Consider the following 144,179-nt stretch of genomic DNA (forward strand, 5'->3'; position numbering starts at 1 on the left):
AATGATAATTCCCTGTTGGAGTGATAAAGACTGTCTTCTCCTAATCATCCAAAGCTAAAGGTATCTAGTGATAGCCTTGAAAAGTATCCAAAAAACTCATCCGAGGATGCCCAATAGTGGCATCCACCAGTTGATCTATATGAGGCATTGGGAAAGAATCTTTGGGACAAGCACTGTTCAAATCTGTAAAGTCTACATATACTCTCCACTTCCCATTCTTTTTCTTCACCACCACCATATGAGCCAACCATTCACGGTAGAAAACTTCCTTGATAGCGCCGGCCTTCTTGAGCTTGATTACCTCTTTCTTGACAGCTTCGGAATGCTCTTTAGATGAACGCCGAGGTGGTTGTTTCCTAGGTACCGTAGCCAGATTGACGTTTAGATGATAACAAATGAAACTCAAATCTACCCCGGGGCCTTCATAAGCATTCCATGCAAATACGTCAATGTTCCTTTTTAAGAACTTTATCAGCTCCTCCATTTCCAGAGGAGGCAACTAAGCTCCCACTTGAAAGAATTTTTCAGGGTCGTCACCTATAATAACTTCCTCCAATTCCTCGCACGCGGGCTCTTCCACCGCTGCCACTGTAGGTGTGGCCAGAGTCATTGATTGCTATGAGCCCCCCTCAACAGAGGCCGAAGATTCAACCTCAGGCTGATGCAGAATTGCAGCCGCCATACACTGTCTAGCTACAGATTGACTCCTAACCAGTTCCTCAATTTGGTCTCCAAATGGAAATTTCACCTTCAAATGTAGAGTTGAGGAAACAGCACCTAGGGCATGAAGCCAAGGTCTTGCTACAATAGCTGTATAGGGAGAATAGGCATCTACCACAATGAAATCCACTTCTACCACCTTTGAGCCTGATTGCACAGGTAATCTGATTTGGCCCTTTAGTACGGCATCCTTCCCATCAAAACTTATTAACGGTGAATCATAAGCCATCAGATTCTCAAGCTTTAAGTTTAGCTCCTTGTATAAGTTCAAGTACATAATCTCTGCACCATTACATTGGTCTACCATTACCTTCTTCACGTCATACCCTCCTATCCTTAGCATTACTACCAAAGCATCATCATGTGATTGTGTAGTCCTGATCTTGTTTTCCTCTGAGAAACTCAATGCTGGCTGGATATTCCCTCTAGCCCTCTTCAGCTCTAAATTAGAGTCCTCAGCGAGAGTTCGTGCTACAAACATTACCCTAGAAAGACGAGAACCAGTCCTCCCAGGAGCAGCAAAAGATGACATTGATTGTACCTAAAGGAGGCCTCGAAGAAGTGTTTCCCTGATTTACCGAGCCTGAATGGTCTCCTTGCCCATTGGGTCGATACAAAAATTGTTTTAACCTCCCCTCCCTAACTAACTGCTCTAAATGATTCCACAGGGTCTTGCAATCCTCAGTGGTATGACCCTTTTCTCAATGATACTGGCAATGAAGATTTTGATTACGCCTCATGGGGTCCCCTGCCATCTTGTTGGGCCATTTGAAATATGGCTCATTTTGAATTTTCTCCAACAGCTAATGTTCCGGTTCTCAAAATACAGTGTTAACCACCTGAAGAGCGGTAGGACCGAATTGCCCAGCAAAATCCCTTCGGGGCCTGTTGTTATTGTATCTGTCCGACCTGAAATCCCTCCTCTCTTGAGGGATAACCTTCGCTATTCCCTTACCTTGCTGTTGATCTTCCTCAACCCGTTTATATTTGTCAATGCAGTCCATGAGCCGGCGTACACTCCTTACAGGCTTTTTGGTTAAAGATTTCCTTAAGTCATGCTCGGCAGGTAGGCCAACCTTGAAAGTCCTTATCACTACATCATCGAAATCTCTGTCAATCTCATTGAACATCTCCCAGTACCTGTCGGAGTATGTTTTCAGGGATTCCCCTTTTCGCATGGCCATAGACAGCAACGAATTCAGAGGCCGAGGAACTCTACTACATGTAATGAAGCGAGACCCAAACGCTCAGGTGAGTTCCATAAAGGAATCAATAGAACCTGCCCTCAAGCCATTAAACCACCTCATTGCCACAGGATCTAGGTTGGATGGGAAGACCTTGCACATTAAAGTTTCATTCTTGGAGTGCACTGCCATCCTCTGATTGAAATGGCTCACATGCTCCACAGGGTCTATACGGCCATTATAAGTTGTGAATGTTGGCTGGGTGAACTGCCAAGGAAGCTTCCCTCTTTCCACCCTACATGTGAAGGGTGACTTGGAAATTTGATGTAACACCTTACTCATAGCATCATTTCGTAAGCCTTTGTAGGAAGACTTCCTACCCCCACGACCATAAAGGTTGTCCTCCTCATAGGAGAAAGACTCATCAGGGGGAGTTCTTGACCTGGGCCTGTAACTGCTATCCTTGGTGTCCTCAGAAGAAGGGTCAGAAAAGGAGGGAGTTTGCCTTCGCCTATCATGGCGCAACTTCCTCTTTAGACGGTCAATCTCCAGCTGCATGGCCTTAGCATTTTCCTCGTGAGAAATTTTGCTTCCATCTCGTGAATGACTCCTACTAGTGTGGGTTGTATGCACACTGCCCTCCCGATCTCTTTCCCTTTCAAGATGTAGGAAATGATTCTGACATTGAGACCCCATAGACTTTGCATGGTGTGGACCTGAGCCTACCATAATGTTAAACTTCCTAAAACACCAGAGTTCCCACAGACGGCGCCAATTGTAAGGACAAAATTTGCACCCAAACCCAAAAATAAGAGTGGGATAGGCCTAAAAAGCCCAATACAATGAATTTGTAGAGAGTGAGCTTGAAACCTAAGTTCTAGTGGCGTTAAATAACAAAGAGAATGGGCTAGATCGTAACATCATATAAATGGGATAGTCTTTATAACAAAAATTGTCCTCGGACTTAAGCCGAGAAGGTTGGATCTTGTATTTCTCTTTCTTAAAGACAGGTTACAGATATTGATCTTAATGTTTACAGTATTTGTTCTCTTTCTTTTTCTCCGATCCACCTTCCTAAAAGTCTTCTCTTCCTTTTATATCATCTTTCTTCCTTTCTCCATCTTCCACGTATGGATCAAATTACTAGTTTGGATACTTGTCCCAACAACTCATCCCTGAAGTCTTTGGAGGTAGCTGTAAGGCTGAAACCTAATGCTCAGGCATCACTTCTCCATTAATGCGGCCAGATATTTAGCTGCAAAGCATTTAATGCGGTGGTAGTAGCTTTATCTTGGATATTTTATAACCTTTTTTCTTATCCTGTACAACCACCATGCATGTCCTTACATGCAGGATCTCCTAGAACATCGCTTTTGGACATCAGGCAACCCTTTCCTACTTTGTCTTTATCTAGCTGAAGAGGGAATCCTCCTCGGACCAACTTCCGAGATGACTATGATCAGTATCCGCTTCTCTACCCATCAATATTGCTTCTTTGAGTTAATATTCCCATATCCTCGGACCATTTAGTGTTCTCGAATTAGGCCTTTGGCCCGATACATACTCGTGGGCCCATTGACCCTACACAAAGGATTTGTAATTGCTTGAGGCTCACCCAAGAGAAACTGGGATTGTTGGAATTGTTGCTCAATGCTAATGGATGACAGTTAAGCTTGTGGAAAACATGCATGACCATTTCCTTGGTAAAGGCATGCAAAGGATTTGTAATTGCTTGAGGCTCACCCAAGAGAAACTGGGATTGTTGGAATTGTTGCTCAGTGCTAATGGATGACAGTTAAGCTTGTGGAAAACATGTATGACCATTTCCTTGGTAATACATGCATTGCCATTACAAACTGTGAGGTAGATTTTCTTCCTTTCATTCTTCTTGGACCATGCATTTGTATGTTCTTGGGGGAATAAGGAGGAAATCGTCTTCCCTCCAATATTTACTATATATTTTATTTGAAACCTAATACTTAAGACTTCAACAATTAATGGTTTCAATAATCTCTTTTGGCCCTTTTTAGTTAGTGTACAAAAATAACAAAACAAGAACTTTCTGTTTTCTTTGACAAAAATGCAATTGCGAAGCACTCTTATCCTCACTTGAGATCACAACTTTGAACATTTGCAATAAGTACTTAAATAAATTAAAATAAATGATACCATAAATTCAAAGAATTTTTCAAAATTTTCTGTTCAAACTTCAAACCAAAGAAAGTTTTCCAGTTACTATCACAAAGCCTGGCTGTAGTTTCATTTTCAAGGATGCCATTCCAGCCAGGTGTAGTGTCCACTGTCTTTTTCTCCTGTCTCTTATTACCAATACTTTTATGGGTTTTGATTGTTTTGAATTGGCTTGATTGAATAAAGACAAATTGGACGAGTGGTCCTTTGTCTAGTTTCTGTACTTACTCAGTCAGTGGAACTAATTCCTTCTCTTTCTTGGATCTACTGCATTATTAGGCCACATAGAAAGAAGATATATAGAAGTGCCACTTGGTGCTAGTTGGGTTGAAGCAACGATACAAACATCAGGATTTGATACAACCCGAAGATTCTTTGTAGATGCTGTTCAGGTACAGCATATAATGAGAACTTGTATCAAGACTGTCTTGACCTACTCTAACAATTTTGAAATGTCCAGATTTGTCCCTTACAAAGGCCTCAAAAGTGGGAGAGCGTTGCGACATTTTCTTCTCCTGCTGCCAAAAGCGTTGCCTTTCCTGCTGTGGCTGGTCAGACAATGGAATTAGCTATAGCTCAGATTTTTGGTCAAGTGGAATAGGAAGTCATGAAAGCACTATTGTTGAATTTGAGGTTGCACACTTCTATTAGAGCTTTTGATATTTTGTGAATTTTGGTAGTTTTTAAACATTTCCAGCCATGTCATCATTTCCTTTATTTGGATCTTGCGTTTTTCTTTTGAGGCTCTCTTGCTAGGCAATTGTGGTCTTGAGTATGTAGCTGTACATATTACATCTTTGGCCATTTGATATGCACATTTTTTACAGATTTTTTTTTAATGTTCCAAATTATGTTAAAATGTTCTCGAGATTTCTTATGAATCCTACTTTCCTTTCCTTTCCTTTTAAAAGATTTCGTTTCTGAATGAAAAATGCTTTTATAACTTGCATTCATTCTGGTGAATTTAGGGCTATGATATCTATTGTTATTTCTTTAAGAGCAGGAAAAGTCTGATTGAATCACAATACATTTGACTTTTACATAAAACTCCCAGGTTGTGTTTCATGGGATTAACATCAATAAAGAGGAAGTAGTACTTGATGGAAGTGAAGCACCCAGCAGAATAGATGCAGAAGCTTTGCTGGCATCAAAGAAACTTGCACCTGCTGCTCTTCTAAACAAGCTGAAGTTGGCCCCCATGTACAGATGATATAGGTTCTCTTATGAATAAAATTTCTATTGATAATGTCAATTGTACTGAAATACGTATCTTTTACCTTTCTTTGTTCCAGATAAGAATTCCATATCGCCCTATTGATTCTAAACTTTGTACCCTTGCAACAAATCGTGACAATCTACCTTCTGGAAAACAGATTCTGGCACTGACATTAACGTGAGTTATGGTGTGATTTTTGCTCATTTGCTGCTTCATTTAGCTCCACTTTGAGTTTATATTGATCTATTTATTCTTCTAATTCTACAGTTACAAGTTCAAATTGGAAGATGCAACTGAAGTAAAACCTCAAATACCATTACTTAACAACCGTGTATATGACACTAAATTTGAGTCTCAATTTTATATGATTTATGACACAAACAGGGTACCTTGCTATTTCATTAGAATAAAAGTCATATACACTTGATATTTAATGGAAGTTAAAGTGTATAATTAGCAATCTCAAATGTAAAATATTTGAATAACATACACTGAAGTAATTGGTGAATTTTTTCTTTTTATATTCTAGCACTTTTCTTTTGCCTTTTTTGTTTTGTAATAGTTGTTCACTTCCAAATCCTATTTCATGTATATATGCTGACCTAAATTCCAATTTTTCAATTTTTTTCCTTTCCAATTATAGCGTATATATGCAATGGGTGATGTCTATCCAATTTTTTCAAAACTTCCTAAGGGAGAATATAATCTACAGCTATATCAGTATGGGCCTCTTCATAACTGCATGCAAGCACATACTCTTTCTTTCTTCTTTTCTGCTGAAAATTGTGCCCATTTGGACTTGATTTATGCTATTTAAATTTTGTATTCTAATTGTTCTTTAAATATAGAATATGTTACTATCTTGCCAAAGAAACAGTGTAAACCACAACCAATGATGGAACTGTCCTCTTATCTTAAGTTGACTGCTTTTGTTAGAAGAAAGCACCAAAATTGGTGTAATATTGGGAAGCTGCAATAGTTAAAACTACATTTATTATTACAATTAAAGAACTTCTGAAGAATTACAAATATCAGTTAATAAGAGGTGCTTCCACTGAAATTTCTTTTCTCTCATGTCAATTATCTTTTTCCAGGCATGACAATGTGCAATATTTGGAAAAATTAAAGCAGTTGGTGCTCTTCACTGAAAGAAATTTGGAAGAGAAGGTGGATTATCATGTTCTTTAAATTGCTGTTACAGTCTATGAGTTCTTTTCTTTGATGCTTCAAACATCTAGTTTAATCTTATACTTCAACAATTTACCTAATACATTTTGCTTGGTATTATTTGTATCATGTCTTCGCTTACTGAAAAACTCAATGTTACTACTACATTTGCTTTACCTGTTTCTTTTCAACAAAAATCTTGTGACTGAAAATTGAAATTTCATTTATGGAATTTCGCTGAAGTAGTTTGTGTAAAAATCTGTAATCCGGAGTATCCTTTCAAACTGGCCTTATAACATGCACAGAAATTATTGTATAGTTGAGAATACTTCCTATCATAGTTGTCTATAAGCTTTTTTACCTCATGCATTGGATACACTTAACATTATTTATTGGCTGTACAATATCTGGTTGCTTAATTATTAGGATGATTGTCTCTTCCCCCACATTGCATTATCCTGTGTGTGTGTAGGTGCTTTACTATGATAACACTGTTTGGGAATTGGATTTTATCCTCTCTCTCTCCCCCCCACCAGTACATAATCCCATGATCTGGGTGGTGTCTTTAAATAAAAAAAAGAATTCTTACTTACCTATCATAATACTGTTCAGGAGTTGGTTAATTGGAATTGATTGAAAATACTTTGTTTTGCTTATATTCTGCATATGCTTATGTGTGTGTGTACTGGCAGCATATCTGTGCAATGCACAGTAATAAAAAAGTGTATATATATAAAAAAAAAAGATATAACTAGTATCATAGAAATTGCTCACCAAAAACAAATGATTAAAAAAAGCAGTATAAGTCATGCAATGAAAGAAGAGTAAACAAAGCACTATAAGTGCAGGGACTTATAACTCTATATAAAACATTGAAACTGATGCAGTTTGGATTAATCTGTGCTTGAGATTTAGAAGTTTTTAAGTGGCATTGATATTCAAAATAACAAAGATTATATTAAATAACCTGCTTCTGCTATTTAGGTATCAATATATGTTCTAGTGTTCAAAAAGGATAATTTATTATAATTACTTTGTTCACTGAAATAATAAGTACCTATGGGTTGTTTGCAAAGGGTTTATGGGGATATCAATGCAGTTTGGATATTTTAACATCAATTAAATGCTAGGAAGCACGGGTGCGGCTCCAGGGCCACCGCACCCGCACCGGACTCGCGGCGACACGGTGACTCTCCTCCGACGCGCCGATTCGCCCTTTTTTTCTTTTTCTTTTTTTTTGATTCGCGCCAACTAGCGCCGACACGCGCCGATTCGAGCCGATTTGCGCCGATTCGGGTCCGATTCCAGCCTATTCACGTCGATTCCGGCCGAAATCAGTTGATATTGGCCGAAACCGGCCGATATTTGCTTCCTTTTCCCTCTCTGAACCTACCTATTTCGTCTTCTTGCTGGGTCTAAACTCAAAGCCACACTGTTTCTTGAAGAGAGTTCTGCAGCACAAGTAGAGGCACTTTTTGGAGCTGACAGTCATCAGGAAGAAGAGAGTCTAGGCTGTTTAGAGAACTAAAGTCCTGAAAGCTAAAAAGAAGAAGAGAACTTCAAAGAAAATTTTGAATACACGGCTGGGATGGGATTTGGGAATTGGGATGTGGAAATATTAAGATTTGGTAGAAATAAGACTTAAAAGAGAAAAAGGAGGATAAGGGAATACGTAAGAAAGAGTAGATAGAGAAATAAATAAGATAATTGGTAGGTGGGGCCGGTTTTAGAGTGGAATGAGAGAAAAAATGAACCTAATCTTTTAGTTATTATTTCCAATTACTCTTAAATTAGTATATATTTACAATTATATAAAAAAAGTATGCTTAGTAATATATAAAAAATATTAATAAAAATATTTTTAATAATTTTTTAATCGCCGCATCCTGCCGCGTCCGCACCCTACTTTTTCAAAATTGCCGAGTCCCGCGCTTGCACCCGCACCCGCACCCGCACCCGCACCCGAATCCAAAAACGCACCCGTGCTTCATAGATTAAATGTTTTGTTGGTTTCTTTTTAACGCAGGATGTCATTCGATTGAACTTTTTCTCTCAACCGGATGGCCCTGTTATGGGAAATGGTACCTTTAAAACCTCAGTTTTAGTTCCAGGGTATGGCACTAAATGATTTATTTGTATGGTTTATGTATGTTAATGTTATTATATTTACGTATGGCCTACGTATGGTTTAATGCCTTTCTTGGTAGAAAAAAAGAATCAATTTATTTGGGCCCGCCATCCAAAGACAAGCTCCCCAAGGTATTACATTTTCCATTCTGTTTTCATTCTTAAAAATAATTTTTGTGTTAACTTGGTACTTGTAATATGTGTGCAGAATTCTACACAAGGATCATTATTGCTGGGGGCAATATCATATGGAAAGCTATCCTTTGGTCAACAAGAAGAGGGGAAAAATCCACTAAAGAACCCTGTGTCATATCAACTTTCTTACATAGTGCCACCTAATAAGGTTGAAAAACATTCTGTGATGTATTTTTTTTCCCCTCTTTTGTTTCATTTGTAATGGTCTAAGACAATTCACAATTTTTTTTGGGTGACACCTATGTCACATCTGATGTTATTCTTATCATTTTATTTCCCAACTCATGTCCCTATCATTTATCAAATACCTTTGACAGCTTGATGAGAACAAGGGAAAAGGTTCTTCTTCAACTGGCATCAAGACTGTTTCTGATCGTTTAGAAGAAGAGGTAGGTGTGGTGCAGCAGTTAAATGTGTTAATGTGGTGTGGGTGTATTATAACTATATGCCAAGTGATTTGCCTTTTTGCTTATATTATACCAATAGTTGTCAAATCATGTATTGTATGTGTTCCTTTGTTATTTTTCAGATTCTGTATGTATCATAACAAACATGATAAACTGAAATACGTATTTAAATATGCAAAGAAATATAGAAAATTTATTCAATCACTCTGCTCTTAATGCTGCAAATTGGGCTCTCTATATGAGATGTTTGAGAAATTGATTCTCCATTGCATTGCCTCAAGTAGGAATCAAACAAATTTCTATAAAATTAACAAGTCTTTCAATATGTTATGTAATTTAATAATGTTGCGTTCTTTGCCTTTGTGCTTGCATTCTTTATTATAGAATCTTCCAGGAGGTTTTACGGTTTTTCATACCTGTTTTGTCTTCTTTCCACCAAGAAAAAAAAAGTCAAAATGTTTATCATGCCTTGTGTGCAATTATATTTAAAAAAAAAAAAGTGAAGTATTGATCTCCAATGGTGAATTGGACATGGGGCCATAAGTATTGAAGAGAAAGGATAAGAGTTGGCTCCTTTTATGTGGTGGGCAATATGAATTAGTGGAGCTACATACTGATAACTACGAAGTTAGGTTGTTACTTGATGCAATTTTTCTGGACTGTTAGGTTGTTACTTGTGAGATTTCCAGTTTGTTATCTGAGCTTTACAGATTCTTGATGCTGTTGCTTGTCAATCAGGTTTGAGATGTGAAGATAAAAGTTCTTTCAAGCCTAAAGCAAGATAATGATGAAGAACGCTCAGAATAGAAAATGTTATCAGTCTCTCTTAAGGTTAGAGCTTAGCTTCTTGTCATATTCTTAATGAAATTTAGACTCGTATATTTACGACTAAGGTTTTATTGGCATTATGTAGCAGGATTTGTGAACTCCAAGGCCAGCCAGGCCTGTTGATATTCCAGTCAGCTGGAACATTTAAATTCCCACCCCCCCCAATTTGGTGGGATTTAGAGGGTGGCAATTGTTTAAAGTCTTTTTTGGATTTTTTTATGGATGTTCAGCATTTGTGATTGTAATTTGAGGGGAATACTTTAGTACACAACCTGTGTTCTTTGGTTCTTCCTTTATGTTTATTTCTCGTAGATACTTTATTTACTTATCCAAAAAATATAATTGGGATTTTGTGGTCATTCATATTGAAGAATCTTGCTGTCACTTTTTATTTAATTTGAGTATTTGTCAAATTGAAGAACATTTTATTTAAGTCTTTTCTGGAACTACTACTGGTCCTGGACTGCCAAATTATGCCCAAGGTGCTAAAGTCTCTCTGTCTCATCTGTTTTTTGGCAGTCTGAATATCCAAAATACACTCCATTACTTGCAAAATTTTTGGAAGGCTTGCTTTCTCAGAGTAATGTTGAGGACAAAATCCACCATGATGAAGAGGTAAGCACTATAACTAGTGTATGGTCAAAATGAATGTAAAATCTTGCTTATTTCATATTGATAATGTGAAACTCATTAAAAAAAAAGAGAGGCGATATGAAGTCTATTTTATTATAACAAGCAATTATAGTATTCCAGTTGCCCTTTGTTGTATTTGTTTTGGGCTTCTCATATGACTCTTACACTAGTGCTGCAATTGTGCCTTCTTAAGGCAGTAATGTAGTGGGTCCAGATCTTAGATTGATTTAAAAATGGTTTTTTATTTTTATTTTTTATTGTCAGTGTTAAGTTATAGCTAGTGGGACTTGAATCCATGCTCGTTCCCTCCACCCGTTTTTAAGTTGGGGAGGAGGTGCCACGTTAGCTAGAGCCCATTGACATGGTTTCCATGTATGAGAATTTGAATTATTGTCTCTACTGTTTAGTTAAATACACTGTTTAGAAGAGATACAAAGAAATCTTTTTTTTTTTTTTTGATCGGAAAGAGATACACTGTTTTGAAAATTTAACAATTTTTTTATTTTTAGGATGAGCTAGGTCCACTGTGTTAGAGTAGATTTCTTTGTATCTCATACAGATACAAAGAAATCTACTCTAACACAGTGGACCTAGCTCATCCTAAAAATAAAAAAATTGTTAAATTTTCATTTTCTTGATTAAACTGTAACTCTTACTCCATCATACATTATACTATGAAGAAACCATTTAAGAAAAAAAAAAAAAATTCACTAACCCTGATGCTGGTGTGAGTTAAAAACAATTTGCATCACAATTATATGTTTCAGTATCCCATAATTTACTGGAAACCGATCTCATTGGGCTTAACATATACAAATCGGCATAATCGATCTCTAGATTATTCTTCTGGGCCCCACACAGACCTAATACTTGGTGTGGTTCCCAACTGTCTAAGTAGAACTGAAGTGCAGATACCAATCTTTTGTAACAGTATTGTACTTCATCACTCTCAAAAGATTAGGTTTCCACCTAGGCTAGATTCTTGGCTAATGGACCTACTACATGAAGCTACATTGGCACTAGACATTGGCTGCTATTCTCTTTTCTTTTTCTAATTGTCTCTTGCGCTTTGCATGATCAGCAAGCCTTCATAGCCTTGTTTTTTTTGAAACCTGGTTATAAATTTTGGAATTAAGTAAAACATTTCTGATACCTTGTGATGACCATACTGTCAGGGGTGAATGTACTTGAATTTCCTGGCAACTGGTTCTAGCGAATGAGGTCAGTTGTCTACATTTATATATAAAAAAAAGATGCCTAGTGATGACCACCAACTATGCTTTATTTGCTTGGAATATGCTTACTGCATTTTCTTCTTGACCTTCACCATATAAATCAGAGAGATTTTGAATTTTGTGGGGGAAGGAAATGAGATGGTACTGCATCTTGACTCATAATCTGCTGCCTACTTAATCACAGTTTTCTTTATATATGTGGGAGGTTCATGGGTAGAAGAGAGCATTAGCTGTTATGCATCAAAATGCAAACCAAAACAGGACAATGCAAACTGAGAAATCCAGCCATAGGCATCATATTTTACGGTAGCTAACAGAAAGTTGATGCAAAGTTTGCTGAAAAATAATCGGTTATTTATTTATTTATTTGGGTAAATTACACTTCCTTACCTTAAGGTTTGGAAAAATGACACTCACCCCTAAACTTGAAAGGAAAAAACACTCCCCTCCCTTGAAATTTTAAAAAAATAACACTCTCCCTTCTGTTAATATTAATAATGGAATATTTCAATTTTTTAAAAGGTTCTATTTACTAAAGTTTAACCATGGTTAGTGAAAAGAGCATTCATATAAAATAAAATAAAAAATGAAAAAAACATATTATAAAACATGTTGCTTAAGTAGATTTTTTAGTCTCTTCTAGTACCATTTCAATTGATTTTTTAAAATTTGATGATCCTCTTAGATTTTTAAATCGCACATCTCTCCAATACTTTGGATTAAAATTTATGAAATAAAACAATCTGTCGAAGGTTTCAAGCTTTTATTGTTTAAAAATAAGTTTGAAATTTTCAGAGTCACTTATCAAGAATTGAACAAGAATTGGAGACAATTGTTTCTACAGTAAAGGATTTGTCTATATCCTTTCCCCTCATTGGGCAAAAAGAAAAAGAAAAAAAGCAGTTGTTGATGCAACTCCAGTCTTTGGAGAACTCACAGAAAGCAGATACTCAAGCTCTTCCAATGCAAGTTTATATGCCATACCAACCTCGTCAATCACTGTATAAAGATCTGTCCATACCAGTACCCTCACCATTTTCCCCAGTTTCCCCATACCAAAATCTCCAACCATTAAACATGACACACCCAGCTCAAAACCCTTTTAAACCATGTGGACTCTTTCCCAATACACCACTACCTCAACTCGAACCCAGACTTGAACCTCCAACCAAACCACAAAATGAACCTCCTCCCCTCAAAAAAGACAAAGAACCATTATACCAACCACCAGACCCAACCATTGGTGCTTCCTCCAGACCCCCAGATATGAACCTATTAGACATAAACACTGACCCTCCAAACCCGATATCATCATTTCTCAGAACTTTAACTCTTCAAGAACAAACAGAACCCTTTGTTCTTCCAGTCATTGATGAAGCAGATCTAGACTTGTCTGATCTTGACTTAGATGAAGTCTTCATGACTGAGCCAAAAGTGGAAGAAGAAGATGATGTCCTTCGTCCTAAAAAACCTCCACCTCCACCACCAATATTCCCTACACCACCTGTCATTCCTGATCATCATACAAGATTAACCTACTCATCAACCACAGATTCAAAACACCTGTTCACCCTTGATAACAGTCCTTCTTCAAAATGGCATGATGAAATTTTCAACATGTATTCATGGTGTACAGCAGAACTTCAAGCCCCAAATAACACAGTTGCCCAGATAATTGCCAAATTTGTAGCAAGACTCACAGGTAGACTGAGACAATGGTGGAAAAATCTTGGAGAATACAGGCAAAGACAAGCAGCCCAGAGTAACACACTCGAGGATTTTTTCACGATCCTCCACAATGAATTTCTTGGTTCATTAGCCCATTACACTGAAGTAGCCAGAGATGAATTCTTATTGATGAAATGTTGTTCTTTTGAAAGAAAAGATTTGGAGAAACACTTTGACAGAATGTCAAGCAGATATTATGCCTTTAATGGCATGGATGATGTAAATTCCAAACACACATTCTTGAATTCTTTTCCAGAACCACTTAGTGATGAAACTCTTCGCATGATGAATCTTCAAAAAATCACCTTGCAGCAAGCTTCTCTTGGAGAAATCTATCAACATGTTCTCATTGCTTTGGAAAAACTTTGCAATCAAAGAAAGTTTTTTTCGGAGATTGACAAGATCCATAGCAAGCTCAAAGACAATTGCAAAAGAAAAGATTTGCAGATTAAGTGTTATGATAAGAATTGTTCTTGCCCCACAAAGAGAAGAGGTCATTATAAGAAGTACTCTTGGAAGAAGAAATATTCTCATCCAAAGAAGAAATTTTTCAGAAAAAAGAAATGGAAGTTTCTCAGAAGAAAGCAATTCAAAGGAAAAAATTCAAAAGTCTGCTTTGTATGTAGAAAGCCCGGTCATTTTGCAAAACATTGTCCAAAGAAAGCAAAAGCAGCAAAGCTTTTGGAGCAAGCCCAGATTCATGTAGATGATACCCCATTTTCAGATGTGGAATCACTCTTTTCACTTGATGATGATTATTCTCCCCAAGCCTTGGCAGCCATAGCTTATTCATCCTCAGAAGAAGAATCAGATTCAAGCATTACAGATGATTCAGACCCAGAAATCCAAACCATATACACATCTCAGCCTCTTATAGCCCCAATAATTGGCCCCACACCAATAGCCCAAGTTCACATCCTCCTTGATACATATTCCAGACCCATCCCAGTAATAGCTTTGTTTGATACAGGAGCAGCAGCAACAATCCTTCATCCTAAGATTTTACCAGAAGATTTTTGGTTACCCCATCATCAGATGTTCAGAGCAGCCAATGGAGAAACATTCCTGATCACCCAGAAAAGTAAACCCATTTACATTAGAATATTCCCAACCCTTACCATTAAACATCAAGTCCTTGGATCTCCTCTCATAGGCAGAGACCTCCTTATAGGATTTGATCTCCTTCACCAGATACCTAGCCTCAGATGGTCTTCAAAAGGCCTCTTGCATAAACAACACCTTCTCACATGGACCCAGGTACCATATTTGTTTTCACTAAACCCCTTTGATTACTTGAAAGCTCAGATCATCACTGAATGCTGTGCAGCCACCCACTCAGAATTCCTTCTAAAAAACCCAAAACCACTATGGAAAAACCTAGCCTTTTTCATAACCCTCCCCTTCAAAAAGAATGAAGATGTTAACCCTACAAAAGCTAGTCATAGAGGTATGAACCCAGAACACTTGTCTTTAGCTAAGCAGGAGTTAGCTACCCTTCTTTCAGAAAACCTCATTGAACCCACAACTTCTCCATGGGCATGTGAAGCCTTCTATGTTAACAAGCATGCAGAACAAGTTCAAGGAAAACTCAGACTGGTAATTAATTATCAAGATCTTAATCATTTCCTTGCTGATGCCAAGTTTCCACTGCCAAACAAAAGTGCTCTTTTTCAGCATCTTTCCAATGCTAAAGTATTTTCGAAGTTTGATCTCAAAGCAGGATTTTGGCAACTTGGAATCCATCCAGAAGAAAGATACAAGACAGCTTTTTGCATTCCAGACCACCATTATCAATGGACGGTAATGCCTTTTGGCCTCAAAAATGCTCCATCCCAGTTCCAAAAAGCAATGGTAATTCTTTTCCAACCACTGCTGTCAAATGCATTGATCTATGTAGATGATATCCTCCTATTCTCAAAAGATGCAGAATCCCATGAAAAATTGCTTACTGAATTCTACAATTTAGTAAAAGCTCAAGGGATAATGCTTTCAGAAAAGAAAATGGTCATAGGAGTATCCTCTATTGATTTCCTTGGAGTAAACATTTCAGATGGAAAGTACACTCTGCAGCCTCACATAGCAGTCTCTCTCAATGAATTTCCAGATACACTCACCAGCACCAAACAGATCCAACAGTTTCTTGGAATTGTTAACTACATGTCAGATTTCATTCCAAAAATTTCCAGACACAGAGATTGTTTGTCCAAGTTGTTGAAAAAATCTCCTCCAGCATGGAATTCAGTTCATACAGAAGCAGTCCAACAGTTGAAAAAATTAGCAGAAAAGCTTCCCCCTTTGCAGATCCCAGGAACAGGAAAAAGGATTTTACAGACAGATGCAAGTGATGAGTATTGGGCAGCAGCTCTCTTTGAAGAAATTAATGGAAAAAGAAGCATTTGTGGATACAAAAGCGGTGCATTCAAGCCTTCAGAACTCCATTATCATTCCACTTTCAAAGAAATTCTGGCAGTTAAACATGGTATTGAAAAGTTCCAGTTTCACCTCCTTGGTCACAATTTTCTTGTAGAGATGGATATGTCTTCCTTCCCAAAAATGCTCCAGTTTAAAAGAAAAATGCTCCCCCATCCCCAGTTACTCAGATGGTCAAATTGGTTTTCACAATGGTCCTTCCAAGTCAAGCACATCAAAGGTACAGATAACCTTATCACTGACTACCTTTCTAGAAAGCCTCCAGTCCTCCATACCACAATAATTCTTCCACCCTTATGTGTATACCCAATAACTGACCCATCCTCATCCTCAGGCCCTTCTTCATCCTCAGACCCTTCTACTTCATCCTCCAATGACATCATGGACATAATAGAAACCCTTCCCTCAGACATAAAAGACCAAATAAAAACCCTAACCCTTCAAGCCAGATCCAAAAGAATCATCCAAGTCCTCCATAATTACCTCACACAAAACCAGAACCATTTCCTTGCCATTTACCCCGATATTGAGCAACCATGGAAAACCCCATTTGCATTTTGGATAACACGATGGAACGTTGTTCATTACCTTTACATGTGGTACTTACTCAATGAGTACTACTTATGCATTCACTTTGAACCACGTTTCTACTCATACATTTTTCTTCATGATAATAAATATTTTAACAAATTTTGGCATGAACTTTTAAAAAATGATGCTCATGATGGTCAATGGTCCAAGTATCACAAAGCAGATCACCCCAGATTTGGTCAAAAAATCACTTCAGCATGTATAGTTGCAAAGCTAAATTCCAAAAATAATGTTCAAACAGATGGAATTGTCCACCCTCCAGATGTCCATTGGGTAACAAATGCCGACGGTACTATTCACAGACACACAGATGTATCATGGATATCCTGTCACTATTCACTTTCAATGGCAGAATCTCTCAACCAGGGAATCCTTCCAGAAATTGTACCCGCCGACCCAGACATTTGCAGATAGCAATGGCCTCATCAACACCATTGGGAAATGCCCAGTCCGTTTGATTTTGATGATCCCTATTACCATAATCCTGATCCCGATGCAGACATTGATGAAGAATGGTTTCAAGGAAGAGATGATTAGAAGAAATTATGTACAAAAGGATATATGTAAAAAAAAAAAAAAAAAAAAACGAAAATTGTGGGACCCACTTTGGACCCACTTTTGTCTTGCCCTCCTTTTCCACCTTGCCGTCACACTCCTTTCAAGAATGCATGAATTATAACTAGTCCTTTACTTAAGTTCTAGGATTTCCGCTGTCAGAAGAAGATTTTGCAGAAGCCAGCCAGTACTGCGTCCTCCGCCAGTTTCCAACACCTGTAAAGCAAGAACTCAGACTTCACGCTTTGTTACTGTAAATTATTTCGTCTTCTTGTAAGATGTTTGCCTATAAAAAGGCCCTTTGTATCATTAGATTAGCAGAGTGAAGCGAGAACAGAAAAGAGAGAGTGAATAAGAGTCAGAAAAATTCGAAAGTCAGCTAGCTTGTGTAATATTTTACAGTCTATGTCTTCCAGTCCTGTAAAAAACTTGTTCAACATAATAATATCTATCAGTTTGTTGTACCTTGTTCTGTGTTCTATCCCATATTCTGCAGTTATTTTCTATAGTATTTTAGCAATATATGTCATTAATAAGCTTCCATGATCTTCTTACACCCTCCTATGCTCGTCTTGTAGTTGTTTCGTCTTTATCCACATTTCATCCTTTCCATTTCTTCTCCCGTAGCTTCCTAAGTTCATGAAATAATTTAGTTTTGTAGTTTTGTTGTTCTTTGTATTTTAGTCTCCTTATATGTGGTATCAGAGCCAACCTTTCACTGTGAACTAGCAGTTTTATGTTCCCTACCTTGCACTCAACATCCATATACATGCAATTTCGAAAAACTGGTAAAGCCTCAGAATCAGTTTCTCTCTCCTTTGATTAGTACACTTGAATTATTGTCCTGATTAGTATGCTCTGTGATTAACAGTTGCCACTTATTGTGGATCCTCTGTGATAATCACATCAGAAAACGGGATTTGATAATCAAGTAGAAAACTAAGGAGTTGTACTAAAAGTGTCAAAGAATTATTTTTCCTGAGTAGTCTAGTGGACGTGAGCCTAGGAGTGGCGTTTTAGTCCTGTCAGATCTTAGGAAAATTGTTCTTCATTTTAGAAACAGTCATGGCTAGTTCCAGTTCATCATCCTCAGCAGTCACTGATACCATTACCATTTCTTGTGATCTTTCCCTTAGAAAATCTACTGCAAACAGATTAGAGTATCTATATGAAATCTCCCATATTCCTGAAGATAGTAAAATACATATTACAGACTTTCCCATCGTAAATTCCTATACTGTGTTTGATAAACCCCAAAAAACTTTCAAAAAATCCATAAAAAAATTTCTAGGTCCTTCTCAACCCTCTAGTGTTAAAGAGTATGTCCAAGCTTCAAAATTTGACCAGTTTAATATTCCAGCCAGTGAGAAAGAAAATTTTATCACTCTTGCTCTTCCCAGAGAGTTTGTCATTCCATGGTAAAGACAAGGTTATACTCACCTCCATTTTGGTGCAGTAAGACTTGCACTCACTTTTCATGGTAGAAAAGGACTCCCTATAGTCTCTAGAATTGCAAATTACCTTTCAAGCATTATAGACACAAGGGAAATAGTTTAGGCTTATCCAAATACTAGAACTACTTCTCAAAAACTAATTTTTTTAGTTATATTAATTTCAAAATTTTGGTTTAAAACATTCAACGAATATAAAATCTTCAAAAAAAAAATGCAAAAGAAATAAGATAATAGAGCATGAGTAAATGTCCAAAGCATTGTGTAACAACCAAGTCGAGCATTTTCAAACAAAGAATAAGTTGAAGACAATTTTGGAAATATGTTCTTAACTAAATGGTAGGTTAGTGCACAACATTTTTAACATCAATTTAACAGAGTTTAGTTAAATGAATGTTAAAGGGGGAAAATGTTTTTTTCTTTAAGTTTGGGGATGAGTGTCATTTTCCCAATCCTCAAGGGAGGGATGTTATTTGCCTTTTTATTTTTTTTTAAGAGTTGTTGAATGGGTCAAAATTTAGCCAATTCCAATTCCAATCTCATTTTGAGAGAGTGATTTTTAAAAGCATTTGGTCAAATGTGCTCTGTTGGATTTCTTATAAGACAGTCTAATATGTTTCATAGTCAGTGAAAATTTTTATTTGCAATTTGGTAATATGCAGGTCATTGCCCTTATGTACCAATTTATTATTATTATTATTTTTGGGGAGTGTAATGAATTAGTCATAAACTTTCCAGGTTTCCTTAAAAGCGTATACATTCCTAAATGAGAGGGCACATGTGAACTATTATTTTGCTTGAGCTTATAAAGTGCCACAATGCAGGTTATTGACAGTGCAAATGAGGTGGTTGATAGTATTGACAGAGAAGAGTTGGCTAAATTTATTTCGCTCAAAAGTGACCCTGAAGATGAAGAAGCAGAGGTGTGTATCATCTTATTGAATACCTGTCCCCCACCCCTTTTCCTCTTTTTGGAGGCTCATTATTAGCAACTAGGAGGTTGCTCGCGCATTGTGCAGATAATGCTGTAAGCTTTTATGTAAAATAGTTTTTGGAATTTTTTTACATATATTATAGCATAAATGGTGGATCTTTTCATTGCTAAAATCACCTACAATTATAGTAGAAACTTCGGAGCATGTAGGCATATTTTATTGCATACCATCTATAGATCGTAAACCAATTAATTGCAAGCATACATTATGCATATCAAACTCCTTCAACCTATCCCTTGTCATACGAAATGACTAACTAAGGCATTGATCTTATGAAACATCTTCAATAATATTTTAACTATAGCAGTACTAAGGTTGCATAGTGATTCATGTCTAGGCAAAGCAACAAACACACTTTGATATTGTCAAGGCTCTTGCAGACAGCCATACATGATACTTGACCAATAAATAAATAAATAAATAAAGCAAGTAGTTTCAATGACGGTTGAGGTAGACATGATTCAACATATTTAACAATTTTTTTAACAAAGGTGTACTAGTATAATATATTTAGCAATTTTTTAATACCATTTTGAGTTTATATAGATTCTAGGCTAACCTTCAATTAATGGAGACACCACATAATTTTTTCGGCCCACTTAGTTCTTAATTTGTACCTTTGCAATTCTATTGTTTCTTTCTTTGTTCTTATTTTTAACAATTGAGTTTCTATCATTTAGTAGGACATAGAATATGTGTAGATTGTGGAGATTATTTTAAAACTTTGCTACCAAATAATACTTAACCCCTCAATAGGTAAAAGAAAATTATTCACCTAAAAATAATAACAACTTTCTTACCGGTAGCTAATTTAATTTGTTTCACTCGTGTCAACTATATAGGCTGCTACATCATACAACCAAATAAAAATTATAAATTTTCTGTCAAGCATTTTATCAAACACTATGGATTCAAAATAAAATATATAATTACTCTTGGGCTCTTTGCACTTCAAATCCCACAAAAGTTTTGCCTCCATTGGCGCTTTGAATGTGACCCAATCCATATAGATACATGAGTTTGTGCTCCGACTACATGTGGCATGGAGGAGCTTGATTTATTGATTAAGCTTCTTCCTCATTGATCTTTCTACCGGCCCAACAAAACCAAATTATTTACTCAACCTGTCTTTGCCTTAGGGTCTAAATAGTACCCAATTTTCTTAATCACATCCTCATGTAACATATTTAAATCACTCACCAAAAGCCAAATTATAAATTACAAAAACGGTGTGGCTCAGTAAAAGTCTTAATCAGTAAACAGTTCAAATGAAAAGAAACAAACCATCATCTAGTTTGATTATCAAAAACCCATTACCAAACAACAGCAAAGAATGAACAAATTGAGTATTAGTATTTTGTACCTCTTAGGACTTAGATACTGAAGAACGGTTTGATAAATTAGGAGCCGGTGGCTTTTTCTCCTTGGATTTAGTGACTTTAGTCCCTAGCCAAAATAGGTAAAGTTGAAGCTTCAATCTCCCTGAGTCTGTCGTCCCTCAAACATTGCAAACTGCAAACTCAATATCCCAAATAAAATTTTGAAAAAAAAAATGAAAGAAAGAAATAAAGAGAGAGAGAGAGAGAGAGAGTTGGCAATATTTATTTACAAACACTAAGAAAGGAGCTTTTGTCCATGAACTCATAAAGGAATCGTTGATCCACTCATCAATATATAATTTTCAAAAGAAACAGGCACGTAGTGTGCTTTTAATTGAAAGGGGAAGTGAATGAGTTTTTTTGTTTTTGTTTTTGCTAGAAGAAGTGAAGAGTTAAGAGATAGAGAAAGAACTGAAGAGTTAAGATAGAGAATGAGTGAAATTTAAAAAATTTAAAGATGGGTTTGATCTCATTGGAAATTACTTGGAAAGTATAATATTATTGTAAAGGTGTAATAGTGCAAAGCTTGGTCTCACTTTGTCAGGTGCTTATCCATAGTGTGCATTTAAATTTGAATGGGGAAGTGAAAGTTTTTTTTTTTTTTTTGTCCGGAAGAAGTGAAGAGTCTTTTTTTTTTTTTTTTTCTTTTTGTAATGTTAGGAGGGAGGAAGAAGTGAATTGATTTTTGATGAAGCAATAAATGCTAAACATAAAAGCTGCATTGTTTTAATTTTTGAGGTTGAAAAAAATCGTTTCATAATAAAGAGAATTGCAAAAAACTCATATAGAGCGCCAGATGGCAAAACCTCATGTACTCTCGCATGAAGTCTCTGCTTTTATATATATATTGAATATTGATGATTGATTGATTTGATCTCAATTAACAATTTTTTTCATTGCTGCTTACCTTATGCCACTCTCACATACTTTAAATTTTCTGGAGAGTGAAAATTGATAATTTCTTATTTTAATCTAGAAAAACAAGAAGAAGATGGAAATAACCCGTGACCAATTAGCAGAGGCACTGTACGAAAAAGGATTGGCACTAGCAGATATTGAATCTCTAAAGGTAGGAGCAATTATTTCTGTTTTAAGAAATTTTGTAATTACATCACAAGTAATATTATATGAGAATTAAATTTTGAAAAGAAGTATAACATGTGCTTGTGATCATGTAAAATTTTGTAAATATTACCTCATTTTCTTGTTGGATATTGAATAAGTAAAGAATATTTTTACTAGGAAAAAGGAGAGAAGTGGTCTCAATTATACAGATATAGAAATTGTATAGCAAAGATCCTTTTAAAAAGTACACTTTAACAAATCCAGAAATTCGGAAAAGAGAAAGATGGAAGACTGCCCATAACAGTCCTTCATTCATACAAATGTGTTAAAGAATACAGCTGTCAGCTTCTCCATAGAAAGATCATACCCCTTAAAAGTCTGATTTTTCTTTCACACCAAATAATCCTCATTATACAAAGCAGGAGCAGGACAGCATTCCAAATCAAACATCTTCTGTGGCAGCCATACACCCTGTCCAATAAAGTTGCACTTAAACAAAGAGAAAAAACCATGTGAGCAATTTGATGCAGGGAAGTATGATGGGCTGTGATATGATTTAGAACTAGTTGGAAAGTGAGTTGCTTAGAACAATTGATAGGTGGTTAGGGCGTTAGGCACCTCTGCAAAGAACACACAGTTCTCAAAGAAAAGTTCCCAATTTGGCATTGGCAGCCTTCCAGATGGTTGACAGTTGTCTAAATCCTATTGGCCAATTCCTTACAAGAGGATTTGCTTGGCTGCTGGATGAATTGGAGCTCAATTGCATAGGCTGCTGCTGTGAACTACCTGACTGTTGCTGAACTTAGCTACTGACTTAGCTATTGGTTTTGTGTCTAGGCTGCAAATGTAAACAGCCTCTTGAAATGCTCTGCATCACACAAGCCTCCCAGAACTGAGTAGTATAGCAGTATAATGACCAACGCTCAGCTGTATCTCCACTAGATTTACACATACAGTGCCAATGATTTTGAAAAAGTTTAGGGGCAAAAAACTAAATTTATGCAAACTTTAGGGAATGGAACATATGTTAGCTTATTATTTTTGAAATGTGCTAGCCTGTTTAGCTGTTTTATTTGAAATTGATCTGAAGTTTGTTTGCCCAGGGATGTCACAGTTTATTTACCTGTTCTATTTGAAATTGGTCTGAAGTTTGAAATGTGCAAGCCTGCTTAGCTGTTCTAATTGAAATTGAAACTGTAGGACAAATATAGGAACCAAATTCTGAAGATAGGAAATCCAGATAGTTTGATGTCACAGTTATGTGATTCTTTTGCATCCCAATGCATGATTTATATGAACCAAATTCTGAAGATAGGAAATCCCAATTTGTGTGGTTTAAAGGTGATACTTAGCTTGAAAATGATTGCCTCCTTTACAACAAGCAAGTGATTATTGAAAAGGTAAAACTAAATTGTCACTTTTTGAAACTTCTGGCCAACATCTGGGGGCCAACCCCAAGAGATTTTTCCATAGACTTTTCCATGTAATTACCTGGTATGTGTGGGACCAAGGGCTAAAAATACCCAATGGAATAGTTAAATACTCAAAGAGCTCTACATAATCACGTTAGCAAAAAAAAAAAAAAAATGTCACTTTTTGAGGGCTGTGTTTGCTTATTGTCTGAATTCCTTCAGTGAGAAGGTAAGATGTATCACCTTTTGAGGCCATGATTGCCATAATATACGGCTTATTCCTTGGTGCATTTTTAAGCTATGGCTGCTGATGAAACATTTCTAATTAACTTTAGTAAGAGCCATTGGCACAGACAGTATGCACAGCTCATGCATCATGTCTCCCACCATTTTAGTCCATATCTCTGGAGAGATTATTGGGTAATGGGATAACTCATCTGATTATTACCATGTAGATTCTTTGGATTTAGTGAGACTCATCTGTCTTCTTGTCAAAGTCAATTCCCCTTTTCAGAAGAAATTATTAGGTGACATCTAAGTAGGTTTTAAAAAAAAAAAAAAAAAATTGTAATTATCATTTTAGTTTTATAAATTTTTTGTTGGAAAGTATGCAAATACGAAAAAAAAGAGAGAAGAAGAAGCAGCAAGATTTCATTGATATAGTTCAATCAAAAGTTGTGCCACCATAGTACACTTCTAGTTTACTTGCTTGGTTTTTCTAATAAAATTTCTTACGTTACTTATATATATATATAAAAAAAAAAGATTTCATTGATGTAGTTGTGTATCATCACCATCATTGTTGTTGTTGTTATCATCATCCTTCTCGTTATTGTTTCAGGGCCAGGAGGCATCGTCCTTGGCTTCATCTAAAGATTTGGAGATTACTCGTGATCAATCTCAACCAGAGTTTGGTGTCCAGCCAGATCTGTTTGAAGAGAACTTCAAAGAATTAAAGAAATGGGTTAATTTGAAGTCGTCTAAATATGGCACCCTCCTAGTCCTAGTGCTATGTGAGAGACGTAGTGGAAGGCTTGGAACAGCATTGAAGGTATTTTTCTTCCATCATGTTCATCTATTGTCTGACAATCATGGAATTTTATATTTCACGTTTACATATATATTTATGGTTGTTGAGTGGCTGGAACTTAGAGTTAGAAGCCTATGTTCAGTTCTATGTTTTTCAGGCGGGCATGTTGATTTGCTCTATAGTTTGTCACGGTGTAGTTTGTCTTATTAAACATTTTTAGGATAAGAAAAATCCACTCCCGGCACTGGGGGGGGGGGGGGGGGGGGGGGGGGAAAGCACTCTATCAGAAATAACAAAAACTATCTTTACCTGTTGAGTTGAGATTATAATTGTATTCTATGTCTATGAAGTGTCACCCTGCAGAAATACCTTCATCCTTGTACTAGAGCAGTACATTCCAATTGTTTTTCAACTTAAAACTTCTGAAATGATACAGAATGCTATCCATGCCTGTATAACTTTGGGGTCCAGTATCATAATATTATATTTTTTGTAATATTTCTCTGTCCATCCTTTAATCAAAATAATGTAAATGTTCATATGATTGACAAATTACAAAACTTTTCAGATCGGTAATATTTTCAAGCAGCTGCCAATCTCAAAAAATTTTCTTGAAATACTGGACGGTGCCTGTTTCTATAATGAGACATGTGCAACCCCATAGTTGTTTGTCAATCTATCATATTGCATCTGCTTTGCTGGATATGACGTCCAACATGAAAAGAAAAACATAAAATTTGAAGAATTTCACTTATGAATTGATCATTTGTCTCAATTAAACCTATTACTGGAGCAGGCATTGAATGACATAATTCAAGATGATGGGGAACCTCCAAAGAAGAAGCTCTATGAACTAAAGCTCTCTTTGCTTGATGAGATTGGATGGAGTCATTTGGCAATATATGAGAGACAATGGATGCACGTGCGATTTCCAGCCAGCTTGCCACTTTTCTAAAAGGTTGCTCAATTTCAGATTAGGTGCCTTGTATTGAATAAGTACCCTATAGTCCCATTCGAATAATTTATTCCTGTACACACAGTTCCTTTCGAAATAACATGTCCATTCTCTGTACTTCCCTTCAATTCTGAAACCAAAATTACTTGATTTAGTATATACATCGAGTCACTAGCATTCAAGATTTCACAAGTACAAGCCGGTGTGTGAGTCGCAAGTTGTATTTAGTGCATCTGTAAGTCAACTTACGAAGCCAAATACAAAAAAAAAAAAAAAAAAATGGAAGTCTTCTTGAGTTGAACTACATACATATATACATGCATCCAATGAGTGCGTTTCATGCAATTGAATGTCACACTCCTGTTCAATTAAATCGTTCATAGTAAAGTCAGATTCTCTGAAGTCATGTGATGTGCCTAATAAATATCCTAATTCAGCGTTTATTAGGCTCTTTACTATTATGTACCCCACGGGATTAGTGATTCCTTAAACTTGTGATTTTGCCATAGTGGAATCTTGTGTTCAACTGCCTATACTGGTATGGTGGTATCCAACTTTTCATATGATTAAACTCGTGGCTTTCCCAGCGTTGCTGATTGTGATTGGGTTCCCTCCTAAAGTTTATGCTATTGCTGGTCCACTCTGGGCTGGTTGAAATGCATGTGAGGCTGCTGCTTTTCAGCAAGGAATAGCTTGCCTCGCTGTGCTGTGTAGCAAATTAGCAATCATGAAGCTCCTCTTGTTCAAGCTTGGGCTAACTTTATCCAATATGATTGATCCTCATGTGTTTGGGTTAGTTATTTTCTTCCCCCTTACCTTGCTTAAAAAATAAACCAAGTAAAAGTACAGACCTAAAAAAAAAAAAGTTTTAGGAAGCTGCAAATAATTAATTCTTAAAAAAAGAAAAAAAAAAAAAAAAAAAAAAGAAAGAAAGAAAGAAAGACACTCGCCCAAAGTTTGACATTTCATCAAAATGGAGGGAAAAGAGCTGTAAGGGGGCTTAAAGCTAGTAGGAGTATTTAGCAAATATTATCACTTGTTTAATAATTTCACTACAGGTTTTTTCTCTCTTCATAGTTTACCTTTAAGCTAAAGTTGGGAATTCCAGTTTCTACATTAAAAATGTAAGAGAGAGAGAGGGAGTTCCTCTTCCTCCTACTAATACTAATAGTAAAATAAAAATTGGTTAATAAAATAAATTGGACTCAAAATATGAATATACAAAGCACTTATATAATTCCTATCAAAAAAAATTTATCATTTTTATTTTATTTTATTTTATACAATTTGATAGTTGGGAAAGCAACATTTGAATCTTAGGCATTTCTATTAATAACGCTATAAAAGAAGTGTCAATTGAGCTACAACTTGAAGAACTTTCCAAATTACCTCTCATTTAGGATCAGTTTCGTCATCTTTGGATCCGATGCAAGGATCCCATTCAACATTGGTCTACAGACCCATTTGGGATGATTATTGTTCAGCCACCATTGCAAATGCCTTTGGTTATTCTTATATTTGGTTGTGTAGTTACTTCTTGACTTTCTACTATTATAGCTCGCAGCTTGGCCCATTGGGCTCTTTCTTTAAATTTTGTTGGATCTATTATCATTTTGTGTATAAATAATTTTGCTTAGCTTAATTTAAAAAACAAATAAGAAAAAAAAAATCGAAAAAAGGAAAGGAGAATAATTTGACCTGTAGAAAGAACCAGAACAGATTTCAGAATTTTGTGGCCGCATGGTTTGCGCAGCTAAGCAGCTTGCACAACTTTGTCGATTTGAAAGGCTACACATTTTTTTTTCTTTTTTTCTTTTTTAGAAACAAAGGCTACAAAGTTAACAATAAACTATAGCTGCGTTTTCGTTTCTGTTTATTTTTGTTTGATGGTTGTATTGTTGTGGTGGAACAAAACTTAATCAACAGCAAAACAGACATATTATACACGGAAATGGGCAGAAGTGGACCGAGAGAGACTGTACAGGACCGAAATGGACCAAATAAAACAATTGGACTGAATAGACCAAATTAGACTTAAATTGACCGAAATGCTAGTTAATTTAATGTGGCTCAACAAGAGCGTAGCAATAATAAATATTTTTAAAGTATATGAATGTGTAAATACAAAGTATATATAAAGTTAAAACTATCAAAGATATTATTAGAAAAAAACCGCTTAAAATGAATATATAAAATCGATAGGTTAATATATTTAATATTAAAAAAAATTAGAGAAACATATAGAAACTAAAAAATGATGTGGCCAATGATGTGGCTCGAAAAAAATGTAACAAGCTTAAATGCTACGTTTTAATTTTTAGATATTGTATAGATATAAATGTGTTTAACTATTTATTATTTCAAAAAATAATCTCAATATATAAGTAGATGGGACAATGATTTGGCTCACCTGGCAGGACCAGCAAGTGCAAGCTCTTGGCTCGCCCATCTCAATCTGGCCTTGACATCAAGACTAAAATGTGGTCTCAAGATTGAGATCAAAGAGTGATCTCGATATTAAAATCGAGACCACTCTTTCTTCGGGACCACTCCAATCATCAACATAATGAAATCGAAACCAACATCGAGTATCATTGTTGATAAAAGTAACGGACCAAAACAGCCAAATTGAGTAGTTGTTATTTGGCCAAAGATATGGACCACACTGAGGGCTGCTTTTAAGAAAGCACTGAACACCAACACTTCTTCAAGATGTCTTTTATTCAAGGAGTAAAGTCGTTTTTATTGCTTTTTCCCCTAAGTTTTAGTTTTTCCTTTGTAAAACTAGTATTGAATTAATCCATTGGTCTTCACCATAGAAAATTCTTAGGTATTTTAGAAATATAATGAAATGATGCTTTATTTTCTTACATTCATGGTGGACTCTATCATAAATTTAATATGTGAACCCTACTATGAATGTGAGAGGAGGCAGTAACATTCTCCTTACTCAGTGAGTATTTAAGAATTATTCAGGCCTTCTATATAATTGTTTGTTATTAGTGAAATCTTCATAAGAGGTTTTATTTACGTTTAATAAGTGAACCTTACTATGAATGTGAGAGAAAAAAACTTGATTTTTTATGTTTCGGGAGTATCTAAGAATTACTTAAGCATTTTTTTAAAAAATACTAAATATTTTTAACACACATACACAAGGAGAGAGGAGAAGGTCATAAAGAAACTAACAATGATGTATAGTGAAATCCTCACAAGAGGCTTCAGTTACGTTTATTATGTTTTTTTTATGAAATTGTTTGTTTAGGCCTTCTATGTAATTGTTTGTTATTAGTAAAATCCTCACAAGAGGCTTTGGTTACGTTTATAATGTTTTTTGATTAATCCAAGTATATTTCTTAATTGTTTTTTCTATTTGCATTAGTTTTACTTTATTGTGTATTTTCAAATCTTTCTTTGCCAAAAGTTTTATTGATTGAAACATTATTGAATCCATCAAATTTCATTCAAGGTTGAATATGCTTCTCAAGTTGGAAAATAATTTTTGGTTAAAAGTACAGTTTGGACACAGTGTCGGTGTCAAAATTTTTATGAGCTCCTGATTAAGCATGTGTATGCGAATATAGTTCTATTTTACTAGCTACCGTAACTCTTTCGGTTGGCTTTAGGATATTTTGAATTTAGCATGATTTGCTATTTCGAATCCAAGCCTTATCGGATGATCTTAATGACCAATGAGGCTTTGTTGCCAGGTCTCATGGAATCTTCAAGTTGCTAGAGCTCGCATATACTTTGGAATGATTAATGAAATGTCACAACGACCTACTTATATATAATTTTCTTTATCTCATATGAGAGCAATCAATAGGACAATTCATTTCAGGCCACCATTTAAAAATATGACATAAAGATATTGACAATGAAGGCAGGACTACCTGTTATATATATTGGTACATAAAAAGAGACGAAGTAATTAATAAATTCTTTTCATTCAACATATATATATTTCGAGCTAAAAGAAAGACAAATGCTTCATGTGGTTTATATTTTACTAGCTAGAACAATAAAGTAATCTGTTGGTGTTGGTATGTCGAACTAGTTGGTCTAAAGGGGTTGAAATCTGAGAGGCAGTCCATACTTAGGCCTTAGAGAGAGCAAAATAGCAGGAGAATGAGTGTAAGTTGGGGAGAGGGTAAAAGAAAACCTAGAGAGAATTAGGGTTAGGACAATCTTGTACTCCATAAACGTCAAGTTCCTACCAACACACATTCTTCCTCCAAACCCAAAAGGCAGATACCCCATCTTGTGCTTGCACCCTCCATACATGTCACCCTTGAACCTCTCTGGCTTGAACTCATTCACATCCTCACCCCATAGTTCCGGGTCATGGTGCATGGCCACCACGTCAATCCACATGTTGGTTCCATTAGGAATTGTTAGGTCATCCACTCGAATGTCTTCTCTCGCTTGCCTTTGTACGTTTGGTGCTGATGGGTAAAGTCGAAGAACCTCATTTAACACCCATCCCATCTGCAATAACAATTACATTTGTAAGATTCCACATGGTTTAGTAAAAAATCAAACTAGAAAACCCTTCTCATCTATGCATGCATGTTCTTAAATTCAAATTCAAACATATAATTGCATTAACTAATACTACGTGTAAACAAGTTTATCTTTCTATCAAGGATACTTAACTTCATCAATGTAACTTATTCACTAAGTACCTAAGTAACTATGCCTAGGTTTTGTGATTTTTGTTTATTAATTTTATACTTAAGTCTAACTCTTGAAGTTGATATTTTATAAAAAGAAAATTATTATTAAGTGAGGGAAAAAAATCCATCCAAATAAAAAGTGGAAAAAAAAAACACAGAATTCATGGCCGGCAGGCCTCAATATATCCATCCATAGCTCTGGTTGTACATGGACGGAGACCCAAGTAGAAAACGCAAAGTGTATCTGGGAAATAAAGATTTTGGACGGTCATGCCAATAGGGAGATAACAAATGTCAATGTAGGGCGTGTGGAGGTGGCATAGTACCCTAAAGTGGGGTATTGTTGAATTTGCAATGCTAGTTATTAGTAGTATCTACGTGACAATGACCAGTAGGTACTGCTCTTCTATCCAACAATCCAAATGAGTCCAAGCCATAATAATCATGTGCTTCGGCCCCCACGCGCTTAACTCCTGGCATAGCTGGCCACTCTTTTTTTGCCAACATTGACCTATCATTGACCTCTTTTCATATAGGTCGGTTCCTTTCTTATTTTTATGAGAATGAGAGAGAGAGAAAAGAAGGGATAAATTTCTAAGACATTAACTAGGCTTGTGTAAGAATAATTTTTAACCCCTTCTCTTCTTTTACAAAAAATGTAGGGTTTATATATGAGTGTGTGATTCTTATTCATTGTGAAACCTTGATTGCATGTAATAGATGATATAATTGTCTCTCTACTTCTCCATTTCTTGAATCCAAAATCAGATCATATCTAAATTAAAACAATGATTTTATTTCTCTAGAACTTGAGATAGTTGTTTAAAAAATTGAAAAGTAAATAAATAATTAATTAGGCATTTTTTTTAAATATACATTAAAAAATAATTTAAAATATATATCAAAATGTATTTCAAACCCATAATGCACTCAAAGTTTTTGAGTGACCCTTTTTATTCCTTTTTTTTTTTTGGTTGGAAATTTTTAGAACAATATTGTATTTCTAAAAAATGGACCAAATTAAACAGAAGTCTCTTTATGTTTGAGTGATAAATATTATGAAAAGTTAAAAATAATGCATAAATTCTCTCACCATTATTGATCGTGTATGTGATCAACTGCATGCATGTCTATCCCATAAACTAAAGCAATTAGTGTTTTAGGTCATATAAATTACAAAGAAGGATTTGCTGATGTATTGTAGTTGGTTGGTTCTATCTTATCCCACCCCAAAAACAATGATTATTTCTATAATAATTCTAAGATGATATGGTTTTCTTAACTGGCAACCATATCCCCAAAACTCTAGGCCTCTATATATGCTGTTCAAGGATTACAACCTTAATTCCCATATTTAAAAAAAAAAAAAAAAAAAATCACAGCCACAATGTATCTTTTTTTTTTTTTTTTTTGTGTGTGTTAATCGCCACAATGTATCTTTACTACCTTATATTTCATTGTTATACACAGTACCTTAAGACATTAATTGCGCCTCTATATCTAGCTAACAAATTCACGTGACACAAGTACAGTGCTACTGATATATGATGTGAAAAAAAAATTTATCATACCTTCTTTAGTCCAGCAAGCGTATTGACATCAATCTCTCCATCTTTAACAACTTCTCTGATCTCATCTCTCAACTGGTCTTGCCACTCTGGATTCATGGCCAAAAGTAACAGCGTCCACGTGATTGCCAATGCTGTTGTCTCATGGCCTCCAAAGAAGAAAGTCTTGCACTCATCCACTAATTCCTGCTGTGATAATGTCTTTCCTAATCGGCTATCAACAGGACTCCCTTGAAGCAATATGCCTAGCAAGTCTTGTGGAGTTTTACCTTTAATCGATTTTTTTCGATCATTTATGATTGATAAAAAGAGTTGGTCGATTTCCTTGCCAAGTCTTTTGGCCTCTAGGGTTTTCTTAGGGCAAAAGAATTTGCTAAAAGGGACCCCCACAAAGCGGTTAGACTTAAAGAGAGTCACTTGCAGGGCTCTTAGTTTTTCTAACACATTCTGGCCAGTTTTGTAACTTACACCAAAGCTTGTCTTAGCAATGATCTCTCCAGCTGTTTTTATAATTTCGCTCTCTGCATCAATCTCTGTCTTTCCTGAGTTAATGAAGGTAGTCCAATTATCTAGCATATTAGTGGCTGACTCCACCATTAAGCTTGCCATAACCTAGAAAACAAAGGACAGTTTAGATCTTTAGTGGGAATTATTAACATAATGGAAATAAAATCATTAGAGACTAACTTTCAGAAGTAAAAGGAGAAGTATATAGTTATATTTTGCTAATTAATGTTTGTAAGAACAAAAAAAAAAAAAAAAAACTCTAAATGAAAGATAATTCGTTGACCAATTATTGTTTCTTTTATGGATGTACTATAATGAAATTTAGTTCTAGATTCTAAGAGAATCAGCTAGATATTTTTCCATTTTGGGTGAGAGATCAGGAACAGAGAGAGAGACCTTCAGGTTGATTGGATTGAATGCAGGAGTAATGACATGTCGCTGGCGAACCCACTCATCTCCTTCAACCATGACCAAACCATTGCCAAACATAGGATCTCTATCATTTTTGAACACGGTTGGCTTTCCCCAACTCTTTGCCATGACCGATCCAGACATTTTCTTTAGGAACTCAGGTTCTGCTATATATAAAAATGGCTCTGTGCCCAGCCAGTATATGAACGTTTTTCCTGCACCACAAATTACACTTATATATTAGTCTACATAAAATTTTATGAATACCTAGTATGTAAATTTTAGTATCATAAAAAAAAAAAAATCAACCTCTTTGCAGTGTATATAGTTGATGAACTCCTTTAGTAGTATATACCTTGTCAAAAGGACTTCGATCATTTTTGTGTTTCCATACAATTGTATTACCAATAATTTCTAAATGAAAAAAAAAAAAAAAAAATATATATATATATATATATATATATATATATATATAAAATACAAATATAATATTTTTGACTGAATGCAAATATTGATTCAAATTTGACAGCACATATATTGTTTTACTTTTATCAATATATATCTAGCTAGCTAGCTAGGAGCTCACCATAACTCTTTTGCCATTGTGCAAAGTAGGGAAAAGCATTTGAGTGTATATCATGTGGAGAATTCGAAGACTGCAACGAAGAATCACCGGACATCTTAACGATATCCTTAATGTTACCAAAAGGAAAACTTGGAGTTGGTCCTCCAAATCCATTTCTCCGAATTTTCCAATACTTAAGAGTTGGTGAAATCCAGCAAGAAAATAACACTCTTAAGGTGATCAGGAAGAGAAAAAAGGCCAACAACACGGCTATGTTAAAACCTGGAGCCAGCTCAAGCAACCCCATATCTCTCTCTCTCTCTCTCTTTTGTGGTTTGTGTGAAAGCACTGATGGCTTTGTTGTATAGTCTCTCTCAAGCCTCAAAAAGCACTAATGGTTTTGTATATAGTGTCTCTCAAAACTCAAAAGCACTAATAGTTTGTTTATATGTTGGTGGATGTTAAGAAAAATGAAGTAGGTATTTATAGAAAAGGATTTCGGGGTTCAAGAATGTCGGAGGTTTGACCCCTTTGAACAATTAAGACTTTCACTTTGAATATTCTTTATTTATTTTGCAGTCCTCTAATTTTAATAATTTATGCTTTTTTATTTTATTTTGTTTGCTTTGTCAATCACTCTAGGTTCCAAATCCAGCCCATCACGGCAAAAGATGAGTTCTCATTCTCTGTGGAAACCGTCCTACCATCCCATTGGTTTCAACCAATGGGTGTTTACCACGTTGGCTTGTTTGACGGGCTCTTGCATTTTGACAACGTTGCATGTGGACCACGAGAAGTAAAGCCATCGTATGATTTCTTGGAAACTCAAAAAATAAAACAATAAGAGTAGGATTGCCATTAATGTAAGGGCTGTGTTAAGGGGCCGTTAACAACACATTTTTAGATAATTTTTTGGATAGTTTTTTCAGGTTTGGGCAGTTCTTTAGTTCTTGGCAATTTTTATTTATTTATTTATTTTGGCAATTTTTTGACAATTTTTTTTTTCATTTTTTAAGTGAAATACAAAAAATGAAATGTTAACAAGGACCGCAAGGTGCTTCTTAACATTGCCCTTTGATATGAAAAGTACCAAGTATAGGTGATTTCTTAGAAAGGTAATTATAGTTATTTTCCATGTGGCTAATGATAAAAAAATAAATCTGAATCATAATTTCCACAAAAGAAAAAAAAAAGAATAATATTCACTAACTTATTTGTTTGTAATTATTACAAAATGATCTACGGTTAACTCAACTAGCCACCAACTCTTGTAATACACCGAAAAATCTTATCTAAAAGAAGAAGAAGATTTGTTTCTCAAAAAAAGAAAAAAAGAAGAATAAGGTTTTTTCTCACCTTTTGCCTATGATTTGATAATTATGATAGTTATTAATAGATATTTATTTTGATTGTGATTCTCTATTAAAAATTAAATATAAATTATAGTAGTTATTGATAAGAATTTATTATAATGTTATTAATAGACATTTATTACGATTGTGATAAGATTCTAAATAATGGTTTAAATATAATATATAATTTAAACTTAATTAAAAATAGGATCTAGCTTATCTCCAGTAAATTTCTAAAAATACATCTTTTTTTGTTATAACAAAAATTGTTACATCACCTACTAACAAATCTACCATGGAGATTAAAACTTACATCCAAGCACTTGATGTGCCTTTCTTTTAAACCCAAAACGAAGATTGCCTTTCCAAATAGCACAACCACCCATTACAAACAACCAGGCAGCCATCATCCAAATTACAAGACTATCCCATGTTTTGGTTCTCAATTGTTGTTAAATCGCAGCGTAATTTGAAGATGCAAAACCACATTAGTAGCATTCTTCTGAGGTATGGTTTTCTCTGTTTGTGGGTGGAACTTTCAGCTTTATATTAAAAAATTGTACAAAATAAGAGTTTGTCCTTAATTTCTTTTCAACAATGGAGAACAAATTAAATTGTTGCCCAGTTGTGCTTGTTTACACTTGTGCTATGAAGATGATGATGATGTTAAAAAAAAAAAAAAATGTTAACAGCGTTGGCTTATGAAAACTCACTTAGTGTGCAAATCACTAGTGAATGTTTAGACCCTCAGATTCAAAATAACCAACACAAGCTTATACCCAAACAGTAGATGTACGAAATAAGAGGTACAAGCAAACACCCAAACAAATAAACAACTTTACACTATAATTAATCACAACACAGCAGAAATTAAAATGTAAGAGTAAGGGTTAGAGAGATGCAAACACAGATAACACCGGCACGTGTTATCGAAGATGAAACCGAAGAGTTAGGCGAAGAACCTCTCTGCCGCCCTCCAAGCGGTGAAATGATCTACTAGAGAATAAAATTGGAGTACACGAATAACAAAATATCCTCCAAGCTTACTCTACCCAATGTACTTGAGCCTTCCAAGCTGCTACTACCAACTGGTTAAGCCTAACTGTGTCTTCTCTAGCATTCCGGATCCCGCAATAAGCCCATTGCATCAGTCAAATGAATTAGTCCTCTCTGAACTGCTTCCCAAGCACCAAAATACCTCCTCACTGATATGGGTATGGTGAGATAAGGATTTGACTAATGAACCTCTCAAGGGTATGTCAACAGAGAGGGCGAGAGTAGAGGAATTTGGAGAATCAAATGTCTAAGATTGTGGATTAGTCAATTTTGATTTTCTTTAGGGTTTCTCTCTCTCAAAATTCTTTCTAGAAGCTCTCTACATTTCGTGGGTATAAGTGTATTTATAGTATGATACGTGAGGAATGTGAAAAGTCATTTTTTAGCAAAACAGGGCATTCTGTTGACTCACTCTCGCGATTGGAACGAGTCGCGAGATAATTGTTAGGCCAGACGTACTTTTTGTCCTGTAGTGCTCCAGCTGTTGTGACCCTTCAACTTCCTGCATGTTTCACACGTGTGGCATTTTGGCAAGTTGCTAGTCGCGAGTCACTCGCGAGAAACCTCTAAATGCACACACACTTGAATTTTTCACACTCTCTCTCACACAACCCTTAAATTTATCCCACCTATATACAGAGTATCTAATTGCTTAAATTACAAGCAAATTTGGCACGGAATCAAGCCAACAATTGGTTAAATAAATTTAACCTTACAATCTCCCATTTAGCTATTCCATGACAAAACCCTAAAACAGACTCTAGACTTAAAATGTGAGTTGGGAACAGTTGCCAAAACTCACTCACACCCAGTGGCGGTGCCACCTTATGGCCCTGACCTGAAAAAAAAAATTTAAATTTTTTTATTTATTTACCTTTTAAAAAAAATTTGGGATTACCTGAATTTTTTTTTATGCCAATAAAATTAAATTTTGGTCCATAATTTGAGCAATTTAATAATATTTTAAAGTCTTTCAACGGATGATGGCAGCACAGGTCTGATAGCGTAGTGGACAGGGGTGTAATGCCTATGGGCTACTCTTTGTTTTGGTCCTTTCCCTGGGGACATGTTTTAATGGTTTATTGTTCCCCCTAGATGAGCTTAATGCCTCAGTCTTTTACTTGTATTCTATTTCGTTTCAATAAAGTTTTCTATCATTTTGAGTTTTTAAAAAAAAAAACAATATATTAGGGTCTTTTAAGTAAAAAGAAAAAACTCAAAAAAAATTGAACTAAAATCTGGAATATATATATATATATATATATATATATATATATATATATATATATATATATATATATATATATAATAAAACTGCTACCGGCTAGGCAGTGGCTTGATTCCTTCAACTCAGCACACTGCCCAATACAACATAATTTTCAACATTTTATTATTTTTTATTACAGTATTATTTTTCCTCACCAGACATATATTATTTACTTCTTATTTTTAGTTATTTTTTCTTGTTTATTCTTAACCATACACGTTTTCTGTCTCCTCGATTTTTACACTTCATACTTTTAAATTTTATCACATTTTCATCTACACTTTTACATCTACGTTTTTCCTTCTTCCTTGTTCATAACTTCTGTTTCTTCTTTCAATACTAGTGCCTCTTCTCAAGTTTTGAGTCTTAAATTTCTCAATACGATTTTTTTTAGCCGTACAGGTACCTTTGTTCATTTCTTTTCTTTTCATTTTTTTCCTTTTGAGGTTTTTTTGGTTTATAGAATGCAAATTTGTTTTGGTTTTAAGAACAATTTTTTTTTTTTTTTTTTAAAAGTAAAACTTCATGCCGGCCAAATCTTGAATTTCAGCCAGTATTTACCAAAACACCCGAAATAGACTGGAAAGACCCGAAATTTTTTTCGAAGTGGAATAGAGTGGGTTACTGTTTCAGTTTGTTTACCAGCATGGTATTTTCTGGTTGTTACGACTGGAACGGAATGAAATTAATAACATTGAATCAAACCTAATTACCCAAAAGCTAAAAAAAAATAAGATTGTGTAATTTATGCTTCCTAAGGAACACTCTGAAAAAAATTCCTAGAGCCACCACTGCTCACACCTAACTCTAAATTCTGAGAATATCTCGAACCATATACACAAATTTTCCTGAAAACAATATCACATAAGTTCATTTTAAGTAGAAATCTTGGAATACATATGGAGCAAGCATAATGCGATCAAGCAAGTATGAAAGAAACAATAAAGTATAGCTTGATCATACAAGAACAATCACTATACTTAGTGACCACAATGAACATTCACACGAGGAAGAACATCCGGACATGCAAGCTAATAAGCTCAATGCAAAGTATCATTTGCATGTCCAATACTCAACTGATGCAATACCACTAAAGCAATTGCATCAAGGATACAAGATCCGACAAGGGCACAAGAGAGGAGTACTAAAGAAAATGCATAACATTAACTAAAAGTACTAAACTATAAAAGCAAAGGTACAAAACTAAAACATAGTATTAATAACTAACACATTCAAGCATCCATAACACATAATATCCAAGTATTTTAAAACCAAAGTACTAAACCATAAAGTACTAGAGTAAGTGCTATGAAAACTATAATAGCCAAAAAAAAAAAAAAATTTAAAAACTATAAAAACTATTAAAAGTTCTCCCCCTCAAGGTAAAGCTCCCTTAAGAGCTACTCCACATATTCCTCCCTTTTTTTTACTAGAATGGCTAAAGGGCTAAGGCTGGTTCGTGAAGCTATCAAACTTGGTTGTGAGCAAGTTGATTTGGTCTTGAATGGTGGTCAGCTTGTTGGAGTGCTCAGTTTGGACGTCTCTCAAATCATCAATCCTCTCAAGAATGATCTGAAAAGCATTTGGAGGCATTGCTGAAGATAAGGCTCTGCTCCTTCTACCACCACATCTTGGTGTAGAAGATGATGGTTGTCCTTTTGCTTCAGTCTTGGTGTTCATAGGCTATTCTTGTGTAGGATCAACCTCCTCCTCATCGCCCAGAAGACAAACTTTGCTCCTTGTGATTGTTAGAGTATTGATAGCAAGGGGTGTAGACATGAGGCTGATGTTTTGTGGAGTCTCCACACCTTTTTCATGAAGGATCCTCATGATTATACTAGGGAAGATAAGCTTAGACCTTGAGGTTGTCCTTGTTGCATTGGCAATGATGGAGAATGCATGAGCAGAGCACTGATGTCAATGTAGATATTCTCCTGAAGTTCCATGAGGAAGATGGCTCTAGCATTGTTGATGGTGGTTAACTTCCTTACTGGATACAAGTTGGCCATCATGATGTAGGCAAGGCATCTCAAGTCCAAAGTTAATGTGCTTGTGTTGAGACATTTTCCTTCTCTAACACCACCTATATGAGATTGAACCGTCTCTATGGAGAGCATTTTGTCCTTGAAAGGAGTGAAGTCATGCTCTATGTCTTTATGTCCAAGAACACCATCAATGTCCTCCACTCCTATGGTGAATTTATGGCCTCTAACCGAACAATCTCGATAATCGTCTTGTAGAATGACATTGGCGTAGAATTCCCAAATCAATGGTTTACAACCACAGGGAGATCATGAAGAAGCTTTTCCTATCCTCTATCCGCAAAACAGCTTGGGATGAAGTAGTCCTTGAGATCAACAAGATCCACAAAACGCTCTTGAATGATTGGAGCTTTCTCAAAGTGCAGGTTATATCGCTCAAAATGTTGGGTGGAGCGAAATCGGGTATCATCCATGCGTTTCCTCTTGTCACCACACTGAGCAGTGGTTTTCTTTGGAGCCATCTATAAAATAGAGTGGAAAATACCACAAAACAGTACATAAAGTATGATAACAAACTTGATTAGTAACATGTTAGTCCCAAACCAGAGACTTTTGAATTAAAACCCTAAAAACTGGAATTTGAAGAGTAATTCAAAAAAAAAAAAAATTGACATGTGAAGGCATAAATCATCAAAACATGATATAATTATGGAATTAAGCACTCAAACATGTCAATGTGTGTATGTGTGTGTGCGTGTGTGTGTGCATCATATGCAAAAGTGTACAAATTAGGGCACACCTAAACATCAATAAACATTTTATTATGAACATGGTATGCACAACACAACACAACACAAAACATAGTATAATGCACAAAAATGAAGAACTAACATGTAAAACATGTAGAATAAGCATTATACTAACAAAAGTAACAAAACCCATAAATCAAACTCAACAACACATCAACAAATCCGTATTCAACAACCACATTTCCATATTTCAACATAAACACAAAATCCAAGAAAATTAGGGCTAGAAACTTGAAATACAGTGAAAAAAATAGAAAACCCATACCTTTTCTTGAAGATTGATGAAGGATTGAAGAGGAAAATAGAGGTTTTGTGAGTGAAAATGGAGGTTTTGGGAGAGGGAGAGGCAGACAAGACAATGAGGTCCACATGATGCGAGAGACAACTAAAAAGTTTTTGAAAATTGTCTTGGATTTAACCCTATTTGTGCAAAACACGCAATTTTCACGACTGGAATGACTTGTGAGCAAGTCACCAAAATGAGTCGCCAGAAACCCTTGACAAAATTTTGAAAAATTTGTCAAATTGTTTTTCGCAACTAGGAAGTCCACTCGTGCACAAGTCGCAAAGGGAGTCGCAAAATCTTTTGAGTAAACTTGCGACTGGAGCTTCCACTCGAAAACAAGTCGCCGAGTTGAGTCACGAAAAAGATTAAAAACCCAGAAATTTTGAAATTTTTCTAAGTATTTTTCGCGATTGGGGAACTGACTCGCCAAAGAGTCATGAGAACTTCTAAGTAAGCTCACGACTGGGGTCTCGTGACTGGCTTGACCTGCGAGTGAGTTGACAAAACAGAGTTGTAAATTTTTTTTGGAATTTTTGAAAATTTTCAAAACAAAAATACTTTCCAAAATAAACTAAAATACTCAAAAATCTTCTTGTGTTTGATCAACATATGATTAAGTAAGTACAACTCATTTATTCAAGTACAATCACACAAATAAATAAGGCATTCATAGAACATAGACATGTGTGATGTGTGTGGATACCAAATGTGAGATAGTTCTTAGTCTAATGTGAAATTTCAATGATCAATTCAACCAAGACATACACAAATAGCACTAGAAAGAGTGACCAATCTCAATTATATAAATATGAATATATGACCTCCCACAAAACTTGATTACATAACATTGAAGCATTTCATTTGGTTCTTACAATACATTACATTTGATCATCATAGAGCAATACATCTCATTTTGAGATCGATGCTTGAAATTTATGATATTTCATAATGATGAACGACCTTTGGCTTTTTGGGCACCATACAATTTAATACAAGTCGCTTTCCTTTTTTTTAGTCAAATACTAGTATGTGCGATGGCTTTTGTAACTCATTATCTCTTTTTGAGATTTGACATTTGTTGAGCTATAGAACAAAAACATAAAAGAGTGGGAAGATATATAGGCACAAGTTTATGCAAGTCTCAAGATCAGCAAAGCCATTGACTTAATTCATGACAAATTTGAAGATCTATTTACAACAATCACATAAATTTTAAGATTTTTCCCACAATGATATGAGTGCATAAAGAACAAGCTACGCTTGAAAATGCACAAAGCCATTTGTACAAAGGTACAAGGAAAAACATGCGTGTGACAAAACACAACAATGCTGATCAAACTTTTTGAATTTTTTACTTTTTATGTGTTTTTAGATTTTTGACACAAAGCAAGTAAAGATTGATAAAAAAAAGCAGACATTCAAAGCTATAGAAACAGCAAAAACATTAAAAACATGCTAGAAAGACAAACATATGCAAACAACCAACAATGACACTACATATTGAAAGAATTGATGCATGGACATTTTTTTAATACTTATGCATGAGTATCCTTCTTCATCCACACGACACGTGCGTTTGGGGTGATATCCTTAGAGGATTGGGTACTTGAGTTGCGATTCTCAAACCTGAGGGTGAAGCTTACCAAACACAAAGTGATGATGTCTATCATCTTCATCACCTCACCAACACCGGGATCCACTTCTCGTCTTTAGATTGCCTAGGGTTCTAATTCCCCTTTCCTTGCCTTCTTTGCCTTTAAGGACTGCCATTCTTCAAAGCTTGAAATTTGTGGCAGTTTGGCCTAGTATGTCCTCGGATTCCACAATAGTGGTAAAAATGTTAAGTTTGAGGTATGGCTATCCATGAGTCGGGTTAGGTTGGGTTGGTACCTAACTCAGACTTGACCCGAATGGGGCGGGTGAATAAAAAATTAACTCGAAACTAACCTGGAGATTTGGTTGGATTTTTCAGTTCAGGTCTCGTTGATTTCGAGTTGATTCGGGTCGGTCTCGAGTTTATCACCGGGGATGAAATTTGGCCTGATCCAGCGAAAGCTGGCCTAATCCGTCGAGATCTGGCCGAATTCGTATAGATCAAGCAGAAATTTGGCCAGATCTCAACGATTTCTTCGGATAACGGTGAGATCTCGCCAGATCTGGTCGAAAAATCGTAATACTTCGCCGAAAAGGATAAAGGATTTGGTACGGGTCGAGTGTCACGTGTTTGGAAACAAAAAACCAACAACCGACCCGCGTGGGGTCGGGTTAGCGAGTCCGGAACTCGTGTCTGACCACCGGAGTTGTCGGATAGGGTGGCGGTGGGTCGGACGCGGGCGGGGTGGCCGGGTTGAGCAGGTCGATAGGTCTGGTTGACAGTTCTAGTTTGAGGACCTCTTTGAGCCTTCGGAAGAGACTTCTCTTTTGGCTTTGGTTTGGCCACAAATAGATTTGAAGGCTTTGTCAACACCTTTTGAGCAATCACATTTAGCTTCTTGATTGCATTTGGCTTCTTCTCAACCTTCATTTTCTCAACAGGTGGAGTTGGTACGATTGGTTCCTTGGCTTTTACAAACTTCATCTCCTTGGACACATTAGCGCTTGAGCTACTTTCACCGATATATCCCAAGCCGCTTCTATCGGAAGAGGGCTTTTGACAAGCAAGCACCTTATCAAGTTTCTTTGAAGCCACCCATTCCATTTTTGCAATAGCTTGAATGACTTCAAGCTCTAGAAACTTGATCTTGGAATAGGCTTTGGTTAGTTCTTCATTTAGCGCTTCAACTTCACATTTCATCTCCTTACACCGTACTAGAAAACTTTTGTAATTTTGCTCAGCTCTTTTCATTTTTCTTATGGCTGCTTTAGCTACTCTAGCATACTCTCCAGATTTCCAATCCTTCTTGAATTTTAAGAACTTACAGAAGTTTTTAGCAAGGTACGCCACTTATTTTTCAATCTCATCTTCATCCGAGGAGTCTTGAGCTTTCACTCTCTCATTAATCGTCTTGAGAGAGAGATTTGCTCATTCTTTGTGATGGTAGAGATAGCTCATAAGTTTGAAGAGAACCAATGAGTTCTTAAATTTTGATTTCATCAAGGTCTTTACTCTTTTCAATTGCAGTAACTTTAGCACGGAAGCTCTCCGGCAATGATTGTAGGATCTTCCTCACAATCTTGGAGTCCTCCGTCTTTTCTCCCAAATTAAATTTACCAATCACCACTTCATTTAGCTTTCCATAAAAGGAGTTGAACGACTAATCTTCGCTTATCTTTAATTCCTCGAAGTGAGTGGTGAGCATTTGTAACTTGGTGCCCTTCACCTTTTTGGTGCCTTCATATGTGGTCTCCAAGATTTGCCACGCCTCTTTGGCAATTGTAACATGTGAGATCCTGTGGAATTCATCGGGTGAGACACCACAAAATATAGCATTTAACACTTTACTATTAGCATTGGCTGTTGCAAGGGCTGCCTTATCAGAAGTGGATTTGGCAACCTCCGGCCTAGTCCATCCGGTCTCAATACTCTCATCAATAGAACACAAGAATGCACGCATACGCACTTTCCAAAAAGTGCAATTACTCCCATTAAAGATGGGAGGTGCATTTAGGGATTGAGACCTATCCATTTAAGGGTCAAGGACCACACTTAGGATATAGAAATCCGACAAAGTGTACCCACTCTGATACCAATTGAAATCTCACTTAGTTTGCAAAATACTAGTGAATGTTTAGACCCCCAAATTCAAAATAACCAACACAAGCTTATACCTAAACAGTAGATGTGCAGAATAAGAGGTACAAGCAAACACCCAAACAAATACACAACTCTACCCCATAATTAATCACAAGACAACATCAATTAAAAGGTAAGAGTAAGGGTTAGAGAGATGCTGATGCAGATTGGTTAAGGGAGAAGAAAATATTTTAATATTTTATGTTGTTTTATCTTTCCTAGTGGAATTAGGATTTATTTGCTTTTATAATTTTAATTAAAATATTTTTCCTAGTTGAATTAGGATTTTAATTATTTTTCTTTTCCTAACTAAATTGTTTTTCCTTTCTCAAGTAGAAGTAGGTTTATTATTTCTTTTCCTAAAAGGAGTAGGAGAAATTCTATTCCTATAAATACTCTTTATATATAGAGAGGTTGATTATTTGTCATGTGTTGATTAATAAAAGCTTGTTAGAGAGGTTTTCTCTATTATTTTGCCTACTAGCTTAGTGTTCTTGTGGAACTTAGGTTTTGTGGAAGAGTTTTAGTAATTATGTGTAAGAGTTTTAGTAATTATGTGTTACAGATTCTGCTTCTATACGTCTATGCTGCATCAGTTGGTATCAGAGCTAGGCTAGGTTCCTACTATGGAACAAAGAGGAGTATATGGGGGAAAGCCTATTGCCATAGATGACGTGTATGAATGCGATGAGGTTGCACGCGATGCACAATCAGAGGCGTTCTTTCAACGAATGAAGGAGTGGTTTGATGCGCTTTCAAAGCAGCTCACCGCCTTAGCTATTGGAAATCAACCTCAAAACTACCATCCAAATCCATGTTTTGTAGAGGAGGAGGAGGATCTTGATATCGAGCAGAAGGGTTGCGATATCAAAGAGGATGATGAATACATTGAAAGAGTTTGTCTAGTAGATTGGGATTCTCCGCCAATTTATGATGACTATCTTGAAGATTTTAGTCATGGAGAAAAGATTGAGCTTGATAAAAATAAAGTCATATACATATGAGGTGAGCCCATAACTCACATCGTCGATGAGACTTTCGGCATTCAGAAACAAAAGGTTATTGATTTTACTAATTACAATCATACGTTGGTACAATTGGTTTGTTCAATAGCAGATGAGTTCTCAATTGATGAACGAAGTTTTAATCTACTAAAGCTTAAACTTGAACACATTGAACACTATGATTTCATTGAGGTTGATGAGTTTCTCTCAAATGTTTTTGGTAATAAAGTAAACATTAAGTTGGAAAGATTAATGGAAAACATTATTGATCCCTTCGAGGATTTTATTGAACAAGAACTGATAGAGGTCAACAAGAGGCGTGAATGAGTGATTTTAAGTAATCTTTGTGGAGGAGGAAATATGAAGTTTATGGATGTGTGCATGGATACTTTTTTAGTACTTGCTTCATATATCCCACTGTGGCAAAAGAGGTCAAGAATAAAAATTCGTACATCAAGATTTATTATGAGTGAGAAAAGATTGATAAATAGCATATTGATTCGTCTTGTCTTGCACAGAAGAATAGGATGGAGATGATTATTTGGGGTTCCAATTGATCGTGGAAGATTGCTACAAAACTCAAGGACGAGTTTTCCCCAACCCCAACAAAATGATGCAGATTGATTAAGGGAGAAGAAAATATTTTAATATTTTATGTTGTTTTATCTTTCCTAGTGGAATTAGGATTTATTTGTTTTTATAATTTTAATTAAAATACTTTTTTCTAGTTGAATTAATATTTTAATTGTTTTTCTTTTCCTAGTTAAATTGTTTTTCATTTCTCAAGTAGAAGTAGGTTTATTATTTCTTTTCCTAAAAAGAGTAGGAGAAATTCTATTCCTATAAATACTCTTTATAGAGAGGTTGATTATTTGTTATGTGTTGATTAATGAAAGCTTGTTAGAGAGGTTTTCTCTATTATTTTTCCTACTAGCCTAGTGTTCTTGTGAAACTTAGGTTTCCTGGAAAAGTTGAAGTAATTGTGAGTTACAAATTTTGCTTCTTCTCCCTTAACCAATCTGCATCAAATGCAAATACAAAGACAACACCGGCACGTGTTATCGAAGAGGAAACCGAAAAATTCGGCGAAAAACCTCTCCGCCGCCTTCCAAGCGGTGAAATGATCCATTAGAGAATAAAGTTGGAGTACACGAATAACAAAAGACCCTCCAAACCTAGTCTACCCAATGCACTTGAGCCCTCTAAGCTCTTGCTACTAACTGGTTAAGCCTAACTGTGTCTTTTCTAACTTTCCGGATCCTGCAATAAACCCATTGCATCAACCAAATGAATTGGTCCTCTCTGAAATGCTTCCTAAGCACCAAAATACCTCCTCATTGATATAGTTATGGTGAGATAAGGATTTGACTAATAAACCTCTCAAGGGAATGTCAATGGAAAGGGTGAGAGTAGAGGAATTTAGAGAATCAAATGTACACCATAATATTATCCATAAGTTTAGATGAATAAAATTTTTTTTTAGGGTAAATTGCAAATTACACCTCTAAAGTTTGGTGGTGCTAATTTAGATTTTACACTCTAAGGTTTCAAAATTTGGATTTTACCCCTCAAAATTTGGAGGTGTTTGGATTTTATACCCTCAAATTCTGAAACTTTAGAGTATAAAATCCACTTCCAAACTTTAGGAAGTAAAATCCAAACAACTCTAAAATTTAGAGGGTAAAATTCAAATTATGAAACTTTATGCTGTAAAATCTAAATATCCTCAAACTTTAGGGGTGTAATTTACAATTTACCATATTTTTTATTTTCAATTTTTGATAGCTTGATGTAACCTATTATAATTAATGCATGATAAAAATGTCGTTAATGATGGATTGCGATAGTAATCTCACTTCCATTACAACAAGTCATATTAGTAGTTGCAAAAAAAAAAGGTAAAAAATATAATGCCCCTGACATTATTATAATATTATTAAACTCTTATTAAGCTTGTGACGCCTACTGTGATACAAAATTAAAGTAGCGTGCAGTGGACATGGATTTGTCAAATTTGAATGGCACTTTGTCTCTTCACTTCGGTACATAGTAATGGACGATGTCTTCAAAAAAGAAAAGCAACAAAATAAGGGATATATTAACAAGTACCAGGTAACATTTTTCTTTTTGATCTTACTTAAAAAAGAGAAAAAAAGAAAAAAAGAAAAAAATTGTTAAAAAAATTGCCAAAATAGATTAAAAAAAAATTATCAAAAGCTGCTAAAAAAATTGAAAAATTACAACAAAATATGTTGTTAACCGGCACCTAACACAACCCAAAAAATAAAAGAAAGAAACGTTAGACTAAGGGTTCGTTTGGATAGAACTTATTGCTGAAAACTGAAAATCTTATAGCAAAATAATTTTTAAATGTGTAAATAGTGATGCGGGACCTATTTTTAATAAAAAATTGATAAAAAGGTACATGAATAGTGTATATACAGTACATGCACAGTGGCACACAGTGCGCACACTGCGCATTTGTCCCCTGCAGCTGCAGCAGGAGAAAAAAAAAAAATGCAAAACGTGAAAACTGAAACGTGAAAACGGAAAAGCTGAATCCAATAGAGTTTACAGTAAAGAGGAAGAAATTGCGGCAGTAAGTAAATCAACCTAGTTTTGTTCAGATAATCTTTTACATGTAAACGTACTGACTTCTCTATTCTTTTAAAGATTAAAAAAAAAAACTGACCATTGACTTGTGGGTCGAATATTTAATTTTGATCAAATGAAGAAATTGCGGCAGCAAAAGTAAATCAACCTAGTTTTGTTCAGATAATTTTGATCAAATGGCAATATATAAGTCCTCTTTAAATAATTACTTTCTTTTTTAGAAAAAAAGAAAAAAAGAACAAGAAAGATGCCTTTCTTTTTTCTTTTTTTTTTGGAATCATGCCTTAGGTTCCATTTGTTTAGGTAAAAAAATTATTTTTTAGAAATTATTTGATAACATTTTCAATTTGGTGAAATTGAAAATTGTTAATTAACTCAAAAAGGTCCATTTACGCTTTTAAAAGGCACCAAACTTTTTTCGAACCAAACTTGCTCTCTTTTTACACAGCTGTCCTCCCGTGGCCATTCCGTGGCCAATACACATGATTAATTTCCATGCATGCATGAATTAACCCATCTTTGTTCAAGTATATGATTAATTCTCTACATGCTTTCCTACGATGGTTATTAACAACGAGACCAACAAAGCACAAGCTCTATGTCGATTAGAGTCTAGTACTCACTAGCTACAAGCTGGAAAAAGAGTAAAAAAGGATTTTAATATTAATTATTTATGATTACTTTTTTTTAAAAAGTAATTGAGCTATACTAACAGGAGATTTCATTGAAGCACGTGAAGTAAATAAATTAGATTTGATCAATTATCGACATTCCAACAAATATTGACTAATACTTTTAGTATTTATTTAAATTATTAATGGTATGAGAAAAAATCAATAACTCACTCTACCGTATATAAATATATTTTAAGAATTCTATGTTAAAATAATTATCTTACGAAAGATGTGAGAATCACAACTTAGAGCCCATTCTTATAGTAAACCTAATATCTTAAAATACCAAATAGGGTCCACAAAGACAATTGCACTCAAGACGAAAAGTGTAAAAACACAGTTTTTACCACAACTTGTTAAAATCATTGACTATTTATATATATCTATTACTATTACCGTAATTGACCACTCTAATAAGTTATGTCCAAAGTTGTGACCTAGACTATTATTCATAGTCAACGAGTAACTCAAGTAAGAAAACACGTGTCTGGAATATAGGTAAATAGGCAATACAAACAGTACTCCATGCTTCAAACTTTCAAAGACCATGATGGACTAGTGCACAATTATTCTTCTCCCACCTACGACCTATAACGTTGATGAAAATAACAACTCGAATAAGAATTCCATGTTACTTATAAAATCTCTTATCCTATGTATAATAAGTTCAGCACCATGGCTTTTCCACTTCTATTTTATTACAGAATTATTGGCCCTTAGTGAGGTATGAGATCATTGCTCACGGAATAAAAGACTTACACACCAAAAAGGACGTGTTTTGAATATTTGCTCAGCTACTGGGTGGGCGGAATAAGTAAAAAGTTTCTTTTATATATATATATATATATATATATATATATATATATATAAACTATGTAAAGAAAACTTTTCAACGAAATTCTAGTTATGTACATCGCAAAGTTTAATCCAAGTGGGCTGCTGTTAAGCATGTGTTTTGACTTTAAATTAAAAAACTAGCTTATTTTATTATTTTTTTTTATTTTTGCTATTATTTATAAACTCTATTATACTTTTAAGCACTATTCATGAGTCTCACTGTACTATTTCAACTAATTTTTAACTTTATTTATAATACTTTCAGTAAAAAATTTTCAATTTCAATAAAATAAGCGAATCTCAAATAGACTCTAAATGAAAATCATTAAGTATCATAACACGTGTGGCGGACTAGATGAGATCATTGCTTATGGTGTTAATTAAATGAAGCAACTAGTAACTAAAAGGATTTGAACCTTCAAACGTCAAAGCTTGAGGTTTGACACTTTGACTCTTCTCCATTGTTCTTACTATTTTATATTATTCTTCCCCGTGTGTTGAAGAAGGTAAAGGCCATGCTAAACTATAGGTCTCTATAGCTGCAACCACTACATGCTATCCGTTTTTTTTTTTTTGGGAATGGCTACATTAAGGTTTTGAACCTAATACTCACTCCGCAAAGGAGCCAACCAATTGACTAGTGTAACAAGGAAAACTACAAATCACATTTGTGTCTAGAACTCTAAAAGTCTAGTTTAATAGCAATTGAAACCCCTTATAATCGTTAATAAATCCCCAGTCAGCCATGTGTATTTTTGATGTGTGACTTCACATATACCCACTCTTACGACAAATGCTCAAAAAATATCCAATCAATATGGGATATCACACGAATCGCTAGCTATGTGCAATCTATTACGTTGTCTAATAAATTTTACAATTTGTAAATACTGGCGGCTCTACTTTTATGTGAGGGTGGTACCACACTCGTCAAAAAAAAATTATACATGAAAAAAAAATTATATAAGTAATTATTTTAAACTAATATGTTCTGTGATCATCCTGACTTGAAAAAAATGTGTATATATATATATATATATATATATACACTTAAAAAAAATATATTATATACTAAATTAAACTATTTTGACCACCCTAATAAAAATGTTGAACACCTTTACTTGAGAATTATAAGAATTTGAGTTCACTTTATTAAGTTTTGTATAATTTAAGTTTTTTAGTAACCACCCTAAAAAAAAATTCCTAGAGCCACCACTGTTTGTATATATTAGTACAATATATTTTTAATTTGATTTTTGTTACATATTATTTAAAACCAATTAGAATTCACACTTATATTAGATAAAAAAAATCTAATACTGTTGCACTCAAAAGTCAAAACCTTAAAAGGGTTTTGTATTTAACGCGGAAACATAAGAGTTGTGTATTTCCCTCTTAAGGAATTTAAAATAAAACTTATATTACATCTATATAAAAACTAATATTCTTCTTATAATTAAATGCAAAATATTACTTATTATTTTTAAAATTTTAAGTTTTAGATAGTCTTATAGTTATATTATGTACATATGTTTTCGAATATGATTAAATTAGACCTTTTTTTTTTTGTTATTTAACCTATGCATCACATGAATATTTTGCTAGTATTTCTGCTTGTTAAACTGTACATCAGTACATTCATGCTAACATGCAATATTTGCATACAACGTTGGGCTATACAGTAAGGTGAAGAAGTAGATACTCCTATACTTTCAACCTAATAGTGAGGTAATAAGTTGTCATCATAGCTGTTTGATTTGTTGAGGCATGTGGTGAATTTTTTATATATAAAAAAATGGTAATGCACGATAACATCATTACTATCATTACTATAGCTAGTTAAATATATATAGTGTATTGTAAAAATCAAGCTCCATGTCAAATCAAACCCTAAAACTTTGATGGCATCATATAATTTCAAGATTTTAATCATAGGAATATATTCCTTAATTAATAATTCTCCATTTGTTGAAAACTGCATACTTATACCCCATTCGCCTAGCTAGACATGGAATAATTGTAAACCAGTAAAAGTGCCAAAAAAATCTTACGTATGAGGGTATTCGTATTTCGTAGTGCCCAAATGGCCAACATAACAACTTTCTCACGCCAAAAACCTAATCAAATAAGCATAAAGGAAAATAATGCATTAAGAAAATAGAGGAAAAAGACAATATCGCATACAAACACGTAGAAGGTTTTTAGTGTTGAAAAGTTCGTTAGTGTAGTTCACGTGGGTTCTATCTTTCTATGTTTGTAAAACACTGCGAGAAAATTCATAGAAGTTCATGATTTGATTCAAATTCATACTACATCATTATCATGTATTGGCTTAAGTCAATCTCTGAACTTGCATTATTGGCCAGGATTAGAATGGTTTTGTTGATTTCGTTTTGCTTAGTCAGAGGCAACTTGTTCTTAGTTGGAAAAGATTGTCCTGCAATTGCAAATGTTAAACCCTAAGAAGGGTCCACACGTGTTTCTCTCCATGCTCAAGTCTCGTCCTTTTTAAGTTAATTAACCGTGGTCGTTCCGTTATTAATTTGCTCCGTCAACCTCTCTCTAAATGGAAAAGAAGAAGAAAATAAAGAAATTAAGAATTCTTTCCAAGGCCCCGATTAAACCTCAAAATATTTTCATAACAAACAAAAATGTTAGTTTATAAAGTCAAAATAAAATGAAATTATATATATATATATATATATATATATATATATATATATATAATTATTATAACTCAAAACAAGAGTATTGTGAAAATATCGTAAAATTTTATTGTGTTCTAGACTTTCTCAAAAGGAATTAAAATTTTAAAAACACACGAAAATCGCTAAAAACACACCTTAACCATTTTTCACATGCGATAGTTCTTCCACCCACCTTCCCTTCGCATCATCCAGTATTTTCTTTAGCCATTAACTATAACCTTGTTGACAGCTTCAGCCTGTCCATTCCCTTGCGGATAAGTTGGGGTGGAATATCTATTCGTAATACCTAGATCACAACAATATCTTTTGAAGGCCTTACTATCAAATTGCAGACCGTTATGAAATAAGAGTGTGAGGAATTCCAAACCTGGTGATAATGTTTTTCTAGACAAATCTTTTCATATCCAAATCCCTGATATTTGACAATGGCTTAGTTTCAACCAATTTAGTAAAATAATATGTGCTAACGAGCAACCATCTCTTATTTCCTGCTGCCTTCAAGAAAGACCCTACAATATCCAACCCCCACTGACCAAAAGGCCAAGGCTGGACAGAGGATTAAGGACACCCCCTGGTTGATGGATGTTAGGAGCAAACCTCTGACACTGGTCACACTTCTTCGCATAATCTTGTGCTTTTCTCTGCATATTTGGCCACCAATACCCTTGTGTAAGAGCCCTATGAGATAAAGACCTTTCTCCCGTATGACTTCCACAAATCCCTTCATGCAACTCTTCCAGAAGTAATTCTATTGCTTCAGGATGCACACATAACAGATACGGTTTAGAAAAAGAGCGTTTGTACAACTTTTGATCCTTAGATAGCCAGAACCGAGGTGTTTTTCTGCGTACTTTATCTGCCTCAGATTTCTCCTCGGGCAAGATATCATCCTTAAGGAATAACACTATAGGATCCATCCAACTAGGTCCGACCTTGATTTGAAGAATTCGGATGGTGTCACCGTTCGTCCTAGTAGGTTTGCACAGATCTTCAGGATGACCTGAGGTAGGCCTTAAGCCAAGGACGTCGCGAGGGTGGCCAAGGAATCTGCATGGGTATTCTTGCTCCTAGGAATCTGTAACAAAGCAAAGGATTCGAACTTTGACTGTAAATATCTCACTTGGGTCAAATACTCTTGCATTCTTGGATCTTTAGCTTCTAATTCTCCTTCCACTTGGCCTACCACCAATCGCAAGTCTGAGAATATCTGCACTGTTTTTCCACCCATCTTTTGAACCATAGCCATTCCTACCAGTAAAGCTTCATATTCAGCCTCATTGTTGGTGGCCGAAAATCCCAATCTTAAGGACTTCTCAAAAGTAATTCCCTTAGGAGATACCAAAATTAGCCCCACCACATATCCTTTTTGGTTCGTTGCTACGTTAATATACACCTTCCATAACAGAAGTTCCTAGAGTGAAATCATGCCAACTGATTTTTCATTCATGTCCAGCCTCTTAGCATTCTCTTCTAGCGAGGGCTCAGCAAATTCTGCCACTAAGTCAGCAAGGACTTGGCTCTTCACAAAGGTGCGAGACATATACTTGATATCAGAAGCCCCTAAAATGGTGCACCATTTGGCAATCCTACCCGTGTAATCGGCACTTCAAAGAATTGACCTAAGAGGGAGTTGAGTCAAAACAACAACTGTATGGGATTGGAAATAATGGGGAAGCTTACGCGTTGCATGCACCACTGCTAGGATAGCTTTCTCCAACGGTAAATATTGCACCTCGGCCTCATGTAAGGACTTACTCACATAATAAACTGGCATTTGTACACCATTATCAACCTGTATCAGAACCAGACTAACAGCATGGTTAGCCACAGCAATGTAGGTGAATAGGACTTCATCCACCTCTGGCCGAGACATAATAGGTGGTTGTGAAAGATATTCTTGAAGCTCCTGAAAGGCTAAAGCACACTCCTCGGTCCATTCAAATCTCTTCCACTTATTCAACAACTGGAAGAAAGGCCTGCATTTGTCTGCAGACCGAGAAAATAAACCAGTTGAGGGCAACAATCATCCCTGTCAATTTCTGAACCTTTTTAGGATTCCAAGGTGACTGTAAACTGTTAATTGCCCTGACCTGCGCAAGATTAACTTCAATTCCAAGATGGGTTACCATGTAACCTAGAAATTTACCTGACCCTACACCAAAAGAACACTTAGAAGCATTAAGGCGCAACTTATATTTCCTCATTGTTTGAAAGGTGTCATTTAGGTCTTCCACATGCATGGATGCCACTTTACCTTTCACCACCATGTCATCTACATACACCTCAATAGTCTTTCCCAATTGTGGCTCAAACATCCGGGTCATCATCCTTTGATAAGTAGCCCCCGCGTTCTTCAAACCAAAGGGCATTACCTTGTAATGATAATTCCCTGTTGGAGTGATAAAGATTGTCTTCTCCTGATCATCCAAAGCTAAAGGTATTTAGTGATAGCCTTGAAAAGTATCCAAAAAACTCATCTGAGGATGCCCAATAGTGGCATCCACCAGTTGATCTATATGAGGCATTGGGAAAGAATCTTTGGGACAAGCACTGTTCAAATCTGTAAAGTCTACATATACTCTCCACTTCCCATTCTTTTTCTTCACCACCACCATATGAGCCAACCATTCACGGTAGAAAACTTCCTTGATAGCGCCAGCTTTCTTGAGCTTGATTACCTCTTTCTTGACAGCTTCAGAATGCTCTTTAGATGAACGCCGAGGTGGTTGTTTCCTAGGTACCGTAGCCGGATTGACGTTTAGATGATAACAAATGAAACTCGGATCTACCCCGGGGCCTATATAAGCATTTCATGCAAATACGTCAATGTTCCTTTTTAAGAACTTTATCAGCTCCTCCCTTTCCTAGGAGGCAACTGAGCTCCCACCTGAAAGAATTTTTCAGGGTCGTCACCTATAATAACTTCCTCCAATTCCTCGCACGCGGGCTCTTCCACCGTTGCCATTGTAGGTGTGGCCAGAGTCATTGATTGCTATGAGCCCCCCTCAACAGAGGCCGAAGATTCAACCTCAGGCTGATGCAGAATTGCAGCCGCCATACACTGTCTAGCTACAGATTGACTTCTAACCAGTTCCTCAATCTGGTCTCCAAATGAAAATTTCACCTTCAAATGTAGAGTTGAGGAAACAGCACCTAGGGCATGAAGCCAAGGTCTTGCTACAATAGCTGTATAGGGAGAATATGCATCTACCACAATGAAATCCACTTCTACCACCTCTGAGCCTAATTGCACAGGTAATCTGATTTGGCCCTTTAGTACGACATCCTTTTCATCAAAACTTATTAACAGTGAATCATAAGCCATCAGATTCTCAAGCTTTAAGTTTAGCTCCTTGTATAAGTTCAGGTACATAATCTTTGCACCATTACACTGGTCTACCATTACCCTCTTCACGTCATACCCTCCTATCCTCAGCATTACTACCAAAGCATCATCATGTGATTGTGTAGTCCCGATCTTGTTTTCCTCTGAGAAACTCAATGCTGGCTGGATATTCCCTCTAGCCCTCTTCGGCTCTAAATTAGAGTCCTCGGCGAGAGTTCGTGCTACAAACATTACCCTAGAAAGACGAGAACCAGTCCTCCCAGGAGCAGCAAAAGATGACATTGATTGTACCTAAAGGAGGCCTCGAAGAAGTGTTTCCCTAATTTACCGAGCCTGAATGGTCTCCCTGCCCATTGGGTCGATACAAAAATTGTTTTAACCTCCCCTCCCTAACTAACTGCTCTAAATGATTCCACAGGGTCCTGCAATCCTCAGTGGTATGACCCTTTTTCTCGATGATACTGGCAATAAAGATTTTGATTACGCCTCATGGGGTCCCCTGCCATCTTGTTGGGCCATTTGAAATATGGCTCATTTTGAATTTTCTCCAACAGCTAATGTTCCGGTTCTCAAAATGCAGTGTTAACGACCTGAAAAGCGGTAGGACCGAATTGCCCAGCAAAATCCCTTCGGGGCCTATTGTTATTGTATCTGTCCGACCTGAAATCCCTCATCTCTTGAGGGATAACCTTCGCTATTCCCTTACCTTGCTGTTGATCTTCCTCAACCCGTTTATATTCATCAATGCAGTCCATGAGCCGGCGTACACTCCTTACAGGCTTTTTGGTCAAAGATTTTCTTAAGTCATGCTCGGCAAGTAGGCCAACCTTGACAGTCCTTATCACTACATCATCGAAATCTTTGTCAATCTCATTGAACATCTCCCAGTACCTGTCGGAGTACGTTTTCAGGGATTCCCCTTTTCGCATGGCCATGGACAACAACGAATTCAGAGGCCAAGGAACTCTATTACATGTAATGAAGCGAGACCCAAACGCTCGGGTGAGTTCCATAAAGGAATCAATAGAACCTGCCCACAAGCCATTAAACCACCTCATCGCCACAGGATCTAGGTTGGATGGGAAGACCTTGCACATTAAAGTTTCATTCTTGGAGTGCACTGCCATCCTCTGATTGAAATGGCTCACATGCTCCACAGGGTCTATACGGCCATTATAAATGGTGAATGTTGGCTGGGTGAACTGCCAAGGAAGCTTCCCTCTTTCCACCCTACATGTAAAGGGTGACTTGGAAATTTGATGCAACACCTTACTCATAGCATCATTTCGTAAGCCTTTGTAGGAAGAATTCCTACCCCCACGACCATAAAGGTTGTCCTCCTCATAGGAGAAAGACTCATCAGGGGGAGTTCTTGACCTGGGCCTGTAACTGCTATCCTTGGTGTCCTCAGAAGAAGGGTCAGAAAAGGAGGGAGTTTGCCTTCGCCTATCATGGCGCAACTTCCTCTTTAGACGGTCAATCTCCAGCTGCATGGCCTTAGCATTTTCCTCGTGAGAAATTTTGCTTCCACCTCGTGAATGACTCCTACTAGTGTGGGTTGTATGCACATTGCCCTTCCGATCTCTTTCCCTTTCAAGATGCAGGAAATGATCCTGACACTGAGACCCCATAGACTTTGCATGGTGTGGACCTGAGCCTACCATAATGTTAAACTTCCTAAAACACCAGAGTTCCCACAGACGGCGCCAATTGTAAGGACACAATTTGCACCCAAACCCAAAAATAAGAGTGGGATAGGCCCAAAAAGCCCAATACAATGAATTTGTAGAGAGTAAGCTTGAAACCTAAGTTCTAGTGACGTTAAATAACAAAGAGAATGGGCTAGATCGTAACATCATATAAATGGGATAGTCTTTATAACAAAAATTGTCCTCAGACTTAAGCCGAGAAGGTTGGATCCTGTATTTCTCTTTCTTAAAGACAGGTTACAGATATTGATCTTAATGTTTACAGTATTTGTTCTCTTTCTTTTTCTCCGATCCACCTTCCTGAAAGTCTTCTCTTCATTTTATATCATCTTTCTTCCTTTCTCCATCTTCCACGTATGGATCAAATTACTAGTTTGGATACCTGTCCCAACAACTCATCCCTGAAGTCTTTGGAGGTAGCTGTAAGGCTGAAACCTAATGCTCAGGCATCACTTCTTCATTAATGCGGCCAGATATTTAGCTGCAAAGCATTTAATGCGGTGGTAGTAGCTTTATCTTGGATATTTCATAACATTTTTTCTTATCCTGTACACCCACCATGCATGTCCTTACATGCAGGATCTCCTAGAACATCGCTTTTGGACATCAGACAACCCTTTCCTACCTTGTCTTTATCTAGCTGAAGAGGGAATCCTCCCCGGACCAACTTCCGAGATGACTATGATCAGTATCCGCTTCTCTACCCATCAATACTGCTTCTTTGAGTTAATATTCCCATATCCTTGGACCATTTAGTGTTCTCGAATTGGGCCTTTGGCCCGATACATACTCGTGGGCCCATTGACCCTACACAAAGGATTTGTAATTGCTTAAGGCTCACCCAAGAGAAACTGGGATTGTTGGAATTGTTGCTCAGTGCTAATGGATGACAGTTAAGCTTGTGGAAAACATGTATGACCATTTCCTTGGTAATACATGCATTGCCATTACAAACTGTGAGGTAGATTTTCTTCCTTTCATTCTTCTTGGACCATGCATTTGTATGTTCTTGGGGGAATAAGGAGGAAATCGTCTTCCCTCCAATATTTACTATATATTTTATTTGAAACCTAATACTTAAGACTTCAACAATTAATGGTTTCAATAATCTCTTTTGGCCCTTTTTAGTTAGTGTACAAAAATAACAAAACAAGAACTTTCTGTTTTCTTTGACAAAAATGCAATTGCGAAGCACTCTTATCCTCACTTGAGATCACAACTTTGAACATTTGCAATAAGTACTTAAATAAATTAAAATAAATGATACCATAAATTCAAAGAACTTTTCAAAATTTTCTGTTCAAACTTCAAACCAAAGAAAGTTTTCCAGTTACTATCACAAAGCCTGGCTGTAGTTTCATTTTCAAGGATGCCATTCCAGCCAGGTGTAGTGTCCACTGTCTTTTTCTCCTGTCTCTTATTACCAATACTTTTATGGGTTTTGATTGTTTTGAATTGGCTTGATTGAATAAAGACAAATTGGACGAGTGGTCCATTGTCTAGTTTCTGTACTTACTCAGTCACTGGAACTAATTCCTTCTCTTTCTTGGATCTACTGCATTATTAGGCCACATAGAAAGAAGATATATAGAAGTGCCACTTGGTGCTAGTTGGGTTGAAGCAACGATACAAACATCAGGATTTGATACAACCCGAAGATTCTTTGTAGATGCGGTTCAGGTACAGCATATAATGAGAACTTGTATCAAGACTGTCTTGACCTACTCTAACAATTTTGAAATGTCCAGATTTGTCCCTTACAAAGGCCTCAAAAGTGGGAGAGCGTTGCGACATTTTCTTCTCCTGCTGCCAAAAGCGTTGCCTTTCCTGCTGTGGCTGGTCAGACAATGGAATTAGCTATAGCTCAGTTTTGGTCAAGTGGAATAGGAAGTCATGAAAGCACTATTGTTGAATTTGAGGTTGCACACTTCTATTAGAGCTTTTGATATTTTGTGAATTTTGGTAGTTTTTAAACATTTCCAGCCATGTCATCATTTCCTTTATTTGGATCTTGCGTTTTTCTTTTGAGGCTCTATTGCTAGGCAATTGTGGTCTTGAGTATGTAGCTGTACATATTACATCTTTGGCCATTTTATATGCACATTTTTTACAGATTTTTTTTTAATGTTCCAAATTATGTTAAAATGTTCTCGAGATTTCTTATGAATCCTACTTTCCTTTCCTTTCCTTTTAAAAGATTTCGTTTCTGAACGAAAAATGCTTTTATAACTTGCATTCATTCTGGTGAATTTAGGGCTATGATATCTATTGTTATTTCTTTAAGAGCAGGAAAAGTCTGATTGAATCACAATACATTTGACTTTTACATAAAACTCCCAGGTTGTGTTTCATGGGATTAACATCAATAAAGAGGAAGTAGTACTTGATGGAAGTGAAGCACCCAGCAGAATAGATGCAGAAGCTTTGCTGGCATCAGAGAAACTTGCACCTGCTGCTCTTCTAAACAAGCTGAAGTTGGCCCCCATGTACAGATGATATAGGTTCTCTTATGAATAAAATTTCTATTGATGATGTCAATTGTACTGAAATACGTATCTTTTACCTTTCTTTGTTCCAGATAAGAATTCCATATCGCCCTATTGATTCTAAACTTTGTACCCTTGCAACAAATCGTGACAATCTACCTTCTGGAAAACAGATTCTGGCACTGGCATTAACGTGAGTTATGGTGTGATTTTTGCTCATTTGCTGCTTCATTTAGCTCCACTTTGAGTTTATATTGATCTATTTATTCTTCTAATTCTACAGTTACAAGTTCAAATTGGAAGATGCAACCGAAGTAAAACCTCAAATACCATTACTTAACAACCGTGTATATGACACTAAATTTGAGTCTCAATTTTATATGATTTATGACACAAACAGGGTACCTTGCTATTTCATTAGAATAAAAGTCATATACACTTGATATTTAATGGAAGTTAAAGTGTATAATTAGCAATCTCAAATGTAAAATATTTGAATAACATACACTGAAGTAATTGGTGAATTTTTTCTTTTTATATTCTAGCACTTTTCTTTTGCCTTTTTTGTTTTGTAATAGTTGTTCACTTCCAAATCCTATTTCATGTATATATGCTGACCTAAATTCCAATTTTTCAATTTTTTTCCTTTTATAGCGTATATATGCAATGGGTGATGTCTATCCAATTTTTTCAAAACTTCCTAAGGGAGAATATAATCTACAGCTATATCAGTATGGGCCTCTTCATAACTGCATGCAAGCACATACTCTTTCTTTCTTCTTTTCTGCTGAAAATTGTGCCCATTTGGACTTGATTTATGCTATTTAAATTTTGTATTCTAATTGTTCTTTAAATATAGAATATGTTACTATCTTGCCAAAGAAACAGTGTAAACCACAACCAATGATGGAACTGTCCTCTTATCTTAAGTTGACTGTTTTTGTTAGAAGAAAGCACCAATATTGGTGTAATATTGGGAAGCTGCAATAGTTAAAACTACATTTATTATTACAATTAAAGAACTTCTGAAGAATTACAAATATCAGTTAATAAGAGGTGCTTCCACTGAACTTTCTTTTCTCTCATGTCAATTATCTTTTTCCAGGCATGACAATGTGCAATATTTGGAAAAATTAAAGCAGTTGGTGCTCTTCACTGAAAGAAATTTGGAAGAGAAGGTGGATTATCATGTTCTTTAAATTGCTGTTACAGTCTATGAGTTCTTTTCTTTGATGCTTCAAACATCTAGTTTAATCTTATACTTCAACAATTTACCTAATACATTTTGCTTGATATTATTTGTATCATGTCTTCGCTTACTGAAAAACTCAATGTTACTACTACATTTGCTTTACCTGTTTCTTTTCAACAAAAATCTTGTGACTGAAAATTGAAATTTCATTTATGGAATTTCACTGAAGTAGTTTGTGTAAAAATCTGTAATCCGGAGTATCCTTTCAAACTGGCCTTATAACACGCACAGAAATTATTGTATAGTTGAGAATACTTCCTATCATAGTTGTCTATAAGCTTTTTTACCTCATGCATTGGATACACTTAACATTATTTATTGGCTGTACAATATCTGGTTGCTTAATTATTAGGATGATTGTCTCTTCCCCCACATTGCATTATCCTGTGTGTGTGTAGGTGCTTTACTATGATAACACTGTTTGGGAATTGGATTTTATCCTCTCTCTCTCCCCCCCACCAGTACATATCCCATGATCTGGGTGGTGTCTTTAAATAAAAAAAAGAATTCTTACTTACCTATCATAATACTGTTCAGGAGTTGGTTAATTGGAATTGATTGAAAATACTTTGTTTTGCTTATATTCTGCATATGCTTATGTGTGTGTGTACTGGCAGCATATCTGTGCAATGCACAGTAATAAAAAAGTGTATATTAAAAAAAAAAAAAAGATATAACTAGTATCATAGAAATTGCTCACCAAAAACAAATGATTAAAAAAAGCAGTATAAGTCATGCAATGAAAGAAGAGTAAACAAAGCACTATAAGTGCAGGGACTTATAACTCTATATAAAACATTGAAACTGATGCAGTTTGGATTAATCTGTGCTTGAGATTTAGAAGTTTTTAAGTGGCATTGATATTCAAAATAACAAAGATTATATGAAATAACCTGCTTCTGCTATTTAGGTATCAATATATGTTCTAGTGTTCAAAAAGGATAATTTATTATAATTACTTTGTTCACTGAAATAATAAGTACCTATGGGTTGTTTGCAAAGGGTTTATGGGGATATCAATGCAGTTTGGATATTTTAACATCAATTAAATGCTAGGAAGCACGGGTGCGGCTCCAGGGCCACCGCACCCGCACCGGACTCGCGGCGACTCTCCTCCGACGCGCCGATTCGCCCTTTTTTTCTTTTTCTTTTTTTTGATTCGTGCCAACTAGCGCCGACATGCGCCGATTCGAGCCGATTTGCACCGATTCCGGCCGATTCGGGTCCGATTCCAGCCTATTCACGCCGATTCCAGCCGAAATCAGTCGATATTGGCCGAAACCGGCCGATATTTGCTTCCTTTTCCCTCTCTGAACCTACCTATTTCGTCTTCTTGCTGAGTCTAAACTCAAAGCCACACTGTTTCTTGAAGAGAGTTCTGCAGCACAAGTAGAGGCACTTTTTGGAGCTGACAGTCATCAGGAAGAAGAGAGTCTAGACTGTTCAGAGAACTAAAGTCCTAAAAGCTAAAAAGAAGAAGAGAACTTCAAAGAAAATTTTGAATGCACGGTTGGGATGGGATTTGGGAATTGGGATGTGGAAATATTGAGATTTGGTAGAAATAAGACTTAAAAGAGAAAAAGGAGGATAAGGGAATACGTAAGAAAGAGTAGATAGAGAAATAAATAAGATAATTGGTAGGTGGGGCCGGTTTTAGAGTGGAATGAGAGAATAAATGAACCTAATCTTTTAGTTATTATTTCCAATTACTCTTAAATTAGTATATATTTACAATTATATAAAAAAAATATGCTTAGTAATATATAAAAAATATTAATAAAAATATTTTTAATAATTTTTTAATCGCCGCACCCCGCCGCACCCGCACCCTACTTTTTCAAAAATTGCCGAGTCTCGTGCTTGCACCCGCACCCGCACCCGCACCCGAATCCAGAAACGCACCCGTGCTTCATAGATTAAATGTTTTGTTGGTTTCTTTTTAACGCAGGATGTCATTCGATTGAACTTTTTCTCTCAACCGGATGGCCCTGTTATGGGAAATAGTACCTTTAAAACCTCAGTTTTAGTTCCAGGGTATGGCACTAAATGATTTATTTGTATGGTTTACGTATGTTAATGTAATTATATTTACGTATGGCCTACGTATGGTTTAATGCCTTTCTTGGTAGAAAAAAAGAATCAATTTATTTGGGCCCGCCATCCAAAGACAAGCTCCCCAAGGTATTACATTTTCCATTCTGTTTTCATTCTTAAAAATAATTTTTATGTGTTAACTGGTACTTGTAATATGTGTGCAGAATTCTACACAAGGATCATTATTGCTGGGGGCAATATCATATGGAAAGCTATCCTTTGGTCAACAAGAAGAGGGGAAAAATCCACTAAAGAACCCTGTGTCATATCAACTTTCTTACATAGTGCCACCTAATAAGGTTGAAAAACATTCTGTGATGTATTTTTTTTCCCCTATTTTGTTTCATTTGTAATGGTCTAAGACAATTCACAATTTTTTTTGGGTGCCACCTATGTGACATCTGATGTTATTCTTATCATTTTATCTCCCAACTCATGTCCCTATCATTTATCAAATACCTTTGACAGCTTGATGAGAACAAGGGAAAAGGTTCTTCTTCAACTGGCATCAAGACTGTTTCTGATCGTTTAGAAGAAGAGGTAGGTGTGGTGCAGCAGTTAAATGTGTTAATGTGGTGTGGGTGTATTATAACTATATGCCAAGTGATTTGCCTTTTTGCTTATATTATACCAATAGTTGTCAAATCATGTATTGTATGTGTTCCTTTGTTATTTTTCAGATTCTGTATGTATCATAACAAACATGATAAACTGAAATACGTATTTAAATATGCAAAGAAATATAGAAAATTTATTCAATCACTCTGCTCTTAATGCTGCAAATTGGGCTCTCTATTTGATATGTTTGAGAAATTGATTCTCCATTGCATTGCCTCAAGTAGGAATCAAACAAATTTCTATAAAATTAACAAGTCTTTCAATATGTTATGTAATTTAATAATGTTGCGTTCTTTGCCTTTGTGCTTGCATTCTTTATTATAGAATCTTCCAGGAGGTTTTACGGTTTTTCATACCTGTTTTGTCTTCTTTCCACCAAGAAAAAAAAAAGTCAAAATGTTTATCATGCCTTGTGTGCAATTATATTTTTAAAAAAAAAAGTGAAGTATTGATCTCCAATGGTGAATTGGACATGGGGCCATAAGTATTGAAGAGAAAGGATAAGAGTTGGCTCCTTTTATGTGGTGGGCAATATGAATTAGTGGAGCTACATACTGATAACTACGAAGTTAGGTTGTTACTTGATGCAATTTTTCTGGACTGTTAGGTTGTTACTTGTGAGATTTCCAGTTTGTTATCTGAGCTTTACAGATTCTTGATGCTGTTGCTTGTCAATCAGGTTCGAGATGTGAAGATAAAAGTTCTTTCAAGCCTAAAGCAAGATAATGATGAAGAACGCTCAGAATAGAAAATGTTATCAGTCTCTCTTAAGGTTAGAGCTTAGCTTCTTGTCATATTCTTAATGAAATTTAGACTCGTATATTTACGACTAAGGTTTTATTGGCATTATGTAGCAGGATTTGTGAACTCCAAGGCCAGCTAGGCCTGTTGATATTCCAGTCAGCTGGAACATTTAAATTCCCCCCCCCCCCCCCCCCCCAATTTGGTGGGATTTAGAGGGTGGCAATTGTTTAAAGTCTTTTTTGGATTTTTTTATGGATGTTCAGTATTTGTGATTGTAATTTGAGGGGAATACTTTAGTACACAACCTGTGTTCTTTGGTTCTTCCTTTATGTTTATTTCTCGTAGATACTTTATTTACTTATCCAAAAAATATAATTGGGATTTTGTGGTCATTCATATTGAAGAATCTTGCTGTCACTTTTTATTTAATTTGAGTATTTGTCAAATTGAAGAACATTTTATTTAAGTCTTTTCTGGAACTGCTACTGGTCCTGGACTGCCAAATTATGCCCAAGGTGCTAAAGTCTCTCTGTCTCATCTGTTTTTTGGCAGTCTGAATATCCAAAATACACTCCATTACTTGCAAAAATTTTGGAAGGCTTGCTTTCTCAGAGTAATGTTGAGGACAAAATCCACCATGATGAAGAGGTAAGCACTATAACTAGTGTATGGTCAAAATGAATGTAAAATCTTGCTTATTTCATATTGATAATGTGAAACTCATTAAAAAAAAAAAAAAGAGGCGATATGAAGTCTATTTTATTATAACAAGCAATTATAGTATTCCAGTTGCCCTCTGTTGTATTTGTTTTGGGCTTCTCATATGACTCTTACACTAGTGCTGCAATTGTGCCTTCTTAAGGCAGTAATGTAGTGGGTCCAGATCTTAGATTGATTTAAAAATGGTTTTTTATTTTTATTTTTTATTGTCAGTGTTAAGTTACAGCTAGAGGGACTTGAATCCATGCTCGTTCCCTCCACCCGTTTTTAAGTTGGGGAGGAGGTGCCACGTTAGCTAGAGCCCATTGACATGGTTTCCATGTATGAGAATTTGAATTATTGTCTCTACTGTTTAGTTAAATACACTGTTTAGAAGAGATACAAAGAAATCCTTTTTTTTTTTTTTTGATCGGAAAGAGATACACTGTTTTGAAAATTTAACAATTTTTTTATTTGTAGGATGAGCTAGGTCCACTGTGTTAGAGTAGATTGCTTTGTATCTCACATACAGATACAAAGAAATCTACTCTAACACAGTGGACCTAGCTCATCCTAAAAATAAAAAAATTGTTAAATTTTCATTTTCTTGATTAAACTGTAACTCTTACTCCATCATACATTATACTATGAAGAAACCATTTAAGAAAAAAAAAAATTCACTAACCCTGATGCTGGTGTGAGTTAAAAACAATTTGCATCACAATTATATGTTTCAGTATCCCATAATTTACTGGAAACCGATCTCATTGGGCTTAACATATACAAATCGGCATAATCGATCTCTAGATTATTCTTCTGGGCCCCACACAGACCTAATACTTGGTATGGTTCCCAACTGTCTAAGTAGAACTGATGTGCAGATACCAATCTTTTGTAACAGTATTGTACTTCATCACTCTCAAAAGATTAGGTTTCCACCTAGGCTAGATTCTTGGCTAATGGACCTACTACATGAAGCTACATTGGCACTAGACGTTGGCTGCTATTCTCTTTTCTTTTTCTAATTGTCTCTTGCGCTTTGCATGATCAGCAAGCCTTCATAGCCTTGTTTATTTTGAAACCTGGTTAGAAATTTTGGAATTAAGTAAAACATTTCTGATACCTTGTGATGACCATACTGTCAGGGGTGAATGTACTTGAATTTCCTGGCAACTGGTTCTAGCGAATGAGGTCAGTTGTCTACATTTATATATAAAAAAAAGATGCCTAGTGATGGCCACCAACTATGCTTTATTTGCTTGGAATATGCTTACTGCATTTTCTTCTTGACCTTCACCATATAAATCAGAGAGATTTTGAATTTTGTGGGGTAAGGAAATGAGATGGTACTGCATCTTGACTCATAATCTGCTGCCTACTTAATCACAGTTTTCTTTATATATGTGGGATGTTCATGGGTAGAAGAGAGCATTAGCTGTTATGCATCAAAATGCAAACCAAAACAGGACAATGCAAACTGAGAAATCCAGCCATAGGCATCATATTTTACGGTCGCTAACAGAAAGTTGATGCAAAGTTTGCTGAAAAATAATGGGTTATTTATTTATTTAGTTATTTGAGTAAATTACACTTCCTTACCTTTAGGTTTGGAAAAATGACACTCACCTCCAAACTTGAAAGGAAAAAGCACTCCCCTCTCTTGAATTTTTAAAAAAATAACACTCCCCCTTCTGTTAATATTAATAATGGAATATTTCAATTTTTTAAAAAGTTCTATCTATTAAAGTTTAACCATGGTTAGTGAAAAGAGCATTCACATAAAATAAAATAAAGAATGAAAAAAACATATTATAAAGCATGTTGCTTAAGTAGATTTTTTAGTCTCTTCTAGCACCATTTCAATTGATTTTTTAAAGTTTGATGATCCTCTTAGATTTTTAAATCGCACATCTCTCCAATACTTTGGATTAAAATTTATGAAATAAAACAATTTGTCGAAGGTTTCAAGCTTTTATTCTTTAAAAATAAGTTTGAAATTTTCAGAGTCACTTATCAATATAAAAAACTTTTAGACATGGGTAAATTTGATAGAATTTACATAGGTGCATGTATATATATGTGTGTGTGTGTTTATCAAAGTGTTGTTGTGTTGCTATTTTTATTTCATTGCAATTTATTTTGTTAGACCACATTTTCATCACACAAGATATCTATTTATAGATTTATTAAGCTAGTTTTAATTATTCAAAGTACAAGAAAAACTCTAGAAGTTCAAATTAATTATTTTTCTTCATGCAAGTCAAGTGAGGTGTCAATGGCTATTGGCTTCTACTTTCCAACTCATTTTTACATTTACTTCTTTATTGTCAAATATTGTCTCTTTGGCTGAATTATTGACAAGTAGCATCTACTATTGAATTACAAATTACCTTTCAAGCATTATAGACACAAGGGAAATAGTTTAGGCTTATCCAAATACTATAACTACTTCTCAAAAACTAATTTTTTTAGTTATATTAATTTCAAAATTTTGGTTTAAAACATTCAACGAATATAAAATCTTCAAAAAAAAAAATGCAAAAGAAATAAGATAATAGAGCATGAGTAAATGTCCAAAGCATTGTGTAACAACCAAGTCGAGCATTTTCAAACAAAGAATAAGTTGAAGGCAATTTTGGAAATATGTTCTTAACTAAATGGTAGGTTAGTGCACAACATTTTTAACATCAATTTAACAGAGTTTAGTTAAATGAATGTTAAAGGGGAAAAATGTTTTTTTCTTTAAGTTTGGGGATGAGTGTCATTTTTCCAATCCTCAAGAGAGGGATGTTATTTGCCTTTTTTATTTTTTTTTAAGTGTTGTTGAATGGGTCAAAATTTAGCCAATTCCAATTCCAATCTCATTTTGAGAGAGTGATTTTTAAAAGCATTTGGTCAAATGTGCTCTGTTGGATTTCTTATAAGACAGTCTAATATGTTTCATAGTCAGTGAAAATTTTTATTTGCAATTTGGTAATATGCAGGTCATTGCCCTTATGTACCAATTTATTATTATTATTTTTGGGGAGTGTAATGAATTAGTCATAAACTTTCCAGGTTTCCTTAAAAGCGTATACATTCCTAAATGAGAGGGCACATGTGAACTATTATTTTGCTTGAGCTTATAAAGTGCCACAATGCAGGTTATTGACAGTGCAAATGAGGTGGTTGATAGTATTGACAGAGAAGAGTTGGCTAAATTTATTTCGCTCAAAAGTGACCCTGAAGATGAAGAAGCAGAGGTGTGTATCATCTTATTGAATACTTGTCCCCCACCCCTTTTCCTCTTTCTGGAGGCTCATTATTAGCAACTAGGAGGTTGCCTGCGCATTGTGCAGATAACGCTGTAAGCTTTTATTTAAAATAGTTTTTGGAATTTTTTTACATATATTATAGCATAAATGGTGGATCTTTTCATTGCTAAAATCACCTACAATTATAGTAGAAACTTCGGAGCATGTAGGCATATTTTATTGCATACCATCTATAGATCGTAAACCAATTAATTGCAAGCATACATTATGCATATCAAACTCCTTCAACCTATCCCTTGTCATACGAAATGACTAACTAAGGCATTGATCTTACGAAGCATCTTCAATAATATTTTAACTATAGCAGTACTAAGGTTGCATAGTGATTCATGTCTACGCAAAGCAACAAACACACTTTGATATTGTCAAGGCTCTTGCGGACAGCCATACATGATACTTGACCAATAAATAAAGCAAGTAGTTTCAATGACGGTTGAGGTAGACATGATTCAACATATTTAACAATTTTTTTAACAAAGGTGTACTAGTAAAATATATTTAGCAATTTTTTAATACCATTTTGAGTTTATATAGATTCTAGGCTAACCTTCAATTAATGGAGACACCACATAATTTTTTCGGCCCACTTAGTTCTTAATTTGTACCTTTGCAATTCTATTGTTTCTTTCTTTGTTCTTATTTTTAACAATTGAGTTTCTATCATTTAGTAGGACATAGAATATGTGTAGATTGTGGAGATTATTTTAAAACTTTGCTACCAAATAATACTTAACCCCTCAATAGGTAAAAGAAAATTATCCACCTAAAAATAATAACAACTTTCTTACCGGTAGCTAATATAATTTGTTTCACTCGTGTCAACTATATAGGCTGCTACATCATACAGCCAAATAAAAATTATAAATTTTCTGTCAAGCATTTTATCAAACACTATGGATTCAAAATAAAATATATAATTACTCTTGGGCTCTTTGCACTTCAAATCCCACAAAAGTTTTGCCTCCATTGGCGCTTTGAATGTGACCCAATCCATATAGATACATGAGTTTGTGCTCCGACTACATGTGGCATGGAGGAGCTTGATTTATTGATTAAGCTTCTTCCTCATTGATCTTTCTACCGGCCCAACAAAACCAAATTATTTACTCAACCTGTCTTTGCCTTAGGGTCTAAATAGTACCCAATTTTCTTAATCACATCCTCATGTAACATATTTAAATCACTCACCAAAAACCAAATCATAAATTACAAAAACGGTGTGGCTCAGTAAAAGTCTAAATCAGTAAACAGTTCAAATGAAAAAAAACAAACCACCATCTAGTTTGATTATCAAAAACCCATTACCAAACAACAGCAAAGAATGAACAAATTGAGTATTAGTATTTTGTACCTCTTAGGACTTAGATACTGAAGAACGGTTTGATAAATTAGGAGCCGGTGGCTTTTTCTCCTTGGATTTAGTGACTTTAGTCCCTGGCCAAAATAGGTAAAGTTGAAGCTTCAATCTCCCTGAGTCTGTCGTCCCTCAAACATTGCAAACTGCAAACTCAATATCCCAAACAAAGTTTTGAAAAAAAAAATGAAAGAAAGAAATAAAGAGAGAGAGAGAGAGAGAGAGAGAGAGAGAGAGAGAGAGAGAGAGAGTTGGCAATATTTATTTACAGACACTAAGAAAGGAGTTTTTGTCCATGAACTCATAAAGGAATTGTTGATTCACCATCAATATATAATTTTCAAAAGAAACAGGCACGTAGTGTGCTTTTAATTGAAAGGGGAAGTGAAAGAGTTTTTTTGTTTTTGTTTTTGTTTTTGCTAGAAGAAGTGAAGAGTCAAGAGACAGAGAAAGAACTGAAGAGTTAAGATAGAGAATGAGTGAAATTTAAAAAAATTTAAAGATGGGTTTGATCTCATTGGAAATTACTTGGAAAGTATAATATTATTGTAAATGTGTAATAGTGCAAAGCTTGGTCTCACTTTGTCAGGTGCTTATCCATATTGTGCATTTAAATTTGAATGGGGAAGTGAAAGTTTTTTTTTTTTTTGTCCGGAAGAAGTGAAGAGTCTTTTTTTTTTTTTTTTTCTTTTTGTAATGTTAGGAGGGAGGAAGAAGTGAATTGATTTTTGATGAAGCAATAAGTGCTAAACATAAAAGCTGCATTGTTTTAATTTTTGAGGTTGGAAAAAATCGTTTCATAATAAAGAGAATTGCAAAAAACTCATATAGAGCGCCACATGGCAAAACTTCATATACTCTCGCATGAGGTCTTTGCTTTTATATATATATTGAATATTAATGATTGATTGATTTGATCTCAATTAACAATTTTTTTCATTGCTGCTTACCTTATGCCACTCTCACATACTTTAAATTTTCTGGAGAGTAAAAATTGATAATTTCTTATTTTAATCTAGAAAAACAAGAAGAAGATGGAAATAACCCGTGACCAATTAGCAGAGGCACTGTACGAAAAAGGATTGGCACTAGCAGATATTGAATCTCTAAAGGTAGGAGCAATTATTTCTGTTTTAAGAAATTTTGTAATTACATCACAAGTAATATTATATGAGAATTAAATTTTGAAAAGAAGTATAACATGTGCTTGTGATCATGTAAAATTTTGTAAATATTACCTCATTTTCTTGTTGGATATTGAATAAGTAAAGAATATTTTTACTAGGAAAAAGGAGAGAAGTGGTCTCAATTATACAGATATAGAAATTGTATAGCAAAGATCCTTTTAAAAAGTACACTTTAACAAATCCAGAAATTCGGAAAAGAGAAAGATGGAAGACTGCCCATAACAGTCCTTCATTCATACAATTTTGTTAAAGAATACAGCTGTCAGCTTCTCCATAGAAAGATCATACCCCTTAAAAGTCAGATTTTTCTTTCGAACCAAATAATCCTCATTATACAAAGCAGGAGCAGGACAGCATTCCAAATCAAACATCTTCTGTGGCAGCCATACACCCTGTCCAATAAAGTTGCACTTAAACAAAGAGAAAAAACCATGTGAGCAATTTGATGCAGGGAAGTATGATGGGCTGTGATATGATTTAGAACTAGTTGGAAAGTGAGTTGCTTAGAACAATTGATAGGTGGTTAGGTGGTTAGGGCGTTAGGCACCTCTGCAAAGAACACACAGTTCTCAAAGAAAAGTTCCCAATTTGGCAATGGCAGCCTTCCAGATGGTTGACAATTGTCTAAATCCTATTGGCCAATTCCTTACAAGAGGATTTGCTTGGCTGCTGGATGAATTGGAGCTCAATTGCATAGGCTGATGCTGTGAACTACCTGACTATTGCTGAACTTAGCTACTGACTTAGCTATTGGTTTTGTGTCTAGGCTGCAAATGTAAACAGCCTCTTGAAATGCTCTGCATCACACAAGCCTCCCAGAACTGAGTAGTATAGCAGTATAATGACCAACGCTCAGCTGTATCTCCACTAGATTTACACATACAGTGCCAATGATTTTGAAAAAGTTTAGGGGCAAAAAACTAAATTTATGCAAACTTTAGGGAATGGAACATTTGTTAGCTTATTATTTTTGAAATGTGCTAGCCTGTTTAGCTGTTTTATTTGAAATTGATCTGAAGTTTGTTTGCCCAGGGATGTCACAGTTTATTTACCTGTTCTATTTGAAATTGGTCTGAAGTTTGAAATGTGCAAGCCTGCTTAGTTGTTCTAATTGAAATTGAAACTGTAGGACAAATATAGGAACCAAATTCTGAAGATAGGAAATCCAGATAGTTTGATGTCACAGTTATGTGATTCTTTTGCATCCCAATGCATGATTTATATGAACCAAATTCTGAAGATAGGAAATCCCAATTTGTGTGGTTTAAAGGTGATACTTAGCTTGAAAATGATTGCCTCCTTTACAACAAGCAAGTGATTATTGAAAAGGTAAAACTAAATTGTCACTTTTTGAAACTTCTGGCCAACATCTGGGGGCCAACCCCAAGAGATTTTTCCATAGACTTTTCCATGTAATTACCTGGTATGTGTGGGACCAAGGGCTAAAAATACCCGATGGAATAGTTAAATACTCAAAGAGCTCTACATAATCACGTTAGCAAAAAAAAAAAATGTCACTTTTTGAGGGCTGTGTTTGCTTATTGTCTGAATTCCTTCAGTGAGAAGGTAAGATGTATCACCTTTGGAGGCCATGATTGCCATAATATACGGCTTATTCCTTGGTGCATTTTTAAGCTATGGCTGCTGATGAAACATTTCTAATTAACTTTAGTAAGAGCCATTGGCACAGACAGTATGCACAGCTCATGCATCATGTCTTCCACCATTTTAGTCCATATCTCTGGAGAGATTATTGGGTAATGGGATAACTCATCTGATTATTACCATGTAGATTCTTTGGATTTAGTGAGACTCATCTGTCTTCTTGTCAAAGTCAATTTCCCTTTTCAGAAGAAATTATTAGGTGACATCTAAGTAGGTTTTTTTTTTAAAAAAAAAATTGTAATTATCATTTTAGTTTTGTAAATTTTTTGTTGGAAAGTATGCAAATACGAAAAAAAAAAAAGAGAAGAAGAAGCAGCAAGATTTCATTGATATAGTTCAATCAAAAGTTGTGCCACCATAGTACACTTCTAGTTTACTTGCTTGGTTTTTCTAATAAAATTTCTTACGTTACTTATATAAAAAAAAAAATTTCATTGATGTAGTTGTGTATCATCACCATCATTGTTGTTGTTGTTATCATCATCCTTCTCGTTATTGTTTCAGGGCCAGGAGGCATCGTCCTTGGCTTCATCTAAAGATTTGGAGATTACTCGTGATCAATCTCAACCAGAGTTTGGTGTCCAGCCAGATCTGTTTGAAGAGAACTTCAAAGAATTAAAGAAATGGGTTAATTTGAAGTCGTCTAAATATGGCACCCTCTATGTGAGAGACGTAGTGGAAGGCTTGGAACAGCATTGAAGGTATTTTTCTTCCATCATGTTCATCTATTGTCTGACAATCATGGAATTTTATATTTCACGTTTACATATATATTTATGGTTGTTGGGTGGCTGGAACTTAGAGTTAGAAGCCTATGTTCAGTTCTATGTTTTTCAGGCGGGCATGTTGATTTGCTCTATAGTTTGTAACGGTGTAGTTTGTCTTATTACACATTTTTAGGATAAGAAAAATCCACTCCCGGCACTGGGGGGTGGGGAAAGCACTCTATCAGAAATAACAAAAACTATCTTTACCTGTTGAGTTGAGATTATAATTGTATTCTATGTCTATGAAGTGTCACCCTGCAGAAATACCTTCATCCTTGTACTAGAGCAGTACATTCAAATTGTTTTTCAACTTAAAACTTCTGAAATGATACAGAATGCTATGCATGCCTGTATAACTTTGGGGTCCAGTATCATAATATTATATTTTTTGTAATATTTCTCTGTCCATCCTTTAATCAAAATAATGTAAATGTTCATATGATTGACAAATTACAAAACTTTTCAGATCGGTAATATTTTCAAGCAGCTGCCAATCTCAAAAAATTTTCTTGAAATACTGGACAGTGCCTGTTTCTATAATGAGACATGTGCAACCCCATAGTTGTTTGTCAATCTATCATATTGCATCTGCTTTGCTGGATATGACGTCCAACATGAAAAGAAAAACATAAAATTTGAAGAATTTCACTTATGAATTGATCATTTGTCTCAATTAAACCTATTACTGGAGCAGGCATTGAATGACATAATTCAAGATGATGGGGAACCTCCAAAGAAGAAGCTCTATGAACTAAAGCTCTCTTTGCTTGATGAGATTGGATGGAGTCATTTGGCAATATATGAGAGACAATGGATGCACGTGCGATTTCCAGCCAGCTTGCCACTTTTCTAAAAGGTTGCTCAATTTCAGATTAGGTGCCTTGTATTGAATAAGTACCCTATAGTCCCATTCGAATAATTTATTCCTGTACACACAGTTCCTTTCGAAATAACATGTCCATTCTCTGTACTTCCCTTCAATTCTGAAACCAAAATTACTTGATTTAGTATATACATCGAGTCACTAGCATTCAAGATTTCACAAGTACAAGCCGGTGTGTGAGTCGCAAGTTGTATTTAGTGCATCTGTAAGTCAACTTACGAAGCCAAATACAAAAAAAAAAAAAAAAAAAAAAATGGAAGTCTTCTTGAGTTGAACTACATACATATATACATGCATCCAATGAGTGCGTTTCATGCAATTGAATGTCACACTCCTGTTCAATTAAATCGTTCATAGTAAAGTCAGATTCTCTGAAGTCATGTGATGTGCCTAATAAATATCCTAATTCAGCGTTTATTAGGCTCTTTACTATTATGTACCCCACGGGATTAGTGATTCCTTAAACTTGTGATTTTGCCATAGTGGAATCTTGTGTTCAACTGCCTATACTGGTATGGTGGTATCCAACTTTTCATATGATTAAACTCGTGGCTTTCCCAGCGTTGCTGATTGTGATTGGGTTCCCTCCTAAAGTTTATGCTATTGCTGGTCCACTCTGGGCTGGTTGAAATGCATGTGAGGCTGCTGCTTTTCAGCAAGGAATAGCTTGCCTCGCTGTGCTGTGTAGCAAATTAGCAATCATGAAGCTCCTCTTGTTCAAGCTTGGGCTAACTTTATCCAATATGATTGATCCTCATGTGTTTGGGTTAGTTATTTTCTTCCCCCTTACCTTGCTTAAAAAATAAACCAAGTAAAAGTACAGACCTAAAAAAAAAAAAGTTTTAGGAAGCTGCAAATAATTAATTCTTAAAAAAAGAAAAAAAAAAAAAAAAAAAAAAGAAAGAAAGAAAGAAAGACACTCGCCCAAAGTTTGACATTTCATCAAAATGGAGGGAAAAGAGCTGTAAGGGGGCTTAAAGCTAGTAGGAGTATTTAGCAAATATTATCACTTGTTTAATAATTTCACTACAGGTTTTTTCTCTCTTCATAGTTTACCTTTAAGCTAAAGTTGGGAATTCCAGTTTCTACATTAAAAATGTAAGAGAGCGAGAGAGAGAGAGAGAGCGAGAGAGAGAGAGGGAGTTCCTCTTTTTCTTCCTCCTACTAATACTAATAGTAAAATAAAAATTGGTTAATAAAATAAATTGGACTCAAAATATGAATATACAAAGCACTTATATAATTCCTATCAAAATTTTTTTATCATTTTTATTTTATTTTATTTTATACAATTTGATAATTGGGAAAGCAACATTTGAATCTTAGGCATTTCTATTAATAACGCTATAAAAGAAATGTCAATTGAGCTACAACTTGAAGAACTTTCCAAATTACCTCTCATTTAGGATCAGTTTCGTCATCTTTGGATCCGATGCAAGGATCCCATTCAACATTGGTCTACAGACCCATTTGGGATGATTATTGTTCAGCCACCATTGCAAATGCCTTTGGTTATTCTTATATTTGGTTGTGTAGTTACTTCTTGACTTTCTACTATTATAGCTCGCAGCTTGGCCCATTGGGCTCTTTCTTTAAATTTTGTTGGATCTATTATCATTTTGTGTATAAATAATTTTGCTTAGCTTAATTTAAAAAACAAATAAGAAAAAAAAAATCGAAAAAAGGAAAGGAGAATAATTTGACCTGTAGAAAGAACCAGAACAGATTTCAGAATTTTGTGGCCGCATGGTTTGCGCAGCTAAGCAGCTTGCACAACTTTGTCGATTTGAAAGGCTGCACATTTTTTTTCTTTTTTTCTTTTTTAGAAACAAAGGCTACAAAGTTAACAATAAACTATAGCTGCGTTTTCGTTTCTGTTTATTTTTGTTTGATGGTTGTATTGTTGTGGTGGAACAAAACTTAATCAACAGCAAAACAGACATATTATACACGGAAATGGGCAGAAGTGGACCGAGAGAGACTGTACAGGACCGAAATGGACCAAATAAAACAATTGGACTGAATAGACCAAATTAGACTTAAATTGACCGAAATGCTAGTTAATTTAATGTGGCTCAACAAGAGCGTAGCAATAATAAATATTTTTAAAGTATATGAATGTGTAAATACAAAGTATATATAAAGTTAAAACTATCAAAGATATTATTAGAAAAAAACCGCTTAAAATGAATATATAAAATCGATAGGTTAATATATTTAATATTAAAAAAAATTAGAGAAACATATAGAAACTAAAAAATGATGTGGCCAATGATGTGGCTCGAAAAAAATGTAACAAGCTTAAATGCTACGTTTTAATTTTTAGATATTGTATAGATATAAATGTGTTTAACTATTTATTATTTCAAAAAATAATCTCAATATATAAGTAGATGGGACAATGATTTGGCTCACCTGGCAGGACCAGCAAGTGCAAGCTCTTGGCTCGCCCATCTCAATCTGGCCTTGACATCAAGACTAAAATGTGGTCTCAAGATTGAGATCAAAGAGTGATCTCGATATTAAAATCGAGACCACTCTTTCTTCGGGACCACTCCAATCATCAACATAATGAAATCGAAACCAACATCGAGTATCATTGTTGATAAAAGTAACGGACCAAAACAGCCAAATTGAGCAGTTGTTATTTGGCCAAAGATATGGACCATACTGAGGGCTGCTTTTAAGAAAGCACTGAACACCAACACTTCTTCAAGATGTCTTTTATTCAAGGAGTAAAGTCGTTTTTATTGCTTTTTCCCCTAAGTTTTAGTTTTTCCTTTGTAAAACTAGTATTGAATTAATCCATTGGTCTTCACCACAGAAAATTCTTAGGTATTTTAGAAATATAATGAAATGATGCTTTCTTTTCTTACATTCATGGTGGACTCTATCATAAATTTAATATGTGAACCCTACTATGAATGTGAGAGGAGGGAGTAACATTCTCCTTACTCAGTGAGTATTTAAGAATTATTCAGGCCTTCTATATAATTATTTGTTATTAGTGAAATCCTCATAAGAGGTTTTATTTATGTTTAATAAGTGAACCTTACTACTAATGTGAGAGAAAGAAACTTGATTTTTTATGTTTCAAGAGTATCTAAGAATTACTTAAGCATTTTTTTAAAAAATACTAAATATTTTTAACATACATACACAAGGAGAGAGGAGAAGGTCATAAAGAAACTGACAATGATGTATAGTGAAATCCTCACAAGAGGCTTCAGTTACGTTTATTATGTTTTTTTTATGAAATTGTTTGTTTAGGCCTTCTATGTAATTGTTTGTTATTAGTAAAATCCTCACAAGCGGCTTTGGTTACGTTTATAATGTTTTTTGATTAATCCAAGTATATTTCTTAATTGTTTTTTCTATTTGCATTATTTTTACTTTATTGTGTATTTTCAAATCTTTCTTTGCCAAAAGTTTTATTGATTGAAACATTATTGAATCCATCAAATTTCATTCAAGGTTGAATATGCTTCTCAAGTTGGAAAATAATTTTTGGTTAAAAGTACAGTTTGGACACAGTGTCGGTGTCAAAAATTTTATGAGCTCCTGATTAAGCATGTGTATGCGAATATAGTTCTATTTTACTAGCTACAGTAACTCTTTCGGTTGGCTTTAGGATATTTTGAATTTAGCATGATTTGCTATTTCGAATCCAAGCCTTATCGGATGATCTTAATGACCAATGAGGCTTTGTTGCCAGGTCTCATGGAATCTTCAAGTTGCTAGAGCTCGCATATACTTTGGAATGATTAATGAAATGTCACAACGACCTACTTATATATAATTTTCTTTATCTCATATGAGAGCAATCAATAGGACAATTCATTTCAGGCCACCATTTAAAAATATGACATAAAGATATTGACAATGAAGGCAGGACTACCTGTTATATATATTGGTACATAAAAAGAGACGAAGTAATTAATAAATTCTTTTCATTCAACATATATATATTTCGAGCTAAAAGAAAGACAAATGCTTCATGTGGTTTATATTTTACTAGCTAGAACAATAAAGTAATCTGTTGGTGTTGGTATGTCGAACTAGTTGGTCTAAAGGGGTTGAAATCTGAGAGGCAGTCCATACTTAGGCCTTAGAGAGAGCAAAATAGCAGGAGAATGACTGTAAGTTGGGGAGAGGGTAAAAGAAAACCTAGAGAGAATTAGCGTTAGGACAATCTTGTACTCCATAAACGTCAAGTTCCTACCAACACACATTCTGCCTCCAAACCCAAAAGGCAGATACCCCATCTTGTGCTTGCACCCTCCATACATGTCACCCTTGAACCTCTCTGGCTTGAACTCATTCACATCCTCACCCCATAGTTCCGGGTCATGGTGCATGGCCACCACGTCAATCCACATGTTGGTTCCATTAGGAATTGTTAGGTCATCCACTCGAATGTCTTCTCTCGCTTGCCTTTGTACGTTTGGTGCTGAAGGGTAAAGTCGAAGAACCTCATTTAACACCCATCCCATCTGCAATAACAATTACATTTGTAAGATTCCACATGGTTTAGTAAAAAATCAAACTAGAAAACCCTTCTCATCTATGCATGCATGTTCTTAAATTCAAATTCAAACATATAATTGCATTAACTAATACTACGTGTAAACAAGTTTATCTTTCTATCAAGGATACTTAACTTCATCAATGTAACTTATTCACTAAGTACCTAAGTAACTATGCCTAGGTTTTGTGATTTTTGTTTATTAATTTTATACTGAAGTCTAACTCTTGAAGTTGATATTTTATAAAAAGAAAATCATTATTAAGTGAGGGAAAAAAATCCATCCAAATAAAAAGTGGAAAAAAAAAAACATAGAATTCATGGCCGGCAGGCCTCAATATATCCATCCATAGCTCTGGTTGTACATGGACGGAGACCCAAGTAGAAAACGCAAAGTGTATCTGGGAAATAAAGATTTTGGACGGTCATGCCAATAGGGAGATAACAAATGTCAATGTAGGGCGTGTGGAGGTGGCATAGTACCCTAAAGTGGGGTATTGTTGAATTTGCAATGCTAGTTAGTAGTAGTATCTACGTGACAATGACCACTAGGTACTGCTCTTCTATCCAACAATCCAAATGAGTCCAAGCCATAATAATCATGTGCTTCGGCCCCCACGCGCTTAACTCCTGGCATAGCTGGCCACTCTTTTTTTGCCAACATTGACCTATCATTGACCTCTTTTCATATAGGTCGGTTCCTTTCTTATTTTTATGAGAATGAGAGAGAGAGAAAAGAAGGGATAAATTTCTAAGACATTAACTAGGCTTGTGTAAGAATAATTTTTAACCCCTTCTCTTCTTTTACAAAAAATGTAGGGTTTATATATGAGTGTGTGATTCTTATTCATTGTGAAACCTTGATTGCATGTAATAGATGATATAATTGTCTCTCTACTTCTCCATTTCTTGAATCCAAAATCAGATCATATCTAAATTAAAACAATGATTTTATTTCTCTAGAACTTGAGATAGTTGTTTAAAAAATTGAAAAGTAAATAAATAATTAATTAGGCAATTTTTTTAAATATACATTAAAAAATAATTTAAAATATATATCAAAATGTATTTCAAACCCATAATGCACTCAAAGTTTTTGAGTGACCCTTTTTATTCATTTTTTTTTGGTTGGAAATTTTTAGAACAATATTGTATTTCTAAAAAATGGACCAAATTAAACAGAAGTCTCTTTATGTTTGAGTGATAAATATTATGAAAAGTTAAAAATAATGCATAAATTCTCTCACCATTATTGATCGTGCACGTGATCAACTGCATGCATGTCTATCCCATAAACTAAAGCAATTAGTGTTTTAGGTCATATAAAATTGGCTACTTCTAACACCTATCATGTATCATCCAACTAGAAAGATATTCATTCTTCATTAAATTACAAAGAAAGATTTGCTAATGTATTGTAGTTGGTTGGTTCTATCTTATCCCACCCCAAAAACAATGATTATTTCCATAATAATTCTAAGATGATATGGTTTTCTTAACTGGCAACCATATCCCCAAAACTCTAGGCCTCTATATATGCTGTTCAAGGATTACAACCTTAATTCCCATATTTAAAAAAAAAAAAAAAAAAATCACAGCCACAATGTATCTTTTTTTTTTTTTTGTGTTAATCGCCACAATGTATCTTTACTACCTTATATTTCATTGTTATACACAGTACCTTAAGACATTAATTGCGCCTCTATATCTAGCTAACAAATTCACGGGACACAAGTACAGTGCTACTAATATATGATGTGAAAAAAAATTTAAATCATACCTTCTTTAGTCCAGCAAGCGTATTGACATCAATCTCTCCATCTTTAACAACTTCTCTGATCTCATCTCTCAACTGGTCTTGCCACTCTGGATTCATGGCCAAAAGTAACAGCGTCCACGTGATTGCCAATGCTGTTGTCTCATGGCCTCCAAAGAAGAAAGTCTTGCACTCATCCACTAATTCCTGCTGTGATAATGTCTTTCCTAATCGGCTATCAACAGGACTCCCTTGAAGCAATATGCCTAGCAAGTCTTGTGGAGTTTTCCCTTTAATCGATTTTTTTCGATCATTTATGATTGATAAAAAGAGTTGGTCGATTTCCTTGCCAAGTCTTTTGGCCTCTAGGGTTTTCTTAGGGCAAAAGAATTTGCTAAAAGGGACCCCCACAAAGCGGTTAGACTTAAAGAGAGTCACTTGCAGGGCTCTTAGTTTTTCTAACACATTCTGGCCAGTTTTGTAACTTACACCAAAGCTTGTCTTAGCAATGATCTCTCCAGCTGTTTTTATAATTTCGCTCTCTGCATCAATCTCTGGCTTTCCTGAGTTAATGAAGGTAGTCCAATTATCTAGCATATTAGTGGCTGACTCCACCATTAAGCTTGCCATAACCTAGAAAACAAAGGACAGTTTAGATCTTTAGTGGGAATTATTAACATAATGGAAATAAAATCATTAGAGACTAACTTTCAGAAGTAAAAGGAGAAGTATATAGTTATATTTTGCTAATTAATGTTTGTAAGAACAAAACAAAAAAAAAAAAACTCTAAATGAAAGATAATTCGTTGACCAATTATTGTTTCTTTTATGGATGTACTATAATGAAATTTAGCTCTAGATTCTAAGAGAATCAGCTAGATATTTTTCCATTTTGGGTGAGAGATCAGGAACAGAGAGAGAGACCTTCAGGTTGATTGGATTGAATGCAGGAGTAATGACATGTCGCTGGCGAACCCATTCATCTCCTTCAACCATGACCAAACCATTGCCAAACATAGGATCTCTATCATTTTTGAACACGGTTGGCTTTCCCCAACTCTTTGCCATGACCGATCCAGACATTTTCTTTAGGAACTCAGGTTCTGCTATATATAAAAATGGCTCTGTGCCCAGCCAGTATATGAACGTTTTTCCTGCACCACAAATTACACTTATATATTAGTCTACATAAAATTTTATGAATACCTAGGGTCTGTTTAGATAGAACTTATTGCTGAAAACTGAAAACACTGTAGCAAAATAATTTTTAAATATATAAAAAATTACTGTTTACTCTTTTTTACTGTTCATATGCCGACATGAACAGTGCACTAAGAGCTGGTCTATTAAAAAAAAAAAAAAAAAACGCGGAAAGGGTTTGGACGCAAATGCAGACGTGTATCCAAATCCTCTCCTAGTATGTAAATTTTAGTATCATAAAAAAAAAAAATCAACCTCTTTGCAGTGTATATAGTTGATGAACTCCATTAGTAGTATATACCTTGTCAAAAGGACTTCGATCATTTTTGTGTTTCCATACAATTGTATTACCAATAATTTCTAAATGAAAAAAAAAAATATATATATATATATATATAATACAAATATAATATTTTTGACTAAATGCAAATATTGATTCAAATTTGACAGCACATATATAGTTTTACTTTTATCAATATATATCTAGCTAGCTAGCTAGGAGCTCACCATAACTCTTTTGCCATTGTGCAAAGTAGGGAAAAGCATTTGAGTGTATATCATGTGGAGAATTCGAAGACTGCAACGAAGAATCACCGGACATCTTAACGATATCCTTAATGTTACCAAAAGGAAAACTTGGAGTTGGTCCTCTAAACCCATTTCTCCGAATTTTCCAATACTTAAGAGTTGGTGAAATCCAGCAAGAAAATAACACTCTTAAGGTGATCAGGAAGAGAAAAAACGCCAACAACACGGCTATGTTAAAACCTGTAGCCAGGTCAAGCAACCCCATATCTCTCTCTCTCTCTTTTGTGGTTTGTGTGAAAGCACTGATGGCTTTTTTCTATAGTCTCTCTCAAGCCTCAAAAAGCACTAATGGTTTTGTATATAGTGTCTCTCAAAACTCAAAAGCACTAATAGTTTGTTTATATGTTGGTGGATGTTAAGAAAAATGAAGTAGGTATTTATAGAAAAGGATTTCGGGGTTGAAGAATGTCGGAGGTTTGACCCCTGCGAACAATTAAGACTTTCACTTTGAATATTCTTTATTTGTTTATTTTGCAGTCCTCTAATTTTAATAATTTTTGCTTTTTTATTTTATTTTGTTTGCTTTGTCAACCATTCTAGGTTCCAAATCCAGCCCATCACGGCAAAAGATGAGTTCTCATTCTCTGTGGAAACCGTCTCAACCAATGGGTATTTACCACGTTGGCTTGTTTGACGGGCTCTTGCATTTTGTCAATGTTGCATGTGGACCACGAGAAGTAGAGCCATCGAATGATTTCTTGGAAACTCAAAAAAATAAAACAATAATGGCCTGTTTGGGAGTTTAGAGAGGGAGGAGAGTAGAAGGGAGGGGAGTAGTGGGAAGGAGAGTAGAGGAGAATGATTACCCTCCACCTTGTTTGGATGTTTTTATAATTAGTAAGGAGGAAGGGAGTAATTAGCCCTTCCCCTTGTTTTTAACATTGTAATTTTATAAATATAATAAGGGTAAATTAGGTAATTTACTTTATCAATAATTTTATGTGCTCTACTCTCCCTCCAAATCTCTCTAATTTGGGGGAATTAAAAATGAGGGGGTTGGGGGTAGTTGAAACCCCTTCAAATCCCTCCAAACCCCTCCCCATCCTTCCTTAAAAAACTCCCAAACAAGGTAATTGAATTACTCCCCTTCCCTCTACTCTACTCCCCCTCATTTTTTAAACATCCAAACAGGCCATAAAAGTAGGATTGCCATTAATTTAGGGGTTGTGTTACCGGCTCGATAACAACATATTTTTTGATAATTTTTTGGATAACTTTTTCAGCTTTTGGTAGTTTTTAAGTTTTTGGCAATTTTTTTTTATTTCTTTTGGCAATTTTGTGATAATTTTTTTTTTCATTTTTTAAGTGAAACACAAAAAATGAAACGTTAACAAGCACCGCAAGATGCTTGTTAAGATTTCCCTTTAATACGAAAGTACCAAGTATAGGTAATTTCTTAGAAAGGTAATTATAGTTATTTTCCATGTGGCTAATGATAAAAAAAATAAACCTGAATCATAATTTCCACAAAAGAAAAAAAAAAAAGAATAATATTCACCAACTTATTTGTTTGTAATCCTTACAAAATGATCTACGGTTAACTCAACTAGCCACCAACTCCTGTAATACACCGAAAAATTTTATCTAAAAGAAGAAGAAGATTTGTTTCTCAAAAAAAAAAAAAAAAAGAAGAAGAATAAGGTTTTCTCTCTCCTTTTGCCTATGATTTGATAATTATGATAGTTATTTTATAGATATTTATTTTGATTGTGATTCTCTGTTAAAAATTAAATATAAATTATAGTAGTTATTGATAAGAATTTATTATAATGTTATTAATAGATATTTGTTATGATTGTGATAAGATTCTAAATAATGGTTTAAATATAATATATAATTTAAACTTAATTAAAAATAGGATCTAACTTATCTCCAGTAAATTTTTAAAAATACATCTTTTTTTGTTATAAAAAAATTGCTACATCACCTACTAACAAATCTACCATGGAGATTAAAACTTACATCCAAGCACCTGATGTGCCTTTCTTTTAAACCCAAAACGAAGATTTCCTTTCCAAATAGCACAACCACCCATTACAAAAAACCAGGCAGTCATCATCCAAATTACAAGACTATCCCATGTTTTGGTTTTCAATTGTTGTTAAATCGCAGCGTAATTTCAAGATTCAAAACCACATTAGTAGCATTCTTCTGAGGTATGGTTTTCTCTGTTTGTGGGTGGAACTTTCAGCTTTATATTAAAAAATTGTACAAAATAAGAGTTTGTCCTTAATTTCTTTTCAACAATGGAGAACAAATTAAATTGTTGCCCAGTTGTGCTTGTTTACACTTGTGCTATGAAGATGATGATGATGTTAAAAAAAAAAACGTTAACAGCATTGGCTTATGAAAACTCACTTAGTGTGCAAATCACTAGTGAATGTTTAGATCCTCAGATTCAAAATAACCAACACAAGCTTATACCCAAACAGTAGATGTACGGAATAAGAGGTACAAGCAAACACCCAAACAAATAAACAACTTTACACTATAATTAATCACAACACAACAGGAATTAAAATGTAAGAGTAAGAGTTAGAGAGATGCAAACACAAAGATAACACCGGCACGTATTATCGAAGATGAAACCGAAGAATTAGGCGAAAAACCTCTCTGCCGCCCTCCAAGCAGTAAAATGATCTACTAGAGAATAAAATTGGAGTACACAAATAATAAAAGATCCTCCAAGCTTAGTCTACCCAATGTACTTGAGCCCTCCAAGCTCCTACTACCAATTGGTTAAGCCTAATCGTGTTTTCTCTAGCATTCCGAATCCCGCAATAAGCCCATTGCATCAATCAAATGAATTAGTCCTCTCTGAACTACTTCCTAAGCACCAAAATACCTCTTCACTGATATGGATATGGTGAGATAAGGATTTGGCTAATGAACCTCTCAAGGGTATGTCAATGGAGAGGGTGAGAGAAGAGGAATTTGGAGAATCAAATGTCTAAGATTGTGGATAAGTCAATCTTAGTTTTCTTTAGGGTTTCTCTCTCAAAATTCTTTCTAGAAACTTTCTACATTTCGTGGGTATAAGGGTATTTATAGTATGATACGTGAGGAATGTGAAAAGTCATTTTTCAGCAAAACAGGGCATTCTGTTGACTCACTCTCGCGATTGGAACGAGTCACGAGATAATTGTTAGGCCAGACTGTACTTTTTGTCCTATAGTGCTCCAGCTGTTGTGACCCTTCAGCTTCCTGCATGTTTCACACGTGTGGCATTTTGGCGAGTTGCTAGTCGCAAGTCACTCGCGAGATCCAATCGCGAGAAACCTCTAAATGCACACACACTTGAATTTTTCACACTCTCTCTCACACAACCCTTAAATTTATCCTACCTATATACAGAGTATCTAATTGCTGAAATTACAAGCAAATTTGGCACAGAGTCAAGCCAACAATTGGTTAAATAAATTTAACCTTACAAGCTCCCCATTTAGCTATTCCATGACAAAACCTTAAAGCAGACTCTAGACTTAAAATGTAAGTTGGGAACAGTTGCCAAAACTCACTCACACCCAGTGGCGGTGCCACCTTATGGCCTTGACTTGAAAAAAAATATATATATATATTAATTTAAATTTTTTTATTTATTTACCTTTTAAAAAAAATTTGGGACTACCTGAATTTTTTTTATGCCAATAAAATTAAATTTTAGTCCATAATTTGAGCAACTTAAAAATTTATTAGGGTCTTTCAACAGATGATGGCAGCATAGGTCTAATAGGTTTGTAGTGGACAGGGGTGTAATGCATATGGGCTACTCTTTGTTTTGGTCCTTTCCCTTGGGACAAGTTTTAATGGTCTACTGTTCCCCCTAGATGAGCTTAATGCCTCAGTCTTTTACTTGTATTCTATTTCGTTTCAATAAAGTTTTCTATCATTTTGAGTTTTAAAAAAAAAAACAATATATTGGGGTCTTTTAAGTAAAAAGAAAAAATTCAAAAAAAATTGAACTAAAATCTGGAATATATATATATAAAACTACTACCGGCTAGGCAGTGGCTTGATTCCTTCGACTCAGCACACTGCCCAATACAACACAATTTTCAACCTTTTATTATTTTTTATTACAGTATTATTTTTCCTCACCAGACATATATTACTTACTTCTCATTTTTAATTATTTTTTCTTGTTTATTCTTAACCATACACGTTTTCTGTCTCCTCGATTTTTACACTTCATACTTTTAAATTTTATTACATCTTCATCTACACTTTTACATCTACGTTTTTCCTTCTTCCTTGTTCATAACTTATGTTTCTTCTTTCAATACTAGTGCGGCAATGCCTCTTCTCAAGTTTTGAGTCTTAAATTTCTCAATACGATTTTTTTTAGCTGTACAAGTACCTTTGTTCATTTCTTTTCTTTTCATTTTTTTCCTTTTGAGGTTTTTTGGTTTATAGAATGCAAATTTGTTTTGGTTTTAAGAACAATTTTTTTTTTTTTTAAGCAAAACTTCATGCCGGCCAAATCTTGAATTTCAACCAGTATTTACCAAAACACCCGTAATAGACTGGAATGACCCGAAATTTTTTCCAAAGTGGAATAGAGTGGGTTACTGTTTCGGTTTGTTTATCATCACGGTATTTTCTGGTTGTTACGACTGGAACGGAATGAAATTAATAACATTGAATCAAACTTAATTACCTAAAAGCTAAAAAGAAATAAGATTGTGTAATTTATGCTTCCTAAGGAACACCCTGAAAAAAATTCCTAGAGCCGCCACTGCTCACACCTAACTCTAGATTCTGAGAATATCTTGAACCATATACACAAATTTTCCTGAAAACAATATCACATAAGTTCATTGTAAGCAAAAATCTTGGAATACATATGGAGCAAGCACAATGCGATCAAGCAAGTATGAAGGAAACAATAAAGTATAGCTTGATCATACAAGAACAATCACTATACATAGTGACCACAATGAACCAGTGTGGCCGATACCGTACCGGTACCGGCCGTACCGGCCGGTACATACCGTACCGGCCAGTGCACCGGTACCGGTACACTTTTATATTGTACCGGAAAAAACACCGGCCGTACCGGCCGTGTACCGGTCATACCGGCCAATTTCGGGCAATACCGGCCGGTACAGAAAAAAAAACTTTTTTTTTTTTTTTTTAGTTTTGTAATTTTTGAATTTTTGTGAAGGTATAATGGTAACTTATTTACATTAACTTCTTAGTATTATTTGTTTTCTTAGTATGCAATGAACAACTAAGCTTTCTATTTTTTATATTGTGTTTTTTTTTTCTTTTATTTGATACTAAAGTCTAAAATTATGAATAATTTGTTTTGAATTGAGGTAATGTTTTATAATAAACTTTTATATTTACTATAATATAAGTGAAATATTATATGTTTATAAACATAGTTCTAGATATTTTGGTGTGTGTGTGTGTGTGTGTGTGTATATATATATAAAATAGCGATAAACCCGAAACGGTACACCGGTATTGACCGGTATCCGAAATATATCGTACCGGTGACCAAACCGGTACAGCTTTCGGTACGGTATTGACTTCCTTCCAATGAACATTCACACGAGGAATGAACATCCGAACATGCAAGCTAATAAGCTCAATGCAAAGGATCATTTGCATGTCCAATACTCAATTGATGCAATACCACTAAAGCAATTTTCATCAAGAATACAAGATCCGACAAGGGCACAAAAGAGGAGTACTAAAGAAAATGCATAAGATTAACTAAAAGTACTAAACTATAAAAGCAAAGGTACAAAACTAAAACATAGTATTAATAACTAACACATTCAAGCATCCATAACACATAATATCCAAGTATTTTAAAACCAAAGTACTAAACCATAATGTACTAGAGTAAGTGCTATGAAAACTATAATAGCCAAAAAAAAAAAAAACTTTTAAAAACTATAAAAACTATTAAAAGTTCTCCCCCTCAAGGTAAGGCTCCTTTAAGAGCTACTCCACATACTACTCCCCTTTTTTTACCAGAATGGCTAAAGGGCTAAGGTTGGTTCGTGAAGCTATCAAACTTGGTTGTGAGCAAGTTGATTTGGTCTTGAATGGTGGTTAGCTTGTTGGAGTGCTCAGTTTGGACGTCTCTCAAATCATCAATCCTCTCAAGAATGATCTGAAAAGTATTTGGAGGCATTGCTGAAAATAAGGCTTTGCTCCTTCTACCACCACATCTTGGTGTAGAAGATGGTGGTTGTCCTTTTGCTTCAGTCTCGGTGTTCATAGGCTGTTCTTGTGTAGGATCAACCTCCTTATCATCGCCCAGAAGACAAACTTTGCTCCTTGTGATTGTTAGAGTATTGATAGTAGGGGGTGTAGACATGAGGCTGATGTTTTGTGGAGTCTCCACACCTTTTTCATGAAGGATCCTCATGATTAGACTAGGGAAGATAAGCTTACCTTGAGGTTGTCCTTGTTGCATTGGCAATGATGGAGCATGCATGAGCAGAGTACTGATGTCAATGTAGATATTCTTTTGAAGTTCCATGAGGAAGATGGCTCTAGCATTGTTGATGGTGGTCAACTTCCTTACTGGATACAAGTTGGCCATCATGATGTAGGCAAGGCATCTCAAGTCCAAAGGGAAGGTGCTTGTGTTGAGACATTTTCCTTCTCTAACACCACTAATAAGAGATTGAACCGTCTCTATGGAGAGCATTTTGTCCTTGAAAGGAGTGAAGTCATGCTCTATGTCTTTATGTCCAAGAACACCATCAATGTCCTCCACTTCTATGGTGAATTTATGGCCTCTAACCCAACAATCTCGATAATCGTCTCGTAGAATGACATTGGCGTAGAATTCCCAAATCAATGGTTTACAACCACAGGGAAATCATGAAGAAGCTTTTCCCATCCTCTATCCGCAAAACAGCATGGGATGAAGTAGTCCTTGAGATCAAAAAGATCCACTAAACGCTCTTGAATGATTGGAGCTTTCTCAAAGTGCAAGTTATATCGCTCAAAATGTTGGGTAGAGCGAAATTGGGTATCATCCATGCGTTTCCTCTTGTCACCACGCTGAGCAGTAGTTTTCTTTGGAGCCATCTATAAACTAGAGTAGCAAATGCCACAAAACAAAACACAAAGTATGATAACAACTTGATTCGTAACATGTTAGTCCTAAACCAAAAACTTTTGAATTAAAACCCTAAAAACTGGAATTTGAAGAGTAATTAAAAAAAAAAAGACATGTGAAGGCATAAATCATCAAAATATGATATAATTATGGCATTAAGCACTCAAACATGTCAATGTGTGTATGTGTGTGTGCGTGTGTGTGTGCATCATATGCAAAAGTGTACAAATTAGGGCAAAGTGTAAAAACACATAATCATCTGGTGTTTCAAAATCAAAGAAACATGATTATCCCCACAATCTTTGTATTCCATGGAATCCAAAGAGACACACCTAAACATCTAATAAATATTTTATTATGAACATGGTATGCACAACACAACACAAAACATAGTATAATGCACAAAAATGAAGAACAAGCATGTAAAACATGTAGAATAAGCATTATACTAACAAAAGTAACAAAACCCATAAATCAAACTCAACAACACATCAACAAATCCATATTCAACAACCACATTTCCATATTTCAACATAAACACAAAATCCAAGAAAATTAGGGCTAGAAACTTGAAATACAATGAAAAAAATAGAAAACCCATACCTTTTCTTGAAGATTGATGAAGGATTGAAGAGGAAAATAGAGATTTTGTGAGTGAAAATGGAGGTTTTGGGAGAGGGAGAGGCAGACAAGACAATGAGGTTCATGTGATGCGAGAGAAAACTAAAAAGTTTTTGAAAATTGTCTTGCATTTAACCATATTTGTGCAAAACACGTGATTTTCACGACTGGAATGACTCGTGAGCAAGTCACCAAAATCAGTCGCCAGAAACCCTTGACAAAATTTTGAAAAATTTGTCAAAGTGTTTTTCGCGACTAGGAAGTCCACTCGCGAACAAGTCGCAAAGGGAGTGAGTAAACTTGCGACTGGAGCTTCCACTCGCAAACAAGTCGCCGAGTTGAGTCACGAAAAAGATTAAAAACCCTGAAGTAAGCTCGCGACTAGGGTCTCGTGACTGGCTTGACCTGTGAGTGAGTTGCCAAAACAGAGTTGTAAATTTTTTTTGGAATTTTTGAAAATTTTCAAAACAAAAATACTTTCCAAAATAAACTAAAATACTCAAAAATCTTCTTGTGTTTGATCAACATATGATTAAGTAAGTACAACTCATTTATTCAAGTACAATCACACAAATAAATAAGGCATTCATAGAACATAGACATGTGTGATGTGTGTGGGTACCAAATGTGAGATAGTTCTTAGTCTAATGTGAAACTTCAATGATCAATTCAACCAAGACATACACAAATAGCACTAAAAAGAGTGACCAATCTCAATTATAGAAATATGCATATATGACCTCCCACAAAACTTGATTACATAACATTGAAGCATTTCATTTGGCTCTTACAATACATAACATTTGATCATCATAGAGTAATACATCTATTTTGAGATCAATGCCTGAAATTTATGATATTTCATAATGATGAACAGCCTTTGGCTTTTTGGGCACCATACAATTTAATACAAGTCGTTTTTCTTTTTTCCTAGTCAAATACTAGTATGTGCAACGGCTTTTGTAGCTCATTATCTCTTTTCGAGATTTGACATTTGTTGAGCTATAGAACAAAAACATAAAAGAGTGGGAAGATATATAGGCACAAGTCTATGCATGTCTCAAGATCAGCAAAACCATTGACTAACTATTTATGACAAATTTGAAGATCTATTTACAACAATCACATAGATTTCAAGATTTTTCCCACAATGATATGAGTGCATAAAGAACAAGCTACGCTTGAATATGTATAAAGCCATTTGTGCAAAGGTACAAGGAAAAACATGCGTGTGACAAAACACAACAATGCTGATCAAACTTTTTGAATTTTCTACTTTTTATGTGTTTTTAGATTTTTGACACAAAGCAAGTAAAGATTGATTAAAAAAAAAAGGCAGACATTCAAAGCTATAGAAACAACAAAAACATTAAAAACATGCTAGAAAGACAAACATAAGCAAACAACCAACAATGACACTACATATTGAAAGAATTGATGCATGGACATTTTTTTAATACTTATGCATGAGTACCCTTCTTCATCCACACGGCACGTGCGTTTGGGGTGATATCCTTAGAGGATTGGGTACTTGAGTTGCGATTCTCAAACCTAAGGGTGAAGCTTACCAAACACGAAGTGATGATGTCTATCATCTTCATCACCTCACCAACACCGGGATCCACTTCTCGTCTTTAGATTGCCTAGGGTTCTAATTCCCCTTTCCTTGCTTTCTTTGCCTTTGAGGACTGCCATTCTTCAAAGCTTGAAATTTGTGGCAATTTGGCCTAGTATGTCCTCGGATTCCACAATAGTGGTAAAAATGTTAAGTTTGAGATATGGCTATCCATGAGTCGGGTTAGGTCGGGTTTGTACCTAACTCAGACTTGACCCGAATGGGGCGGGTGAACAAAAAACTAACTCGAAACTAACCTGGAGATCTGGTTGGATTTTTCAGTTCAGGTCTCGTTGATTTTGGGTTAATTCGGGTCAGTCTCGAGTTTATCACCGAGGATGAAATTTGGCCAGATCCAGTGAAATCTGGCCTAATCCGTCGAGATCTGGCCGAAACCATATAGATCTAACCATATATGAGTTCTTAAATTTTGATTTCATCAAAGTCTTTACTCTCTTCAATTGCAATAACTTTAGCACGGAAGCTCTCCGGCAATGATTGTAGGATCTTCCTCACAATTTTGGAGTCCTCCGTCTTTTCTCCCAAATTGAATTTACCAATCACCACTTCATTTAGCTTTCCATAAAAGGAGTTGAACGACTCATCTTTGCTTATCTTTCATTCCTCAAAGTGAGTGGTGAGCATTTGTAACTTGGTGTCCTTCACTTTTGGTGCCTTCATATGTGGTCTCCAAGATTTGCCACGCCTCTTTGGCAATTGTAACATGTGAGATCCTGTGGAATTCATCGAGTGAGACACCACAAGATATAGCATTTAACACTTTACTATTAGCATTGGCCGTTGCAAGGGCTGCCTTATCAGAAGTGGATTTGGCAGCCTCCGGCCTAGTCTATTCGGTCTCAGGGTCCATTTGGATAGAACTTATTACTGAAAACTGAAAACACTGTAGCAAAATAATTTTTAAATGTGTAAATAGTACTGTGGGACCCATTTTTAATAAAAAAAATTCTGAAAAGTGAAGTTTGTGGGTCCCGTGAACAGTGCACGGGACCCACTTATACACAGAAAAGAGTAAAAAAGTCTAATTTTGCGGCTACTGTTCATGCACAGTAGCCTTTGTCTCCCTTAAAAGCTGCGCAAAAAAAAAAAAAAAAAAAAAAAAAAAAAAAAAAAAACGTGAACGTGAACGTGAACGTGGATGCAGACGTTGGATCCAAACCCACTCTCAATACTCTCATCAATAGAACACAAGAATGCACGCATACACACTTTCCAAAAAGCGTAATTACTCCCATTAAAGAAGGGAGGTGCATTTAGGGATTGAGACCTATCCATTTAAGGGTCAAGGATCACACTTAGGATATAGAAATCTGACAAAGTGTACCCACTCTGATACCAATTGAAAGCTCACTTAGTGTGTAAAATACTAGTGAATGTTTAGACCCCCAAATTTAAAATAACCAACACAAACTTATACCCAAACAGTAGATGTGCAAAATAAGAGGTACAAACAAACACCCAAACAAATAAACAACTCTACACCATAATTAATCACAACACAACAGCAATTAAAAGGTAAGAGTAAGGGTTAGAGAGATGCTGATGCAGATCGGTTAAGGGAGAAGAAAATATTTTAATATTTTATGTTGTTTTATCTTTCCTAGTCGAATTAGGATTTATTTGCTTTTATAATTTTAATTAAAATATTTTTCCAAGTTGAATTAGGATTTTAGTTATTTTTCTTTTCTAACTAAATTGTTTTTCCTTTCTCAAGTAGAAGTAGGTTTATTATTTCTTTTTCTAAAAGGAGTAGGAGAAATTACATTCCTATAAATACTCTTTATAGAGAGGTTGATTATTTGTCATGTATTGATTAATAAAAGCTTGTTAGAGAGGTTTTCTCTATTATTTTGCCTACTAGCTTAGTGTTCTTGGGGAACTTAGGTTTCGTGGAAGAGTTGTAGTAATTGTGTGTTACAGATTCTGCTTCTATACGTCTATGCTACATCAGTTGGTATCAAAGCTAGGCTAGGTTCCTACTATGACACAAAGAGGAGTATATGGGGGAAAACCCGTTGCCATAGATGACGTGTATGAATGCAATGAGGTTGCACGCGATGCACAATCAGAGGCGTTCTTTCAACAAATAAAGGAGTGGTTTGATGCGCTTTCAAAGCAGCTCACCGCCTTAGCTGTTGGAAATCAACCTCAAAACTACCATCCAAATCCATGTTTTGTAGAGGAGGAGGAGGATCTTGATATCGAGCAGAAGGGCTGTGATAATAAAGAGGATGATGAATACATTGAAAGAGTTTGTCTAGTAGATTGGGATTCTCCACCAATTTATGTTGACTATCCTGAAGATTTTAGTCAAGAAGAAAAGATTGAGCTTGATAAAAATAAAGTCATATACATATGAGGTGAGCTCATAACTCACATCGTCGATGAGACTTTCGACATTCAGAAACAAAAGGTTATTGATTTTACTGATTACAATCATACGTTGGTACAATTGATTTGTTCAATAGCAGATGAGTTCTCAATTGATGAACGAAGTTTTAATCTACCAAAGCTTGAACTTGAACACATTAAACACTATGATTTCATTGAGGTTGATGAGTTTCTCTCAAATGTTTTTGGTAATAATTTGGAAAGATTAATGGAAAACGTTATTGATCCCTTCGAGGATTTTATTGAACAAGAACTAATAGAGGTCAACAAGAGGCGTGAATGAGTGATTTTAAGTAATCTTTGTGGAGGAGGAAATATGAAGTTTATGGATGTGTGCATGGATACTTTTTTAGTACTTACTTCATATATCCCACTGTGGCAAAAGAGGTCAAGAATAAAAATTCGTACATCAAGATTTACTATGAGTGAGAAAAGATTGATAAGTAGCATATTGATTCGTCTTGTCTTGCACAGAAGAATAGGATGGAGAGGATTATTTGGGGTTCCAATTGATCGTGGACGATTGCTACAAAACTCAAGGACGAGTTTTCCCCAACCCCAACAAAATGATGCAGATCGGTTAAGGGAGAAGAAAATATTTTAATATTTTATGTTGTTTTATCTTTCCTAGTGGAATTAGGATTTATTTGTTTTTATAATTTTAATTAAAATACTTTTTCTAGTTGAATTAGTATTTTAATTGTTTTCTTTTCCTAGTTAAATTGCTTTTCATTTCTCAAGTAGAAGTAGGTTTATTATTTCTTTTCCTAAAAAGAGTAGGAGAAATTCTATTCCTATAAATCTTTATAGAGAGGTTGATTATTTGTTATGTGTTGATTAATAAAAGCTTGTTAGAGATGTTTTCTCTATTATTTTTCCTACTAGCCTAGTGTTCTTGTGGAACTTAGGTTTCGTGGAAGAGTTGAAGTAATTGTGAGTTACAAATTTTGCTTCTTCTCCCTTAACCGATTTGCAGCAAATGCAAATACAAAGACAACACCGGCACGTATTATTGAAGAGGAAACCGAAAAACTCAGCGAAAAACCTCACCGCCGCCTTCCAAGCGGTGAAATGATCCACTAGAGAATAAAGTTAGAGTACATGAATAACAAAAGACCCTCCAAGCCTAGTCTACCCAATGTACTTGAGCCCTCCAAGCTCCTGCTACTAACTGGTTAAGCCTAACTTGTGTCTTCTCTAACTTTCCAGATCCTGCAATAAGCCCATTACATCAACCAAATGAATTGGTCCTCTCTGAATAGCTTCCTAAGCACCAAAATACCTCTTCATTGATATAGGTATGGTGAGATAAGGATTTGACTAATAAACCTCTCAAGGGAATGTCAATGGAAAGAGTGAGAGTAGAGGAATTTAGAGAATCAAATGTACACCATAATATTATCCATAAGTTTAGATGAATATTTTTTTTTTTAGGGTAAATTGCAAATTACACCTCTAAAGTTTAGTGGTGCTAATTTAGATTTTACACTCTAAAGTTTCAAAATTTGGATTTTACCCCTCAAAATTTGGAGGTGTTTGGATTTTATACCCTCAAATTCTGAAACTTTAGAGTATAAAATCTACTTCCAAACTTTAGGAAGTAAAATCCAAACAATCCTAAAATTTAGAGGGTAAAATTCAAATTATGAAACTTTATGCTGTAAAATCTAAATATTCTCAAACTCTAGGGGTGTAATTTGTAATTTACCATATTTTTTATTTACAATTTTTGATAGCTTGATGTAACCTATTATAATTAATGCATGATAAAAATGTCATTAATGATGGATTGAGAAAGTAATCTCACTTCAATTACAACAAGTCATATTAGGAGTTGCCAAAAAAAAAAAAAAAGTAAAAAATACTATGCCCCTGACATTATTATAATATTATCAAACTCTTATTAAGCTTGTGACGCCTACTGTGATACAAAATTAAAGTAGCGTGCAGTGGACATGGATTTGTCAAATTTGAATGGCACTTTGTCTCTTCACTTTTGGTACACAGTATCAGTAATGGACGATGTCTTCAAAAAAGGAAAAGCAACAAAATGAGGGATACATTAACAAGTACCAGGTAACATTTTTCTTTTTGATCTTACTTAAAAAAAAATAAAAAAATAAAATTGTTAAAAAAATTGTCAAAAGAGATAAAAAAAAAATTATCAAAAGCTGTTAAAAAAATTGAAAAACTACAACAAAATATGTTGTTAACCGGCACCTAACACAGCCCAAAAAATAAAAGAAAGAAACGTTAGACTAATAGAGTTTACAGTAAAGAGGAAGAAATTGCGGCAGTAAGTAAATCAACCTAGTTTTGTTCAGATAATCTTTTACATGTAAACGTACTGACTTCTCTATTCTTTTAAAGATTAAAAAAAAAAAAACTGACCATTGACTTGTGGGTCGAATATTTAATTTTGATCAAATGAAGAAATTGCGGCAGTAAAAGTAAATCAACCTAGTTTTGTTCACATAATTTTGATCAAATGGCAATATATAAGTCCTCTTTAAATAATTACTTTCTTTTTTAGAAAAAAAACAAAAAAAGAACAAGAAAGATGCCTTTTTTTTTTTTTTTGGAATCATGCCTTAGGTTCCATTTGTTTAGGTAAAAAAATTATTTTTTAGAAATTATTTGATAACATTTTCAATTTGGTGAAATTGAAAATTGTTAATTAACTCAAAAAGGTCCATTTACGCTTTTAAAAGGCACAAAACTTTTTTCGAACCAAACTTGCTCTCTTTTTACACAGCTCTCCTTCCGTGGCCCATACACATGACTAATTTCCATGCATGCATGAATTAACCCATCTTTGTTCAAGTATATGATTAATTCTCTACATGCTTTCCGACGATGGCTATTAACAACGAGACCAACAAAGCACAAGCTCTATGTCGATTAGTGTCTAGTACTCTCTACAAGCTGGAAAAAGAGTAAAAAAGGATTTTAATTTTAATTATTTATAATTACTTAAAAAAAAAAAAAGTAATTGAGCTATACTAACTGGAGATTTCATTGAAGCACGTGAAGTAAATAAATTAGATTTTATGAATTATCGACATTCCAACAAATATTGACTAATACTTTTTAGTATTTATTTAAATTATTAATGGTATGAGAAAAATTCAATAACTCATTCTGCCGTATATAAATATATTTTAAGAATTCAATGTTAAAATTATCTTACGAAGATGTGAGAATCACAACTTAGAGCCCATTCTTATAGTAAACTTAATATCTTAAAATACCAAATAAGGTCCACAAAAACAATTGCACTCAAGACCAAAAGTGTAGAAACATAGTTTTTATCACAACTTGTTAAAATTATTGCCTAGTTATATATATATCCATCACTATTACCGTAATTGACCATTTTAATAAGTTATGTCCAAAGTTGTGATCTAGACTATCATTCATAGTAATTGACCATTTTAATAAGTTATGTCCAAAGTTGTGATCTAGACTATCATTCATAGTCAATGAGTAACTCAAGTAAGAAGACACGTGTCTGAAATATAGATAAATAGGCAATACAAACAGTACTCCATGCATGATGGACTAGTGCACAATTATTCTTCTCCCACCTACGACCTACAACGTTGATGAAAATAACAACTCGAATAAGAATTCCATGTTACTTATAAAATCTCTTATCCTATGTATAATAAGTTCAGCACCATGGCTTTTCCACTTCTATTTTATTACAGAATTATTGGCCCTTAGTGAGGTATGAGATCATTGCTCACGGAATAAAAGACACAGTGTTTGTTTGGATTGCGCTGAACGCGTCCGCGTTTAACTTTTTTTTTTTTCTTTTTTTTCTTTTTTTTTTTTCTGCTGCGCATTTCAGACTTTCAGGGGCAATGCACTGTGCACGTGCTCTGCGCACATTGTGCACGTACTGCACGCACTATTCATAGACTGTGCATACACTTTTCAGCAATTTTTATTAAAAATGAATTCCACAGTACTATTCACACATTTAAAAATTATTTTGCTACAATATTTTTAATTTTTAATTTTCAGCTATATCCAAACGGACTCTTACACACCAAAAATGACGTATTTTGACTATTTGCTCTGGGTGGGCGGAATAAGTAAAAGTATCTTTTTTTTTTTAATATATATAAACTATGTAAAGAAAACTTTTCAACGAAATTCTAGTTATGTACATCGCAAAGTTTAATGCAAGTGGTCTGCTGTTAAGCATGTGTTTTAACTTTGAATTAAAAAATTAGCTTATTTTATTATTTTGTTTATTTTTGCTATTATTCATAAATTCTACTATATTTTTTTGTACTATTCATGAGTTTCACTGTACTATTTCAACTAATTTTTAACTTTATTTACAATACTTTCAGTAAAAAGTTTTCAGTTTTAACAAAATAAGCGAATCTCAAATAGACTCTAAATGAAAATTATTAAGTATCATAACACGTGTGGCGGACTAAATGAGATCATTGCTTATGGTGTTAATTAAATGAAGCAACTAGTAACTAAAAGGATTTGAACCTTCAAATGTCAAAGCTTGAGGTTTGACACTTTGACTTCTCCATTGTTCTTACTATTTTATATATTCTTCCCCGTGTGTTGAAGAAGGTAAAGGCCATGCTAAACTATAGGTCTCTATAGCTGCAACCACTACATGCTATCCGTTTTTTTTTTTTTTTTTGGGAATGGCTACATTAAGGTTTTGAACCTAATACTCACTCTGCAAAGGAGCCAACCAATTGACTAGTGTAACAAGGAAAACTACAAATCACATTTGTGTTTAGAACTCTAAAAGTTTAGTTTAATAGCAATTGAAACTCCTTATAATCGTTAATAAATCCCAAGTCAGCCATGTGTATTTTTGATGTGTGACTTCACATATACCCACTCTTACGACAAATGCTCAAAAAATATCCAATCAATAGGGGATATCACACGAATCGCTAGCTATGTGCAATCTATTACGTTGTCTAATAAATTTTACAATTTGTAAATACTGGCGGCTCTACTTTTATGTGAGGGTGGTAGGACCACCCTCACTCGTCAAAAAATAATTATACATGAAAAAAAATTATATAAGTAATTATTTTAAACTAATATGTTCTTTGATCATCCTGACTTGAAAAAAATGTGTATATATATATATATATATATATATATACACTTTAAAAAAATATATTATATACTAAATTAAACTATTTTGACCACTCTAATAAAAATGTTGAACACCTTTACTTGAGAATTATAAGAATTTGAGTTCACTTTATTAAGTTTTGTATAATTTAAGTTTTTTAGTAACCACCCTAAAAAAAAATTCCTAGAGCCACCACTATTTGTATATCATTAGTACAATATATTTTTAATTTGATTTTTGTTACATATTATTTAAAACCAATTAGAATTCACACTTATATTAGATTAAAACAATTTAATACTGTTGCACTCAAAAGTCAAAACCTTAAAAGGGTTTTGTATTTAACGCGGAAACATATATAAGAGTTGTGTATTTCCCTCTTAAGGAATTTAAAATAAAACTTATATTACATCTATATAAAAACTAATATTCTTCTTATAATTAAATGCAAAATATTACTTATTATTTTTAAAATTTTAAGTTTTAGATAGCCTTATAGTTATATTATGTACATATGTTTTCGAATATGATTAAATTAGACCTTTTTTTTTTTGTTATTTAACCTATGCATCACATGAATATTTTGCTAGTATTTCTGCTTGTTAAACTGTACATCAGTACATTCATGCTAACATGCAATATTTGCATACAACGTTGGGCTATACAGTAAGGTGAAGAAGTAGATACTCCTATACTTTCAACCTAATAGTGAGGTAATAAGTTGTCATCATAGCTGTTTGATTTGTTGAGGCATGTGGTGAATTTTTTATATATAAAAAAATGGTAATGCACGATAACATCATTACTATCATTACTATAGCTAGTTAAATATATATATAGTGTATTGTAAAAATCAAGCTCCATGTCAAATCAAACCCTAAAACTTTGATGGCATCATATAATTTCAAGATTTTAATCATAGGAATATATTCCTTAATTAATAATTCTCCATTAGTTGAAAACGGCATACTTATACCCCATTCGCCTAGCTAGACATGGAATAATTGTAAACCAGTAAAAGTGCCAAAAAAATCTTACGTATGAGGGTATTCGTATTTCGTAGTGCCCAAAAGGCCAACATAACAACTTTCTCACGCCAAAAACCTAATCAAATAAGCATAAAGGAAAATAATGCATTAAGAAAATAGAGGAAAAAGACAATATCGCATACAAACACGTAGAAGGTTTTTAGTGTTGAAAAGTTCTTAAGTGTAGTTCACGTGGGTTCTATCTTTCTATGTTTGTAAAACACTGCGAGAAAATTCATAAAAGTTCATGATTTGATTCAAATTCATACTACATCATTATCATGTTTTGGCTTAAGTCAATCTCTGAACTTGCATTATTGGCCAGGATTAGAATGGTTTTGTTGATTTCGTTTTGCTTAGTCAGAGGCAACTTGTTCTTAGTTGGAAAAGATTGTCCTGCAATTGCAAATGTTAAACCCTAAGAAGGGTCCACACGTGTTTCTCTCCATGCTCAAGTCTCGTCCTTTTTAAGTTAATTAACCGTGGTCGTTCCGTTATTAATTTGCTCCGTCAACCTCTCTCTAAATGGAAAAGAAGAAGAAAATAAAGAAATTAAGAATTCTTTCCAAGGCCCTGATTAAACCTCAAAATATTCATAACAAACAAAAATGTTAGTTTATAAAGTCAAAATAAAATGAAATTATATATATATATATATAATTATTATAACTCAAAACAAGAGTATTGTGAAAATATCGTAAATTTTATTGTGTTCTAGACTTTCTCAAAAGGAATTAAAATTTTAAAAACACACGGAAATCGCTAAAAACACACCTTAACCATTTTTCACATTCACCAAAGGAGATTACGAGAGATTGATAGAAAAGAGTAATGTTTGGGTTCAGTGTATTGTGTCTTGTGAAAAAAAAAAAATCAAAATTCTCACACACCTTACATTTTATTTCAGTAGGGATCAATTAAGGTGAATGTTTGAGATTGGTGTTTTTCACGAAAAAAGTATATTATGCTTATTGCATGTGTATGCATCTAGTCATCCACCTCCTCACACACCACATGGTGTGAGAAGCTATAGGATATATCTTCTCGTTTTTCTTGATGCCTCGAGCTCTATTCTTCGATAAAACTAAAAGAGGCCACATGACAATGTCACCTTGACCAAAATTGTTGCATCAATTTTCAGCGTGCCTTCCGTAAGTAAAATCTCAACAAAAAATCCCATGTAGTTTCTCTTTATAAAATACGTAACCCTCTTATAGTTTTAAATACAATAATATGACAAAAGGGATTAAGTGTTTTATATGTTTTAAGAGAAAAACACTTCAAAATTTTGTGTAAATTTCCAAAATCTCAACCATTTCTCAAACTTTGACCCATTTTTTGTAGTAACGACCCATTTTTTGGCAAAATTTTGTAAACCTTTGACCGAAAATTTTAAGAGCTTTCAAAATAAATGGGGAAATTTTGAACCTTAAACACATGGGTTGTTAAAAATTTGAACTAAGACCTTGGTTCGTGGTCTCCCAAAAGCAATTTGTATTAACAACGTAATTATAAATGAGTACTTTTTTGAATATGGTAGTTTGTTAGAGGAACTAAAATGTTGTGGAAGAGAGAGGTTAAAATTCACCGAGGGCTTGTCTTCAATTCTTCATCTATTCCATGCCTCCGCCGCAAAATGGTACAATTACCACTTTGTGTTTTGACGTACCACAATCAGATGAGAAAGTATGGGTCGTCTGTGTAAAGTTGATTTCAAAGTCGTGTAACTTAAGCTCGATGTGGTACACATGTATTATTTTAGATTTCACCACTTAGCACTAGCAGTTCTGCAACAACCTCCAATTGATATAGAGAGGAAATATTCTTTGATTGAAATTTCTTCTTGACTGACCATGTTAGAACAACAATTAAGTTATTAAATTTACAGTTCCTTAGAAACTTACAACATATGATTTTATTGGTGATTCACATCATAACAACCAATTTCACCAGCCCTAATTTGGTAAGTGTACACACACACATATATAATATCTAAATGTGGGTTGGTAAAAAGTCTTAAGTACAAAGTTCTAGTATGGCATCTCTTATAGAGTTTGTGGTGTGCTTTTTGTGTTAGAACCGCGTTCCTTTTTTCTTTTCACTTAATTACTTCTCATCAACTAAGATACAATTTGAAAAATTTTGTGCACACAAATCTTCCATGCATGCCTTCCATTTGCATTGTTAATAACATTACTTATTATTTTTAAAATTTTAATTTTTAGATAGTCTTAGTTATATTATGTACATATGTTTTCGAATATGATTAAATTAGACCTTTTTTTTTTGTTATTTAACCTATGCATCACATGAATATTTTGCTAGTGTTTGTGCATGTTAAACTGTACATCTGTACATTCATGCTAACATGCAATATTTACATACAACTTTGGGCTATACAGTAAGGTGAAGAAGTAGATACTCCTATACTTTCAACCTAATAGTGAGGTAATAAGTTGTCATCATAGCTGTTTAATTTGTTGAGGCATGTGGTGAATTTTTTTCATATAAAAAAATGGTAATGCACGATAACATCATTACTATCATTACTATAGCTAGTTAAATATATATAGTGTATTGTAAAAATCAAGCTCCATGTCAAATCAAACCGTAAAACTTTGATGGCATCATATAATTTCAAGATTTTAATCATAGGAATATATTCCTTAATTAATAATTCTCCATTAGTTGAAAACGGCATACTTATACCCCATTCGCCTAGCTAGACATGGAATAATTGTAAACCAGTAAAAGTGCCAAAAAAATCTTACGTATGAGGGTATTCGTATTTCGTAGTGCCCAAAAGGCCAACATAACAACTTTCTCACGTCAAAAACCTAATCAAATAAGCATAAAGGAAAATAATACATTAAGAAAATAGAGGAAAAAGACAATATCGCATACAAGCACGTAGAAGGTTTTTAGTGTTGAAAAGTTCGTAAGTGTAGTTCACGTGGGTTCTATCTTTCTATGTTTGTAAAACTCACTGCGAGAAAATTCATAAAAGTATATGATTTGATTCAAATTCAAGCTCATACTTAGAATTCATGAAATTCAAGCTCATACTACATCATTATCATGTTTTGGCTCAAGTCAATCTCTGAACTTGCATTATTGGCCAGGATTAGAATGGTTTTGTTGATTTCGTTTTGCTTAGTCAGAGGCAACTTGTTCTTAGTTGGAAAAGATTGTCCTGCAATTGCATATTTTAAACCCTAAGAAGGGTCCACACGTGTTTCTCTCCATGCTCAAGTCTCATCCTTTTTAAGTTACTTAACCGTGGTCGTTCCGTTATTAATTTGCTCCGTCAACCTCTCTCTAAATGGAAAAGAAGAAGAAAATAAAGAAATTAAGAATTCTTTCCAAGGCCCCGATTAAACCTCAAAATATTTTCATAACAAACAAAAATGTTAGTTTATAAAGTCAAAATAAACTGAAATTATATATATTGTAGGGGTAAAGTAGATAAAATATTTATTTGGATCTTGGGCCTGATTTGGCGGTGTAAGTCTGTCCGAGTAGAGCTTTTGAAGCCCACAAGCCAGTGCACACTACGAAAGGTGGAGGAGTCGTCCGAGGAAGGGTACCTCTTCGGACGGGCCCAGTAAAGGTCATGGGACATACCAAAGGGTTTAGAGACGGAATTCCAGAAGATCTATTGGGTAAAGGCGCGATCCACGCAATGGTTGGAAGGAAGAACGTGTGAGAAATATTAGAGGAGAAAAAGCTGCTACCACCACATTAAAAACTCTGCACCTACCTCCCTGACCGCATTAATGGGAAAATGACCTCTGAGCAGTGAGGTTCAGCTTTCCAGCTGGTATTTGGAGGTTTAAAGAAGGTGCTGGATGGGACAAGTATCTGGGGAAGAGATTAGTAATACACGTGGAAGAAAGAAGGAAGAAGAAGATGGATACAAGAGAAGAAGAGAGATATAAAAGAGAGGGGAGGGAAGAAGGAAAGGGGGATCGGATACTGGAACTGCATTTGTAATATTGTTCTTAAAAGAAAGAAAGACAACACAAGTTGTCCTCGGCTTATGTCCGAGGAAAGACTCTTTGCTATTCTCAGCTATTAAACACGCGGATAACGGCTAGATTCCTTTTTTCAATATCCACAGTCTAAGTTTCAAGCCCACACTCTACAAATTTTTATTGTATAAGGCCCTTTGGGCCTGAGTCCACCTAGCGATTGGACCGGGTACAATTGTGCACTTATATATATATATATAATTATTATAATTATTATAATTCAAAACAAGAGTATTGTGAAAATATTGTAAAATTTTATTGTGTTCTAGACTTTCTTAAAAGGAATTCAAAATTTAAAAACACACGGAAATCGCTAGAAACACACCTTAACCATTTTTCACATTCACCAAAGGAGATTACGAGAGATTGATAGAAAAGAGTGATGCTTGGGTTCAGTGTATTGTGTCTTGTAAAAAAAAAAAAATCAAATTTCTCACACAACTTACATTTTATTTCAGTGGGGACCAATTAAGGTGAATGTTTGAGATTGGTGTTTTTCACGAAAAAAGTATATTATGCTTATTGCATGTGTATGCATCTAGTCATCCACCTCCTCACACACCACATGGTGTGAGAAGCTATAGGATATACCTTCTCGTTTTCCTTGATGCCTCAAGCTCTATTCTTCGATAAAACTAAAAGAGGCCGCATGGCAATGCCACCTTGACCAAAATTGTTGCATCAATTTTCAGCGGGCCTTCCGTAAGTAAAATCTCAACAAAAAATCTCATGTAGTTTCTCTTTATAAAATACGTAACCCTCTTATAGTTTTAAATACAATAATATGACAAAAGGGATTAAGTGTTTTATATGTTTTAAGAGAAAAACACTTGAAAATTTTGTGTAATTTTCCAAAATCTCAACCATTTCTCAAACTTCATAACAATCAAGAAGAACACAAGATATGTGTAGAAACGACCCGTTTTTTGGCAAAATTTTGTAAACCTTTGACCGAAAATTTTAAGAGCTTTCAAAATAAATGGGGAAATTTTGAACCTTAAACACATGGGTTGTTACAAATTTGACCTAAGACCTTGGTTCGTTGTCTCCCAAAAGCAATTTGTATTAACAACGTAATTATAAATGAGTACTTTTTTGAATATGGTAGTTTGTTAGAGGAACTAAAATGTTGTGGAAGAGAGAGGTTAAAATTCACCAAGGGCTTGTCTTCAATTCTTCATCTATTCCATGCCTCTGCCGCAAAAGGGTACAATTACCACTTTGTGTTTTGACGTACCACAATCAGATGAAAAAGTATGGGTCCTCCGTGTAAAGTTGATTTCAAAGTCGTGTAACTTAAGCTCAATGTGGTACACATGTATTATTTTAGATTTCACCACTTAGCACTAGCAGTTCTGCAACAACCTCCAATTGATATAGAGAGGAAATATTCTTTGATTGAAATTTCTTCTTGACTGACCATGTTAGAACAACAATTAAGTTATTAAATTTACAGTTCCTTAAAAACTTACAACATATGATTTTATTGGTATAGGTGATTCACATCATAACAACCAATTTCACCGGCCCTAATTTGGTAAGTGTACACACACACACATATATAATATCTGAATGTGGGTTGGTAAAAAGTCTTTAAGTACAAAGTTCTAGTATGACATCTCTTATAGAGTTTGTGGTGTGTCTTTTGTGTTAGAACCACGTTCCTTTTTTCTTTTCACTTAATTACTTCTCATCAATTAAGATACAATTTGAAAAATTTTGTGCACACAAATCTTCCATGCATGCCTTACATTTGCATTGTTAATATTATATCCAATTGTGATATATGATAATTTTAATCAAAATCAGCAATATAAATATGCGTTATGGATAAAAAGATTATCTCAGGAGATATATAAATAACATTTTTCACTACGAAGTCCCTTAGCACTAATTAAGTACCACCTCAACCAGATTGTTTTTTTTTTTTTTTTCCCTTTTCTTTTCTGGGTAAGAGTTAGTAGTAATTAAGTACCTCAACCATTAGTAATAAATAATCAAGGTTTTAAAATTAGAACTCATCAAACCTTAGTCCCTTGACGCTTATGAGTTAGTATAATTAAACCTAAGCGATTGGACAACTAACCTAGAAAATAGAACAATCTCATACTTTTTGTCAATTAGAATTCAGATTTCAATCTTGCTAGGCTGAGAACAATGGGATAATTTGCCCAAACTTCTTGCTCCTAGGGCTGCTTCTGGCCATGACACTCCATTAATTTATAATTTGTTGTCCACCTTGAACTTCATTAATATTTTTGCCACAATGAAAATTTAATTAATACCATTAAAAAAACAAAGAATACAATAAGGAGTATGTTAAGTTAAGTTGCCAACTTCTTCGTTCATTATTTTTTTTCTTTCTTGATAATTCAACTCCTTGTCTTCTTTGTTCTTACCAATTGTGGGAGGTAAAAATGCTTAAATGCACGTTTGGGCCTTGAGCCTGGTTAGTTGGTATAAATCTGTTCAATCAAAGTCTTCAAGGCCCACAGGCCAGTCCGCGCTACAGGGGACAGCGGAGTTGTCCGAGGAGGAGCATCTCCTCGGACAGGCCTCGTAAAGGCCATGGGACGTGCTAAAGGGTTTAGAGACAGAATTCTAGAGAATTTGTTGGGTAAAGGCGTGGATCAAGCACTCATTAGAAGGAGGAACGTGTGAGAAATATCTGAGAAAAAAGCTGCTACCACCGCATTAAAGGCTCTGCATCTACCTCCCTGACCGCATTAATGGAGAAATGACATTTGAACAGTAATATTCAGCCTTCCAGCTATTATTTGAAGACTTTAAGAATGTGGTTGATGGGACAAGTATCTAGGAGGAAAATCTGTGTTACACATGGATGAAACAGGGAAAAAGAAGAATGTTATAAGAAGACGAGAGAGGAAAGAAGGGGGGACCTCTTTTGAAACTAAAAATTGTAGTCTTTTGCTTAGAGAAAGAAAGGTTATATAAGTGGTCATTGGCTTACGTTAGATGAGAGTTTTTTTTATCATATTCATCTATTATTTGCGTAGATTGCATCCTTCGAGCCTGTTTACCAGTTCCCCAATATCCCTAACCTAGGTTTCAAACTCATACTTTACAAATTTTATTGTATAAGGCTCTTTGAGCCTGAGCCCATCACTCGTTTGGGTCCGGATGCAAATTGTGCACTTACAACAATATTCCAAAACATTTGATACTTTTACAAATGTTTATGTTGTTTTGGTAAATTCATATAATATGAGATGTATTGGGCGTGGTCCACACTCCACACTTCTGGCCTTCTTCTCCTCCAAAAATAATAAATCTTTATTAGTTTTCTTAATTAGGTGGAATTAATGACAATTTACACATTCAGTACGGAGCATATATACTTTTACTTTATAAGGCATGCCAAATTTGGCTTTCTTAAATTGGAAGTAAAGAAAAACATGTCATTAATTGGGAATTCAATTCACTGAACCTCACTACAAAAATTAATTTACCCCGTAAAAATAGGAGTCTTGCGGCTCTCTTGCCATAAACATAACACATTACAAACGTGAATCTTATGCATTCGTTTCTAGAATGGGGAGTACAAACCCAAGACGGAGGGTTTAATTGACTTAATTCCCATATTGTCTTGCTCTTTTCATTTAGGAAGTGTACTTGGTGCTACCCCTAGAGCTAGCTAGCTAGCGAGGTGATGGTGCATGGCACAATCCCCTAGGGGTTTTTAGGCTATTCACTGGACTTTCTTTTTGCATGTTTAAAAGTTAAACCCTAATCCATCTTTTATGTGATTAAAATGTGGGGAATGCATCTTTAGTTAAAATTTTATCATATTTAATTATAAAAGTTAAACTCTAATTATAAACGAAACAAAAATGAAAAGAGTGAATTTAATGGTAGAAGTTTGATTTGTGTTTATAAGCAAAACAAAAATGGAGTGAATTTAATCGTACAAGTTTGATAATTAACAAATTTAAAGGTGAATATATTATCATGTTAAGATGTTAATTCAATAATTTAACCCAAAAAAGGATGCCAAAAATAATATAAAGAGAATTGTAATGAAATGAGTATCCTAAAAAAGCTACTTAATCTTGTTTTATGGGAAATTATTAGGTATTCCCAAAATACAATAAATGTGTACTCCCCCCTCTCACATGAATGGTAAGTCCTATTATAAATTTAATTAGTGGGACTCACCATTCATGTGAGAGGAAGGAGTACGCATTTATGGTACTCCGGGAGTACACAATAATTTCTCTTGTTTTATTATCCAACAAATATAGGATACACCTAATTGCACACCTAAGCGTTTGTTTAACATAATTAAGGAGCATGGTACAAAATACGGGACCTACATATTATTATTTTAAGATATATGTTGTGTATGTGTTGCGGCTTTACCTATACCAACGTGACACTTTAGGGTCTGTTTGGTAAGCATACTCAAACTCACATTTTTACATTTTAAACAATATTACACATTTTTTTCACACACTTTTTCACTTACACGTATTTCAAAAAACTATCAAAATTTCATCTCAAACTACAAAATTCTCATCTCAAACTACTCTACCAAATACTTTTTTAATAATTGTGACCCACGCAAAATATACGCTAGGGGAAGTGGATATATTGATAACTGTATATGCATGCAGCATGCTGTTCGAAATGGCAGCCAAATATATATTGTCCACCATCATCAAATGTACGGATAAAGATAGGTGTGAAAGAAAAAAAAAAAATTGCGGAAATGATCACAAAAAGCATGGCCGGTGTTAGATTTCAGCCCTAAAATATGAATCCTAATCTACCTGAATCAATGTGTGCATGAACACTGACCAGTCAATTATAGAATGCGGTGAATGTGCCGACTCCGTCATCAGATTTTGTTAGTCAAAAAACTGAAAAATCAAAAGTCTCAAACCATTGTCGAGGTATGTATGATATATCATTCCCTTGTGGCAGGGACGTATCTAGCCCCACAGATGATATAAATATACTATATACAGTACAAAAAATTTTTGGCGTTGAAGTGATAGTTTAGTCAACGATTGGACTATATCTAGGTGTCACTCGTATATGTATTTGTTTAGTTTTGTGACCTTTGAAACCATTTTAGAGGCATGGTAATGGCAGCGACCTTTTTGGGCGTGGGATAGAACTACTACGCACGGCCGCAATGGTTGTTCTCTCTTACACATACGAACACTACTTTTTGTGGAAATTTCAAATTTGTAAATAGATATTTCTAGTCAATTTTGAGGTTTTCACTTGCTTTTGGTTTGAACTTTGAAGGAAACGAAACATAGTAGATTTGTTTTTCTCTTTTTTCTTTTTTCTATGTGGGAGAGAAACGAGGGAAACAAAAGGTGTGGAGGGAGGGTGGGTGTTATCTTTAGAAAATGGGAATTGCGAAACTAGGATCCACATTTTTTTTTTTTATAATTTAAAAAAAAAAACTTGATTTGTAACTGAAGTATAAAGAAAGTTTTTTTTTTTTTTTTTTTTGCACACCATTACTTTTATATCCTTACAACTTACCAACTATTATCAAATATTTAAATATAACTTTTGAGGGATATAATTAAATTAAATTACTATAACTATCAATATTTCACTCCCTTCCCTATTCTTTATACAAAACCAAAGAGGCCAAAACAAATAGAGGAATTCTTGCTCCTTTTCTTTACTTCTTGCTTTTATTAAACATACAATCACGGTTGGTTATTAGATTTATGTTAATCATGTATTAAAGTCAAGTTGTTACTTATTCAAATTATGAATGGTCTTTGGTTATACAAATAATCACCAATATTGTTCAAACAAAAAGTAAAGTGAAAAATGCATAACACAATAATATGCCCCCAAAAAAACCAATGAAATATAAATTCCAAAGTTAAAGCGAACGGAGGGGCGGTTTAACCTGGCAACCCTAAGGCAAAAACAAATATTCTAATTAAATAAAAGTTTTACAATACCAAATAACTCTATTTCTAGTAAAATTTACTAATGTTACTCAATGTAATCCAAATCCATGGACTTCTTTAGTTATGGAGATGTTGCACCTAAACCTCCTGTCCATGACTTGAAGATTTTGGTCCAACACTTGAGAAAACTAGAATTTCAACAACTTCAATATCACTGGTTCTGAATACGCTTTACTTTGATCACCAATAGAGGTTTTTGAAAGCTAGAGGCACAATACCTTTAGATTTACAATTAATTGAGCTCTAGAAGTCTTTTTCACACGTATTAGGGTTTTCTTAAATACCTTTGGCTTGCATACCCAAAACCCTAAATACTTGATGGGTTGAATTTACATTTTTGAAATCACATAACTCAATTGATCCAACTAAATATTGATCTACTGAAAGCTGGGCCTTTCGATCAATTGAACAACTATATAAAGTTATAGAAAAGCTTAATGTAGCACAGTAACTTGCATAACTTGGGTAGCAATCTTCACTATTCATAAGGACTTTTAAAGCACTATAAAAGACTCTTTTGTTCATGATTTGCCAACCTAAAACTAAAATCTAACGATAATAATAATAAAGTCCGACCCATAGCATTTTAGGATCAACTTTTACCAAACATACAAAAAAAAGTACATCATTTCCTCATCATTTCCTTATCAAAAAGGTACCAAATATTCCTCTACCATTTTACCTTCTCTTCCTCTCCCAAGTGTTCAACCAAACAAAGTACATTTCCTCTTCTCTCCTTTGCAATCAACCTACCATTTCTATCTCTTAAAAATGTACCTAGCAAACACTAATTATATAAACAAAATATTAATGATTTACATTACCCGCTAAAATTAGTGACATATGTTTGATAAAATAAAATGTTTGATAAAAAACAAAAAGCTTCTTTTTAACTTTCTCAATAAAGGCTTTCACATAGAAAAATATATTTGATAAAATTATTGAAAATTCATATCCATTTATTTTGGTGGAAAACATATTCCAATATTTGGTATGCCATGAAACTCTAGTGAGTCTAGTCAATAGAAAATTTGTTTCTTGGTCAATGAAAAACGATAGGGTTTAAGTTGAAAACATTTTTCACCCTTAAAATTGAAGCTGCTCGAGTTAAAACATTTTCCGTATAGGCATGTAAAATGTTAAATTATTTGGTATGATTATGTAGATGATTTACTATAATTTAATATATTTAACTATTTTAGGGGGCTATTCTTATATGTGTGTGTGTATATATATATATATATATATATATTCACATGTTTATGAACTAATAATGGTGTTTTTGAAAATAAAAATGGTTGAATTTCTAATTACTCTCTGTATAAAATTGGTTTTGTGAATGAAATTTTTGTTAGAATGATTATTTACAACTACAAAAAATACTAATGATTTCCACATAAAATATTTAATTCCAGATCATCTTCATGTCACAATAAAATGATCAATCAATTTTTTTGTAAGCAAATATATTAATTTTAAAATAATATTTTTGGCCAAAAGAAGCTGAGCTTTAATTAGAAAATTGTGAGTACATATAGATATTTCTTTGAGTCACTATTCATATCTCAGTTACAACTAGGCCGATGTGAGACTAGATGGTTTCATTAGTGTCGACTTAACACTATAAGCAAACAAGGCAACTTAAGGTTCTGTTTGGATTTTTTTTTTTTTTTTTTTTTGTCATCACTCATCACTCGTCACTCGTCACTTTAAATACCCCAATTTTCCCAAACACACCCGTTTGGCACCATCACTCAACGGATCATCACTCAAAATTTTCAACTATTTGTGGGCCCCACTATCGCAACTTGGTCAGAGCTACCCGCCCATCTTTTTCTCATTTCCCCTTCACCCTTGTTGCTCTCCCAAAACCCAAACCCGAACCCAGCTTCAACCACAACAATAGTAGCAGCAACAACAACAACAATGGCGATGACAATGCCAATGGCTAATTCCACCTCCATTTCAGCCGGCGCCGATGGTGATGACGACGACGATGAGCCGATACAGAGCAAATGAAGCCCAACAAACTTTTCTCACCTTTCTCTTCCCCTGGGACGATCTCCACCGTCACCAGTGGCGGCACCAGGCATTCCTTTTTTTCTTTCTTTCTTTTTTTTTTCCTTCAACCCCCAATACCCACAATGACGATCGGACCTACAGAGACGATCGGACTTGCACAAACCTAGCCATGATCAAACCTGCACAAACCCAACGACGGCACCACCGACGGCGAAGACCAAATGGGTTCTATGATAAAGAACAAAAAAAATAAAAATAAAAAAAAGAACTGAGTTTTGACCAAATGGGTTCTGTGATTAAGAAGGAAAAAAAATGATAGAAAAGAATTGAAGGCAACGAAGATCAGAGAAATGAAAGGGAAAAAAAAAAGTGGAGAAGAAACAGCACCATAAAAGCAATCTGACAATAGGTCCCTCAGAGGCTGTTTAATTACAAAAATGTCATTGGAAACAGAGTTTTGGAAACTAAAAACACCCAAAATGTATTTTCAGTTTCCATAACTCATCACTCAAAAATCAGAGAATTGAGTAGTGGAAACAAAAACAGGAAACAAATCCAAACAGACTTTTTTTTCGTGAGTCCCACTTATTTTGAGTTATGGGTAATGAAAATAAAGTTATAAGTGATAGAAAACACAAACCAAACAACTTCTAAGGCTCTCAAATAAAATAAAATAAAATAATCCTCTCTTTTTATTAATAAAATATATTATATTTATCCGTTTTACTAATGTATATTTCAATAAAAACTCTATCACTTAGAAAAGAAAAAAAAAATTTCTTTTGACCAATAAAATGCATTGTCTATTCAAATCAATAAAGTTAATAGACATTTTCTACTTTTTCTCTTTCCTTGAGTACTTTTCCCTGTTTGCAGTTAGTATGAGTTATCACATCAACTATTCATATCATTCTAGCATAGCCTCCCACGTGACATTTAGTTTTTTACTTTAATTTTTTTTTCCTTGTAATTTAACTTAATACACATAATATAATGTGTGTTTGATATCAGTTTATTTAGTTTTTTTTGTTGTTGAAAGAGTACTAAATTATATTTGTGTTTTGAAAAAGTGAAAAAAAAAAAAAAAAAGTAAAAAGATGTGAGTAGATTAGAAATGTTATAAATAAAAAATAAAATGTTAATAGAATTTGAATACAAAAACTAAATTAATTATTTTGCATCTCAAAAGGAAAAAAAAAGATTTTAAATGAAGAAAAAACTAATACCAAAAGTTAAATAATATTCAAATATAAAAATGATCCTAGTAAAATTGTCGCTTTAGGCCCCAAATTAATTGATTTAATTAATTTTCAAATATAAAAAATTTAAATAATATGATTTAATTAATATTCAAACTTAAATTATTTTTTTCTTTTCCATCCATAACAACCAATAATAACCTACCACTTAACATTTTTCACTAAAAAATGTTATAAACATAACATTTCTCACTTAAAAAAAATAAAAATAAAAAAGTAAAGGCTAGCTAGTTAATAAAACAAAATGATAGTATCATATACATTTGTACTTTCAGCACAAAAAAAAAAAAAGAAAAAAAAAAAGACATTTTTTGCTATGAAGAATAATAAAGATGAACTTAGGCTGTTGGTTTGTTTGCCGCCAATATAGTCAGCTACTGTAATAATTAGGCAATTCAGTGGAAGATGTTAACTGACAACTAAAAAACCCTACTTCTTGATACGTGTCAGCTTTTTCCAGGGACTGGGTTTGGAAATTGGAATCCACTAACTTTTGATCGAGATACTAACCTAATATCACCACACACATTACAAACGTGAATATATATACATATATATCAAAAAGACCGTGTAAGGATTTTTCTCTTACATTTTATAAGGACTTATTTTTTTGGTATCAAATTTCTTGCACAAATTTAACACTAGAATTGGAAAAAGTAAAAGGCAGAAACTAAAATATGGAATTTCTCCTAGTAGGGTAGATAGCCCACGGGATGTGGAATTTATTTATTTTTTAATTTTAGGCATTTAATAGGGTTTTAAACTACTAATATCTCTCACCCTCCATGGCCCCATATTACTTTTACAAATATAATATGTATTATTAATTTGTAATAGAGCTCCTTTTATTTGAATAATCCAATTCCAAGGTAAACTAGGCTCATTTTATTTGTACTTAGTTATTTTTCAGTACCACCAAAAGTAGTGAAAATTGTGATTTAGTTTTGCAATCAATATTCATGATAAGGAAACGAATTAAACGTTGATAAGCGGTTCTTTACATGCATGGACGGCTGGGACAAAGAATTAAAATTTTGGTCAACCTTCAATTTAAAATAAAATCTTGGTCCCCCTTTAATTAACAAAAAATAATGTTTTTTTTTTTTTTTCATTAATATGAAAACATCGAAATGTGTCAACACTCAAATATGACTTGGCAACAAGTCGTAGTGGTCAAAGGCATGCAAAGGATTTGTAATTGCTTGAGGCTTACCCAAGAGAAACTGGGATTGTTGGAATTGTTGCTCAATGCTAATGGATGACAGTTAAACTTGTGGAAAACATGCATGACCATTTCTTTGGTAAAGGCGTGCATAGGATTTGTAATTGCTTGAGACTCACCCAAGAGAAACTGGGATTGTTGGAATTGTTGCTCAATGCTAATGGATGACAGTTAAGATTGTGGAAAACATGCATGACCATTTCCTTGGTAATACATGCATTCCCATTACAAACTGTGTTCCTTTCATTCTTCTTGGACCATGCATTTGTATGTTCTTTGGGGGAATGAGGAGGAAATCGTCTTCCCTACAATATTTACTATATATTTTATTTGAAACCTAATACTTAAGACTTCAACAATTAATGGTTTCAATAATCTCTTTTGGCCCTTTTTAGTTAGTGTACAAAAGTAACAAAACAAGAATTTTCTGTTTTCTTTGACAAAAATGCAATTGTGAAGCACTCTTATCCTCACTTGAGACCACAACTTTGAACATTTGCAAAACTTAAATAAATTAAAATAAATGATACCATAAATTCAAACAACTTTTCAAAATTTTCTGTTCAAACTTCAAACCAAAGAAAATTCTAGGGGGAAAAACTTTTGTTGGATTGGATTTATGTATCCATGGTTCAATCGCAATCTTAGTCGAGTTAGCTTACGAGACCATAATCTTGTCAACTTGTGATGCCCAAAATTAAACTTGTTTTCAAGAATTGGTTCGATATAATTTGATGTCTGAGATAATAAATTTAAGCGAAGTATTTTATTATATGCAAACAGTAATAAGAACTTCTCAAAGAAAAATAAGTAATAAGTAATATTTATTTAATTATTTAGATTAAAATTTTTTATTTAAAATCTATTCTTCTTAATTTTTGAGAAATAAAATTACTAATTAAGTTTATGCTATATTTTTATTGTTAATAACAATTTTTCCAAAAGATTCTTTTATGGGATTGCGTTTTTTGAGATTGTGTTTTTTTTGGGCTGGTCTATGGCACTGTTCATGGATCAGCTAAGTGATAAAAACGCATGAACAGTAATTTGCAACAATAAAAAAAAAATTTCTACAATGTTTTTAATAATAAGTTTTTAGTTTTCAATAAAATAAGCGGTATCTAAACGCAGTACACTTCATTTCTAAATTGGGTGCGTGATTTATTTTCTCAACACTAGAATCATATGTTTATGTACCATGACAGAGCTAGGATTTCGAGTGAGGGGGCGAGATACACTCAAACCCAAATACTTAAAAAATTTGTTATAGCCTAAACCTTCAAATTGTAGCTCTAGATTAACCCAAAGACAACCGTGCTTTTTTTTTTTTTATCCAAGCTACTAATAAAAGAATATATATATATATATGTGTGTGTGTGTGTGCGCGCGCGCGCACGCGCACTTTTATCCAAGCTTCTTTGAAGAACTTCATCAAATACTTAAGCTACAATTATCATATGCTAATGCTTTAAAACAAATTTCATAAATCATTTAGAACTCAGACAGAAACTCACAAAAAGAATCAAAATTCAATGAAAAATTGAATAAAGAAAGTGTACTTTTTGTGAAAGCATGGAAGCATTGAACAAAAATGGAGCATGAAAATTCAAAACCAAGCTCTATAAATTTTATATTTTGCTTTTTCTCATTAGGCTAGTTGGGGCAAGCATAGCTACGTCCATGTTCATGTATTTAAAATTAAAAGTATTTATAAATAAAAGAATAATATTTTCCATGAGTAAATTTAAAAATGTAGAACAAAAGAAGCTCTTTTCTTTGCAACTTCATTTCATTCATCTCGTAACCTCGACATTCACAATCAAAAATAGATTTTCAAAAAAATTTCTTATTAATAATATATAAAAATAAATAAACTTATTTATCTTAAATGTAAATTGTGAAAATAAGTTTAGAGATAATAGAATAAATAGTAGGCTATAAGTTTAGAGATAATAGAAAAAATAGTGGGTTGTTCATGACTTTTGTTTTTTTAGTAAATGAGAGAGAGAGAGAGAGAGAGTTTTTTTTGGGGGGGGGGGGGGGATTAAATGAGGCAAATAGTTTTAATTAAGTTGATGAGAAAAATAGTGAAAAATGTATATAGACTTCTCGTTTTCTAGCTAGACATAGACCACTTTCATGGATAAATGGAATGAGATTTAATCTATTTTAAGTTGTTTGTGTGTGTGGTTTCATAAGATACTTTTTCATCTTTTATGATCTTAGCCAATTGCCTAATAGTGTTTGAGTGGAGGGGGAGGAGAAAGAAGTTGGGAGGAGGGGAAGAGTGGCGTTAATTAACCCTGTATGGCTGTGTTTTGAAAGGAATAGAGAAGGCATTAGAGGGGATTTGGAGGTTTATCATTTTAAATTTCCCCAAATTGAGGGAATTTGTAGTTCCACTTATATTTAAAAATAAATAAATTTTCAAATTTACCGTTATATTGACAATTTATATCTATTTCATTAAGTGGAATATAGAGAGGGGTATAATTCTAATTTAAATGATGTCTTATCATTTTATCTTATTCTCATTTTTAATTTGTAAAACATCCAAATTAATAAAGGGGAGGAGTATCTATTCTCCTCTCCCTACTTAATTTTTAAAACATCCAAATAAGGTCTCCTCTTTCTTCCACTCATATATACACCTATTCTCTTCTCCCTCCAAACTTCCAAAAACACTGTAAGAACCGAAATAAGAGCTAGCCATGTTGTTTTCATAGTTCATACCATCATTTCATATGTATAAAACACAATTAAATAGAACATTCTAAATTGCCTAAAACTTGGTTTCTCGTTGCTGGAAAATACAATAAGAGCTAACATATAAATAAAAGAAAATTTGGAATATTGTAATATCATGATATTACATCTACTTGCGTACAACATATAACCATTTCATTGCATTAAACACACCAAACGTCAAACAAGCAACCTACCATCGCTCTTAGGCTAAAATATATAAGCATCATGATGTCTGTCAAAAGCACAAGAAAAGACTAAGCAATGCTACTCTCATGTGTCAAATATATACAGTATTCTTTTTATAGTTCATAGAGTGATAGACCTCACAACCATGCGGAACTCATATACCATAAGAGAGAGAAAATACATATGTATCTTATTAAAATGAGATATATCCTTTGTATCAACAAAAAAAAAAAGAGATATATCCTCATCTTCTTGTGGTACATGGAATAGAAAATACTCCCAACGAGCCATCGCATGCCTAGGCCTGCCTATATATGAGCCCAGTAAATTTTTGAATGGGCTCGGCCTATAATAGTCAATACAGTCGGAATTCAAACTCAACTGCCAAATTAAAATTTCACATAGATTCATTTACCAAAAGAAAGATATAATAAAATTCAAATCTATCATCTTCTTCCATATTCTAAAAATAATAATCTATCACCCCCCCTCCCTGAAAGGAATATAACTAGTGTGTTTTAAGAGTCCCTATAATCTGTTTCGCAAAAAAAAATATAAAAAAGAGTCCCTATAATATTTCCTCTTGGTCCTTATAATCGATCATAATGTAACTCCAATTATATTAATGGCGCCATTTGTAATTATGGATCTATAGTTTTATGAAAATATTTACTGAAATTAATACCAAAACAAATCAAAATATTTTATATATGAGTCCTGCACAGCACCTGTTAAGAAGGAAATTAATAATAAATAAATTACACGTGGAACTATTTTTATTGAGGAAAGAAAAACGTTTTTGAAAAGATAAATTTGCTACTTATAAGACAAAAATACCCTTCTTCATCTTTTACCTCTTCTCAATTTTCTCTCTCTAGTCTCTATTACGTCTAAAGTTGCTCTCTTCTTTCTTCTTTTTCCTGTCTCACTCCTCTCTCAGTCTTTCTCATGCTTCAATCCAAGAAACAAAAACACCACCACCACTGCAACCACCAGATTTCTAACCCTCCACAACCAGATCTGTCTCACTCCCTTTATCTGTTATCTTGGATTCTCTCTCTCGTCTCAGCCATGGCCGAACCCTTGAGCTCCACCACCATTTCTAGTTATGGTGCTCACCTGTGCCATCATCACCACTAGTAACTGTTGGCCTCCCCATTCTCTCTCTACCTTTATTTCTACTTTTCCTTCCTATATTTTTGGTTGTATCTAAGTTGTTTTGGTGACTGGGTTCAATTTGGGATGTGAAAAAACTGACAATTTTGCTTGAGTTTGAAATTTGGGGCATTTGAGTGGGTGTTTTGTAGATCTGGGAAAAAAAGAGAGTACAAAACCAAGTTGAAAATGTTGGTAAAGGAAAGGAAGAGGGAAGAACTTTAAAAGGGTATTTCAGTCATATTATAAAATGTGCGATTTTTTATGCTCTATTGCCACTATAACTACTGCTTTACCAAGTTTTTTTTCTACTCCCGAAAAGCAACTATATTTTATTAATAAAAAAATTAATTTTAACGGGTGCTGAACAACACCCGTTAACAAAAGCCATATTTTATTTGGAACAATATTGAATGCAATTCTAAACTACTGTTGTCTATTATGATTTGAATTTTTAATATAATTTTTTAAAAAAGTTTTTGATGTTTCAATCGTTTAAGTGCCCAAAATTTCAAATGATAAATGTTTGTTGTTTCCCTTCATTTTTCTAAGAATGAAATTGACTTTGCTATGTAGTTTTAATTTTATACTATAATCGAAATTTTCAGTTAAAAATTTGAGAAAAAAAAATTCTTTTTGACAACATTATAATATATTACAACAGTAGAAGTCACCAAAAACGACATAAAGGTTTTCATTATATATTATAGATATAGATTACATTCCATTATGTTATAGAAACTCTACTAAGTCAATTCCCTACACGTATTGTAAAGCATTTGAAAAACAATCATGATTCTTAGAAAGCATTTGAAAAAATATTAGCATGTGACTAATGTCGTTTAATGCAAGACCTACGTATTGTAAAGCATTTGAAAAACATCTGTTTTTCCATTTAATGTTGTTTAATGCAAAAAAAAATGTCTGTACATGTTTCGGTGAAACGTGTGGAAAAGCAAAGATTGAGTCTCATAATAATCTCCTTGAAAGTTAGGTACTATTATAATTTATATATTACAACATATATAGTTATATACTACGTATTTGGACCATACATCTTTGCATGTGTTCTTGGCATAAGGATTAACAAGCCCAACATTTTTATCATGCTAATCATAATTGAGCCATCGCCGCAATATTTTACCCCACTGTTATCATTAGAAAAATCAATAGTGGGATATATATATATATATATATATATATATGTGTGTGTGTGTGTGTGTGTGTGTGTGTGTGTGTGTGTGTGTGGGCGCGCATGTGTCACTTGTTTGTCAGTATGGAATATTATTAGAAAATTCAAAATTATACTAGGATTAATTATAATATGTCACTTGTCACTATGAACTAAGAAATCAAAGGTTTGCTTAAAAGAAAATAAATAAAAAATCAAAGGCGTGTTTCAATTATCCCACGTTACTTTTAAAAAATTATAGACTAGTAATTAGGCTAGCTCAGGCCAGTAGGATCTAGTGAGGGTTGTATTTTAGAGGATAAGTAAAAGTTACGTAGATAAAGCTAAAAAGTAGCTTAAATAGTATAGAGAGGCTATAACTAGTACTAAAATATGCAATAAGATCCATGAATGATCTAAAATAAGTTGAATATTAAAATAAATTGAATGGGTAAAAAACAATATAACTAGGATGTTTATGCTTTTAGCTGTACAAAACTAGGATATATAGACTATTGAGATGTGGCAAAGGTTGGAATGGAGAGGAACCTCCACATTTTGTTGTAAATTACATTGCGAGCATGCGCATCAATATTTATTTAACAAATTTCAAAATTCACTCATATTAATTCATGCAAAATTTTGTAAAAAAATATGATTACGTACTATAGTAACCATGTAAATTTATACTAGTTTTTTTTTTTTTTTTAATGTATCCTTGGGATTCAAGAAAATAGTGGATGATGGTTGTTATGTGTAAAGAAAGTATAACAATTAAAATAAATCAAGAAAATTGATATTTTAATGAAATAGTATAAAATAAATAATCTGATGTAGGATGTTTTGAGAAGTGAGTATATGTACGTGCAAGTTAGAATTTTGAGATAATTTTGTAAAGATCTCTAAAACCTTAACAGTACATTTAATCATCATCTTTGTTAAAAACGGTGTTTTGTGCTTGTAAGAAAATGAAAAACATGAGAGTAAAGTTGCAAGAGAAATATACATGGATTTTTTTAACGTGGAAACCCTCTATGTTGGGAGATGGAAAAAACCACGGATACAAACCAATTGAATATTGCACTATTTTTTGAAAATGTTTACAATGGGGGTATTGTGTTATAACAAGAAAGAGAGAAAGAAATAGTGGGACCATAAAGAAAGAAGAGGTGGGAAGAATGCCTTCATCATAGTGTTACAATGTCTTTTCTTGACTGAGTCCTTTATCCTTTAATAATGGTGGAAATGGGCATATGTCATTATCCCAATGGGCATATGTCACTTTCCCAGTTGGTAAGGTGTTATCTTCCCATTGAAGAAGGACAAGGTAAAGTCTTAACAAAATGGGATCACAAGCATTTGGTGATTCTTTGATAAGTGTGCTAGTGCTTGTACTGCACGCAATAATGCTTTTTCAACAAGTTGGGCCTCTATTGTAATATGCCCAAAACCCATAGCTTGGACATGTGGACCACAACTAATGGCTACATGCCAAGGTTGTCAAAATCGAAATTCTACGTAGGATCGTGAGAGGTAGATAAGATCGTGGATCATAGATCGTAAGATCGGATCATGAATCGTAAGATCCTACTTATTTTCATATTTTAAGCAAAAAACCTATGGATAGTGACTTTGTATGTTATATAATCACTTAAAATATGAATCCATCCATTAAAAAAAAAATTGCATCATAAAATGTAATTTGCACGCACTGCATCGTTCTTATGTCATTCTAACGAAACAAAATATATTTAAATTTTGACATAATGTATCTAAAAAGTTCAGTACATGTTTAATTAGCAACTAAGTACCAAAATATTATCTACACATATGGAAAATGTTTTCCAAATTCTAAGTTCCAAATCCAAAATAAGTTAGGCTAGTTAGCATATAAAAACTAGCAAACTACAAATTTACAATATGTAATCCAAAAAAGAATTCTCAATCTAAGGTAAACTAGCTAATTACAAATATGAAATCCAAAAGAGAATTCTCATTCTAAGATTCTTCTAATCTAATCACTGTCATTGTCATATCCCATTTCATCATCTATATCCTTTCTAGTATCAACATCCAAAACGTTAAACTTAAGTACTATAGGTTTTTTTGAGATTTTATGTTGACATAAGGGTAAATTTGGGACTTCAATTCATTATTGGGCTTCTGATAACCCGTTGGGCTTCTGGGTTTAGGTGGATTATCTTACCCAAATAGATCTCACTTAAAAAAAAAAAAAGCAAGTCAAATGGTAGGATCGGTAGGATCTCACACGATCCTACCATTTTTGCGATCTTGCTACTATTTTAAACTTTTTGGTGAGGTGGGATCGTAAAATCGTGCGATTTTACGATCCGGATCACGATTTTGACAACCATACTACATACTTTCTCCCTTATACATACATTTTTATCTTTCTTTTCTTATTATTCTGCTATGCCTTGGACACGGAGTGATGGCAGATTGACTCATTATGAAGCAAATCTAGTATGCCCCACTTTTGGGCTTGGGGACTCTACAGTATATAAAATAGAAAAAAAAATTAGGTTCTTAAGCTAAAATAAACAAAAAAATTTGCACAAGCTTATGTGAACGCTCTAATGGTGTAAGTGTATCGGTATAATCCATATTTTGTGTTGAATAAAAACTAACTTCAAAGTATTTGGCATGTATTTTAGGACTACTTAAAAAGAAAGTCTAAATTAAAGTGAGATTACTAATCTTGATAATTCAATAATCAAGGGAAGTGAGATTTAGTTGAAAATACTAAAAAATTAACTTGATTACATATTTTGAAAGTCTAATCGTTAGATTACACATTTTTAATGTTATTAACATGCATCTCAAATTTTATATCAATTAGATATTATTTATTAATTAATTTATAAATTTATTTTTGTGCATAATTTTAGACTACACAAACGTGAAATTTAAACATTAAATTGATAACATAACTATTAATTTTTTTATCTTTTAAAAATTTTGTAAGCTTGAAAGATATAAGGAAATTTTTTTTTTTTTTTTTGAGAAACAGAAAAAAAATGTAATCAAATGGTAAATTTGTTATAATTTTTTTTATAGATAATTTCAACCTATGACGTCCACTTCTGATGATGCTCTTTACCATCAGAGATTTTATCAGTTGAGCTAACTGGAACTCACTTTGTTATAATTTAAATTCAATAAAAAGTTATTATATAGTGTTGTAATCATAGTCTACAACCAAGTTTGTAACCAAACTTATTCATTTATCGTATATTATTTTTTAAGTTTTTATTCTGAAAATATTTACTTTATGAAAAGTCAAATTCGCCCCTATAAAATGTGTATATTTCGAAATCATCATGATTTATTAGGAATTACCACCCATTGCAATCTGCTGAGTGAGAATTGAGAATCAGAGGAAATCCATGGCAGCAAATCCAAAACCTGTTGAAGGCTCAATGCCAACGACCCATTTGACACCAATGTCACAAAGCGCCCCAAAACCACAACCACAACCACAACCACAAGGCCCATCTTCGGTACCCACTCGTCCTATCCGCCCCATTCATCCCAAGACCAACAAAAGAAAGCTCATTGATACCACCTACTTCAAAATCCGCGCTCTTACTCAACGACTTCGCCCCCATTTCATCGAGGTACACTACACTACATGTCAAAAACATCTTCTTTATCAATATTTGTATTCATGTCTTTCTGTTTTCTTGAACAATGTGATCCTATTCTTGGTGGGTCTATGTTGCTCTTTTGTAGGGCTGAAAAACTCGGTTCAAGAAAAAGCTTGTTTATGTTCGGCTTGTTTTCAGAAAACAAGCCAAGTTCAAGCCTTTATTAAGAGTGAAGATCAAACATAATAATGCGTTTGTTGAACATGGAGTTTGATTGAACTATATATAATATTATATAATTATATTTATATGTATACTTGTCTAAACATATATTTATATAAACTTGAAATTGGATTTAATAAGTTTGTAAATATGTTCGTATGATATTAAATTAGTATTTGTAGCTTATTGATGATATAAACAATCTATTTTTGTAGTAAAAAATCATAGATTTGTGAAGAGGTAAAGCATTTTAGTAATAGTTTTACAATATATAAGAAAATAATTAGTTAATCAAGTAGTTCGTGAACAAGCTTGAGCTTGCTCAACAAGAAAATGAGCCAAGCTTAGACATAAAATATTGTCCGGTGATGAAATCAAGCTTGAGCTTGTGTTAAAAAAAAAAAAATTAAACAAATAAACTTGAACTTTTAATATTTGGCTCATCTCGCTAGTTTACAATCCTACTTTTTGGTGGGGTTCTGGTTTTATTTGTGTGTGTGCGTGTTTTAAAATTTCACTATCCTCTATTTGTTTGTAAAGGAAAGGAATGAATAGCATTTGTTGCAAATGGGTTGTCATCAATGGGTCATAAAATGGCTCCCTTTTCATTCTCTGTTTTATTGGGTTGCATGCAGCATTGGGTTATAACTATTTGATGGGTTTGTTCTGTTTTGGAGTTTGGGCAATTTGGGCTTTATTTTGTTTCTGAATAGCAGGTAGGTTTACTTGGAGTATTCCGTTGTCGTTCATTTCATATCTAATGTTTGGTTGCTTGAAAGCTTAGGAAAAGACAAGACATTGATGACTTGATTTATAATGGTGCGGCAGAAAAGAATACATTTGGCTGACCCTGACTCTTCTGTCCAAGATACATAGCCAACTCCTAAATTTTGGGTCTAAGGCTTGGTTGGTGTTGACTTGTATACAAGGGCCCAATTGTACAATGTCTATGGATTGATGATTTTTCTTCACTACATTTGCTTAGCAACCAGATTCAAAAACATTATTGTTTTTGCTTGAAGTGGTTTTTTCTAAGTATTCTGACGTCATTTTGGAAAATCACACAGTTGTTAGCTGTGAATTCCAGTTTATTGTACTCTACTACTGGTATATGTTTTATTGCCATGTTTTGTGATATATGTTGTCCAAGCCCCCACGTAACTTTCCATTACACATTTTGTAGTAGTATTTGGACATGCCATAGCTCAAAAGAAATACACCATGTGCATCAATGTCCTGACCATAATGCTTATGGTTAAATTCACCTTTCTTTATTGGAATTAGGAAAATATGTCTGTTAGCTTTTGTTTAAATACAGGCAATAAGATGTCAATTTTCAAACATATAAAAATTTGTTGTAAAAGTTGGAATTGTTAAGAGCTGTATATCAACCTGGAGTGGGGATTTCCCTATTAAAGAGTAAAAAGCAGAGTTTTTGTAGGCCATCTTAAAACAAAGGATGGAAACTTCTTCCAATTAAGATGGAGATGTGGAGTAGCATTCTAATATAGTTCATTGTTGTGAAATATCCCTTGGGATCTAGTTTGATATTTATACAAATATCTCACTTCTGATTTTTGAGATGCTGACTTGACGGTCTTTTGATTATTGATTTAGTTTTGGCCTGATTTGATGAGTTTTTGTTTGTTCATTGCCCATTTGCATGCCTTGGTTATGTTCTTCTCAATTTTAATACTTTTTGGGGGTACATTATACCAACCTTCTCAAGGGTTTGAGAAATGTCAGGAACTTACTTCCCAGTCTTAGAAATGACATTATGTTCCCCATTTTCATACATCATATATATATGGATAAGTTGTACGCACCCAATGAGTCTCAAGTCCACAACCTTACCCTCCATCTCATTATTATGAGACGAGGAAGTGTCAGTTGAATTATAGCTCATTGGCAATGTTGTGCATCATATAAATATATTATTTTCTCTCTTTCTCTCTCTCTCTCTTAATTAAATTCCCATCCAAAGTAGCCTCAAATATTGATTACAAACTAGACTCCCATCATTTAACATATATTTATACTCATCTCTGGCAGTGCTTAGTGGCCTTTTGATGCAAAATGATCTAATATATTTATAATAACTGGTGTTACTAGTTATTGATATAGTCCCAAAAGTTATCCCCACTTGGACTTTGTCTCAAATGGACAGATTTTGGGTAACTTGGGGTGTCGATCTTTCAGGTTCAATTCTTTTTAAGCTAGGGGCAAAAATGAAAGAGTTATTTTAGCTACCCCTTTCAATATCTTGTCCCATCATGCAACATTTCAGAATCTGCATCTTTCTAAACTTATAATAGTGTGAAGAGATGGACATTGTTTAATTTTTTTTTTTTTTTTTTCTATATGTAGGTTCTCCACACCCCAAACTTTCGGAACTGCAAGGCAGCCAATGAAGTTCGAAAACGTGAGTTCTTCATTATACATTTTTTTTCTTCTATACATACGATAGGATTTTAGATTATGACATTCGTTTCATGATAATTGTTGCTTACCATTAGACCAAGAAAACAATGGGTTTCTTTTTGGTGTTATTTGATCTCAAACCCTCATTCAACAAGAGACTTTACCAATCGAGCTAATTAAAACCCCACTTCATATACAAATTGTACTTAAGTATTTGCATGAATATGAAATATTACATTATCTTGGGCACATTTTAATTTGTTTTTGACTAACATGCTATGGCCTCAATCATCTGATGCTTTCTCAATTAGCTTTTGGCTCGTGCTCCTAGGTTGGACATGCTCTCACTTTAGTCGAGGATTTAGAGCTCGTTGAGTCCTGAGTTCCTAACGATCTGAGAACCCAACATTAGATTTACATTGTGAACATTGTTTTGTGATAATCTTGAAATTCAAACATTATTATAGTTTAGTCTGGTCTCTGGAATTTGTAAGTTGCAACTATTTAGAATTCCTGAGCTCAGCATTAACTTTTGGAAAATTTCCTACTTTTTCTTTTTGTTTTATAAAATAATTTAAGCTTAGCATGTGTTGTTTAAAAGGCGCTGATCACATCTCCTATGTTCTAGTGGTCTACTTTAGTCATGTCTCCTTGGTTTCCTTCATAGAATGTATTTATTTTCCCAAAAAAGAAAAAGATTGTCCAGTGGCATGTTTGGTGATAAATTTATGATGCAACTTCCAGGTATGAGGCTTCTTCTGGATCTATACAAACAGATGACTGTGGAGATGGGAAATCCAAGGAAGTTTGTACCACATTGCCAGGTTTTTTCCGGTGGAAACATGCCTGGAAAGGGAAATCAAAAGGGAAAGCGACCAAAGCCACTTCAAGCTCAGCATTTCATGAACTCAGCAGAAAATAAGCCTCCAACCATTCCTTTCAGCTCAGAGAAAACCAATAGCGGCCGTCTCAAGGGAAGCTATATCTTGGGCAATTCAGATTTTGGTAAGAACTTCATCACATATTTGGGTAGTAAACCTGTTTATTACGGGGTGACAAAGGAGTCCCATCGCAGTAGGTACAAGAGGCGGTAAATCTGTTGTGAACAACTCACAGTTTTGATGACAAGAATCTACCTACTGTAAAGAAGCACCTTGTTTAGCTAGGAAATGGTGTCCTCCCATTGCAGCTATAGAATTTGAGAAATTATTCTGTACAAATGGTGTATTACATGTTTTCTCTCGTGTAAGTGTGGACTCCCATTTATGGCACCTACAAGTAAGTTCCACCATTATGTGAAAGGACGTAGTATACCATTTGCGCTGTATAGTTTCACATAGAAATTTTGTTGATAGGAAAAAGTTTGAATAGATAAAGATGGACTGAATGATGTTTGTAAAGTCTTTTTTGCATCAATATATTTACTCTCCATGTTGCCGTGCCAGTAATTTGTGTCCTGCCTTTGGTAATCTCAATTTTTACATGGTTCATCCTGCCTTATTGTCTTTTGGTCCATGTCTGCAAGCGATGCATCATATGGTACTCTGACAAGCTTGAGATACTAAATTCTAGATTAGATCCAATCCAACAGCATGGTATTCCAAATTTATCAACAGCCTTCAGGTAGCCCCCTAGGGTAGGTATCATCATCAATATCCACCAAATTCAACAAATTCCTTGACATAGTTGGGAAGGGAGAACTCATCAATATGGGGGCAGATTCATCAATTTACTCGCTTTTTTGGTTATCCAAGTTTGTTTGAGAACCGTCTATTTAGCTGAAACTGAAATTTTTTTGCTTAAAATGTAGAATAATAAAAAAAAAAAAAAAAAAAAGGTTAAAAGCTAGCTGAATAGTACAATGGACTCATGAATGATACAAAAAAGTAGCTAAAAACTCAAATAAACTGAACTTTTCATCATATTCCAAACAAACTCAATCCTACCATCTAACCTTAGATACCTTGGTAATCCACACTCTGCCTTAGATACCTGGGTAAACTTATGGATTGTATCAGTCATTTGACTAAAGTCATCAACTTTCCTAGAATGCTTCCTAGTCTTATGTTCTGAAACAATAAGACGCTTTCCAAGCTTTTCAGTCATCTACTCCAAAATTTTGTACTGAAATTTTGAGTTTGCAATTTAAGTTCGGTCACAAAATATTGGCAGAGTAGCTGAAGTTTTATTTTGATGTGTACCATTTGAAAGCTTTTCTGCCGTCTTCATCAAATATTTTCTACACGAGTGGGTTCTTGTATCATGTATGAATGTGGAGTAAGATCTGTAGTGAGAATGACTTGGACAGTAGGTAATTTTTTGGAAGGAGGTTTCATGGGTGTAAGCTAATATAAGGTAAGTTTGAAAATATAAAATTCAGTGATTTTATCAATATCGGATTTGAGGTACATATTAGTCGCTTTCTTGTAGAAGTTCTATCATCAATATTTTATCCTAGAAAACTAAAATATCATTTTTTTTTTAAAAAGAAAAAAAAAACTAAAATATAAGATAAAACTAAGCTAACTACTACCTACTTTTAACTCATCAACATCAAAGACTAAATTATCTCAACGTAGAGTAGTAGGTTCGATTAACTTAATTGGTAAAGTCTTTTATCGTCAAATAAGGGATTTGAAGTTCAAATTTAAACTTTGTCTATACTAATAACCGATTGGTGTCTTAGCCTGTAATATGAGCAATTATCATGGAGTAGACTACATATATTAAACCCTATTTATCAAAAGAAAAATGTTCATTTAGAAGTTCTATTATCAATAGATAATGAGCAAAGAATAACATGGCCTCAAACATAGTCATAATACATATCTATTAAAAGTTTATTAGTAACAATCATAAATTTCAAATTCATGCTTTGTTGACTTTTTCTAATGTTACTACGTAAACTTTTAATGTCTTAAACAATTTTACACATTATTATTTTAAATAATATTTTTAATTGAGTTTAAATTCTATTATATATATAAGCCTTTCACTATAACCTATCAAATTCATATTTTTATTAAATGGTAGAATAGATTGTTCCATATAGAATCTCTGTCATTATAGAAGCTTATTAACAACTACCATAAAATTATCAAATTTTATATTTAGATAGAAAGTAAAAAAGAATAAATCATATTGTGTTAAACTCTTTTTACATATTGCATGAGTTACTGATTAGTTTTTTTGAGTTACTGACTAGTTGATAAAGTGGAATCTCTTAAAAGGCTTTGCTACATTTGCTTTTGCTTTTGAAATTGATACCATTGTAATTAAAGATCCCATGTTATGTGCTATATCTCGATTTCCTTACGATAATCAGGGTTAAATTATTTATCTATTTTGACCTTGCTACTGAGGTTTGACTTGAGAATGATGAACCACTATTGCGTCCTATAATGCCTATATACATATATGCTTCACTCTTTCTTTTTCACCCTAAATTGTACATACGATGGCTCTTTCATTGCTCTTCTTTTGCATCTTTGAGAATTTCTTCGTTGCTAAATCAGGTTGGTGAATCCTCATATGTGTCTTTGTGGTTTGTATACATGTTTTTTGCGTCAGTGTGAGCACGTCCATATACACATAAAATGATTGCTCAATCAATTATAGTAATAAGTTTTATTGTGCATTTATATGAGTTTATTTTGTTCATTGTATAAAAGGTATACATTTTCTCTTGAAGTGAAAATAAACTCATCAAAATCAAATTTTGTGTGTATGTTTGTTTCTTGTGCGATGCTATCATTTTCTCAACATTTAACTTTAAGAATAACAAAAGGGTATTGTTCAAGGTCTAATCCTGAGTATATGTCTCCTTCCCACCCACCTTTTTTAGGATTGAAAAAATTTGCGTAGACTGAGAACACGGTAAGATAGAAGTAGGGTAAGTTGGAGGTATTTTGTCATTCCTAATGAGGTGACTTTGCAACTAATAAGAGAAACAAGACTAAAATAGAGAGATACTTAGAAGAGTACTCAAAATGAAATGATATAAGTATTTTAAATATGGTTATTTGATTTTATTGTTTATAAAAATAAAAATGGGTGTTTTTTTTTTTTAGGAACTCTTTCAAAGTGTTGTTAAAGTTTATAAGACTGGACATTTTTCTATTCTCCAAAATTTGTTAATTTCCAACGTCTATTCTAGTCTATTGTTGACAAAGGGCCCAAGGCGTTGGTACGAATTATAGACTACTAGGTGACAATCTTCCAGTCCCTGATGCGGCCATTGGGCTATTGAAATCAAGAAATATAACCAAAGTTTGGATTTTCGAACCCAACCCTGTAACATAAAAGTTGTCCAAGGAGTTAGAAACGAAGACATCCAACATCTAGCATCAGATCCAAATTCAGCCACTATATATGGGTTGCTAATAACGTTATCCCACATGTCACAGCAGTGAATTTAGGGACGTAACCACAGGCAACGAGGTCATTCTCTGGGGTCTCTAGCAACATTTGTGTATGGTGCCATGCAATGCAGCCCTAAAATCTGCAAATATTACTGTACCAATTAGCACTGTTTTTTCATGTGCCATAATAGGTGCATGCATATCATATCCTCCTTCAAACGGTGCATTTTCGGAAAATGACTTTGTTATTGGATCCACTGTGTCAATTTTGGTGCAAAATCAATGTCCACTTCTAGTCAATGTGTAAATGACCCCAAAAATGTGCACTTAGACTCTGCACTGGGGACCAGTAAAGTCACGGTCGTGACTGACGGGGCTAATCAATATACTATGCTCTTTGAGTCCAAGGTTGATGGCATATGGAGCTAATTATGGGTCGCATCTGGTTGTTTTCAAGCCCAACTAGCACCTCAACCAGACAGAACCCTAACCCGGGCATTTTTAACTCGCGCTTTGGGTCTACTCTATAAAAACGAAAAATAAATAAATAAATAAAAACTCCTAAATAAAATGATGAGTTCAATTTTTTTTTTATACAAGATAGAATTTTTACTCTAGTCCAATATAAGTGTATATGTGTAAAATTCCCCCTAAAAATTTGAACCTCAACTCTTGCTCTTACACCCCCACAAGTATGTATACTTGTGGAATGACCACCGCATCAAGGTTGGGCGGTAATATGAGTTCAAATTTTAAGTTTAAAAGAAAATCATTTGACATTAATGACCCAAATCATTATAGAAAATGGTATATAAATTTATCCCCCTCTTGATTTATTTCCTTCCAAAGAAAAGTTTAAATTCAAAAGTTTTGGAGTTAATTTCTTAAAGCAGAGTTAATGAAGATCTTAAGCCTGCCGATATTAGCAGAATTTAGGGTTATTTTCATCCTGACATGACTGAGGTTTATCCTGTCAATTATACTTCTTTGGAACAGCTCACGCGTACGGTGTAAAAGCAACTTATGGAATAGTTCTTTGATTTATAGTAGTTTATCAGCTATAAGTAAAATTAGTAAATAATGCTCCATGCATGCATTACATGCAGCCCTCTTGAATGGTGTTTTTCCCTGTTTGGGTTTTTAAAACTGATTCAAAGGCATCAAATCAAGTTTTCATGGCTGAAGACTGCATATCATTACCGTTGGAACCTAAACTCAAGGTGCCTAAAAAAAATGTTCACTTTATTTTTTGAAAAAAAAAATCATAAAATTTTTATAAATTAAAACAAACAAACAAAACTCAACACACACCTCAATTGTTTTCTCACTATTTCCGCTGTTTCAAAGCCTAGTCACAAAAATTGAAAAGAAAAATGGAACCTATCAACTGAAAAAGAAATGGCAACAAACACAAACTGATTACCACAGGGTGGGCTGGGGGAAGGGGAACCTAGATCACACTCAGACTACATGAAACACAATATGATTCTAAAGTTTTCTATTTTCTTATTCATCAGTTCTATTAATACTTGCTTTGTATCCAAGTAAAGGAAATAAGAAAACAAGTTATGTGTTACCCATAAACCATCCCTCCTTTTCATTTAAAGATATGCCAGTCATAGGCAGGACTTAATATATTCAGAAGTTATGGAAAAGCATGATAGCATCATCAAGTTTCAGCAGCGATGAATCCAGGAGAATCCTGATGTTCTTTTGTTTTTGTCTTTCCTCTTTTGTCATAGCTTCAAGGGGGTTTATAACCTGGAAGGAGTTTTAACATAGAAAATTATTAGTACATACATTTATCAAAATAAAGGTGTAATAATGGTTGTAACAAGGTGATGAAAGTGCCGGTGATTTAACAACTAAATTTCATAGAGGAATCTGAATATCCAAAGAGAAACAGTGAAGTGATTTTAAAATACTAATGCAACAAATTCAAGAACGGGGGAAAAAATATTATTCAAAAGGAAATGTGTGTGGAGTTTCACAATGAGTGGTTAAACTGTTTGGACTGGATTGAACATCTTAACATTAATTAGGATGCAAAGACCCTTCATTGTCGGGAACGGATTCAACTACTATTTTGCAGTCAAGGTCTCAGTTATTCTATTATTCTCAGTGCTTTCAGTCAGGTTCTGGTATAATTTCAGTAGTATCAGGCCAGTTAAATTATTTGGTCTAAGAACTGTTCCCTTTTGCAAACTGCATATAGACTTGTCAGAAGCAGGAAATCAAAAACAACAAACCATATAGAAGAAATCAAATCAGAAAAGCAAAGAAAATCACTTCTGAATGCACCTGTTGGCAGAACAATATAAGAAAAACGAACAAATAGACATTTGCTGAAGAATTTCAAAATATGATGATCTAAGCCTTTTGATACTGATTAATGGTAAGGTGACTTAAAATCCACCAATTATCATAGGATTAACAATAAAGTTTTCCACTAAATTAATTTGGAGGACAATTTTCCAAACTGATAAGTGGGATTCTCTTAAGAGACCACATATCCTTGCTCACATGTTTCTCATGAGATTTTACAATAAACTTAATGGATTACTATTCTAAACACTCCCAAGTCCCAAACCCCACTAAAAAGTGTCATAGCATCTTTGATGCCAAAGTGCAAGCATTCTGCCTTTCTTAAAATAAAAATATATAATATAAAAAAATGAGAAAAAAATTAGGTAAGACATTTAAATTAGTGCAATTCATTGGGAGTAAAATTGGACAAAGTATTCTTCTTAATAGTCAACTGAGTATTATCATGGAAATTATTGAGCACAAAGCATAATACCCACAGGCAAATAAATATAGTCATCCACATTGAAGTAAAAAGTCCAAGTGAAAGAGGGTTGCTAGCAATGCAGACAATCATTTACCGCCAAGAGTTGGTTACTTTAATACCCATCAAACTCCTCCTGACCCCTTAATCTTGAACCATGGCCCCCCAGCTTGCACCCTAAGCTCTAGTGCGGCCTCATCTCTGGCTACAACCCACCCGTGTCATGAAACACAAAATGCAACAATGGTTTAGACACAGTAGTAGCCCCAATAATAAATTTCTGGTACAAACAAAGATCTCCAAGCCATCAACAGCACTCCAATCCACTACTTGTACTCCCAAAAAGAAACAACAGTACAACCTTGATGATTCAAACAAGGACAAAGTTTGGCTACAAACATAGTTGTAGTTTAAGGCTACAACTTCCTTTAAAAAATATTATCATTGCTACATATTTTGAAATCTAACTGTTGGATTGTATGTTTTTTACACTTTTAACACACATATCAAATTTTGTGCCAACCAGATATTATTTACTATATGATTTACAAACTTATTTTTTATACATAATTTTAAACTACAAAAATGTGCAATTCAAACAATTGATTGATGGCATAGCTATTGATCTTGGATTTTCTAGAGATTTTGCAAGTATCGATGATATAAGAAGAAAATGTAATCTAATGCATAAAACTCCTCAATTAGAAACTCCTCCCAATATGCATGAAGCCATGAGCCTAGTAGTATGAGGCATTCATGGAAAAGGTTACCACTTCCAAAGAGGTTTGACAAGGAAACAACCATAAGCAACATAAATAAGAACTCATTCAAAGGGAAGGCACACAAGAGATTAGTAGTTCATATTCTACATACCTCTTTTTCCTTATCCCATTCGTAAGCTGCTCGTAGACTCAAATTTAAAGCAGCATGGAACATCTCATCTAGTACATGTTCCCACAGAGGGCGCTTATTTACTTTCCACAACAATATATTTCTATTTGGTGCTAAAACTAATTTCTGCAAGGAGAATTAAAAATTATCATAAAGAACTCACAAAGTCGTGCGCGCGCACACACAAAACACATGGGTACAGATATATACTAGCCTTTTCTATCTTTGTGTTGCATATGAGTATAATTGAATTAGAGTTTAAAGTGTTTCTTTTGATAAAGTTTTTTTAAAAAAAAATTAGGGTTTATATTAGTAGAGAGAGAGTGAGAGAGAGGTTTAGAAAAATAAGTACTAATTACTTTGAATCCAACCTCAGTACAAAATTGGAAAAGACTTTTCAATCCCAAATTCGCTGTAGTCCTTGTGTGCCGGGGCACACGCAAGAGAGAGAGAGAGAGCAAAAAAGTGAAAAAAAAAAAAAAAAAAAAAAAAAAAATAGGGAAGCAGAATCCGATCAGAAATCTAACCTAATAGGGGCAACTAAAATGAAGAAAATGAAATAAAAATATTAACTCAAGTAAGAGTAGAACAAAAAAACAAAACCCAAAAGAAATTCAAATGTGTGAGCATGATGACCCTGCCAAAAAAATCGTACAAGAGGAACTCAGGTTTTTAAAAATCTCATTTAGCATTAGTATTTTCAAAAATATATTGGATAATTTTGACCTAAATCTTAATACTTATATGAAATATTGATACATATATTGTATAAATGACAGCCATTCACCTCCATATGCAAGTACTCATCCTTCCACATCTTATAAAGAATCTTGGGCGCATCCTTCTTTTCCACAAATGTGGTATCTGAAATCTACATTAAGGAAAAAGTTGGATTAAATAACACATCAAACATATCCTTCGTATATCTGAAAAAGCATCTTTGAAGAGCAATTGCTTCCAAAAAAGGTCATGGAAAAAACAAGTGACTGACAAAGAAAAATTGCTTTTAGTGAAACTAGTTATTACTGTTATGGGTTTGTATCGAGTCAGAGGCAAAATAGAATTATCATTGTAATCACCCACATATATAAATAATATTTGTGTAAGGGTAATGAACTTCGAATGCCCAAAACACGCTTCCAGAGACACAGTATTAGAGCATATGGTTAGGAGTTCGAACCCTATCTCCAATCTACCTCCCACTTAAAAAAAGTTAAAATCACACAGGTTAGGCACACAAATTAAGACAGAGGGAAGTGTTAGAATGGTTAAATGAAAAAAAAAAAAAAAAAAAATCACCATTTCCTAACAATTTAAACTTTTGGGGACAAGCAATAATTTATCAATTACCTTATCAGTCTCAACTAGACGGCCATTTTTTGACAGTAATCTGAAAATTCTATAAGCATCCCTTCCATATCTTTTCAACACAATTGATTCTACCTGCAGTGAAGAAAATGTAAGACATCTTTTGGTGATGGAATTTATGAATTCTCATATATTTTGAAACAAAACATAAGTCAAGAAACCTCATCATTCTGTGCTGATTCAATAATTTTCTTCAAATCTGAACAACACATATGAATGTGTCAATAGAGACCAAATAAAAAATAAACCAGCTAAATAGAAAGATTGAGTGAACTCATTAATGATGTGACAGCTTTATATCACAAGATGATAAAGAGTCTAGGAAGCACGGACACCAAATAGGTACCATACCTGTCGGACACAAGACATGTTTGGGACACTTCCACACGCATGTCCCAACTGTCCTTTTTTTTTTTTTTTTGAAAATTGCGGGACACAGGAGGGACACTTATCTTTTAGTTTTCAATCCTAAACGCTTATCTAGTTATCTTTTATTTACCCCTTTGGATCTTTTTCTTGATTTATATTCTAATATCTAAACATCATTTATTACTCATGAATTCACTTTTTATCCATTATTGCTCTAAAATTGAGATATATATATATATATATATATATATATATATATATAACATTATATGAAAAAATAAATGCATAACAATATTTTAAAATATAAAATATATATGTTTCATAATTTATTTTTATGTGTATCCCCGCAATATCGTGTCCTAAATTTTCAAAAATTGCCGTGTTGCACCCTTTCCATACCCGTGTCCATGTCCGTGCTTCCTAGATAATAAAAAATAAAAAAAAATAAAAAACTGAAATTAGACAAAGGGAATGGGATACCAATACTATATGAGTCAGCTGTCCCTCTAGCAGAGGCAGGACAACCCAACTGGACAAGGGAAGCTCTAACATCGTCTAAGGTCATAACACGTCCTTCTTCACTCTTTATAACCTCTTCAAAAATGTTATCCAGTGATAGGGGAACTGGAACATGTAATACAGAAAAATAAGCTTATGAGTTAGAATGGGATAATGGTATTGGAGAGAAATGAATGCAGAGGAAAGACTTGTGAATCTTTTCTCTTGTTTCCATTTTTTATGTCACGATTTCTAAGAAAAGAAAGCATGTTCTAGAAAATAAATTTAAAAAGAACCCATATAACGCATATGAGCAAAGAAAAAGAAATGCATTAGCTTAGTACAAGCAAGTTAAGCAACTAAATTACGAAAAAGTAAATTGATTTTTTTGATAACTGAAAAAGTAAACTGAATTGAAAAGAAAGGAATCATATTAACTACGAAATACTCTCAAAAGTTTAGTTCACATAACTACAAGACACTATTCTTGCACATACAGCACCAATTTACAAGCACCCTAAATGCATCTCCAGGGAAAGTGAACACCTGTGGACTGTCTCATAATTTCATAGGACAAGTGAACTTCAAACCTTCCATTCTTAGACAATCTCCAAGATGATTGGTCCTCCTGTTAGATAACAAAGAAAAAAAAACTCTACAGGCTCTAATTCCCAATCCTAAAAGGATCAAGTGAGTTGAGGATTCCAATGCCGCATACCAAGACCACTAGCAAAGCATCCTCATCCAGGGCCAATGTAAATAAGTTAGGAAAGAGATCTCTTAGAGAGCAGTCCCACACCATGGATCAGACCAAAAATGAACATGAGAGCCATCCCAATAACAAACTTCTTATATTTAGAGAAGGTATTCCGCCCTCCTCTAATAACTCTTCCACAAACCATCTCCATGCGATCCCCTAAGCACCTCCATTGCCCCCATGTTTCTCTGTATTTCACAGAAATAACACATCTCCAGAAATATTCCTTATCAACTCCAAACTGCCACAACCATTTCTCTAAGAGGGCTTGATTAAAACTACTCAATTTACAAATCCTTAATCCTCACTCTTTCAATGGAGAACACACCACAACCCTGATCAACCACATGCAATTTAGACATATCTACCATCCCCCACGCAAGATATCTCTTCGGAGTTTCTCCACTCTATTAAAATACAATATTCAATATGAATGACGTAAGGCATGGGTTTTTATCTTATGACCTTACAAGCTTTGGACTTCTTATAAGACAAAGAAAAAACTGTTAGAACTAATATAATTAACTCCACTTCTACCTAAACAACTAAATGGTTTTGATACTTTCAAAAACCAGACTGAATAAAGAACCAGGGGGAATAATTTCATAAATTGGACCATGATTTCATAAATAATTTAATAATTAATTAATTAAAATACAAATAATTAAATATATAGAACAACATCTTAGAGCCTCCATTCCTAGATTCCATGAGATCCGTGCGCTTGACGCTTTTACCAAAATTGGGATAGGTGTTGATGTAGAACGTGTAGGTATAAGATAGAATATAAGAGAAACAAAACAAAACCCTAGTCTTCACCACCTTAGGGTGTTTGGCATCACCACGAAACGTAGAACACAAACTCAGAGAATATCTCTTATTATCAAAATACACTGCTACAAAATGTCTGGGGAGCCTCCTCTTATAGGCTCCCAATTACAATCATAATAAATGCCACCAAATTTGAAGATACAGAAGTAAATAATAAAGGCCACAAAGATCAATTTCAAGATACTGAAGACAGAAATAAGGGGTATAGAAAATAGCTATCTAATCTATCTATGCCCTAGTGGTGCTCGCACCAGGTGTGTTTTGTAAAGGGTGGCTCGTAGACAGACAATGGGAGCCAGCAGACTGGGTGTTTCTCTATTTAAGCATTTGCCAGTATATTTGGTCAAGAATGGGGACTATGGTGTTTTGGGGGAAGTGTTTTTAAAGGCCAAACACCCTTAGCAGCATGCTGATAAAAGAAGTATGGGGTTGCCGTGTTATTGAAATGGCATTCTAAGACAGAAACTCAAGCCACTCACCCACTTGACCCAAGAAGAGGTTGCTGATTTGCACAGTTAGACCCGCAGGTCAACAGTTTAGACTTTAGAGTGGTTATTCACATATACAGTTATTTAAGATTAATTGGACAGTGTAAGGAAGCAGTTCACAGTTGGACCACCGATCTGGTCCCCATTTATTAAAACATTGGACACTACTTAATTTTAGGTGAAAAGATACTTTCACTAGATACTAATTGAAAAGCCACGTGATACATTCACTAGATATTAATTACAGATATATAAACCTAGACCTATGGAAAATAATCTGTGGAAGAGAGTGCTGAACCACTATCCACGCTGTGATTGGAATAAATTAACCCATTTTTTTTCTTTAATCCAAAATGAAAGCACTGTACAGCAAGAGAAACTCAATTATAAGAAATGCCCCAAGATTAGTTCCTTACCAGAAGACGAACTCTACCTTCATACAAATTATATAACCAGAAATAAAAAAAACAAGTACATATACACATTACACATATATATTGTAGATTGTGTGGAGCTTATGAATTGTAAAATATCACTCTCATGCTCCCTCCCACTTCCACTCTCTTAAATTGCATCCTAGATATAAACCATCTAATGTCTGGGGCCTGGGCTGACTAAACAATTGGACTGCCCAAACAAACCAAGATAAGCTAGAGTAGTTTATAGTGAGCAAACTAAGTCTAGGCCTGCAGGCTGCATCACTTAGCAACCATAGTAAAAGGTATCTTGCATGCAATTTATGATTATTAAGTACTGCTGAATTTTGCTCTCCCATCCGTTCTTCCTTATTTAGACTTATTACTAGGTATAAGTTCTTCAAAAGGCCAAAAAGGCCCAATCCAACACCAGTACTGATTAGATCATTTCCCCATGTGATTGCCTATCCAGAATTGGAAGCACCATATGAGGACTTCAATATCAGACATCATATATCTTTCCATTTCTCATAAGCCAAACCTAAATAGATAGTACGTGTGTGTGTGTGTGTGTGTGTGTGTGTGTGCATGCGCGAATCAATCACAATCTAAATATAATGTTAAAACATAAAGTATAAAAATTAAAAAATTAAAAATTAAAAAAAAATAAATAAATAAAAACTTCGCAGTTTACCTGACTTTTCTGTTTTCACTTTCTTCTCTAAACCTCTAGTTGCATCCAGCTTTGCTTTTAAGACTTTTACAGCTCCATCATCCAGGGATGATCTCACATTCTCAATGCATGCCTAGAACATACACACAACATACTATTTCAATTATGATATCAAAGCTAATATAAAAATAGTGAATTGAAGTTTAAAACATTTCATCTCGCATAGAAAAAAAACAAAAACAAAAGAAAATATTGAGGATAGAAAGGAAAAGGACCAATTTGATTCATCTGAAGATATAAAAAGAACAGGTAGAACATGACACTGCAAGATGCAAAACATTAGACAATTGAGCATGAGAGAGAGAGAGAGAGAGATAACAAAAAACCAACCATATGCCTAAGACGACGCAGAAATTCCTCAAAATTGGCACGCCAAAGAACTACTTCCCCTTCTTCAGCTGTAGATTCTCTATCCAATTCCAAAGAATCACGCTTACGCTATAAAATGAGAAAATTACAATCACAATTCAAGTAACCCTGCAACCTGAAATGACAATTCATATACCAACCTTTTCTCCAACAATCAAACTAGGGGAATCATCTGTGCTTGTTTCTCCATTGACATCAAATTCAGTATTTGTTATCATGGAAAATCTTTGTGCTTCCATAGGCCCTGCTGCTGCTAAAACACGTTGTTCTATGGTCTCAGACTCTTCATTTATCTGTTAGCATTTATTTAGAAGGGAATTATAAGAATCCAAATGTAGCTTACATCATTACATACTCAAGATTTTTTTTTTCTTGTACTTATTTTTATTTTAAAATATTTTTCTAAGTTACGCTTTAAGTATGAGTAAATAGATTATGAACTAAAAGTATTGATGGTGCAACTTGATTACCAAAAGGTAAAGCAAGATAGCTTGAAATCAAAGACTTTACACACCCCCAGTAGGTTTTGAACCCATAATCTTACCTTCCACCACTTCTTATGGAAGGAGAAGGTGTTGTTTCAACTAGAACTCATTGGCAAAATCAAACACTAATTTTAACATCCCCCCTTTAGCCAAGTTGTACCTCTCCCTCTTTAGTCTTTGATAAGGAGTAATTCTTGAATTCAACTTCAACCTCTAAGAAGGTAAGAATTTGGAAGGCAAAGAGCCACCCAACATTGTGTAGCTTAATATTATCTTTTGATAGAAGACTCAATCCTAATAGTTCATTTCACTTGCTTTATGGATTATTGATAATTTCAAACAAACTCTATTAAGCCCCATCCCAACTGAAAGATAAATTTTAAGCACTCAAACTTAGTAACCATATTAACTCAAAATGATAACCCTCATACCAAAAGCTCTTTAATAGATATTTACAAAAAAAGTATAAGTGAAAAAATGATAAATAACCATAAATAAGTAAAGCACTTAATTTATGAAACAAATACAATCAACAATCAAGCCTTAGTCTCAAAATTTTTGGGTCATCTATGAATCCTCAACAAATCAAGATCGGCCACATGCCACACTCTTTATTGTCTCCTCAATTGATTTATCCTTTTTTACTACTTTTATGTTATTTTAGGTCTTCCTCTACCTTTTCTTCTTATTCCCTAGACTTAAATCAAGCACATGACCAAACCATCTCAAGTGATTCCCCTGCATCTTTTCATTTATAGCGACCAATTCTATCTTTAAATGCAATGTTGTGAAAGTGTGCTTAAAGCTCAAAACCCCAATGTCTAAGCGCTTCGCTTTGTCAAAGCGGAGTTCTTTTAATGAAGCAAGCCTTAAGCACACTTTTTAGGTGCTTTTTGAAAAAGTTTTTTTCTTTTAAGAAAATAAAATTCATTAAAATTAATTGCTCAATCTTGAAGCAAATGACATGGACCATTGATTTATTACAAAAACAATATTCTTAGTGTGCAATATTACACTATCTATCTATCCATCTATATAAATTACCTGTCGAAGGACATGAACCATGACAATTTACTATTCTGGACTCTCTAGTCTTTGCATTTTGGAAATATTTTGTTTCAGCCATATACTTCCTTTTTTATCAATAAGTAATAAACTTCATTGAAATTAAAATAAGGAAAAAAAGATGAAAAAAGGAAGTGTGCTAAAAGGCAAAAAAAAAAAGGAAACTAAACAGCAATGGAAGTACAAAAATCAAGCATGCCAGGCAGAGACGTGAAAGTAACAACACCCAAAGCATTTGCTCACTTAAACCAAGTCTAAAAGAAGACAAGTTTCAACTTATGAACCGACCTTTAATCCCCTTAAAAAGTACGTTCTTTCCATCCATATGACCCACATAAGACAATGATAGATTATGCTCCAAAGCACCTTAGTTTTGAGTCCATTAAACTTGCCTAACCAACTTGCTATAAGTTTCACAACACTACGCGGCATGACACAATGAACACCAAACAGGGAACACACCATATTCCACAACTCTTGAGCTACTGGACAATGTAGAAGTAAGTGATCAATAGATTCAATAGTCTACCCATTCCTCGTTTAATCATATAGTTATCACAGATTTGATTTTTAAAAGTATAAGAAAATTATATAAATTTTTTTCAAAAAAAGAAATATATATATATATATATTATTAAACTTTCTATGACTAGATTATTATCATATTGTCCATTGATGAGTGTTTTTCAAATTTACTAAATAAAAACTTGAAGAAATTGAAAGAACTTTCGTAAAATTTGAACTTAAAAAATTTGTGCATTTGCACTATCTATTTTAGCCAATAGGCAAAATATATTAGACTTACACGGTTTGACTTTTTTTTATATGGGCAATAAGTTTAATCAAAATCTTTTTATCTACACATAGCAATACCAACATCACTCCACAGTTCACACAAAGTATAACTGCAACTTAGATACCAGTAGCATGTGCACTGTTGATCTAAAGATGGAATATGCATATGTGCATGCAATGCAAGAATAATCAACTGTCACCCATCTCTGTACAACATAAAATCACCACCAAGTAAATTTGACAGGAGTCAACAATTACCTTAGCAGATTTAGTACCTCGTTTCTTGGAAGTTGTTTCTACTTTAACCTGTTCAGGAACAAGTGGTTCAGGGGCCGGGCAGCGTTCAACAAAATGGGCAGCCAAAAGCTTAGTGAGGCCTTCTCGTACAACATCTTCACGACATCCTGAAAAGTGTGTGTGTGCAGGACATATTAGATCACCTGAATCACTTACATCAGTATAATAGTTTTCGCTTCAAAAGTATAACAACATATTAATATCATGTTTGTATATATATCAGAAACAATCTAATTCTATCCTTTAGAAACTTAAGAATATAAACAACTTGAACTATTCTAGAAGTGTAGGATTATTAGAAGAGCAACAATATAGTCAGAGCATGGCACCTCAGTAAATACAGAGGGAATAATTTATATCCAATCTTTCAAAAGCTAAGCGCCTCGAACTATTCCAGGATAAAAAGGTCATTACATAGCATGTCTTTGAAAAGTTATATGGATATAGTCCTACTTTACAGTATTTTTCCATGAACCAACCACTCTCAAGAATTGGACCCCATGCACTTGCACTTGAAAACTATAGACTTTTACAAATTGCACAGATGATGGCCCCTATTTAACTAGTCTGGTACAAGTAGAATTATTGATAGAAAAATAAACTAATTATGAATGAATTCTGCAGGATAAAGGATGACCTTCTAGAGAACCCATTGTCTGCTCTTCCAAATCAACCCCATAGCAAAGAGAAGAATCATGCAAATAAATTAAACAAAACAGCCACCCTAATGCAGGGAAACATTTCCTATACCTTGGGAAAATTCCATATCAAATTTGATCAAGAAACTTCTAGACTTAAAGTAGCACAACAAAAGACTCGAGGAAAGTAAATAGTTTATAAATACTTTGGCAACATAATCCAGCAGTCACAAAGATGAATTTCCAGACAAGTCTTCCAACATGCCAACTAATGAACCTAACATAACATTCCACCAAGAACAACCAACCTAGTCTGCTGGAACCAAGAATCTTCCCCTCACCATATATATTAAAAAACAATATACAAGGAGGCAAGCATTGATCCCTATTACTCTCCTCTTAAATGAAATATCATCAAATAAATTTAGGATGCATAAGACTTCTAAAGAAGCCATTCATGAGATATTGAAGTATCACTACTTGATAATCAATTAATTTTACTAACTCAAAGTACTTTTTTCCTCTCAAGTCTCAATACACATCCTCTTCCTTTCACACCTCAAATATCCAAAACAAACACTGCTTAATAAAGGTGATAAGTACTTACATATATTTGAGTTCATGGCAAAAAATATGAGTTAGGCACTCAAGATTGGATACCCAAGGTTTCCTGTTGAGATATTTTATCATATTGAAGGTAAAGGGGAAGGGGAAGCATTTCCATCTTTTTATCTTTATTTTTATCAGTAAGTTATACATGTACCCCCGATGGGTCTTTTTTCTTTTCATAGTACTACCTTGTAAAAATTGACACGAAGTAGCCTAAAGAATTCCAATTGTAAAAATATCGACATATGGATCGACTCTATAAAGTAATGAACAGTTACATTCTGTGAGACCTTAAACAAAAGACCAGTCATAAAGAGAACTAATGAAGGATGCTTTCAATTGAGTTGAGACTCCACATCTTCAAAAGTACGCCAATTTCTTTCCCTCCATATAAATTATAATCCACATCAAACATAAAGGAGTAAGACTAACATATGAATTAGGTCCCCTACTCCGCACACGCACACACACACACACAAAAACTCTCATAGTAGTCTTGGCCCTCCATATGGATTTCCAAGGCAAAGGCACAGGAGGTGTACCCCTATGGGTCTTGAACCCACAACTTTACTCTCCACCCTGTACTTAAAGGATAAGGAGGTGCCCCTTGAGCTACAGAGCATTAGCAAGGGGAGGCACTTCCAAGTATACAAAATCAAAATAAGTAGAAAAAAGCCCTAGAAAATTAGGAATTACATGATAAAACTAGAATATCTAAGAAAGAGTCCACTGTTAATTGTAAGGGCATTTTGTAGGAAATCCATTCATGCAAAAAACATGCCAACTTATGA

At 34.2% G+C, this 144,179-nt stretch overlaps 5 protein-coding genes and 1 pseudogene across 8 annotated transcripts in view; 3 read left to right on the plus strand and 3 right to left on the minus strand.

Annotated features, from left to right (window-relative positions):
* Positions 1–4,083: 4,083 nt before the first annotated feature.
* LOC142620976 (tripeptidyl-peptidase 2-like) lies at positions 4,084–25,627 on the plus strand (annotated as a pseudogene).
* Positions 25,628–29,317: 3,690 nt separating this feature from the next.
* LOC142619965 (cytokinin hydroxylase-like) lies at positions 29,318–33,635 on the minus strand. The gene is made up of 4 exons (XM_075793379.1): positions 33,242–33,635; positions 32,641–32,870; positions 31,741–32,349; positions 29,318–29,981 (listed from the first exon to the last, which is right to left on the minus strand). Exons 1-4 carry the CDS (start codon positions 33,525–33,527, stop codon positions 29,556–29,558), a joined length of 1,551 nt encoding a protein of 516 aa, XP_075649494.1. The 5' UTR covers positions 33,528–33,635; the 3' UTR covers positions 29,318–29,555.
* A 24,238-nt stretch (positions 33,636–57,873) lies between these two features.
* LOC142620995 (tripeptidyl-peptidase 2-like) lies at positions 57,874–73,797 on the plus strand. The gene is made up of 14 exons (XM_075794313.1): positions 57,874–57,981; positions 58,164–58,276; positions 58,345–58,515; positions 58,937–59,070; positions 59,180–59,275; positions 59,366–59,483; positions 59,737–59,813; positions 60,188–60,260; positions 62,283–62,368; positions 62,464–62,515; positions 64,343–64,438; positions 67,633–67,731; positions 70,177–70,269; positions 72,514–73,797. Exons 1-14 carry the CDS (start codon positions 57,966–57,968, stop codon positions 72,706–72,708), a joined length of 1,419 nt encoding a protein of 472 aa, XP_075650428.1. The 5' UTR covers positions 57,874–57,965; the 3' UTR covers positions 72,709–73,797.
* Positions 73,798–77,535: 3,738 nt separating this feature from the next.
* Positions 77,536–82,064, minus strand: LOC142618923 (cytokinin hydroxylase-like). Its single transcript, XM_075791981.1, has 4 exons — positions 81,648–82,064; positions 80,865–81,094; positions 79,965–80,573; positions 77,536–78,152 (listed from the first exon to the last, which is right to left on the minus strand). Exons 1-4 carry the CDS (start codon positions 81,931–81,933, stop codon positions 77,727–77,729), a joined length of 1,551 nt encoding a protein of 516 aa, XP_075648096.1. The 5' UTR covers positions 81,934–82,064; the 3' UTR covers positions 77,536–77,726.
* A 40,686-nt stretch (positions 82,065–122,750) lies between these two features.
* Positions 122,751–127,044, plus strand: LOC142619097 (uncharacterized). The gene is made up of 3 exons (XM_075792161.1): positions 122,751–123,017; positions 125,577–125,631; positions 126,375–127,044. Exons 1-3 carry the CDS (start codon positions 122,787–122,789, stop codon positions 126,722–126,724), a joined length of 636 nt encoding a protein of 211 aa, XP_075648276.1. The 5' UTR covers positions 122,751–122,786; the 3' UTR covers positions 126,725–127,044.
* Positions 127,045–131,474: 4,430 nt separating this feature from the next.
* The window catches only part of LOC142618224 (uncharacterized), a 15,589-nt gene continuing 2,884 nt past the window's right edge, over positions 131,475–144,179 (minus strand). Inside the window, exons 5-15 of one of the 4 annotated variants that reach the window (XR_012841219.1) lie at positions 142,103–142,248; positions 139,640–139,792; positions 139,461–139,568; positions 139,092–139,203; positions 135,888–136,031; positions 135,200–135,237; positions 135,021–135,113; positions 134,458–134,541; positions 133,653–133,796; positions 132,877–132,984; positions 131,475–131,752 (exon numbers count right to left, since the gene is read on the minus strand). Coding sequence is in view for 3 of the 4 variants with exons in the window: in XM_075791132.1 (XP_075647247.1) it covers positions 131,630–131,752; positions 133,653–133,796; positions 134,458–134,541; positions 135,021–135,113; positions 135,200–135,237; positions 135,888–136,031; positions 139,092–139,203; positions 139,461–139,568; positions 139,640–139,792; positions 142,103–142,248 (1,145 nt within the window). In the remaining variant the exon portion in view is untranslated. Of the gene's footprint in view, positions 131,753–132,876; positions 132,985–133,652; positions 133,797–134,202; positions 134,308–134,457; positions 134,542–135,020; positions 135,114–135,199; positions 135,238–135,887; positions 136,032–139,091; positions 139,204–139,460; positions 139,569–139,639; positions 139,793–142,102; positions 142,249–144,179 lie in introns of those variants that run through there. The other 3 variants (XM_075791132.1, XM_075791133.1, XM_075791134.1) reach the window with 3 other exon arrangements.

The sequence above is a fragment of the Castanea sativa genome, chromosome 12, assembly GCF_040712315.1.
Source record: "Castanea sativa cultivar Marrone di Chiusa Pesio chromosome 12, ASM4071231v1".
NCBI classification, from domain to species: Eukaryota; Viridiplantae; Streptophyta; class Magnoliopsida; order Fagales; family Fagaceae; genus Castanea; species Castanea sativa.

What these genes read in the sequence shown, in the direction of transcription:
- LOC142619965 (XM_075793379.1), bottom strand. Translation starts at nt 33,527, where the DNA reads ATGGGGTTGCTTGAGCTGGCTCCAGGTTTTAACATAGCCGTGTTGTTG. An exon ending in ACAATGGCAAAAGAGTTATG is followed by an intron (nt 32,871 to 33,241) that starts GTGAGCTCCTAG and finishes TTTGTGGTGCAG; the next exon opens with GAAAAACGTTCATATACTGG. An exon ending in CGCTTGCTGGACTAAAGAAG is followed by an intron (nt 29,982 to 31,740) that starts GTATGATAAATT and finishes TTGTTATTGCAG; the next exon opens with ATGGGATGGGTGTTAAATGA.
- LOC142620995 (XM_075794313.1), top strand. An exon ending in TATAATCTACAGCTATATCA is followed by an intron (nt 59,814 to 60,187) that starts GTATGGGCCTCT and finishes ATCTTTTTCCAG; the next exon opens with GCATGACAATGTGCAATATT. An exon ending in AAATCCACCATGATGAAGAG is followed by an intron (nt 64,439 to 67,632) that starts GTAAGCACTATA and finishes GCCACAATGCAG; the next exon opens with GTTATTGACAGTGCAAATGA.
- LOC142618923 (XM_075791981.1), bottom strand. Translation starts at nt 81,933, where the DNA reads ATGGGGTTGCTTGACCTGGCTACAGGTTTTAACATAGCCGTGTTGTTG. An exon ending in ACAATGGCAAAAGAGTTATG is followed by an intron (nt 81,095 to 81,647) that starts GTGAGCTCCTAG and finishes TTTGTGGTGCAG; the next exon opens with GAAAAACGTTCATATACTGG. An exon ending in TCAATCCAATCAACCTGAAG is followed by an intron (nt 80,574 to 80,864) that starts GTCTCTCTCTCT and finishes TTTGTTTTCTAG; the next exon opens with GTTATGGCAAGCTTAATGGT.
- LOC142619097 (XM_075792161.1), top strand. Translation starts at nt 122,787, where the DNA reads ATGGCAGCAAATCCAAAACCTGTTGAAGGCTCAATGCCAACGACCCAT. An exon ending in TTCGCCCCCATTTCATCGAG is followed by an intron (nt 123,018 to 125,576) that starts GTACACTACACT and finishes TTCTATATGTAG; the next exon opens with GTTCTCCACACCCCAAACTT. An exon ending in AGCCAATGAAGTTCGAAAAC is followed by an intron (nt 125,632 to 126,374) that starts GTGAGTTCTTCA and finishes TGCAACTTCCAG; the next exon opens with GTATGAGGCTTCTTCTGGAT.